Source organism: Phyllostomus hastatus, unplaced genomic scaffold (assembly GCF_019186645.2).
Source record: "Phyllostomus hastatus isolate PE091 unplaced genomic scaffold, TTU_PhHast_1.1 phas_contig_40, whole genome shotgun sequence".
Classification (NCBI taxonomy): domain Eukaryota; kingdom Metazoa; phylum Chordata; class Mammalia; order Chiroptera; family Phyllostomidae; genus Phyllostomus; species Phyllostomus hastatus.
The window spans coordinates 92110924-92255102 of NW_025333872.1; the positions used below are offsets into that span (position 1 = coordinate 92110924).

A 144179-nucleotide genomic window follows, 5' to 3' on the forward strand; every position below is an offset into this window, starting at 1 on the left:
CCACGATATTTGTCTCAACTATGTGTGGGCATGATTCTCACGCTACCTGTTCTAACAAATGAGAAATTGGTTGAAAGTCCCTTATCTGGCAATATTCATCCTTGGTGCACTTTCCAAATGTTAACTAATTAATCTGCTTGACAGTGTTCCATTTACCAGTTGTACGTGTTTTATGTTCATAAACTCTTCTAAACTTTTTATTGCTTTGATATTTTATTTCTAGGTTTTTTTTTTCCCTGTGTTCTGCCAAGGCCAGATTAGCATAGTGCTTTGCTGACGTGGCAGGCAGCATATTCCTCACAATCTGGATGCCTTCGAAGTGGTAGGTGGTCAGGCAGGAAGACAGGATTAGGGTGTGGGAAGGGGTGGAGGCGGCAGCAGCCGTCCATTTGTGAGTATCAGAAACAGCACCAGAAGCAGACCCAGCACTCATGCAGCCACTGTCTGATTGTGCCGCCAAAATCAATCCAGCTCTTGAGTGATCAACACGTATTTACTGAGTGCCTACTATGTGCCGGGCCCTGTTCTGACCACAGCGGGTAGAGCAGTGAGCAAAACAGACATCAGCCTTCGTCCCGCAAGTCCCCAGTATCATAAGCTTAGAGATTTTTCTCAAATAGGACGTGAAAATGTCTTCTTATTCTATAGCATTTCCCGGGAAAGTGAGTTCCATGCATTTGTTTCCCATGGGGTAAATGCAGCTTACTTTGTTCTAAGGCTTTCTCTTCCAAGTTTCAAGGTCTACTCCTAGGAATGAGTGGTCAAATCCACACAATTAACATCTAGACCTGTAGTTCTTGAGATTCTGGGCTATGAACCCTGTTAAGAATATAATGACAACTATACATTCACTCAACAGCAGAAATATATATATATATATATTATACTACAAATATACATGAGTTATATGCAGATATGGAAAAACATGCGTGCCATTTCAAGGTGTTTATAGACTTTCTGAAGTCCATGCACCCCAAGTTAAGTAACATCATTTAATCTAGAAACACCCACTCTATTATAGATTTTATCTCATTTAGATGCCAACTATAACAATCAGATTTTACATACTGGAGAATGCGATTATTCATACTGATTCTAATAGGCACATGTGTTCATGTCTTTGACCTCTTTAATCATTCCTTTGAATTATTTTGGCTTGTATTAAGGCAGAATTGGAAATATACAGAGCATACTTGCTGTGGATATAAGACTGTTTTAGAGAATAAAATATTGCCTTCTGCATCGTTTTTAATCTTTTTGTTGAATCAGGACATTGTCTTGAAGACATGGTCTATAATGATGGCATGCTCCATGTTCTAGATGGTGATGGAAACCTTAGATATCATCATTTTTTCCCAGAATAATTGGTCTTACAATCCCCCAAATGTATTCTCTCACACTTGTCTAGAAGGAATTTCATCTGCCAGTTTTCTGCTCCCATATGTGGACTTGTGAAATTTTCACAGTTTCCTCTGTGTAAATGGCGTGATATTTCATTATTAAAAAGAACTTAGCGTCATGTGCAAAACTGAGGATTTTATTGCAAACAGTCTCTTGTTACATCTTAGTATCCATTTGTGAGTCAGAACCATATTTAAAAATATTTATCCTCGTCCTTCTCTACTTTATTTTTTTTTTGAGCCAGTGTCAGTTCTTTTCCAAGATAAAACAGTTAATGAAATTCTGTGTTTGATCCCAAATAATATATAGCAACATATTAACAGTGGACATTTCTGTTAGCCAGATTGTGGATGATTTCAATTTTATTCAATTTGCTTCTCTGTGCTTTCCACATTTTCTACAAAGACTAGATAATGTTTCTGTAGTTAGAAATATTATTAAATACACACAGTTTTTTAAAAATGGAATCTCACCCAAGTCTCACTGAGTATTTAAATTGATCTATCTGCACAAATTTCCATGGATCCAACATTTCACCGTTGAATTTCTTCTAACCTCTTGGGGAAAGCCCATTTATTTCTAGAGATTACTCAAGTTTGGGAAAGAAAATTGTGACAAAAATGCATTATTGATCCGGCTAAGAACATCTTGTTTATTTATTGCTCTTTGATTTTGTACCTGTGACTGATCTGCTTCAAAAGTTAATTGAGGAGTGAGAATGTCACTAATGCCTGCCTCCGTGCACTGATTCATTCTGCCACCTCCTTTTCAGACCCGCGTGGACTTTTTATATTGCAATCATCAATCAGTGGGTCTCATTGATTCTCTTGCTGTCTTTCTGCCGCCTGTGATTCTAACGAAGGTTTTAATATCAGCATTAGTCCCTGAGAAATGTCCCCCGATTTGTTTTAGCTTGCTTAAAGAAAAGTTTAGATTGGCATGTGTTCTATGGATGCCATTTCTTCTATTTTACTACTTGGGGGCATTTATTTTTAATATGGTGTCTTTTCAAACAATTCCTTTTTTTTAAACTTCACTTAGACTGCAGGTTATACAGAAATAGGCTGTGGGCTGGATTTGGCCTGCAAACCATAAGTTGCCAACCTCTTATTTTGACAATTAAGTACAGCAGCCCGCCTTGCCCACGGTTTCACCTTCCACAGTCTCAGTTATCCACATTCCACTGTGGTGCAAAAATATTAAATGAAAAGTTTCAGAGGGACACACTTCATCCGTACTAGGGTTATGAAGTCTCGCACGTCCCTCTCCACTGGGCCCAGGATGTGAACCATCCCTTTGCCCAGTGATTTCACACCTATACTCAAGTACAGCCGAGTCGTTTTCAGATGTGTTGACAGAGAGAGAGAGAGGCCTCACGTAAGTATCTTTTATTACGGTATATTGTTATAATTGTTCCATTTCATTATTAGTTATTGTTGTTCATGTCTTGCTGTGTCTAATTTACAAAGTAAACTGTATCATAGTATATATATGATGTGTATGTGTCTACACACACACACACACACACACACACACACAGTATATGTGTATATAGGAAAAAGCCTAGTGTGCATAGGGTTCAGCACAATCCCTGGCTTCAAGCTGCCACAGGAGGTTCTGAAACATATCCCCCACTGATAAGGGGGGACTGCCATATGGCATTTCTACCCCCAGTGATTCTATTGTAAATATTTCCTTTTTCCATAAAGTTCTGTAATTTGTTTCCATTTAAGATGTCCTCAAATACAAAGCCACAACCCCTCCCAGGGGCCTGCACCATATCCTTCTTATGCAGAATGTTTGTTTGGCAGCGACAGCCTATCTGGTCCCTCACGTGCTAATTATATCCCAGTCCGCACTTGGCGCCAAGTGTTCCCATCTGGCCATTTGGTCGGGGAAGTCTTTCATGTGTGTTTGAAGCAGTCATGCACTGTGGATTGGTCCTTCACTACGTCTCCCATCCATTAGTTCTTCGATTAGAGCATCCTTATTTCATTATCTTCATTTTTCTCAGATGCTCCACTCCCTCCCTGATTGCTTTAGTTGGATCTTGGATACCTCAAATATTATGCCTGTATCTATCTTCCTCCTCATTTCTTAATTTAACATTTTCTGAAAGTTGAAAAATATCCTTGACTGTCTGGTGCTATTTTATCCCAGTATATATTTTTCTACATAGATTCTACTTATCTGAAACATATCTTGAATCTTGGTAATCTGCAAATGTCTTCCTTATACCATTATCTTGTCTATATATTGAGACTCTGGAAATCTGCTTGTCTTTAAAATTCTTCATAGAACTTACCTTGCTTTGGAAGATTAGACTGAAGTTGCTTGCCTTGTAACTTAAATGTGACCCAGGCATGATTCAAATTGAGTTCCTATGGTTGTTAACCATTTATCCTCCTCAGCACCAGGAGCCTATCACTGTAGGTGTTTTTATAGCAGTTCAGTACGTGGATCATGGCCAACGCAGTCCCTTTATGAAAGAGTTACCGAATCTGCTAATAAGCCCCCACTTCTCTGCACTCAGGAGCACCCTTCTTTCTGGAGAAGTAGGTTTAGGGCAAGTGACTCTGGGAATCTCTTAGCAGTTGGATTCTGAATAAAGATCAATTCATTTTCTCACTATTTTGATATATTTTTTTTTTGGTGTGATGAAAATAGCATGAAGTGAGCTTTAAGAGATATGAATTTTTATTCTAGTTACATATCTTAACTGAGTTAAATCATTCTGGACCTAAGTTTCTTCAACTGAAACACAAAGAATTTGAAGTAGTTGGGCCCCAAGACTCTGTCTCCAACTTCCTGAGACTCTGTCGTGGATGGCATGTTGGGAACAGGGGTGCACCCAAGTGGCAGGGTAATCGGCATATGGAGATGTGATTTCCAGCACCATTTCATGTGAAGTACGGCCTTAAGTTTTAATTGCTTAATTCTTTAATGTGTGTTTCCCCCCAGTGATGATGAAAACGGCGATATCTCAGTCAAAGAGCTGAGAATGGCTGCCTCGACCAGGCACGTGAAGAATCTGAGACTCTTCCCAAATGGGGAAAAACTGCCCCAGAATTAATTACAAAGTTACGTGGATTGACGTTTCAGTTTGAGACATAACCATTGGTTCCCGCTGACACTATTTGCAATGATAGTTTTATGATTGATATTTAGTGGATGCTGTTTCCGGTCCTAAGTTCAAACTGGCTTTGACTTCTTATTTTCACAACTTTTCGTAAGAGTAACAACTGTCCAAGGAGAGAAATTCCCCGGTCCTCTGGGTCTTCATACCAAGACTAAGCATTTTTTTTTTATTTTAATTTTTAAAAAAAATCAAGCAAGGTGTTCATGTAGAATTCTCGTAAGATTCCACTCAGATTTTGGATTTGGTATCCCTGTTGACAGAAATGAGAGAGAGTTAAGACATTGGAACTCAATAGTTTATTTTAATATTAAGCAACACACATGGAGAATATGGAGTATTTTCCTGGTACGTCTCATATACCAGACCCAGTTTGCAGATGGAGGTCAGCATCTGCCTCATGAGGCATGTTGCTGGACACTTGAGGTTCTATGGAAAAGGCACAGCGGTGCTTTCTTCAGTCTTGACCTCCTTGTCTGGGATGCTGCCTATTGACAATGATCCTTTCTCTATGGCCCTGCCTACACACACCTGACTGCTTCCTTTGGCCCCCCGAGTCTGCCTTTGGTCTCCCTTTTTGGTGTGTGCTGCGCATGTGAAGGGCTTCCAGAGGCTGGTGCACAGGGAGCTTTTCGCACCAGGCACGTTGGAAAGCGTCGTGAATTTCACTTCAAACGAAGAAAACAGGCTGCGGCACAGAGGCTGTGTTTGGCATGCATTCCAAAGTCACATGGAAAGATGTGGTCTTCTGAACAGGAAACAGCCTAGCTTCTGTGTTGGTGCCATGGCTGGGTGGGTTATCAGAGAAACAAACACATGGTAAGGCATACACAAGTGATGGGCAGAGGATATGAAAGAAGCCACTTACAGATAATTGCCTTTAGTTGCAGAAAGACAAATGCTTCCGCCTGTATGAGGTTCCTAGCGTAGTCACGTTAATAGAGACGGAAAGGAGAATGGTGGTTGCCAGGGGCTGGGAGGAGGGGTGAAGGCGGAGTTGTTTTAATGGGGACAGAGTTTCAGTTTTGCAAGAGGAAAGGGTTCTGGAAGTGGGTGGTGTGATGGTTGCACACTAATGTGAATGAACTTAATCCTAAAGTGTACCTTGAAAATAGTTAAGGTCGTAAACCTTATGTATATTTTATCACAATTAAAAATGTATTAACATTCATTGTCAGTACTCTATTTGGCTTATGGCTACATGTTTTGTGCTCTCATCAAAATCCACTGTATCAGTTGTCTTGCCTTATGAATGTGGTGGCATATACTCTGAGGAAGTATATTTCTTGATGGTTGAAATGATTAAGCAAGGGAGAGGGCAAGATGGTTACAGGGGCGGGGGTCTGGTGTGCCATAGACATTTCAACTCCAGGGTCAACTTCAGCATTTCTCCAAACCATAGAAAAATGAATTATTAAAAAACCTACTAAGTCTATACTGGTAGCATGTGGAACTTTGTTCTTTTTCCTCTTTTTTAATTAAAAAAATTAGAATACCTAGAAGAACTGGTGGCAACTTCATATTTCACTCAGCTTTACTTAGAACGTTCTCTAACTTGACCATTTCTTCAATATAAAAATCACATGAAACTTTATTTGCCCAGTTCTTTAAGTTTGCTATCTAGCAATATTTAGTACACTGAGCTTATTTAAAGCATGTAAACACAAATCCCAAATCAACTGTATTTTCTTAAAATTCAGGCATATCTGGGCATATCTGCATGGCCCACAGGGCAGAATGTACAGCTGGTTATACAAAGAGCCAGCAGAAAAACTTACCACAGCAGAAGAATTAGAAGGGTATGTGTTTGGCCCAGGATGTCGGGGGTGGGGGAGGTAAACACATTATACTCCCTTTGTCTTCTGTCTGAGTTCGAACCCAAACAGGAAAGTGGAAGAAGGATACAGAGGGAACTCGGCAGTTTTATGATATTTCACAGCGTGGCTCAGGAGTGCCTACGTAGGCTTCCGTCTTGAATCTCAGAACTGCATGAACTTGCCCACCCAGTCCCAGGCAGCTCCCAGGCGTCCCCTGCGGGCGCAGAGCCTTCCCCGTTAAGCTGTGGCCTGCAGGCCACGTGTGTACTAGACACCGTGTTCCGCACGGGCTATCCCGCCGGCTGTCCCTGCCTAGCGCTCGCTCTCAGATGTGCCGATAAAATAGCTCAATCCTCCTCTTTACAGAAGAATGAGTGGGAGGTGGGACATTTGCAAGAGTGTCTCCTCGCTGCTGTCCCCTCCTGTGGGAAGGTGAAGCTGGGGGGTCAGGAGCCTCCCTCCTCGGACCCTCACCCCCCACAGCACGGGCCGGCTCATCAATATCTTCAGGGCCAGCCACAAAGGCTCTTCGCCAGTCCAGTTCCCATGACAGAGGCGGCATTAAGAGTGACAAAAAGCCAACATACAACAATCTGGGTCATTGAGATTTATTTATTCAGCAACACTGGCTTTAGCAGCCCAGGCTGGGGCTGCAGACCGCAGTCCACAGAGACACGGATGCCCTGGCCTTTGGACGGTGGCGGCCTTCAAGGGCGTGTTGGCAGGCACTCGCTGGAATGACAGCCTGGAGATGGTAAAAGCAGCAGTGATGATAAAAGTCAGTATTATTAAGCATTTATGTGTGTCAGGGAATCTATTCAACAACTCACATGCATCACATCACTTTTAAAAATTTCCTTATGAAATTTATATGTAAAAAATATAGCATATGAATAAGCATTGCCCATAAACCCATCATCTCAATTTAATATTCATTTTTTTCTGTATCTGTGTCATTTTTGGTGAAAGTATGTGAAGTTACAGATATCATAACATTATACTCCTGAATATTTCAGTATCCATCTCTGAAATATAAGGACATTCGCACATAACCATAACATCATTATCATCCCTGATAAAGTTAACCGTAATTCTCAGTATCTCACACTCAGTCTACATTCCAGTTTCCCTAATTCTCCCCACAAATATCTTCAATAGTTCGGTTCTTTCAACTAGAATCAGATTGTCACATTTATTATATCTCTTAAATATCTTTGGATTTAGAAAAGTTGTCCCTTCCGAGTTTTTGAAACAGTGCAACATTGCCCTCCCCCCCCTAAATCATGGCATTGGCTTGTTGAAGAGACCAGGACTGTTATTCTTTAGACTGTCGTTCCTGTACCTGTCTGGTTGTTTCCTTGTGATGTCATTTAACCTATTTTTCTGTCCCTTGCTTTTAAAGCCCAATTAGATTTAGGTTAACCATTTTGGCAAGAATATGTCCTAGGCCAGGGGTGTCAAACTCATGTTCACCAGGGGCCACAGCAGCCTTGTGGTGGCTGGATGTAATTTCAACTCCTTGACAGTTAAGGAGTAGTTACATTTATACAGTTCTAAAATTATTTCGGCCCTTTGAAGGCAATCGTGAGGCTGCTGTGGCCCCTGGTGAACATGAGTTTGACACCCCTGTCCTAGGCATTGCTGTGTATGTCATCTTGCATTGCATTGCGAGGTAGCTACTTTGGGATTGTCTCACCATTAATGGCACCGAAAGTGATTACTGGGGAAGGTGGTGACAGCCTGACTCCCCCTTTTGCATGACATCACCTAAGCCTCACAACTTGGGTTGTTTTACACATTTGACTGGCATGTGAACAGCCATATGTGACCCAGATTCTATATACTTAAGCACTTCCTCATCCCGCCCCCCATTAGCAGCATCTGTAACCCATGTCAGAGGTGTGGCTGACCTTTCTTAAGTGGTACGTGTCTGCACCATGAGCTGGTGCAAGCCAAGGAGAAAATGACAGAGAACTGGGTAGCCCAGAATCATCAGATAAATTTATGAGAACGGAATCAGAAAAAAATTTTTATAAACTGGTATCATATATTTATATTTTTTATTTGTCTCCATTCTTATTCTTAGCTTATTTAGGGATGGACAAACATGGCTAGACAAAGACCAAGTGTGTTAGTTGTCACTTTCCTTCCTCTCTGAGATGTGGATGTGGGAGTGAGCAGGTCAGGACTGCAGCCAGAGACAGGCTGCTGGGGCGTGGTGAACATAAGGAGGGCTCGGGAGAGTCATGGACCAGGGCTCCCTGTGCTCATTGCGTTTCATCACAGCCTGCCTTGGGCTGTTTCGTGTTGTCTCTGCATGCTAAGCAGTATTTCCCTATTTGATGGTAAGGCCTTTGAGGGCAGCCTTAGGCCTATTGCCTTTTGGAAGCAATATTCATGTGGGAAGAACCTGGTCTTGGAAGTCAGACCTAATTGGTTAAGAATACAGGCGACTATGAATTTGCTGCACAGATTTGCTGTACTGATTCTTTCACTCACTTACCCATTCAACACACATGTCCCGAGCAGGTCCTACCTGCCACGCCCAGCTCTAGGGAGGAGGATCCAGCGTGGGCAATAAGAACAGATCCCTGCTCTTGCTGGACTTCCATGAATGGGATGTGAGAGACTAATTAGCCCATGCCATGCAGCTTGAGCGGACAGTGCAAACATCTGGGGCCCATCCACGCTGTGGGTGGGATGTGAAGACAAGTGCTTCCACTCTCTTTCAGTTCTGTGGTCCCTAGTGTAGCCTGGACGTGGAGAAAGTCTTAGGAATAAGGAAACTGAGACTTCCCAATTCTGTTAGGAAAATAAGGTAAAAATATATATCGTGTATATAAAATATGTAAATATAAATATAAACTCTGGAGAGTGGCTACATTAGAATGTTTTCCATATTAGCTAGATCATTTCAGCAACTCATTTGAATTTCCCGCCCTGCATTTTTAATGTCCTCTGTTGTGTTTGTTTAGCTGCCCAAGTGAACTGTAAGCTCCTTGCAGATAGCACCCCTGTCTTGGGCTCCATTTCACCCAACACGGCACCTGTGGGCCCAGTCCGTGCTCTCGGAGTATGCGGGCCAGAAGCACAATTCACGCCCCAGCAGGAACCATTCCAGGGAGTGATCAGCCTCTGGGGGCTGCAGATGGGTATTTGACTTCCACACAGACCTGCGTGGCTCTTCAATACCCTTTATTTTCACCACTGCTCCTAGTCCATACCTCCAAGCATTTCCTGCCGAAGAAGCTGACTGAGCAAGCCAATGAAGATATCTTTCATTTCCTTTGATGGAGCATAATGCCTTTGTATATACACACAATAACACAGCCATCACGTGCACACTTACATTATCTTCGCGGCTGTGTGCTCAGCAGCACTCCTGGCCAGGCAAGGAGCCCAATAGTTCTGTTTTCCATTCTGATCTAAATTATGTTCATAATAAAAGAGTGTTCAATCAAGGTAAATACAATTTCATCCCGGCATACCATCTACACTCCTGCGCTCCCTCTTTCTTCCTCTCCTTTTATTCTGGGTCACTCGCCCTGATGGGCGGGAGATTCTCCTCCCCGGGGGGATAACAGCCTTGCTCCTCAATGAACCATAACAACAGCTCTAAACGCCTCTCCCGTAACATACCTCGGTGATTTGCAAAAGTGGGAATAAATCAAAGCAGGGAAGAGATGCCACGTGAAGCCAGAAGCTAAATGTTACACCGTGTAGCGCGAGGCTAGGGGAAGGGAGCACGTGCTTCTCCTGGCAGCGCAGTATCTCTGCGCTCGTTACCTGCTACCTCGGTTCCTTCCGCTGCAGCCCCATTAAAACAGCCATCCTGGATCTGCGGGAAACTGCCACCTCTTTCCTTCCTGCCTCGCCGGCTGGGATGGCAGGCTGCAGAGGCACAGTTCAGTCCCTTCAGGATTCTTAACACACGCAGAAAAGAAAAGGAAGCTTAATTTGTTAAAAAAGAAGAAAAAAAAAATCGGCAGCTTCCCCTCAGGCTCAGCACAGGCGCCAGGGGGAGAAAAGCAAAGATAAATGCTTCTCGGTGCACTGGCTCAGACTCTCATTGTCCACCCGCTCCACCGATCCCTTGTGTGTATCACATTGATCACGGCGGATGGGGCGACCTTTCAGAAACTTAAGCAATGTTCCAACAAAGGTGCACCACTGTAAACACACAATAACGCAACTTTATTTTGTGTTGTTTTCTTTGTATCGGTAATGCATCTGAAAAAATGGGCTGCAGATATGAGTTCAAATAATCAATGCCCGGATCGGGGGAGTGAGCGGCCCGGGGCAGGGGAGAGAGACGGGAGGAAATAGACGAAGTAGGCGGAAGAGGAGCGGCCAGCAGCCACTGTCCTTTTCTTTCTCTTCCTGTGGCCTTCCCGGGATTGTGGGGTTGGGCCAGGTCTTCCCATTCAGCACAAGGCTTAGCTCTGCCCTGGTTCCTGGACCAGTTCAGACTACAGGAGGGGCAGTCTTTAAATAGCTCTATCATGTCTTCCCATGGAATTTAATAGTTGAGCTTCCCAGACTCCAGAGCCCCGTGAGGCCCCCAGGCTCCTGTGTGCTCTGCTTCTGGGAACTGAGCTCTGTTCTGGTTCTGACTCCCCTGCCATCCTCACAGGAGTCCAGGGATCTCTGCCGCTGACACCCGGCCCTGCAGTGTGTACCCTGATCCTGGGTTGGACGCTTCCTGTTGATGACACAGGCCGTTCTCAATCCGATATGCTGTTTTACCCGGGATTTCTGTTACTCTGGCTTACTTTTCTTCCTGAGATGTGATTCCCCCCTCTTTTTTTTTTTTTTAAACATTTTACTTTATTTATTTATTTTTAGAGAGGGAAGGGTAGGAGAAAGAGAGAGAGAGAAACATCAATGTGTGGTTGCTGGGGGCCGTGGCCTGCAGCCCAGGTATGTGCCCTGACTGGGAATTGAACCTGCGATGCTTTGGTTCGCAGCCCGTGCTCAATCCACTGAGCTATGCCAGCCAGGGCTGAGTGCCCCCTCTTAATGTCCACTCTTGCCTCACCCGAGGGTCTTCTTCGGGCACCACACTTTGCCTGGCAGGCCCAGCTGCTCTTGGATGGCAGGCTGGGCCTGGCTCCCAGCCCCCCATCTGCTGTAGTCCGGAATGTTTGTGCCAGACCACGCCTCACCCTTCTCCTTTGTTCTGTCTATACCGCGTTCCTGCCATGCTACGGAGTTCGATCGAACAGAAGGGGAACAGAGGTTCCCAGCACTCAGTAGAGTGTGACTGTGGCCAAAGATACGGAGCTCTAGAAAAAGACGTCTCTGTGGACTGCAATACACTGGTGCATGACCTCAAGGTCTGAATCCCAAAGTGATGGAGAGACGCGATCACGTGTCGAGGGATGGCAGTGGTGGGACAGGCCAAGAGGGCCTGGGTCTCTCTGGCCACAGGCTTTTGAAAAACCTCTAGATGTCTATTGCTGGAAGACAAGCGAACCTTCCTTGTCTCAGACACAGTGATGAATTGGACATGTTCTCTTTGGTTCCAGAAAAGGAGGTGTCCGAAATCTCACCTTTGATTTTGGGGGTAGGTGTAGAGAGCCCTCAGCCAGGAGGAACTTGGACAACACCATCCACTGAGGACAATCTCTTTGTCCCCTGCTTACTTGAGGAATCAGCCCTCGCCCGGCCGAGCTAACATGTACCCAGGATGTTTTAATATTAGGAGCCACGTCAGGTACATACAAAATGGCGGCATCTCAAATCACTGAGACAATGGAAGCCTTCAATCTGCGCCCTCCCTCTTATCAGGGATGACCAGTGTTCTCAACGTGGGGCTTTGAATTGAATTTCTGTGCATTTCTATGTGCTTAGATACATGCGGTTTCATGTGGAAATAAACAAATAATAGTGTTTTGCATGTTTTATAGTCTTATTTGAGTAGTGCCTCACTACACGCATTCTTTACTGCATGTAGAGTACATCTATCACTTTTTTTTCCCCCTCAGTGTGATTGTGAGTCTCATTCATGCTGTTCTAATCCTGGGAATGGCTAACTATGGCCCATGGGTCACATTGAGCTGGTAGTCTGTTTTTATACATCCCCTGGGTGAAGAATGGTTGTTATGTTTGTCAAGAATTGAATACAAAACAAAATCAAAGTAATAGTCATGACAGAGGCCATATGTGGCTGACAAGAACCTAAAATATTTATTGCCTGGCTCTTATGGAAAAAGTATAATTCTTGTTCTTTATTTTGCTTTGGTTAATTTTCCCCCTACCTTCTTCTAAATATACTTGTTACAATATGCTATTGCCTGTCAAGTTTCATTGAAAACCTTTTCGGGATTCTGATGGAAATGACTTTGAATTTATATATTATTTTGAAGAGAATTGATATATTGATGCTATTGTACCTTTCCATCTGTATTAGTTATTTGTTGCTGCTGTGACAAATTACTGAAAATTTAGCAGCTTGAAACAACACAAACTTTGTCATATATATTTTATGTCCAACTCCGGCATGAATCTCACTGGACCAAAATTCAGGGGTTGGTGGGACTGGTTTTCCTTGAGTTTAGGGCAGAATCCAGTGCCTTGCCTTCCTGGCTTCTCCTGGAGGCTGCGCACTTCCCTTGGCTTGTGGCCTCTTCCACCTCTGAAGCTATTCATCACACCGTTCCAATCCCAGTTGTCACCATGTCTTCTCTGACTATGACCTCCTCTCCTACCTTCATCCCCTAGTCGCTTTTTTATTAATGTTCCAATACAGTTGTCTCCATTTTCCCACCACCACTTTGCCCAGCCCCACCCACCCCCACCGCCCACCCTCAATCCTCCTCCCCTTTGTCCACGGCTTTGTCCACGGGTCCTTTATACACGTTCATTTCCCACCCTTCCCCTTCTTTCCCATGTTGTTTCCCTCCCCCTCCCCTCTAGTTACTGTCAGATTGTTCTTTACGTCAATGTCTCTGGTTATACTTTGCTTGCTTGTGTGTTTTGTTAATTAGGTCCCATTTACAGTGAGATCACAGGGTATTTGTCTTTCACTGCCTGGCTTACTTCACTTAGCATAATGTTCTCCGCATCTTCTACCGTAACGTTCTTTGTGATGACATTGGGCCCACCCAGAAAACCTAGGATGATCTTTCCACCTCACAAGAATCATGTCAAAACAACCATAATTTCATCTGGAACGTTAATTTCTCTTTGCCCCATAGCCCCGCATATTCACAAGTGTCAGGGTTTAGGATGTGGACATCTTTAGGCCCTTATTGCACCTACCACCAGCCCATCTATTGAGTTTTTATTTCATTTATTATAATTTCAAGTTCTCAAACTTTATTCAGTTCTTTTTATACCTTCTCTTTCTTTGCAGAGACCATTTTTCCACTTGTTTCATGAGTGGTTGCAGTTGTCTATTGGAACATTTTTATGATGGCTGCTTTAAAATTCTTGTTAGAGAATTCCAAGATTCGTGTCATCTTGGTGTTGGCATTTGTTGATTTTCTTTTTTCATTTGAGTTGAGATTTTCCTAGTTCTTTATATAACAAAAAATTTGGACTGTATCCTATACATTCTGAGTATAATGTTATGACACTATGGTTCTTATTTAGATCTTCTATTTTAGCTGGCAGTTAACAGGTTTAGTTAGGTTCAGAACACACAGCCTGGCCCACTTTTGTGGTTTGTGGTTCCAATGCCTTTAGTTTTCAAAGCCTTCGCAATACTATTCTGATATACCCCACTTGTGTGCATCCAGAGGCCAATCTGAAAATTGGGAGGGATTCCTCACTAGAGTTTGATTCTCTGATCATTTGTTGTGTTGATTCTGGTTGGTTGCACACTGTAGCCTCTTGGAAATTTGCCCAGGACTTCATACATAGATTTTAGAATCCTTTTCTTCAGCTCTCTTCTTTCTGTAGTCACCCCCACCCCCAAACTCACTCTAATCTTTGCTACACATTTGTTTAGTGTTGGGCAAGAATGATTGGCAGGTGTCCATCCCACAGTCTCAGGGTGGGGTAGAGGGAAACCTCTGATCATGTTATTATGTGGCAGATATGGGTGATAGAGTTTTAATAATTTTCTCTGGAAAGTTTTCATGTATTTTGTTGGAATTATTTATTGGCATCTTATATTGGTTGGTGCTATTCTTATACTTCTAAACATTTTAAAAACTAAATTTGACGTTTGAGGTAAGTTGGTTGGAGATTTGGAAGGTGTGCCCTGAGACTGTCACATGAAAATGGAATGGAGAGGTTCCTTCCCTGAGCGAGAGAATCACTTCATTAAATCAGTGAGTTGAGATGGATCATTATTGAGCTGTTTCTTTAAGATCAATTAGGAATGTTGATATTAATTTGAAGGTGTTTAAAATTGATCATTATTAACATAGATCTTATTCTGTTCAGTCCAAGGGGCAGAACTGGGAAAAAGTAACTTAGAGGACTGCAGATATTCTAATGAAAATTGGGAGGAAGAACAATTTAAGAATTGAAGAAAAGAGACAAAAAGACAAAGATCCAGTGTGATAATGCTGGGAGATGTCCAAGAAGACACTTTAGATTGTCTGGTAATGAGGTGACCCACGTAGAGGAAACCACGGATGCCACCCACCTCTCTGAGAAGGAAAGGCTGGTGAACCCGATGGGCAGGGCTTTGTTTGCACCCATCACATGGGCCAGCTTTGCCTGCAAGTTTGGACCGACTGCCCAAAGTTGGAATGCACATAAGGCACGGTGTGAACTTGGAAATTCTATTGTGCATATCGAAAGTCATAAAAGCATAGATTACGCTTTCCTGAAGTGTTTACATGAAAAGGGGAAATGGATAAGATGACCAAACAGTGGTTTTGGACAGGGATTTGAGAGCATGGTGGGGGGAAAAGTGGGATTAAAGACTATTCAAAGGTATGTAGTGTTTTTAGCCTAGGCCTTTGGGTAGATGATGGTGCCCTTCACTGAAATAAGAAAGACTGGACAAAGAGCAGAATGATGAGGAGAAAAATAAAAAGTTTAGTTTTGCATATGTAAAACTGGAGATGCTGTTATATTTCTAACGGCGGAGTAGGCAGTTGAATGTACCAGACTGGAATCCCGAAACAAGCCTGTGCTCGAGTTTTAAATCTTGGAATCGTCAAACAGCAAACAGATGGTGTTTGAAGCCCTGAGAATCTATGACATGACTCAAGGGCGGGGGCCAGACAGAAAAAGAGAGGAAGGGCCATGACGAAGTCCTAGGACACTGCAACATTTCAAGTTTGGATGGAGAAGCCTGAGAAGAAAACAAAGTCACCAAGGTCAACAGAAGAATGTGTTTCAGGAATGGAGAAATGGCCAGCTGTTTCAGTGGCTGCTAGCAATAAAAAGAAGTTGACTTTCACATCCGTAGGAGGTTCTGGTGGACCTTGGAAGTAGGTACAGGTGTGGAGATAACAATCTGATAGGAGTGTTTTAGAGGGAACGTTGTGGACATGCCCCCATGGAGAGTTGACTGTGTTTGCAATGAACACACGCATCCTCCCATAGACAGGATAAAGGAAACATCTAATGTGATAGATTTTAACAACTCATGCACAGGAAAAGGACAAGGATCATGGAGCAGAATGGAGACGACACTGTGACGTGGCTTCCGCATAGCCCTACTCCTCTGAGTCTCACTTGTGAGGCTCTGAAATGCACTGTCACTTGTGGAAAAAAGCGAAGGGGTCATGTTCTTATTTTTTCCTCTTCCGCAGGAAGTTACGGTTGAATAGAGTAAGAAATCTGTAGAGCTGACTTACCCTGTTGGAAGAGTAGGATTCAAAATTTGCATCTGATTGAGGGAAAGGGTCTTAGGGCCAAGAGTGGCTTCATGGAAGAAATGCGTTGTTATCTCTCCTCCCGCCCCCAATTACTTGGAGTGAAACCAAGACGCAGGGCAGTCAGTGTAATCTCAGGAGATAAAACAGCCCAGGAATCAAACAGAGTCTGCACACCAACCAATCTAAGCTCCCCTCTTCCCTACACACCACTCTCGCCCAGCTGCTCTTCTGCTAGATGACAGAAAAGTGAATAAAACATGAAATATCTAGGCTAAAACTGAGCTTTAGAAGAGAAAACACGGTCCACTCAAAAATTTGCACATGAATGCAGAGTATACTTTAAATGGGTCAGTTTTATGGGATGTGAATTACATGTCAATAAAGCTACCTTTTTGGAGAGAGAGAGAGGGAGGGAGGGGGAGAGAGGAATATGGTCTTAGAGACAATGGGGGAAAAACCCAAGGAATTATTTATAATATGGAAGAACCAATAAAATGATAAAATGTCTGGACAGAGTCAACTAACATGAGCAAGGTGAGAAAATAGGACTGAAGCGACTGTGCAGATACTACAGGCAGAAAGGGAAAACAACCCAATCTAGTAGAAATGATAATTCAGATAATTCCTCAATATTGCTTCATGTAATGGAGAGCTTAATGAGGACATTAACATGGTAGAGAGAAAACAAAATTGTAAGACAACAGAATGAGACCGACAGGGATATGGCGGGCCTCACGCAGCACACCAGGGCTCCACGCTGCACCTTCCCAGGACTCACGACCAATAGTGAGCAGGATGGAACAGAATCAACATTGTCGAAAGCTGAATTCCTAGTCCACACTGTCTCCCCAAGATGAACTACCCAAATCCCAAAAACTAAGACAAATTAGAAAGTTCCTTGGTACTGCCTACCACCATCAACATAATTTGTCCTGAACAGATGTAAAGTTCTGTATAATCTTTGCTTATCCCATTTATTTGAGTATTCATGTTTATACTTTTCATCAAAAAAAAATTAAAAAATAGTAAAAATTTTGAATACTGGGTACCACCCCAGACACTACTGGGAGTATTATGCAATGTATGGAATACGCATTTGTTATTTTCTGAAATGTGAAATCATTTTGAATTCTAACATATACCTGCCTCTAGGATTTTAGAAAGAGATTGTGGGCTAGTAATAAAATAAGAGAAGCCACAAGTAAATTAAAGAGACAAAGAAATTAAAGTGATTAGAAAAACTTGAAAACAGGTAAAAGAAGATCCATTATAAGGATAACTGACGTCTCTGAAATAGGGGGACAAAGAAAATAACTGTATTCAAAGACCTAATACAAGAAAATTTTTCTGAAATGAAGAAAACAATGTTTAAAACAACATACTATCATAGAGGAAAAATTTATGTGAAATATTTAATACCAAAAAGGTATGAACTTCAAAGATACAGAATTATTTAGGCAACAAGGCAGAGAAAAAGTGATTTATTCACAATGGGGAAAGAATGAAACTGGCCTCATACTTCACCACAGCAATATTTAATGACCAAAAATACTAGAATAGTGTCTTGCAAAGTTCTCAAGAGAACAGAATATTGTCCAAAAATGCCATATCCAGTCAACTGTCAGTTAAATGCATGAGCAACAGGCTGACATTGTCAAATATAAATTATATCAGGGACTACAACACTTATGAGTTTCGTAAAATACATTGCTTGACAACTAATCCCACCAATTAGTAGTTTAGGCTAATAAAAATTCCAGAATAGAGAAGTTAGGTTAAAAACAGGGGAGGTTGGGAGGTGGAGGAACTGAGCAAAAAGGAACAAGGACTCGTGGACATGGACGACAGTGTGGTGATTGCTGGGGGGAGGGTGCTGAGGGGGCTGAATGGTCATGGAAAAAATACAATAAAGATTCACAAAAAAATGAATGGTGGTGATCAGGGAATCTGTTTAAGGTTATTTCTTTCAAGTTATTTATAGAACTTAACAAAGGCTACATGAAACCAATATTTCTTTTATCCTCCTGAGCAAGACATGGATCTAGGAATGCTTTAACTCCAGTGCCTTTCTCCTATCTCCTGTCTGATTGTTGTCCAGTATTTTAGTTTTCCTTTTTAAAAACATTCCTTCTGGAATAATCATTCATTTTTTTTAGAGTCAATGTTTAAAGACTTTGACAAAATGTCTTAAAGTTTCTTTGCTTATCACTGCCTCTTATAGCTCATTAACTGAATTTCCTCCTTCCTTAAATACAGCCTTTGGTAGTTGTTTCAGGGAGGGTCATGAATTTCAGTTTTCTTTTGTTTGAAACTATCTGCATTTTGCCTTCATTTTTCAATAATAATTTCACTGGGCACAAATTTCTCAACTGACGTTCCTTCAACACTTTGAAGACATTCCGTTACCGTTTGGTCTCTGTGGATCTCTTTGAGGAGGCGGCTGTCAGATTTATTGCTGCTGTAGGAGATTTAAGTTTTTTCTCTCTGGTTACTTAAGGGTCTTCTCTTTCATGATGATGCTTCTGAATGTTGAATTTTCCTTTTCTTTCTCTTCCTTTCATTTCCTTCTTTTGTTTCCTCTCTTCTTCCTTTCCTTTCCTTCATTTTTCACAATTTTTTTGCTTCTTTATTTCTCATATATGTTCTCCTAGATCAGGAATGATAAACTCATTTTCACTGGGGTCCACATGAGCCTTGCAGTTGCCTTCAAAAGGCCAAATATAATTTTAGGACTGTGTAAATGTAACTACTCCTTGGCTAGGGGCAAGGAGCTTGGCACTGTTGCTGGGTAGAAACAAGGTGCCAGGCTGGATAAAACAGGGTGGAGGGCGAATTCAGCCTGCAGGCCTTGTATTTGCCACCTGTGTCCTAAATCAATTTTAGAATATCTGTCATTTTAAAACATTTAAGAGAATTTAAATTTTAATTGGAATTTTATTTAACCTATTAATTACTTTGGAACAAATTGATGTTTTCAGTATGTTTAATATTCCTATTTAGAAACATATTATTACCCATTTTAAAATGTCTCTTTAAATGGTTTTTCATTTTTCAAATAATTGTGCACAATTCTTGTTAAATATATATATAGGTCTGCTACAATTTTGTTTCTATTTTGAATAGATTATTTTCTTTTTTAAAAAACTACACTTTCTGCTTGGTTATTCCTGCATTAAAGTAATATGCTGATTGTTTTCTATCTGGATAAGTCAGACTCTTCATAATATGCTGGGAAGTAGCCTAGTGGTCAAAACAAAAATGGGATGCAAACAAGCAGAGACATAAAAAAATGCATCAGAGTCTTTTTGTTAAAAAAAAAGACTTTATTTTTTAGAATAGTCTTAAGTTTCCAACCAAATGGATAGAAATGGACAGAGCTTGAAATCTTTGTTTAAGGACAAGTATATTCTACTGTACTAAACAAAAAAAGTTAACAAGAGAGTGTATTTTATTTTTAAGTATCCAGGGGAAGAAAAGTAATCATTGAAAACTAAGAATTAAATACAACGAAGAGAAAACCTTTCACTATATTTAATTTTTCTGCTAAAGTAAAGATTTAGTATATATATTTGACTGCAGAAAATTCTAGTTGTAAAGACTGAATCAAACATAAATGAGGAAATAAATATGCAGAAAGACTGGGTATGTTAAAAGTAGTAGAGTTTGGATGATATGCATCAAGCAATACTTAAAGATATGGAGAAACTGCAGGGCAGAGTTAGTAGCAATGATTTTTGAGACATCAGGGAATGTACCCAACTTTTCTCCTAAAGCATATTTAAAAATTATAGAGTCAAACTCAATATCTGAGGATAAAGTAAAAGATATTATTAATTTATAACTTAAAAATATCTGAAAGAGCTTAACTGGCTTGCCTGACTTTATAAAAATAAATCATGTCAGGCCAGTTTAATTCTCTTTTTTGACAGAATGATCTATTTTAATTTCAATAAATGTTTTGTTCTATTATATATGGCATGCTATTTATCAGCTAAGAAATATGGCATGGTATACTCTTCTCAAGGGCTAGTTATTACTAATTTGTTTCCAAATGGAAGCCCACAGTAACTAGCAGTTGCCAGAATCCATGGTAGAATTCTTTGGGTTCAGTAACATGATTAAAAATCTAAAGCAAAGTTTTGAGATATTACTAATTAAATTTGTATATATTACTAAGCTAAATACTTGTATTCATCCCTGATGCTAAACTTCAAATCAGTCTTGAAATATTAGAAGGAAAAATTCCCCTCAAACGAAGCAGTATTATTGGAGAAGACTGTAAGGTTTGAAGAACACTTTGGGAGCACTTCTGGGGGTAAGACAGCTGCAGGGTAAGGACAGGCCAGCTCAATGGGAGCACAGAACTTAAAATAACATCCCAGTGGAGGGTGAGCTGGAGTCTTCCTTGTCACAATGATCATAGATCAAAATGTTATAGTCATGAAAAGTACTTGTTAGAAGAAAGTGAGAAAGAAATAAGGAAGAAAAAAAGAAAAAGTGAGAGACAAACAGAATTCAGTTGTCTTGAGAAGCATATGGCACACAAGAGCTAAAGAATCACTCCACTCAACACTAGTCATGCTTCTATTAGAATATTATGTCTCATTTTAGTGAGCACAATTTAGAAGCATGTGAAGAAACAGAAACAGATTTAAAGAAGAAAAACAAAAATGATTGAAGGGCTACAAAATATATCCTAGGCTGAAAGGTTAAGAATTCAGTGTTGTTTAGACTGGGAAAGGGATAGGGACAGGATGATTTTATTGTCATTTTCAAGTACATAGAAGATTTTTGTGAAGGGTAACTCCCGTCAGTGACTTCTCAGGTCTACAGAAGAAAGCAATGAGGAGCTTAAGTGTCAGCAGAAAAGATCAGGGGCGGACACAAGGCAGATGTCCTTGCTATGAGAGTGTCAGGAATTTGGAATGATTCTACAGAAGACTATGACCCACGCTGTCCTGCTAGTCTGCATGGTGGCTGCACCGTTAAACATGAATACAAGTCTGGGAAATGCTCTGTATCAGTGGTCAGCCAACTACCCACTGGCCCACTATCTGCTCCTGGATAGCCCACAAATTAAGAATGTCTTTTACATTTCCAATCCTGGAAAACGAATCAAAAGAAGAGTATCTCATGATATAAGAAAATTATACAAAATTGGATTTCGGTGTCCATAAATGAAGTTGCATTGGCCCACGCCACACCCCTTCAATGGCATATTGTTTGTCTGTCTGTGGCTGCTTTGGTGCCTTACAATGGCAGCGTTGAGGAGTTGTGCCTGAGACCATGACCCACAGAGCCTAAAATCATTACTCTGGGGTCCTTCGCAGGAAAAGTTGCCCAACCCATGACCCATATAATTGTAACCACTTACACGATACGTGGGTTTTATGTCCAAAGTCTAGAAGCTTTCTCTGTGGTAATAAAAGTGGACCCCCCTAGGGTCAGCAGAGGAATACAAGCGGCACATCCTCTGCAGCGTCTTTGAGAGAGCTTTGGGCCCGCAGGAGAACACGCCGACGCTGCTGCTGCAGGGGGCGAGAGAGGGAGGGAAGCGTTAAGCAGGACAAGCCTCGCTGAAGCCAAGACAGAATTGTAACATCCGGAAGGTGACGATGGTTGTCCCTTGGCTTATTGATTTTTCTCCCCACACTTCCTTGGTTCTCCGATTTGCATTTCCTGTCTCAGCACCCTGGTCTCCTAAAGGTCCCCAGGGCCCTGTTAGACTGAAATCACATGGGTAGATGGGGTCACGAAGATTGAGGCTAGGGTCATGATGACTTGGGGGTGGTGGTGGGACAGCTTCAATATAAAGATATGGCCTGGATTTTTGGTCCGGTGACTTTGAGTAATGTCCTTTTGGACGGAAGAATGTAAACTCCTTGAGAGCAGAAACCCAGACCCAAACTCAACTTTTATTGTAATCCCACCCCCTGGAATAGTACCCAGCAGACAGTAGACCATCATAAATGTTTACTGGATGAATGAATGAATAAATGGTTCTGCAGGTTATTATCTGTGTGGTCCAGGGCAAGGCAGTGGGCCTCTATCTCCACATGTGTGCAACACAAATATAATGATAATGATGACACTGTATGCTCAGTTGAAAGCAGAATGCAGTAATGCATTCACAAAGATTTAAAAAGTGTTAGCTATTACTCCTATTCTGTTCACCCCTGCCTTGTAATAAATAATACAATTTATACTAAAGTCATAACAACCTAGTTTATTTCTTCGGTTGGAACTACTTTAGTTTGCAAAGAAGACCAGAGAGAAGAGCTGAAAAGGAAAGAGACGTTGCAGAAAATGTGGTCACTCAGAAGGCGTCATCAGTAATCGTGGCATTTCAGGAAACAGCGCTGAAGAGGTACTTTTGCATAGAGGGATCCTCGAATCCCCCATGAGTGCTACCGGCCACTCTGCTGACCTATCAACAACGCCATCAGGGAAAGGATGCAGGTCACCTCTGGAGACTGGGAGGGGCTATTCCCTCTGTGGCCTCACAGAGACCATGTTTTCCCTCGGCTTGCATTGCGCTGTTCCTTATACCCTTTTCACTCTGGTATAGTTGAATTAGTTACTCCAGCCAAGATAAAAAGTTCTCCTACTTTGCTGTGCATAAAATCATCTCGGCAGCTTGTTAAAACTTAGGGTCCTAGGCTTGAGTCCAAGGAATGCATTTTTAGCAGGGCCCCAGGTGATGCTGAGGCATGTGGTGTTGAGAAACACTGTCTCAGGAGAATTCTTCAGATGCCAGGCCCCGCCCACCACACCACCTCCAGGGCTTCATACCTGGTTTTTGTTGGAAAGTGCCTCTCTAGCCTCTGCCTACTTAGCTTATGCAACAACGTCGTGGTTCTCTGCCATATATCATATCCACATTTAATCGTGTTTTCCAGGACCGTGATATCCATGGTAGAAATTGATGGTCCAATTACATTTCAAACTCCAGCTTCAAAGAAACGTATCAAGTGGATTCATTTGTAAATGATAATGTGTTTAAAATGGATGAGTCCTATTTTTAAAGATATCATTCCCATAGCTAAGTTTGAGCAAGTGCTTTTTTCAGAAAACATTTCATACTGAAAAATACGTCTTTATGACTTAATATAGCAAGTGTGTTTATGGGAATATAAGGCGGTAGTTAAGACTGCTGTGGTCCCCATGGCTTTGTTGCTGATCAACTTTGGGTGCATTAAGGACCTCCTCAGAACTCCATTTGCTAAGCCCCAGTGAGGATTAGACACGCTGCAAGTACCGCTTTCTGCCACAGGCCGGGTACATGATGCGCTCTCAGAAACAGGTAGCTTCTGTCACCACCCCCACGATGTCTGCCTGCTCTGCGAAGCCGAACGGAAGGCATGAAGTGGACTGTTAACCCAGAGATGATTGCAGACTTCCCGCATCAACACGCCATCAGTAGGCTTTTTGAGTTCTGGACTGAAAACATTCCGAATGACAGATGGGTCAGGCAAAACCTTTCCCAGTGAGGGGTCACTGCCTGGCTCTGTGTCTGGTGCTCAAGAGGTACCCTTGCATCTAGGTTCAAAGACGCTGTTATGGGTGGTGATATTTTTCTATTAGTGTGGGTGTCACCAAAGAGATGGCCACCGGCCCCTTCCCAACAGGCTAAGACTGTCCTTCGTTTGCAGCGGCAACGACCGCCTGCAGAAGCCGAGGCCGCCTTTTGATGCTCCGCCTGTTAAGGCTCTATTTCAAAGGATTCTGATTGCTGGCTGCCAGGTGGATGGCTGGTGTCCCCAGCAGTTCACAGCCGCCCTGCCTCTTTTGAAGTTTCCACTACTCCACTGCACAGCTAAGTCTCACAAAGGCCGTTTATTGTCTACCTTCCACCAGGGCGGAAAGGCCAGCCCCTCGCTAGCTCTCTGTGCGCCCCGGTCCTCACATATATTTTTGCTTGCCTTATTTACCCTGCTTGGCACTTGTGATCTCAAATATAGAGATTTCTTGTCACCAGTGCAGACTGGGACTCACAGAGCTGGGAATCCATCCGCACAAAGTGGTGAAGACACAGATGTGGCTGTATTTTTTTTTTTTCCTTTATGAGGCAATGGACAAGTGCAACAGAGCCCTCATGGGATTGGCAAAGAAAAAAAAAATTCTTCTATAAAGTTTAATTACCCATGATTGCTTAGAATGTAAAAAAAAGAACAGATCCTGTGTAAAAGAAGTATAACAACACAAGGCATTGTTCTTCGGTTTACGGCCCGCCCGGCTTGCACACGCAGGCATTGGATCGGGGACGTCAGCAGCGCCGATCAGTCTGAACGGCCGACTTGGATGCGGGAAGGACACATTCTGCACAGGCTGCTGCAAAGACGGCTAACGTGACGGCATTGTATTTAACTCGGATAAACAATACAGAAAATCCTCTTTCCCCTCTCTTATTTGCTAAGTAACTATCATCTTTTCTCTGCGGGGCTGGTGTATTTTTCAAAATAGTTCAGCGATGCCATGCATGAAAGACATTGGAAATGCCAGCCACCAGGAGATTTCCGTCCAGCAGATATATGGGAGAGCGGGTGGAGGGCTGGGGGGCGCCCGGGAGTCATCCCGCCATCTTGCTGGACTCTCAGCTTCTGCTGCCTTGAGCCCTTCTCTCCCTAAATTGTGTATTTGTTTTTATGTGTTGGCTTTTATGCTTGGTAAGTTATAACCCTGTAGGGGCAGACCCTAAACCCCTTTTTTAAAAAAAAAATCAAATTACTTTATGCCCTGAGTGCTTTCTGCAAATAAAATCGATACACAGAAGCTTCCCATGGATTTATGAAGGCTTAGAAGGAAGACGACGAGAGCTACAAACTCGGTATCAGACAGTGGACACAACTTCTGGGTAATCTTTCCTGGAGGATGTTTTTCATTACAAATGCCTCCACATGATTCACCGCGTCATTATATTTTGTGCAACACCTTCTTTTTCATAACCATAGGTGATTATTGTATTGGCCAGTTTCTTGTTTTAATCCATCTCCTGGTGGATGGGAAGCAGCCGGCCCTGTTACCTCTCTCTGCATCCTAGTTACTTGGGTGTTCACTAGGACCTACAGGGGACCCCGGCAGCTTGCTCCCTGCTGTGGCTTTTCTGCCTTTTTCCCACCAACTCGATCTTCTCTGGCAAGAGTTAGGACTCCGGTCCCAGCTCCCTCCTCCCTCTTACTGCCCCTTCACTCCCTGAGGCTGGTCACTGGCTCCGTACTGAGGAGCAGACACAGTCGCTGACCCTGAGGACGTCATGGTCAGATAAGGATGAGCCACGAAGGTAGTTGTCTTGTCACATTGGATCCCTGAAAATGGTAGGCCCATTTTTCTGCCACCCCTGTCTCCTCCCCTCTGAGATAAAACACTAAAATATGTTCAACTTCACAGAGAAATATGCTGATATTTTTGCCACTGTTAATGATTTGGTAGAAACTTTGCAGAACAGTGGTAAACCGACCTTGTGCTCCCTAATCTTCCTAATTCCGCCCACCCCAAGTGGAGCCATGCCAGTAATTTTTGTTGAATCTTCACTTGATTATAAGTGAAGAGCCGGTACCCTCTGGGGAAAAGATACTATTTAAATATGCTAACAATATCCCAGTCATAAATTTATGATGGCATTAGTTTTCCCATGAAGCTAGACTTTGTCATATGTGGGATTTCCTTTTAAGTCTATTTCTTTGAGTAGTCTGAACATTTTAGCCCTATAACAAATGTTTGGTATTCCTGTTAGACAGAGGGCCTTGTATGCTATAATGAGAATGTGAATTTCTCAAAAATATCATTTAAGAACATGTTGCACATATGCACGTACAAATGAGAAGTGGGGGGTGGCACACCAGCCAGTGTGGTTCCAGATGGACACGTTGACTTGATTTAGTACAAAGGTATTTTTACACTCCTGGAAACAATGGGTAGTCTAAAATACACTCATGTGGCATGGATTAGCAGCTCCCAGTCAATCGGATTGGGCCGAACTGTTCTAACAAATGCTTGTACTCTTGTATCCTTTATTTTTCAATTCCGGATGAAAGAAACACCTCTATTGGAGTTATGAAAAAATGGCCAACTCTTCAAAGTTTTCATGGTAATTAATGATGTAAAGTTTCATGTCTACGAAGCACAGTGAAGGCAATAGTAGATAAGTCAAAAGTGGCAAACTGTAAATATTATGTGGAGTGTAAGATCAAAGATTGAAGTTCTATGGAAAGTTATTTTATTCAATTAACTAAAAGCAACCGATCTATATATCCAGAAGGTTGACTATATGTACAATATGTGTTTATCAAAACAGAAGCAAGATGTGACAAGAGCATATTTATTTTCATTCTCTCTGTCTTCTTGGAAATGATTGTCTGACCTTTTGAATATCTGTCTAAAGCTTGGGAACATATTGAAAATGCCTGTAAAAATGAAATACAAGTTCCATATTTGTATAAGATATGCACATCAATGCATGTATTTAATTAACCTATCATATTTTAACTGGGAGCACCGTTTTCATTGTTTTTGTGTTTAGAGTACTCTTCTGTGCTTGTCCAACAAGCTGTATAGGACAGTTGTCACATGCATGTGATTTGGGGTGTGTCAATCAATGACTCAGCTTTTATACACCCACTTACTATTGACTGGCCTTCTTTTAAAGCTATACTGGCGTGTTTGTAACAGCTGACATCATTAGGAACATCAGTTGCAAATAAAAACAATAGAATCTATTTTCCCATTTTCAACTTTCAGACTTTGATCTCTTTTTAATTTTTTCTTCTCCTTTCCTTATTTGTATTCATTTTGATGCTCATCAATTTGTTTTTCTATTACTGTTATTTTTGCAATTTTCTGGTTCCTTTTTAGCTTGCACTATTCTCTTTGATCTGCTTCCCTTCAAGCTTTATTTTTGGTGCCATTTTTCATGTTCTATAAAAAATATTTTTGCCTCTCTTCCCCTTATTCTTTTGATTTAGCTCCTAAAGAACAAGAGCAAACTCCAGCTTTGAGCAAACAGGTAAATGTTTTTAGAAGAGCAAGCCTGAAGAGCCCTCTGCTTCATGCTGATGAACAGAGATGGGTGAGAGCCCACTTCAAAGGCCTTCAAGAACAAAGAACCTTTTTTGAGGCCGCTAACAAACCCGCCAATTCTTTCTGACCCATCGTTGCCAAAAGATATGAGCTAAGGACAGGACAGACCTGTCCCGTCAGACTAGCCAAGTAGTCTTGGGAACAAATGTATCCTTGACATGATCGGGGGGAAAACATGCTGTTTATCTCTTTAATAACCATCTCGGGGAAAATTAATGTTACTTTGTCCTTTGTGTAGAACCGTAATTGGATTGTGTATTTCATTTATATCTGGACAAAGGCCAGGCTATTGAAATTCTTTTCCATATTAAATTTTCATGTTTAAAAATTAGATTTTATTGGCATTCTCTTTCCGAGATTTCTTCATTAAAAGCTTCATTAAGCATAAATCTTCTTTCTCACAGCAGAAAACAAAATTAGTTTAAGGAGGTCATTTTAGAACTCTTTCGGAAGGGTGGTGCTCAGCTCTTCATTGGCGACTCATCTTCCCAGGGAGCTGGCATTCCAGGGATAGAACAATCATTGTTCTTTTCCTGTATGTGTCTAATATTAATGACATTGATAGTTGAAGCTATACAACAAGTGGTGTTCTAGTGACGAAGGCTGTTATGAATATGTTATTTTTAAAATTCGAACTAGAAAGTCAGCGGTAGAGGCCTCATTCAGTGACATCCAAACTTCAGGGGCCTCTTCTCCGCGGGGAGAGATGAAGTCATCTATCAGAAGAAGAGTTCGCATCACTAATGTGCTGACAAATTCAGCTGGGCTTTCAATACACTTACGTACCACACTTCGATTATAGCTTCTGAAAAGGGATGAATCCTCTCTTCACAAGGACAACAAGAGAAGTGACAGCTACATTGCTTTCCACCTTGGAATCGTTCTCTGTTCCTCACTCCCTGCCGTATCAGGCACACTCCTCAGCACTACACAGTGTAATTTGGGGGGCAGTTTGTGTACAGACTCAGTTCCACTCTCAGTCTTTTGATGCTGCTGCTTCTGGTTCACACCTTTCTGAGGGAAGGGAGATAATTAAATATTTTGGTTTGAAAGGCCTTCCCCACTGGGCTGCAAACTTCATGTGCGACAAAAAAAATGCATTGTGAAACATCAATAAGAAACAGTCATAATAAAGAGGAGTCCTATCTATAAGAACGGAAAACCAAGATGTGTCTGCATCAGAAGCCTGCAAAGTGGGAACATTCATTTCATGGTAATTGAAAACAGAATATAAAACATTTATTAGATGAATATATATATTTTTTTTTCCAAAAGGAGAAAATAGCAACCAAAAACCTGGTGGTGGCTGCAACCTATGCACTTGTAAAATTGTGTTGGTTTCTCATAATTTTTTTCTTTTTTACCTATGTAGTCTTTTTTAAGAAACAGCAGATGACATGAGCCAGTCTCTGTCTCTGGACAGTGATCTGATGGGTGTGAGGTGACAGTGGTGACCTGCAGCGCTCAGCTGAGGCTCCCGGGGGGACTGCCCTAGAGGACAGGACTGGGTGTTGAGTAAGAAGCATAGAGAAACCAGATTTGCAGGCTCCAGAAGGCAGGCGGGGTCAGAAGCACAATGTTTGGGGAGAAGATGGGGCCCCGGAAATGGATTCTAGGCCAAGGGTCAGCAAGTGTGAAGTCAGGAGGGAGAGGAGTAAGTGGGTTTTAGGAAGGGTGACTGGAAACTCCCAAGGCCACTTGCTGTGGGCCTCAGCCATTTCTTAAAGGTCATCTGAGGTTGACCTCGAGGGGGACGAAGGGATTGTGTAGGTCGTCCACTCTTCGTCTCCTAACCGTGAAGACAAAGGTTAAGCTTTTCTTGGCCTTTGTTGTTGGAAATCTTTTACTCTCAGCACTGGTCAAGGTCAGGAGTAAGTCCGCACAAGCACTGTCTCTTGCCTGGGCTGATGCAGAGCCTCCAAAGTGAACACTCTGGCTTTGCGTCCAGGGTTTCTTGGGAAGACTGCCAGGGCACAGGGCACAGAGTGGGCTGCAGGGGCATCAGGGAGCATGGGCAGTTTGAGTCGGGGTGGATTCACGGGAAAGAGACTGCTGGAATTGCATGGGTTACAAACTTTGGACAGTTAGCTGGTCACTGCTTCCACTCCTCCCTCCTCCCTAACCTCCTTCAAACAGCGGCTGCAGGGAAGTCTAACAAACTCAATGACAACATACAAGAAAACGGACCAGTTCTGATGCAGTGACAATGTAAGAAAAAAATGCAAGAAAGAGCAGCCAAGCTGACCAAAAGATGAATAATATTCACCAGAAAAGTATTCCAGAGAGCAAAACATAAAGATAAGAGAAAATGCTAGGGAATTACAAAAGGTTTAATGAAACAATGACCTCTGTGAAGGAAGACCACAAAGCAGTAATAGCAGAACTGAGGGGAGAAATGACAACAGGGGAATCATAGGAAATGGGGAATTCGTCAGAAATGCCCTAGTAGGTCTTACTTTACTCTTCTTGCTTCAATACTGATAGAGTGGACAGAAAAAGGGTAAGGGCATAGGATAGCTGAATGAACTGATTAATAACATGGCTGCGAGTTAGAATCCATTGCCCTATCCTCCAAATACTGATGTGCTTTGAACTCTTCTCAGTCTTTATTTACTTCTTTGGTGATCTCATGCAGTTTTATGGCTCCAAACACATTTTATATGTTGATGCTTCCCAAGTGAGTATCTTCAGCCCAAAATTCCCCCTAAACCCCTGACTCCTCCTACCTACTCGACATCTCCACTTGGATGTATAATGGGCCTCTTAAGCTAAACATATTAAAAACCTGAACCTCTGATATGGCATACCGACCAACCTTCTCCTCCTGCAGTCATCCAAACATCTGTAAGTGGGAAGTCCATTCGGCTTGGGCCATGCCCACCTGCCATGCAATCCATGGGCAAGTCAGGCCAGCTCTGCCCTCAGATAATATCCAGGACCCAAGTGCTTCTCAGCACCTCCACTACTCCTAATCCAAGCCACCTCCACTGGCCTCTCCACTTCTGCTGTAGGTGCCTTCCAACCTGTCCTCTCACAGGAGCCAGAAGTGATCCCATTAAACATAAGACCGATCACGCTACTCTTCTGCTCAAACCTGAAGTGACTTCCCCTCAGAGAATAAAATCCAAAGTCTTATAATGACCTGTAATGGTCCCCTAGCCACCTCTCCCTTTCGCCCACGCTGCTCCGACCTCACTGGCCAGGAACTGTGTCCCCTGTCCCAGGGCCTTTGCATGGGCTGCACCCCCTCGCTTCCTTCAGGTCTTTTCTCAAACATGGAAAGTACTCTTTAAACAAAGACAATACTAGGACATACTGGCTTTCAAGAGCGGTAGAGGATGGGGGTTCAAAGCAAACACTGGGTGAGGAGACACATGATAACAATGGGAAATGTTTGCATTAGTGCTTTGCACTCTACCAAACTCTCCCACATACCACTTTTTCAATTATGAAAGCAACACCATGACTGCACAGTATCATCCATGTTTTATACAGAGCCTGAAAGCTTGAACAAGCTATGGTCACGTAGTCAGTACTGTCTGGAATCAGAAAGCACAGCCTTCAATCCTGTCTCCTGGTTCCAGAGCAACAGCTCTTCTACTTCTATGTAGAAGTTTATTCTAAGCCCTGGCTGGCGTAGCTCAGTGGATTGAGTGCGGGCTGGGAACCAAAGTGTCCCAGGTTTGATTCCCAGCTAGGGTACATTCCTGGGTTGCAGGCCATAACCCCCAGCAACTGCACATTGATGTTTCTCTCTCTCTCTCTCTCTCTCCCCCACCCTTCCCTCCCTAAAAATAAATAAAATCTTAAAAAAAAGTTTATTCTATATGATAATAGTTATAGTAATTATTGAAATAATAGTGATAGCATCTAGCCCTTACTGAATTTAAAGTCTATTGTAGGCACTTTATACATATCATGCATTTCATCCTCACAGAAGCCTAGGAGACAAGCACCCTTATAACCTGTAGTCTACAGAGAAGGAGACTAAGACGGTGGCAGAATACATTACAAGTTCAAGTAAAACAGTGGCAAGGGCAGAGTTAGGATTTACACCCAGGCACTTGGGCTCCATATCTCGGTCTTTAAGCACCACGCAACATCCCTGCTTGGTTCTATAACATTTTTGTCTGCTCTGCCAGATAGAGTTTAGAGCTGGACATAAGTGAGTTCTTAAGTCCCATTGGGTAATTAGAGATCAGCTATGTACACCAAAGATTTCTTGAAGGCGTAGGCAGTGTAAGAAATACCACCTTTGATTTTAAGTGCAAGAGGGCTCAACATAATCGCTGATTGTCAGGTGTTAGAAGCTAGTCAAGTGGACGTTGTGGTTCCTGAAATATCCTATGACCAGCTTTCCCCAGGATGACATGTTGTCTCTAAACAAGATGCTCACTACGGCAGCTGGACCAGCAGTGCCCAGGAGCTGTCCCTTTCAGCGACAACTTGTATCTTTCCAGGGAGGCCCCCAGTGGGCAGGGGAAAGGGTGCCTTACCTGGGGTGGTTGTAGGCCATCCGCCTGAACTCGTTGTTCCAGTTTGGTCTTCCATAGAAGGTTTTCTGCCTCAATCCGGTAATCACGTCAGTGTTTTCATCCCAGTGTAAAGCTATGTGAATAGCCTAAAATAAAAATTGTGGTATCAGATGACATTTAGGAAAAATATAGGAATCTGCTATTGAATATAAGATCATTATGCTCATTCGTAGATTTAATACTCAAAAATTCTTTATGAGGCTGGAAATGCTTATCATTGTGATATCAACAATTCTGCATTCTAGGACGAGCATAATATGCCATTTATCTCGTATTCTACTGCGGTCACAGTTCATACAAAGCACCTTCCACACAGTAGATGTGCAGTAGTAACACGAGCCTGGAAAGAAAATATTTCTTTAAAAATGAGAGAAATACCCTGGCTGGTGTAGCTCAGTGGATTGAACTTGGGATGCGAACCAAAGTGTCACAGGTTCGATTCCCAGCCAGGGTACATGCCTGGGTTGCAGGCCATGACCCCCAGCAACCGCACATTAATGTTTCTCTCTCTCTCTCTTTCTCCCTCCCTTCCCTCTCTAAAAATAAATAAACAGAATCTTTAGAAAAAAATGAGAGAAATAGAGTATATATGGTTAAAGGAAACCTTGTATTAAGGTACTTCATTTTTTCTGCCAAACTTTAAAAAAATTAATCAGTACCTTTGTCCTCATTCACTTAATACTAAACCTTGGGGATCCAAGAAAGGCACCGACAGATTAAAATGACAGGGAACATCCAGGAAGAAAGGATTGAAAGGATTTCAAGTGCACTGGCTGGGTTCAAGTGCAGGGAGGATGCTGAGTCTGGCAGGCAGGACATGGTGGCCAGACATAGCAAGGGGCCTGGTTGGAGGTCTGTGCCCAACCATTTGCCTTCAAATTACATGAATGCATCCAGACACCAGGTAACTAGCTGTCGATGAATAAGAGCCTTGGCCTAGCAATGCCTAATGGTCACTTTTTTGTTGTTGTTGAATTCTGGTAGCTGCCTTGCTTTTATGCCTGGGATCTGTGTCTCCTGTGCTCCTCCCTTAGACCCCTTGACAGCTCTTGAATTCACGTGCCACACACTTCACAGCTCTGCTCACTTCTTAACTTTTCCTGCTCCTGACAGTGTGGTTAGCAACCCTGCCAGGCCAAGTCCCAGCCCGGGCTCCTGCTGCATCTGACTTCCCCGCCTGGGCTTCTTATCAGTCTAGAAAGCAGCCAGGGATAGGGTGGTTGAGCAGAAAATATTGGTCGTGCCCTCACAGGCCCAGGGGATGATGGCAGACAGAAGTGGAATCGCAGAAATCCAGGCTGCCGGAAGCTGCCACCAGGCCAGGCCTGACCCCAGGGAGCTATTGGGGTTGGGTCTGGGGATAGGACTTGAGGAAAGAGAAAAATGGGGAGGAGAGGGCAGGTGGGTCAGGACAGAGAGTGAAACATGAAGTTCAAGACCAGAGTCCAGGAGCAAGAGCTGAGGTGGTGGGTGAGGACTGAGCTTTGGAGACGGGCGGGAGACCTGGTATCAGAACTGGTTGGAGTCAGAGTCGCATTAGCCCCCAGCTTAGAGTGGCAGTTTTGCGCCTGCCCCACCAGCCTCTGGCTGAACAGCAGGGTTGATCGGTGCCATGTTACAAGCTGCGGGCAAAGAAGACAGCGTCACTTTACTGTTGACTACGTGCTGGATCTAATGACCAACTCAGGCCTTATTCTCCTTGCCTTCTTCACCACGTGGCTGAACGCTGCTTCCTCTTGATTCTGTTCGCATTAGAAAATCCTCTCTGAACCTCGTTTGCCCGTTACACCCCAAAGAGCTCCCACTTTCGTCGTTCTGACTAGTGTGGCCCACAAAGAGGAATCCAGACTCTCTCCCTTCATCCTCCTGCCTGACCAGAGTACTGCATCTCAAAACTCCCATAGACATTTTGATGAAGAATTCTTTCTGTTCCTTCAAACGGATCATCATAGCTAAACATGAATCTTTCCCAATAATTTGTGACTTCAGTTGTTGAGTGGTTCCTCTAAGCGGCAGTGTATGCCATGTGGGAGGTACAAAGAGGAAAGACAGAAGGTCCCCGCTTTGTGAGGAACTGCTCATTGAGGGGGAGGACAGCCCAGGCGCATCACTGGGAGGCAGAGTGAGACCCTCTGTCCTGGAGACAGAGCCCAAGGGCTCTGCAGAAGCGAACAAATTGCTGTGGTGAAGCTCTGAGTAATTCTGACTACAAGAATTGGGGAAGGCTTTCCAGGGGACTGGGCTTTGAAGAATGTTTCCACGCAGTATACGCAGTGGGGAGGGACAGGTCAGGGGGAGGGGACACTATAAGGGAAGACGTAACGTTGCGTGATATGACAGGAGAACATGCATTGTTTGGTGGCTTCCGTGCCAGAGGAAAGTGATGAGAGTGGATAGGACAAGGCGGGTTGTCATTGGGTCAGAAAAGGACTTAAAGTACTTACTAGACTTGAAGTCTGGACATTATTTAATAGTAAAAAGGGGCCTTTCCTACTTATACTAGTGGTACTGTTGAGCTGCCAATCACTGATGTTTGAGCTTTTGGAACTATTTCCCATATTTCTCAGCCCAAGGCTCAATTAATCTCCAAACCCTGTTGATGTGCCCTTTGCAATACCTTTTCCATCTGTCCCTTCTGTGCCTGTCATTCTGCCACTTTGAGGTTGTTGGATTCCGTTTAACAATTGGCTACTTCTAAAACAGCCTTTTGATTTCTTACCAACAGATCACATCAATTATTTTATTCCTGGAATTGGAGCATCTAAAATATTTCCAACCTGTCATGGCAAGAATTTAAGAACATTCATTTAATTTACTTATATTCAGGAAAAAAAAAGTATATGTTATAGCACACGTTTGGAAAGGAAAGAGAGAGAAACTCACTAGCCGACAGAAATGCATTCACTTGTGAGTTGTAGTGATTAATGCAAATCTTCTTGGCCCCCACACACTTTCCTTAAGGTGAGTATTCATAGGAGTTACTACAGAAGGGTCGATGTGAACATACATTTCACAACTGAGTCATCGTGTCACTGTTAGTTTTCACGTTTGACGAGTGCAAAATGCTTTAACATTTAATTGTTATCGTTCAACATTCTCAACACTGAAATACTACTGTAGTGCAATATTTTGATATACATTATTTTTGCTAAATTCAACCTTAATATTTCTAATGCAGTAGATGCAGAACACCTGCCACAACAGAAGATTACCTTGATCTTTGGTGAATAAACACACATGCACACAATTTCTAAGAACGCCTTAAGAAAATAAAGCATCTCTAGCTAACGCATGGATTCATAATGATTATTTTCAGTAGAAGCTCACATACTTTAAAATATGAAGTGTTGAATATAAACACCAGGGAATTTTTTTTCTATTTAATTCTGAACAGCTCAAGGCCTAGCATTAGAATCAATTAGAAGGCCAGCATGACAATAGAGCCAATCAATAATATTCGCTTGGTGTTACTAAAATGACAAATGCCTCTTTCAGTGACATAACTTGTTATAATTTTTCTTGGATTTCCAAATTTAGGATTGTCTTCCACCGACCACCCCTTTTTTCCAATCTTCTTTTCTGTTCCTTAGCACGTTAACTGTAGGTTCTTTCATCGCTATGCGTTGAATCCCTCTTAATCTGGTTTTATTTTATTCTCCTTTCCTTTTTAAGAACATAAAAATAATTCCTTCCTGCTATCAGAGAACTCTACGGCTCACGATTGAAATTGCTTCTCTCCCCTTTGTTCTAAGGTTAGATCACGTGGACACTATGGCTCATTCTCAGTCTCACTGGTACCTGGTTTTCATCCCAGCCAGTGAGGAAGATGTGGTAACTCAGGAGGTGAGTTCTCCCTCGCTCACTCATGCGCGTTTCCAGCGAGAGTAAGAGATCAGCAAACCACTCAAAAGCTCTGGAATCCCGGCAGATCCAATAGAAATACACCTGTCGAGAGAAGAGGAGAGAACAGGCCTTGCCCCTCTTTTCACCACGTGCTGATAATCGCAGACTACTTTATCTCCATTGAATTATTTGAGCCCAAATGGGCACTTCTGTAAAATAACATGCTTCTCTCTGCCAGGGAACAGTCACACTGTGATTTCTTTTGAACAAATTCACATTGCGTTTGAAAAAGCCCAGAGTGAATTCAGGCTCCGGAGCCTGTTGGCTGTTGCCAGTTTCTCTGGATGAGGATCAATTCACCCCATTCCTGGCTGTGCTCCTTCTGAACGAAGTTAATAATCATTACTAGCCGCGCCTTTCACTGCTCCCAGAGGGGGGTAAACTGTTAGACCAGCCCCTTCATCTTTACTTATGACCTAAACTGGGGATTGGAACTCCTGTCTCCAGATACCCCAGAGGCTGAGTGCTAATCCACTTCACCAGCTTGGCCCTCCCTCGGAGGGTGGAAATTATGCAAATCACAGAATCAGGCCACAGAAGCCAGGAGTTTCCCCCCACTCAGACAGATCATCGTCCAGAAAAGCTGGTGGGCAGTGGCTTTGGTTGTGTGTCAACTGCTGTAATAACATTATGTCTAGAAACATTAAAAAAAAAAAACCTGTGTGTAGCAAATGGCATGTGATGAGAAGTAGTTTGGGTTTGTTAAAAATAAAAGCTTAGTTTTTGTGCTTCGAACTTTAGATAATTGTCTCCAGAAGAAACCACAGGAGATAGATCTATTAATTCTCCTTATTTTTCTCGCACTCCTACCTCCTGCTGCCTACTACTGTTTTCTGCCACCCCTCCCCAAGGAGGCACCTCTCTACTGCATAGTAAGGTCTACCAGGGGGGCTGGTCTTGAGCTCCACCAAGAAATATCTTGTCCAATAGTCAGTGTTCTCCCTCCCCGCCCCCCAGCCAGCCTGCACACTCACCATCATATAATTAAAGTTATAAATGAACATTAATTAACAGATAAAAGTCATGAAGAAAAAAATCACAGAATGTATTTCAAGATGAACCATCTTGCTCTTTCTCTCCAGCTTTGCACAGGAATTTCAAATATTAACCATCAGGAAGAGCAGAAGCTAGTGATGATAAAACATTCTCCTCTTAAGAATTAGAGCTTACATGTATCGTTGGACAGCTGCTACTTGGAAGGGTATTTTGCATATTAATTACAGGACAAAAGGTAAACTCTAAGTGTGTTAACCGCTTCCCCCCAAGGAGTGCCTGTCCCTCCTCAGCTGTGAAACTGAGCCAATGGTTCCTTTAGGTGAACACCCCACGAACTCCCACAAGAAAGCACAGTGATTGCATGCATCCACTCATGTGTAGACCTGACAAATATGTATTAAATGTCTATTCTATGGCAATGCTGTCTTGGCTCTGGAGTTATAAGAGAGAGAAAAAAGAAACAGAAATTCACTGCCCTCATGGAGTTTGCCTTTTAGAGGAGGAGGAAGACGATAAGACAATGTATGGAATATGTCAGCCGATGAGAAGTGCTATAGAGAAACATAAGTCAGGCTGGGAAGGGTTGCAATACTAAGTCAAATGGTCAAGAAAAGGGGACATTTGGGCAGAGATGTGGATGAGGCAGGGGGGTGGAACGGTTAGTGGAGGAACTCTGCAGATGGAGGGCACACGGAGGGAAGGAACCCTGAGTGGGACCTCCCAGAAAAGCCAGGGGGGATGGATGGCTGGAGCAAGACAGGGGGTCACAGCAGGGTGTCGGTGCCCAGCAGGGCAGTGACGTGATCTGAGGGAGGTGCAGGAGGGAGGGGCACTCCTGCTGTGCTGAGAACAGACTGGGCTGGGTGTGTGGTGTGGGAGTGTGGGCAGGCACGAGAGAATGGCGGCCAGCAGGCTGACTTCGTCTTCCGCGTGGGTGATGCATACTGATATCTTCTCTCTGCACTTGGTGTGCGGCGCCTACTCTAAATCATCCCTTGCAAACCTTAGCCCTCCCTTTAGCTTGCTTGGCTCCTGATGGACGTGGAAAACCCACCAAATTTAATGCCATTCTCACCTGTGCACCTGCCCCTCCTCCTGCTCTCCGTGGGTTGTTTTATTTGAGAACATTGATGGTGACAGTTGCTATAGAGCAAACATCACCAACTTCTATTATTTTTACTGTTTAAAGAACATGCTTAAAATTCATTCATGGAGAAATAATAAACCAAAACATTTGTTTTTTAAGAAACCTGTCCGTTTCGAATCCAGTCCTAATCGTTCTTGTTTGAAAAATGCCTCCATCTCAGCCTTCCTTTCAAACAGAAGTCTCCCCATCCTTACTTCCTTGTGGTCCAGCTGTGGGTCAGCGTTCTTTGGTTTGACAAGTCTTTTATGCCCTTTGCGTCCTTGTGAGGGCGGGGTGTGTCCCTCTATAATTGCCTTACGGTGACAACAGGCAGCTTTGGAGCACAAGGCCACGTAGGACAGTGAGTAGGCTCAGAGAAGTTCTCCGGGCAGGGGAAGAGGAAAAGGGGCTTTGGACAGAGGGAAAGGGTGTTGATGTCGACTCTCTTCCGTCTTTCTAATGGTGACAGACACCGGCTGTGCAGGGACAGAAGAGGTCCCCTCCTGCATTTCAGCCAGTAAGAAGGGTCTGCTTCAATGGCACAGCCAACACCCCAAACAATAGGCTACACCTCCTGGATCTGTGCTTCCCCATCGCTCACTCCTCCTCAGTTTCCAAAAATTAAAGTGATGCTAAAACCAGTTACTTAGGTAAAACATGGCTGTCAGGATTCTGTAGCTGATATCAGAAGACCCAACATACATAAGATTACTTTAAAAAGTTTTGTGAAACAGAAACTCCCACTCAGTAAAATGATGAAAGTTCTGAACTTTTAGAGTAATGAAGTTATATCTTTAACAGGACACATTCAACACATTCTTCTCATATGTATAAAAAAATGGCTCTCTCTGTGGAAAGCGGTGTGGAGTTAGCTCAGAAAATTAGAAATGGAACAGCCTTATGACCCAGCAATTCCACTTCTGGGAGTATATCTGAAGAAACCCAAAACACTGACAGTGCTATTTATACTTATTTACAAGAGCCGAGGTCTGGAAGCTGCCCCAGTGCCCATCAGTAGATGAGTGGATGAAAAAGCCGAGGTACATTTACACAATGGAATATTACTCAGACTTAAAAAAACGACAACAACCTAACCTTTTGCAGCAGCATGGATGGACCTGGAGAATGTTATGCTAAGTGAAATATGCCAGTCAGAGAAAGACTAATACCATACGATTTCACTCATATGTGGAATCTCATGAACAAAATAAAATAACAAACAAAACAGAAACAGACTCAGAGACACAAAGAGCAGACTGACAAGTGTCAGGAAGGAGGGGGGTTGAGGGGCTGGGTGAAAAAGGTGGGGATTGATCAAAGGAAGAAAGAACTCATAGACACACACACAGAATGGCGATCCCCAGAGGGAGAGGGGCGTGGGAGGAGGTGTAAGACGGGGAGGGGGGACAAACGGTGACGGAAGGAGACTTGACTTGGGGCGGTGAACACACGATACAGCGTACAGATGGTGAATTTTAGAACTGGACACCTATAGCCTACATAATTCTATTAACCAATGTCACCCCGATACATTCAGTTTAAATAATGGCTCTCCAGATGTTTTAGGGGACCATTCCGGGACTGCGTCATGGGGGTGAGGAGTTCTGTGTGCACATGGCCTGTCACAGGCCGTCGCTGTCACAGCATTCCCAGGCGTGAACCGCCAGACCAAACCCAGCCAAGTCCAGCCTCTGAGGGCCGGGTCGGAGCGGCACTGCTGTGCTGTGTTCTCGCTGAGCTCCACCCATCCCTCGCTCCCCCAGCCTGAGCTTCTGTCTAGGACTCTGCTGTACTCCACGAGAGGACCAGCTCGCGGCCATCCGGGGCTGGTAGAAAATGAACCTGTGCTATGTTTTGATAAACCATTTCAGAAAATGAAGCAAGGAAAGCTACTAATCTGTTTTACTCCCAGAGTTCACAGACAACCCCCAACAGCTCCCTCTGCTGTGTCCCGGGCAGCCATCCACGGACACAGGCCGTAGACACCTTCGAGAATACAATCCGGATTTCTTTAGACCCCAGCTCAATTTCCTGAGGATGGTATGGAGACAAAAGTTACTTATCTGTTTCTTTATTTATGGCCCAGAGTGCCTCCCCACCTCAAGGAAGGTGGTTGTGCACGAGGCACGATAATCACACAGTGTGCGTTTTTGGGCCCTATGACCTGTCCTAGACTCCTGGCTACACCGTCTACCCGTAACTGGGGGCAGATCATTCGACTTGAACTTAGATGGCCACATATGGAAAAAGGCAAAAAGCAGAGAGCAAACACGGAAGACCAACCCATGAGGCTATTGTGAGGAGGTACGGATATGGCTCATGGAAGCAGTCTGTACAATGACAGAGGCGTTTCGAGGTCAGAGCTGTTAGCTGCTATTGTCCGAGTCATTCGAAAGAGGTTACAGAATAAACGTCACAAGTTCGGAGCACAAAGGGGGTCACTCCCTTACTTGGAGGTCTGTGTTCCCATTGGTCACTTCTGAATTGGAGGGATGGTGGTCTTTGACAGGAGGTGACACCAGACTTTATCTCTAGTACCAGCCTGACGCCTCAATGTTGGTCACAAGGATGCAGTCCTGAGAAAAGAGGTCTTTCACCAGCAAAATGCAACCCAGGCTCCATGCATGCGGAACCCACATGGATTTTTAGCCAAGGTGCCAGGGTTGACCTTGACCTTGGTTAGCGCCTCCACCAACAATGGAGTTGCAATGTGCCCTTGCCTCCTCCTGGGCCACACTCTTTGTTCCCCATCGCCGTAGACTGAATGTTTGTGTCCTTCTCAAATTCGTATGTTCAGATGCAGGGTGATGGTACTGGGAAGTGAGCCTTTGAGAAGTGGCTACATTTAGACGAGGTCAGGAGAGCGGAGCCTCCAATAACAGCATCGGTACCCTTCTAAGAAGAGGGACAGATCAGGCCACTTTATCTGGCGTGTGAGGGCACACAGGAGGGTGGCCACCTGCAAGCAAGGAAGAGATTTCTCGCTGGAACCCAGCCCTGCTGGTTCCCTGATCTTGGACTTCCAACACTGTGAGAAATAAGTGTTTGTTGTTGTGAGTCAGCCGGCCTGTGGTGTTCTTGGCATGGCGGCCTGAGTTCGCTAAGACGGTCACACTGCACGAGATGACGGAGCTGACCGGAAGCTTCAAACCAACAGGGTAATAATAATGGAGAAACTTTTCATGGAGGGAATCATGACCTTTTTCCAAAAAGAAAACTTTTTTTCTCTTAAAAGACAAAGACTGTGACTGACACTTAGAAAACACATTGCCTCCTTAACAAATAGTAGCTATTGTCCTGGTTTTTATTTTGTGGTTGTTGTTGCCAAGGTCCTCTTGGATGAACACAGTAACACGTTTTGAAAGGACTATTTCTTCTTATGGAGACGCGTCCTTAATGTGGCTTCCATGTCCAGTTTGAAAGAAACATAATTATACAATTATATTTCTGGTTAGCCATTAAAAGCCTGAGACCAGACTTCGTCAAACATTTTTAGTTCTGAAGACTGCTTCTTAAAGCCATTACCCTTCACGTTAACTATTGCAAAGCTAGATGGCTGCTTTGCAATGTGGCCAAGCTCTGGCCTCGTTTGTGCCTTGTTGTGTTCTAATTATAGTTAATAGCAATTGTGGAACAACCAAAATGGCATGAATAATAGAATGGTCACATCAGTTGTGAGACACTCATACCACAGAATACTCTCTGTGGCATAGAGTAAAATGAAGTCAGTCAGTAGGTATTGACAGTGAATGTGTTTTAAGCCACGTTAGAACAAAAACCAAACAAAGGGCGTCTCCCTCTCCCTCTGTCTCACACACACACACGCACACTCCCCACTCCATCAGTGTTTGTGTAAAAATAAAATAACACCCTGCACGCCGGCATAGGAGAACATGCTCATGCAAATGAATGGAAAAGTCACAGAATAAGATGCACTCAACTGTTTAACAGTGAGCCCCCTGGGGAGTAAAGTGGTGGTGGTGAGTTTGGGGAGAAAGACGAATGAAGGGGTGATTCTTGACTGTTTGGGTATTTTATTTGATTCTTTTACAGGGAAGCTTTTGTCTTGTATGGTATATGTGATTAATAAGCCAAGATATTAAAAATGTCAATACGGGTCACCTTTCCACAAGACAGTGGTGGGGCCTGATGGAGGATGAAGTCTTTGGAGATGACCTGGTGAAAGACGAGAAGAACCTGTGTCTCTGGAGAGGCCGAGGTGGCCCCATGCTCCCCACTCAGCTAGCACAACACGGCCAGTGGTCAGGAGACGCGATCAATTCCGGGAGCAGCCACGGTGCCAGTGTGAGGGAAAAGTAGAAGTGAACAATTTCTCAAGCTAAACAGATTCAATTAAATGTATTTTTCATTCATTAGAAAAAAAGAGCAGGCCTTCCTTTGTTTCATTAGTATATTTAAGTAGAGTATGGATTTTTGCCTTCCTCGGCCTCTTTGTCTTGTTCCCACTGGCCCAGGCTGTCTTTTTATTTGAATTACCTGTTTATTATATTAGGTTAAGAACCCAAAGGCCATTTTGCATGGGACACACTATAAATACCCATTAGCGCAGTTGTATATTCGTGAGCTGATGAAGGAAGACAATTTATGGAGAAATTGGATTACCTCAGTTTTTCTCTAATCTGTTTTATTAGAGTCTGAAGATTACGTATGCAGTTAAGAATAGGAACCCACTCTTCCGGCGGGCAGTTCCTCTCAGTTCTGTCTGCATGGCTGGCTGTGACATCGGGGGTGAACTACCGTGTGGAAGCCCATGCATTTCCTGTCAACCATCTTCCCACGCCCTCCCCACGCATACACACCTATTGCATGCATCATTCTGACAGTTCACACAAGCAAACTGTCTCAGTTTTTTCAAGCTCTGTCCACAAATCGAGTGTGATGTAGAATCATTCGTGCCCCTTAGGCAGCAATTGGAGGGTGTCCATGGCGACGGGGCATTTACACCCCTCGTCACCCAGCTTCCTCCACATCGCATCACTGAGACTTCTCGACCAATCGTGCCCCCTTCCCTCCTCCCAAAGCAGCCCGTGTTCTAATCTGCCTTCTGCCAAGTGAAGTTCGGCTCTTACTCCAGCGTTCAAAATACCCCTTCCATGTATTACAACTTTCCTGCAGTTTCTTAACGGCGAGCCATCTTATTATACCTGCTGTTCTTTTGCCTTCTTGGGAAGCCTCCTCCTAGCCACTTCTCTCCCTTCCTCCCCACCTCCTCCTGACTGTCTTTAAAAATAAAAGATTGTTAGCAAGAGCTTTTTAAACAGCACCTTCACATAGAAAGTGCTACACATGATCCCAAAGAAGTGGCAGGTGTCCCGTTGGCCCGTCTGCATTTTACTTAGAAGGGTTCTAGAACAACGTGGCATGGGAAAAAGGTTAAAAAAAATGGTCTGCAGTGAAAATAACACACAAAACTTTGGTGCATTTTTTTTTCTAATTGTAGACTTGTAACATGAGGCTTTTTACAAAAAAAAATGTATGCTTTTGTGCCAACTGGTGTTTTACTCAGGAGGAGAAAAGCCGCTGTAGTTAACCATTTAGGCTTAAAATCCAGCTCTGAACCCCAATGCTGTTTTCCCCCTCTCCTGATATGGAAGAAAACAATCTGAAAACTGCAGCTCAGTGCTGTAATTGCGAAGATGCTGTTAGATAAATATATACTGCTCTGCTCTGCTGTGCTTTAAAAATTATATAGATGCTGACAGTTTAATGGAAGAAGTAGCATTTATATCTCAAAGGCATGTGGGCGGCCCTGGCAAATATTAGTTACCTCAGCCTAGGGATAACTGTACTCAAACAAACACAAAGTTGCTTTGAAACAGGAAACTTCTGAAACTTTTTCTCACGCACGGGGACTCTAAGGAAGTGGACCGTTAGCGTAATTGTCAGCCTAAACTTTCCGTAGCGTGAAATCTCACGTTCTTGGAAGAGCTTTGCTGCGGGGATCAGAAACACACGCTCCCACCCTGACTCCGTGGCCAGCCAGCGGGCGACTTGGGACGGACCACCTCCCACTCCAAGTATGGGAGCTGACTTCTGTTGCCATTGGTGGCAAAGCGAGGAGGTTAGACCCCTCGAGTTGTTCTGTGATTCCATGCTTTGAGCTCCCTTTTACCATGATTCCTACCTTTACTCTCAGCTGAATATTGACCCAATATTCCCCCAAATTTTTATATTATAAAAGCACTCTATTTTTATATTCAATTTCTGTGTTTGGAATGAAGGTCGATGTCCCCATTTTACAGTTTCGCGTTAACCCTCCCACTGAAACAGCCCTGAACATCCCCCAAATGGCACCCACGAATAACAATGGCACTGGGCGGGAGGAGGGGGTGTTAAGATTTTGTAGGTCCCTATATGGGCTGTAAGATTTTGTGGGGTCTCTTATAAGAATTTTCTGCTTTATTTGTGGTAAAGTAATTGGATACATTATTTTAATTATAAAATTACTGAACAAACAGTCTTTCTGGTTAAATTAAAAACTGAATTAACCTTAGTAACCTAGAATCTTATAGAGAATTGCACAGAATCCATTTGTTTTTTGCGGGGGGGCACATAGGCATTTATTCACTCATTGATTTATTCAAAGTTTATATATATATATATATATATATAAATATATATATATATATATATATATATATATATATATGTATATGTATGTATATATATGTATATATATATATATATATATATATATATATATGGAGAGAGAGAGAGAGAGATCTAAAGAAGCCAGGCTCAAAGGAGTGTGGAGTCTGCTAGGAGAAATAAAATATGTGAACATGCATGAGGGAAGGAGGTGGACTTTGAGAGCAGGGCGAGGGGTTGTGAGCCTGGCGTGAGGAGCGTGGTGGGCCTCGCATGTCAGTACAGGAGGGCCGGGCACATTCTAGGTGCCGAATTCATTGAGTGAATAAGTGAACGAGGCACACAGGCCATCACCATCAGGTCACGTGAAAGGTAAGGTTTAGTGCGATGAAACCATGCAGCAGGGAGACATGTCCCGAAGTGGATTTCACCTGGGAGACAGCCAGAGGGAAGAAAACACATAGGGGGACGGGAATCCTCATCAAGCATAACAAAGCATGGCCGTGGGGCCCGAACACATAACACAGTAGTGGGTTTGCGTGCTTTGTGTCACAGAGTGAATGTTTTCCCTTCAGAATCTGTATGTTGGAACCGATCCCCAAAACGATGGCGTTTGGAGGGGGTGTCTTTGGGAGATGGTGAGGTGAGACAGCTGGAGCCCTCATGAATGGGATTAGTGCCCTTTTTAAGAAAACCTTCTAGATCTCTATATCTATTTTTTCCCTCATTGAGTTGCAAACTGCAAATTGATAAACTTGGCTCCCACTGACTGAAAGACACCAAAGAGCTACCTCGTCCCCTTCTGCTATGGATGCTGGCAATTCCAGCTGGAAGACGGCCACCTGCAGACCAGGTAGCAGGCTCTTGGCAGATGCCGGCTGAGCCAGCGCTTTGACCCTGGACTCCCCAGCACCCAGAACTGGAGAGATCAGTGCCTGCTGTTTCTAAGCCACCCAGTGATGCTATTTTTTTTGGGGGGGGGGGAGGAGAGCAGCCAGATGAAGATGCTTATTAAATTTATTGTGGTACAGAGAAAAGAAGACGGTCTTTAGCACAAGAAGGACCTGGATTCAAAATCACACTCTCGTATTTACTAGCTCTCTGGGCTTCAGGTCTCTCCTGGGTATGGACTCTCGTTTTCCCGTTGTGTGGGTCAGGAAGTCCAGCTGAGGGATGTGCACTGATTCACTCAAAGCGATGCTTCTAGTGAGAGTGGAACCAGGCTGAGCTAGAGTCTGACCAGGCCTCTCACCGTCGCCCCACAGTGCCATGGGAGGAGTCACATCTGTCACGTGTTGTTATGTCGTGAAAGAGCCAGAGGGACCTGAGTCTGAATCCCGGATCTGCCTTTCATTACCCGTGTGTTTTCAGGAAAGTCGCTTTTGTCTTGCTAAGCTTCAGGTTCCTTATCTGGAAAACAGGTGTTTTATTATCTGCTTTATCAGGTTGTTGGGAAGATTATAGTGATCAACTAACAAAATGTATGTCAAGAAGCTGTCACTTGGAAGCTCGTGACATGATGGCTAATTTTACTCTTCCTAATTGGGAAGGCCCAACTTCAGAGATCTTCCGGTCTGGCACTGCCCCGGTGCTCTGTTAATTAACGCTGCTCCGGAGTGAATGTCAGGCGAAGAAAGCTTCCACGGTTAAGTGAGCTTGGGGAGGGTGGGGGAAGCGAACCGAATGAGGTTCTTTCCTACAGCACTTATTTAATAGGCTACAGGATGATGTGAGTCTTCTGCCGTGGGACTTGTACTAGCATTTCCTAAGCTCATCTGACTACAGAGTTCTCCCTGGTGGACTGCGCCCTATGACTAACGCTCCATAGAACACATACGGAGACATGCTCATCTAACCAGGCATCGGCCTCTGACAGATGAGGAAACTGCAGTCAAAGCGTCAAGCAGACAAGAAGTAGCAGAACCAGAATCAGGACCAGAACCAGGGTCGCCCGATAGCCTGGGTCCCCCTGAGTTGACACCACTCGGGCTCAGCAAGGGTCTCCTTCCTCGCTGCTCTAGGGTCTGCTGCTGGTCTTAGGAGGGTTAAGGCAGGGGACAGAGTTGCTGGAGAGCGCCAAGAAAGGAAGGCAGCCGTGGAGGACCTGGTCAGAGAACAAACACGAAAGGACAAAAGGGGGACTTGGGAGTGGAGGACACCACCACGTGAGCAAGACAGTGAATCCCAGTTATGGCATTTTTGCTGCTCGTCAAGGCCCCGAATCCATGAGAGGAAGATACTGAATCGTACACTTAGGACCAGAGTCTCAAGCCGGAGAGACCAAGGAAAGGCAGCCTGTTAATACCACCGACTGCAGCCCAGTCACATAGCCATTTGCAGCCTGTCCATATTTTACTGACATGAGCAATTGCATGTCCTGGAATGGCAATGAAGCAATCAAATTTATGTCTCGTCATCTTTAACAAGATTAGACATAACCCTTCTCATAAATGTAATACTGAATGGAGATTTTTAAGAACATAAGTACAGTTAAGGATCCTTGCGTTTATCCCTCATAGTTAATTAAAATCCTCCCCAAGAATCGGCAGATGATAGATACCGGGACGCTGAGCCTTTGGGTCCGTGAAAGGGTGCGCTACTGATTTCTCTCCATACCTTGCTCGGCTTCAGCGGGGGCTGTGGTTCACAGCACCTGTACCACAGCGACTTCAGAAGCGCGGCGAACGGAGTGACGCCGATTCCCGCCGCGATGCACACGCTCACCGGGTAGTGAAACACGTCCGCCAGCGCGGCCCCGAACGGCCCGTCCACGGCCAGCCTGCAATCACAAAGTCCAGCCTGTGCGACGTTCAGGACACTCTGCTCACGACACCCATGCCCTCCGAAACCAGTGCTTTTTGTGGGGTGGGTTTGCGGGGAGTGTGCGCGGGGAGGCTGGCTCTGCGCTGGAGAACGCCCTCTCTGGAGAGCTGGGACTCAGCATGAAGATTGGGGGCGGGGGCCCTGTCTCCTGTGGGGTCGACCAGATGCTCAGGCCCAGGTGACAGTGCCTGACCGCTCCAGCTGGAGCTCACGCCCCTTCCACGTGGCACGCTCCTCTCACAGTCCATAGAAGCTCTTGTTTTGGCTCCTAGCATCGTGAAGCCTGCTGGAAGAAGCCTTTGCTTCCCTTTTATTTCCCTAGCTGCCACCAGAGAAACAAAGCAGAAGCTACAAGGGGGGGTTATCAGGTTTATCTGTCCTTCTGTTGATCGGTTTCTCCCCTGTTTTTTTAAAAGTAGGTCTCACTCCTTACTATCACATGTTTATATAATTTTAGCCTAATAGAAGCCATTTGTTTGAAATAGAACACTTTGAGATAATTTGTCAGTTATGTGCAGTTCCTAAAACTTGTCATTTTTGATTATGCAAACTCAAAATTTGTAACAATTAGGCCAGGGTGGTACTGAGGTCTCTTGGCTTAGCCAGTTTCTCTTTATAAGGAGAAAGCATGTTCACTGAATAAATATGACTGCCTTTGCCAGGGTCCTAAATGTACCGGCTTCTGGGTTCCAGTCTAAGTCTCATGATCGCTTCTCTACCCTGGTTCTTTCTCTTTGTACAACATCCAGTACCCCATTCTGCTCCGGGGCCTTCGCACGTCACAATCCAAGTAATCACGTGGCACACGGGGCCCCAATTTCCGCCCTTGCTTGGGTAACAGTTGCCCTTTCATTAGGTCGTATCCTGTTACCCTGGGGAATATTCTCAGAGCCCTTAGACTAGTTACATCACTTCTTGTATGACTCACAGCACCACGTACCCCTCCTCTGCAGTCCGTATCACAGTTGCAATTCCACACTCGCTCTGGGGAGTGTGTGCGAGATTGTTCTGCGTCTGCCTTTGCCCGCTGCCGCGCCCCAGCACCTTGCGCCCCCCACCCCAGCACATAGTTGTTCAATGCCAGTTTGTTGACTAAATCGTAGAGGGAATGTTTAAAAGATTTCAGTCAGCAATTTGTATTTAAAAATGCCAACTATTCCAAAAGCACACATTTACATATGAACAAAGATATGCTAATTAAAAGGGTTCTAAGTTATTCATAACCATTCCCGGAGGGGTGTCTGTGGAAGGCACCCCAGGTTGGCCCACTGGGGCTTATGATGTGCCATGAAAGTTCAATTGGGTTTGTTTAAAAATATTCCATACTCCAGAGCTCCTAGTAATTCAAGTTAATCTTAATTAATAAGGCTTTATTACATATTGATATATGGAAATGGAAGAATAAAAATAAAAGGTCATTAACCAGAAAGGGTTAGTGTTTCAGCCTACTGTAGATTATTTCATAAATAATTAGATAAGGGGAACCGAGAGAGAAGAGGTGAACCTCCGTGGATTAACATGTCCTATTGGTAATTGTTTTTATAATTAGTCATATTTGGAATTTATTTGACACTGATTTGAAAAGATAACAATTAAATGCAAAGAAGAACTGTGTTATACAATCCACAGAAATACACAATGCACAAATTTCTTCGTAATTAGAATTGAGCCTGGAAGCGGCAGGAGGAAATATCCAGTCCAATGTGCCTGCTAAGGCAGCGGCCCTTGCTCCCTCCCGCAGCCCTGAGAACTGGCACTGGCAGGTCCCGGACCGAGGGCGCCTGCTCCATTCGGGGGCCACTCTAGGAACTAGGGAGTTTCTTCTCACGTCTCACTGAAATCTGTCTTCTGACAGCTCCCCGCTTTTGTCTTCTTGACAAAAAACACATTTTAGGTCTTTTCTCTTCCCTGCATTTCAGGCCTTTAAATAGTTGATTGTAGCTACCATGACACCCTAATTACTCTTTCTGGGCCAAAATATCTTCATTTCTCAACCTCGCACAATCTTGAACTGGCTTCCTTTCCCTAAATTCTTTTTTGTGTGTGTGTGTGTGGGGGGGGTCCCATTATAGTGCTAATCCCTTTTTAAATAAATTTGTTTTTTAAAAAATGTATTGGGGTGACATTGGTTAATAAAATTTTATAGATTTCAGGTGAACAATTCTACAATACATACTTGTCAAGTTCACTCACCTACTTCCTCTTTGATCTGTAAACAGAGAATTTCTAGCCGTGCCGCCTAGAAAGCCATTGGCGTTTCCAGCATCTGCGTCCTACCGTTCCTGGGTGCTGTGGTCCCCCATCCCCCATCCACCTCACCCTCTTCCTCTCTCGTCTCTTTGACCCCTGACTTTCATTCATCTATACGGTTTCCGTATCTAATCATCACTGTCACTGTCATCTCTGTGGTAAGCGACCTTTCTTATTTTGCTAATAAATAATAGCTAACTCTTCTTTCATTATGCATCATGCTGAGGGCTTTACACGGACTGTCACATGTAATCCTAAACAAAGCCTCAGGCACTGTTATGTCGTCTGCATTTTACAGATGGGGAAACTGAGGCACGGTGGTACAGACCTTCCCCATGATCACATAAGCAGTTGGGCTTTTAACTCAGGCCTTTTAACTATGTATACCCGAAGCAGAGACCTGGCTCACAAATCAGATGTAGGTGTGGGTCTTGGCAGAGGGACCAGTGGGCTGTGTGTGTGTGTGTGCCAAATTTTATTCCTGATATTAAGAATTTACACTGCATTCTGAATCTTAGAGTTCTGTTACATTGCTTCTTTTCCAGCATTAACAAAGAGTTCTTAATGGAATCGTCAGGTGTTGTCATCTGACTTGGGGCGCTAATGTGCTTTGATGTCATGCCACTTTTTAGTGCTAATATTTGGAGTGAAAGCGTGTGTTTCTTCCTACCCGAGAAACACCACCAAGTGCAGGGCCACATAGTTACAGGTCAGGGTCCCAGTGGAGGGGAGGCAGAAGGGACCATGCGCCGACTGGATTCTGTGCCTCAAATGTATTCCGGTGCCGAGTTTGCCACCTGTAAATACTTGTCAAGTGAGCTGAAGCATCCATACTGGGTCCAGGTGTGCATTCTTTGTCAGGTAGTTACTCTGTACCCACTATGTGTCAGACCCTGTGCTAGGTACCGGCCACAAAAGAGACCAGACAGCATCCTGCCCCAAGGAAGGTCCACTCCAGGTGTGTGTCTGCCGTGGTCACCACCCAGTTTCTTACGGCAGTGGCACTGCTTGGTAGTTCTTATACCCTCCAAGGATGGCAGGAGAGAGAACCTCCTGATGCTTCTTTTGAAATGATCAGTTCTTTCAAAAATGTTTTCCTTGGCGTTTCATGCGTCTGTGTGTGCGCATGTGCCTCTGTCTGTCTGGGGCCCTAAGCACAGGCTCTGTGTGCTAATCAGGCAATCCCGCAGTGAGAGTGGGAATCAGCATCAGGCCGGGGGCTGGTAACTTACACTGTCGTGTGCCCAGGCATCTTTGAACAGGACGCTGTTTTGGATTGAATCGCATCCCCCAGGCTGATACGCGGAAACTGTAACTGCTTAGCACCTTAGAATGCGACCTCATTTGGATACAGGTTTCTTGTTGATATAATTAATCAAGGGAAGATGAGGTCAGACAGCAGGGTGGGCCCTTACTCTGATACGACTTTATCAGGAGAGGTTACAGAAACACGGAGATGCTGTCCCAAGAAGAGAGAACACCACGTGACCACAGAGGCAGAGCCTGGGATGCTGCAGCTGGAGGCCCAGGAAACAAGGTTGCTGGTCAACCACCAGAGGGCCAGCAGCCAGGAGCGGCCAGGGAGGATTCTCCCCTCCAGGTTTCAGGGGGGGCGGGGCCCTGCTGACGGCTAGATTTTGGACAGTAGTCTCCAGAACTGTGAGAGACTATCGTCCAAAATGGAGCATCCATTTCCATCATTTTAAGCCACCCAGTCTGTGGCCCTTCATTCCCAAGGAGACCAATCCAGATGGCATCAATGCTTTTCCAATGTCCTTGGACCTACCTTTTGCACATCTTCCTTGCAGCAAAGTTAAATGATTTGCTTGCATCTGACCTCCTGACGTCCTAGAGGGTGGGGGCAGTGTTTTGCCGTCTCTGTATTTCCGGTGCGCAGTGGAGGTTAATCAATGCCGGCTGCGTGAGCGCGTGCAGGACTGACTGGCGAGGCTACTACCTTTCTTGACTCTCAGATCATTTTTGTCATTTTATGAGCTTTCATCTGCAATCGTTAGCACTTTCTCTAGTGTAAGGAGCCTGCCAGATAAATTCTGACCGTGAAGTGTGTGTCTTATGAAGACCAAACTTCACAAATACAATTTATAGACCTCAGCCTAACAACAAAAATTTCATGGGGCAGTCTTAGCCATTTCAGGTGGCCCGTTACCACCCAAGTGGCGTTCGGAGCTGGGAAAGGAGGAGTCTCCTATTCCTTGCATCTTGGCCTGCCTTTGTTGAACATTTTTTTTTTTTTAAGAAATGTACTTGCTTCTATTGGAAATTTTTAAAATTACGGTTGACCCTTGACCCATGCGGGGCTAGAGGCACTGGCCCCACGCAGTGGGAAACCTACCCTTTGACTCCCCCAGAACTTAATGACTGCAATTTTTCATGTATGTTCTCAAATTAAAAAAAAATAGACTCCAACTTAGCATCTAGAAAAAAGATGATGCTCAATTTGGTAGCATGCTGATGCACTAAAATACCTTACTCTTAAGAATGTTCCAAGTTATACATAAGAAAGGAACGGGCTCCGACCTTGGCAGGGTCCGAGGCCCCCCGAGGGCCTGTCCGTCAGCGTGGAAGGCCTGGCACAGGGCTCTGGTCCAGTCTCCCGCCGCCCGCACGTGCACGCTGAAGAAGTCCTCCTGCGGGGCGGAGGTGAGGGTGAACGGGTGCCACTCCAGCCGCGATATGGACGGGCACTGGAGCAAGATGTACTGCCCGGGTGCCATGTGGAAGTGCTGCTTTTTCATGTGAAGTTCCAGCACCCCCGATGGATGGCTTACCACCTAAACAAGAACAATGGGGCTGTTGGTCTTCTTACTCGGGTCAAGTACTGAGACAGTGGCTGCCATCCCATCAAAAGCTTGCCTTTTTCAAGTCAGCTCTTTTGAGGCATAATTTACGTACACCATTGTTTCTGAGCCTCCAGAGATCTTTTCTGTCACTTTCACATCTGGGCTGACAAATCCAGCAAGAATGAAGTTTATGTCCTTCATAGTGAAGGCTGACATTTGGGCAAGCTGCATCCGGCATGTGACTTCCTGTCTCAAAGGGCCAAGCTTTCCTTGAGCAAAGCCAACCGGACCCAAGAAAATACAAGCTCGACTATCATGCATTGTACTTAGTTGTGTTTAAAGTCACTAAAACAGTCACAGAATTATCTCCGTGTTTTAAAAATGTAGGTTCTGTTTTGAATGATCAGAATCGTTTCTCGATCCTTTGTGAATTAGCCCTGTGTTTGTTCCTTTTAAGCGGAAAACAATCTTCCAACTCACTCTGGAATGTTTTGTTTTAGTCGTCTCAGCCGGTCTCCTACCTGTGCTGTGAGTTTTAGATATAGAAAGCATCACACAAAATTCTTATCCCTTTTAAAAGAGCTTTATAACTTGCTGTTTATCAGAGGAAAGGAATTAATTTCCCTTTTTTAGATTCTCATCTTGTTTTCTGAACTATCGCTCCAGGTCTCCGGCTCTTTTATTGCAGCAAGGGGTATAAGGGAACAAAATCTTGTGTCTAGATTTTGTGACAGTGTTTTCCCCCACAAAAGAGAATTTCCCTGCATTTTAATCATCACGTCTGTTTCTCTTCTCCCTCCTGATATTGGTTCTGAATCTGCTGTTAAATTGTTTCCCTAGTAACAGCTTTAGTAGATTTCTAGAAGTTTTACTGTCTAGCTTTTGATACAGCCTCATAGCCTTTGGTGTTAAACTTGAAAACAGCAACACAAAAACAGCTTAAAACAGAAATATGAAGCAATTTCCAGGCCTCTGCTCTCATGAAGACAGTTAAAGAGATATAGTATTCCGTTAATATTGTACTAGCAAGGCGGTATAGGTTTGGTTAGCAGAGAATTTCTTCTTAGGCATTTAAACAACTGGGGGCAAAGTATGTGGTACTTCTTCAGTCTCCTAGACTATGTATTCTTGGTCTACTTGCTCACATCTTCCCTCAGTACTAGGTAAATATTGGTGTGCTGTGAGTAGGGTTGGCAAGACCGGAAAATGCTACCCTAGAGCCAATGCTACTCGTTCCTCAGGATTGCGTTCCTCCGGTGTTCTTCCTTTCTGAGTTGAGCCCCTCAGCACCCTCCTCTCTCTGGACCTCAGGGTGACTGTTCTCCCTTCTCCTGTTCAGTAATTCCGGGCATGAGCACATGGGTTTGAAAGTGCATGCGCATCATTTGTGTGTTTGCAGAATCTGTGCCTTTGTTGGGAAGGAAGTGATCATACGTCAAGTTGCTACGACCAGTGTAAAGCATACTCAGTCTCCTGCCTGTTTCCCCCAGAGAGACACTGAAATAAAAATTATACAGCCGCTTCGTGAGCGGTCCCACAACCTTTATCAGAATTCTGTGCACTGGCCTGGAGCCCTGATCCCCGCCTTCAGTAAAAATTAGTCACACGAAAAGGTGCACAGGATGCAAGCCATTATTAGAACAGAAGATGAGCCTTTAAATTACAGACAGTTCTGCAATAAAAATGGCAAATTAAAAACTTGGGCTAATAAAAAATTTTCATCTACACTCAGGCTTTTATTCCGACATAAAGCTACATGCATACCTTTGTAATGACAACTTCTTGTTGAAATCGCCAGTACCTAATTATTCTTTCACATGCGTACAAGACCACAGGGCCCAACACCCACTTCCAAGCCTGCAGAGAGAGAGAGGAAAAGGACATGAAAGTAGAATCCAAATATTTTCCATTTGAACCAAATCAATACATAACATGATGGAGTTTAGACATTTTCCTTTAACTTTGGGCCCGTTGTCAACAACAAAGATGTCTCCTTGTATTAAATACTAGAACGTTCAATTATTCCTTGAAGTCTACAAGCTTATTTAAGAGATTAAACTCTTCTGTATTGGCTTTTATGCTTACTTGATCAATGGTACCTTTATGTAATTAGAAATAATTGAATTTGCAGAGAAATAAGGAAGCAGATTGATGTTTATGCTGCATATGATAGGGTCATAAATGCTCCCAAACTCAGCCAAAGTCAAAGGCTTACAAAGCTACATTACTGAGCCAACACAGGACATGGGAAATTAAATAAAAAACATTTTGAAGAGTAATTCTGGGGGCGAGCAATGCATCACAATTTGGGGGCCTGCCTGAAGAAACATCCCTTCCCACACACATATATGCGCGTGCATGCACAGCCAATATTATCTGTAATAAAACACAAAGTTCGTTTCTCAGCACTTTAAATCCATGTTTACAGAATCGGAACGAACGCCTCAACAGTTGTCTGGATACCTGCGGCAGCGGACATTTCCATTTTCCCTGAAGCCCCTCCTGTGTTAACCTGCCTTGAGTTTAAACTGCGTGGTCGTTTGACTAGCAGGCTATTCCTGTATCAGGTGTCGGTTACAACATCAGGTGTCTTCTTTCCCTGAAGTCAAAGCAATAAAAGCTACAATTTCTGAAGGTTTCTCCTAGGTCTGATACCAAACAAGCCCACAGGGCATACGGCACAGTCTTTATTTTGCAGAAAAGGAAACTGAGGCTCAGCAAGATCAAATTGTCCAGGGCCACACCTGCCGTAAGACACACAGTAAAGACGTGAGCCCCAGTGTGCTGGACCACCTGAACAGTGCTCTTTCTAGGACCCGGGTGCCTCCCTTGAGCATTTCCAGGTAATCATGCTCTTCCTGTCCAACAGCAACATTGGTACTGACACTTGTTTTACAAAACATCTGAGACATTAATTCATTCAATTCCAGGATGTTAAGGGTTCTTGGAAATCTAGTCTGATTTTGTGCTTATAGAATTAAAAACCAGACGTTCTGGGAATGGGTATGAGTTGCCTAGGGAGACAGGTCCAGATCGCAGACAGCCAGGACTGTAACTCAACGCATTTCGCAATTTCCCTAAATTCCTTCCCTGGTGTTCTAAATCCAGCACAATCTTATCCGAGTACACTTACTATCTTAGGAGCAGGGAGGGTGTTGGTGAAACCCTCGCTGGTTGACTCACTGTCTCATTACTCCTTCGTCCCTCACCTGCCATCCTACTCCCTCTTTTCTGCTGACAAGTCACCAGCCCTTCAGCATTACTTGTTACTCCTGTTATCTTTCTTGTTGTTTTCAGTTCTTTTTTGTTTGTTTCTGGGTGTGTTTGCATGGCACCTCTTCTCAGCCACACCAGCCTTCTCTGCTTTTTCCCTGAGAGTCTCTTGTTTATCTGAACAAAGCTTGGTTTATGCAGGCAGCACAAAGCCATTTGACCCACTTGTTCTTTTCTGCCTCAGTGGGGCTCCGTGACATGTTCAGAAGGGCAGGGAGAATAAAACCTTTGTCCACTTGTGCTGCCAGTGCAGCCGTGATGACGAGCGGAGTGGCGGGGGGGGGTAGACAGGAAGGGGTGGGCGTGAGGGATGGGCTTGCACCAAGGGGATGACTCTGTAGGTAGCTTATGCTCAAATGAATGAAAAACGGTATTGAGAATTGGCCTGGATATTTACAGAAATGATAGCAAGAATACCATTCTTTCTATATAAACTTAGAGAAACATTTGCACAAACATTCACATAGCCTCTATGTATTTTTTTTTTACACATCATCTTCCATGCACATTTTAGAAAGTTTTAGACATCGCAGACAAGATTGGGGTGGTGTGGAATCAGTCACGGTCCCTGATTTTTCCATGTTGATAAAATGGAATGGATTAGTTTCCTTTGTAGGCTCGTCAGGAAGGAGAATGTAAGCTATTAATCCTCGGCTCGATCTCTACTCTAGTATATAAATTGCTTCAGGAGGAGAAAGCCCGATTTAATTCCACGGTGATAGCCCCAGAGCCTCCAGAACTCAGGGAGTGAGGGCGAGGTATGGCCAGAGGGGAGTCTCAGAGGATCATCCTAGCAGCCATGGCCGATGCAGACAGGGTGAGGGAAGACACGGAGGGCGTGGATCAAAGCAAGAAGGGCAGGTGAGAGGTAGGACCTGAGCCGGGTCTCAGAAGACCTGCTTTTGGTCTTGGGGTTGCCATCCATAACCCTGTGCCTTCAGGCACATCTGGAGCCTTTTATGTTCAAAGTTTCTGTTTTGGAAAATGTGTTGGAAGAAATGATTATTTTGGGTTCTCTCCAAGCTCTTCCATGTTTTAGCTTTATTCACAGAGATAAATATAATGTCAGGGACCTGTGCTCACAGAGAGCAGTGGAAAGCTGACCAAGTGAGGGTTGGGAGGAGGCCAGAGATTCAGAATGAATGCCGAGGGGCACAGAGATGAAATTTCATGGTCACGGAGTTAGAAGCTCTGGTTTCTTGATGTGACTTTGTACGGAATGTGCTTTGTGACTGTAGGTAAGAAATTAAAACTTTTTGGGCTTCTTTTTCTCTATCTGTTAAATAAAGGGAGCCGGCTATTTAGCATTTACGTTTCTTTAATGCTAAAATAGTCTGTGGATTTGTTTCTTCTCCAAAAAAAAAATGCGCAGAAAGTCACTGTACAGCGAGTATTTTATGATAGAAATAAAATCACATTGATTTAAAAGCTGCAGTAATGAAACTTGTTTCCTCCACTTTCGCTCCTGGTTTTTCATTCCTACCAGAAAATAAGAACATGCTGGCTTTGGTTTTATTTTATGTGTGTGCTTGTGAATGGCCTCTTTTTTTTTTTTTAGACAATAACATTTCCAGGGGCAGGAACACGTCTCTGAAGCCTGCCTCTAGCGCAAGTCCAAACGTATAATAGCCACTTGGAGGAAATTTGCTGAATTGACTCTACCTCAGTTAAAACTTTCCCTGTATTGTTGATGTCATTCCCTAATAATTTAAAAAGCACCAGCCTTTTATCATTATGCTCATCCTCATCACTATCATTATGTATTATTACTTTTTGATGCTATAGGTCAGTGCGATAAGGTGCTTCTTTGGCTAAGGAAGACGGGGCATCTTTTGAGAATGGATTGTGTGCACGATTCTAGATTCTGGAGCCTTGTATGTGTCGGTGAGTTTCAGGATGAAAGGGGCAGTGAGACAAGTCAGGGAGAAGGGACTGCAATGTATAATTGGTTCCTTTGATCAGTTCAGTTTCTAAGAGATGGAGTACAAAGCCTTCTCTGTCCTAACAGGGGGAATGGTGTAGCCCTGATGGGGAATTGAAACATTCCGTTGATAAAAGCACCATGAAAATGCACTGAGCTAAGGGAGGCATGAGGAAGGGGTGACGCCCCGCAAAGACTGGGTGCACGCGGTGCGGCGAAGCGCCGGAGCCCTTCCTCGTCCTTGGGATACCTCCCGGATTCAGTGTCTGCAAGACATCAGAGAGAATATTGTACATCCAGCCAAGCGGTAATTGCACAGCCCACACACACTTTGAATTAGGATCCATTAAAAATAATGGCAAAGAGTGACAACATGAGTTTGGGTGTGCAAGGAGGTGTAGCAGGCGAGAGTCAGAGAGATGGGTAAGTTCTCCCTTTTAATGATAATTAATGTCGGCATCTGCTGCTGCTGGGAGCAGGCGCTGGTCTGTATTCATGAGGTGTAGGAGGGTATTGATTTTTTTATGGAGACGCTGTAGCTGAAAATTTTAGAGAGGCATTCATGTTCCCCATTAATATGCAGGCCGGGTACTGGCGACTGATAGTTGAGTTTAAGACAGAGGCGATCTATACTGGCCATTAAAGGAACCACAGTCTTATGGGCACATCTATTCAGGTTCACCCTGTTTTAAACATTCTCCCCAGCAGTTTCACCTTAAAATCCAGTGCTTAATTGAATATATTTGAGGATTTTAGAAAAAAGGTGATTATTTTATTCTTCAAAAGTTGATGGCTTAATTTCCTAAATCTTGTGATTTATATTCTGTTACATACCATACACCCATTTTTTATGACATATTTTTTGGCACTTGTTTTTTTTTCTAGTTTTAATCTCTTGGCTCCCCCCTCCCCTCGCCCACACCATCCAGCTGTCCCAAATTTTGTGTTGTTCCAAGATAACCACGAAAACCAAAGAAGTTATTTCTATTTATTATCTATTTACTTATGCCATCAGTGGAAATCATTACGCCGCACCCTGGAAATCTTACATTTGAGATCTTGTGGGCACCATCCTCTACTCTAATTAAGTCTCTTTTCGGCTTCTATTGTCATTATTTCCATTATGGGAACTTAATTAGAACAGGAAGTAAATGCATTGAACACCCCCCCCCCCTTTTTTTTCTTTCCCAAATGCTATAGAAAGAAGAAAGGCAAGCTTAGAAAGAGGCCATGTTCTCATCTGGTTGTTGCTTAATGTTCGCTTGAGGAGCGAGGCCATTAATTCTCAGAATGGAGAAGGCGGACAGGGAGCTGAGCCTGCTGAAAACAGGGGGTGGGGAGCCACGCAGCTTCCTAATTCCTCCAGAGACATTGCTGTGCTTGCAGCGGCATGAATTCCCACAATATCAGACACTCGCATTTAGATGTGAGCAGGAGAACACATTTCAAAACAGACAGAGTGCTTTTGGCAGTAAACCTCTTTTGAAATTATCCATAACTCGATTTCTCCATTAGCACACTTCATAAAGACTTGGCGTTGGCTGGTGGTGACACGGGCTGCTCTTTCCGCAAGCGTACAACACTCTAGTGATTTTAACCACGGTGACAGCTATTTTTCAGAGCGATTGGGTTCATCCTTACCGAGGGCTCCTTGCCTGAAAATTGAGGCGCGGGGCACTGGGCGGCTGCCTGCCATTCTGCATAGCGGTCTCTGCAGAAGGTGACGTTGTGGGCCAAGAGGCTCTCGGGAGTTTGACCTCGAACGATGCGACTTGCCATTAAAAACAAAACAAAATGCCAACATTTAAAACTTTGTGCAGTCTTGTGATACCACGGATATACATCCTACCGTGGGCTCTAGAATAACGCTTCCAGTGTCTCGCAAAGGGCTGTCACCCCTTCATTTCCCTTAGCATCTTTAAAGATGGGGACTGAAGAAGCTTCAAGTAACTTTGAAGATCCCAGAAAAGAAGTGCCTCTCTGCGGTATCCTGTGTTAAATGGAAAGTGTCTGCATTAGAGAATTTATAATGAGGGGAAATTGTTTGAACACATCCTTTTGTAGACTGTTGAATTTAATTAGGTCACATCTTGTCCTGATTGCTGATTTGGGCTAATTGGCTAACTTTGTACTATTTGGGTCTTTTGCAGATTTATTTAACTTCTACCCTTTTTGGTTTGTTTCTGAGCACCTAGAAGTTTGCAAGTGAAGAAGTCAAAAGAAGCGCCTTGAATAAGGATGCTTTTTCCCCCAGGGACCACCGGCAGGCTTAGTGTTTGATGTGGTTGAAAGAGGTCAGTGTGAGGTGCCTCTTCAGGACTACATCGGTGAATTTGAGAGCGAGAAATGGGACTGGGCTCTGTGAATGGAGCACTGGATCAAGAGTCCAGTGATCCTTCTGTGTTGTATCTGTCACAAATGCAGAACTGACTACCTTGGATCAGTAGCTTTGGTACAAATTCCTCAGTTTGTGCTCCTTGGTGCCCAGGCTGCAGAGCATGACTGTGAGGCCGTGTAATGTGGGAGTTGCTTAGTTCCTAAGTGTTAATGAATAAAATACCTTGCTTTAATTGTAGGAAACATGGTGCTCACAGACTGAGCAACTTGAGCATCACATAGGCTCCTGTGCTGGGCAGCCTGTGGGGTACCAAGGGCCCCTCTGCATCACGGGGCATGGGGGAGGGGGCAGCCATGCCTCTGGAATCAGCCCGGAGAACTGGCCTCTTGGCCTCTGTCCCAGTCTGTTTAGGGAAGCCATCCAAACTTGATAACATCCCTTTGAGTTAGACGAGCACAACTATCTCTGAATCTCCCGTCCGATACCCAGATACAGGAAGGGCGAATGATAAATGGGAGCTGGAGGAGGAGAAGAATCTATAAATTTTAACACCTTCATGCCCACGCGGTAGGCAACATTCCCTGCATGGTCTAAAGAAGCCTCAGGACTTTCCACGAATGCAGTATCTTTTTAAAATTTTTAAATTTTTAATGTCTTCATCTATGCCACCCCCTAATAGGAAGATTAGTGGGCTTTAACACATTCCAATAATCCTACTTTACTTGGAATTTGCAAATTACTTTTTGCTGTAAACAGTAGCTGTAAAATACTTCAAGCTGAGAAGATTAAATGAGGCCCTTATCCTAAAATAAGCCTTTCAACTAAGTTAAAGTGACTAAAAATTCCATCTTCTGAAATGTGGTATTTGGGTATTAAAAAATATCTCCACTGAAGCACTGCCCACTGAAATCTTGTTCTTGGACAATGCGCCAGGATGTGAACGCAGGGGCAGCGGGGTGGGGGTGGCGGTGCATGCATAATTCTTGTGAAGAGGCTTCTAGACTCAGGTGGCTTAGGAAGAGCCTCTCAGAGGTCCTGCAGGGGTTGACACCTGGTACTGGGAGACATATCCAAGGAGAAAGGAGGGACTGACAGTCTCTGGTGTGAAACCCTTTGGGATGGCCTCCCCTTCAAGATATGAGTCATCAGGATAAGGAGTGATCACACACTGAGAGGAGTCAGTTGCAAATATTTTGAAGCTAAAAGGGACTAGAAAGCCTTAGCCAGGCAGCAGCAACAGCAACGCAAACTTGGCTGACTGGATTCCTAAGGGTCAGCAGAGGGTTGGGCAGTTGGTAGGGTACAGTGCACCCCCAGGGGTAAGTCTGCCTTCCTCAATGTTTGTGTGTCAGACAGGCCATGGATAGTGGATGGTGGGGAGGCCTTAGGCATAGGAGGGACAGCAGTAGAAGTGTGGCCCCCTCCTAGGACTCGGGGCTGAGATGGAAGGAACATCTAGTGTGAGGGTGGCGGGAGGAGGCAGTGACTTGCTGATGGGCAGGTCCAGGAGAGCCGGCCCCTGGGGCCCCAAAGCCCCACAGTCACCGTGCCGTGCTGTCCCCGCAGCTGTGTGCTATTTCTTCCAGATCCGGGCAGTGCGGGGCCCACCTCGGGGACCAGGCCCCTCAGCACTCAGCAGCTGCAATGATGGGAGATCAAGGTGCAGGAGGGGGTTTCTCCTGGAGCAGGATGCAGAGCTGCTTCAAGCCATGCGTGGCGTTTGCAGCATCACAGCCACATTCTGGCAGGTGTTGAGGAGGAACGTTTAGTTCTCAGAAGTGAAGACCCATTTCTCAGGGCTTGTTAGCAGTAAAGGTTTAGTTGTCTGAAGACTGGCATCCCAGGCCTGATTCTGCCATTTATTTGTCATTGGGCCTTGAGCAAATCAGCGAACTCACTGAGCATCTTATTCCTTCCTCCTGATTGATGAAAGGAGGGAAAGAGAAAGCACTGTCTCTGTTGGACAGGACTGTTCTCGGGGTCAAATTGATCACATGTATGGATGTGCTTTGCAAATTTTGAAATGGGAAAAAAGGCACCAATTTGTGAAATAATTAATATGGGACAAATTACTTGATGGACACAATTTGTTAATTGGTCCAAAATTATGTTGTTAATATCTAAACCATTGAACACATTATATTGGGGAGTGTTATACTTCAGGTACTATTCTAGCTTCTTGATGAAGAGGACTAACAGTATCACATATAGGTACTGAATGCCAGAACAACATTTATGGATGTTTGAGCAACAAGGATGTTTGAGGTCAAACGGGAAACTGGCATCCAGAGAATTTAAAGGGCCAGTCAAATGGGACATCTTATATACTATCCCCTCCTGTACTATGGTTCCTGGTGGATGGTTTTGGTCGAGCAGGGTGTCAAAAATGTATGTCCTTCCTGACTTATGCCACATAAATTGGATTATGGAAATAGGTTCTGAATGAAACATTCATATATTGTCATCTACCTTCCTTATAATTCCTACATTTTATAAACACTTCAAGACTGCCCAACAGAGTTAGCTAGAAAAAATACATGCAATACTTCAATGACTGTATCGCTTATTTTCTGTCTTACTAAAAAAGGTACATACGGCGAATTTGCCACACTGAATGTGCCTTTTCATGTGATCTATGTGCCCTTTGGACCTCTGCATGTCATGCTCCTCCATCCAAAAGACTTTCTAAGATTAATTTGAGGTTCATGGAGATAAAATCTTATACACTGAGCACAGTGTGGACTTACCCTGCCCCGTGGAAAGCCAGACTGATAAAGAAGATGATGAAAACGTGGTGTGTGTACCAGAACAACTCGTAGGAGATCTGTCTAATGAACTCAGTGGAAGAGGTCATGATCAAGATTAAAGCCAGGGAGATCATCAGGCCAGTAATTCCTGCGATTGTTGTCAGCAACTCAGTGGTTGTGCTCTGAAAGAAAACAGACACCAGGACACTAATATCTTAGTTCTAATTTTCCATTTCAGGACCAATACTTCAGAGTTCAAGCAAGGAGCAATTCAACCAGTTTTAATCAGACCCCAAAACAGGATGGGGCAAAAGTAGGTTTAGTTGCTCATGTGGAAAATAATAAGATAAATTAAAAAATGATAATATAAGAATAAACTGTTTCATGTACTTACACTGTAAACCTACTTTCCCCCCACCATGTATTAGCCTCAAAATGGTCCACCACTCAAGAATGGAGGTCCTCCACCCTTTCCTCTCTCCCATCTGATGGTGGGCAGTCACGTTGTGAACATTTCATTAAATGCATCTCATTAATTTCATTTTTTGATCTGAATAAATCATTTTTTTATCAAAGTTACTATGTTGAACTAAAACTAGGGCAATATATAAAAATCTATTTTAAGGTAAAATACTGTAAAATAAATCTGAGTTTCAAGCTTTTAAATTTTAGAATAAAAATGTGGATTACCTTGCTTAATTATTTTAACTAAGAAACTCTTTTCTTTGGACTTCCAGTCACAATGGAGGTGTAGGTAGACATGCTTTGCCTCTTTGCACAACCACAGAGAGAATTACAGCTAAACCTCAAAACAAATAACACCCAGAACTCTCAGAAAATCGAACTGTGTGGAAGTCTGGCAACAAAGGGTATAAGAAGCCACATTCATCCAGATGTGTAGGAGGGCCAGAGACGTGGAGATGGGCAGAGAGGCGAGGAGACAAGGTGTGGCACAAGGAGAAGGTGGGGGTGGAATGGGTGTTCCCACATTCACATGCGGTGGATAAAAATCAGGAGGGACACTTTGGGAGCAAGTGATTCCAGCCCCAGGCCAGACCGCACAACCCAAGGTTCCAGCTCTGGGAAGATAAATCCCCATAACTTCCGGCTGTAAAAACCAGTGGGGTTTGGGGCAGTGTAAGAAACTGCCGGGTTTTCAGGAGGCTTTGCTTAAAGGGCCCCCACAGTCTTAGAACGTATGCAAACCCACCCACTCAGGAATTCGGCACCAGAGCGACAGCTGGGAGTTGCATCCTGGGAGCGGGTGAAGTGACTGGAAATGGGCAAGTGCCAGGCGAACCTCTAGAAACCAGGCGGCAGCACAGTCCCTTTCCGAGCCCTCCCCCAGCACAGAGCCACAAAGCCAGAGAAGCAGGTTGCCCTGCCCTGGTGATTACCTGAGGCTCCGCCCCACACAATTCACTGCTGCCTTTTCTACAATAGGCCACGCTACTGCAACAGGAAGTCAAAGCAGCTCTACCTAATACACAGAAACAAACACAGGGAGGCAGCCAAATCGATGAGACAGAGAAATATGGCTCAAATGAAAGAACAGAACAAACCCCCGAAAAAGAACGAAATGAAATGGAGATAACCAACCTATCAGATACAGAGTTCAAAACACTGCTAATCGGGATGCTCAAAAAACTCTTGAGTATGATGACAGAATAAAGGAAGAAATGAAGACTACATTAAGTGAAATAAAGAAAAATCTACAAGGAACCAACAGTGAAGGGGAGGAAGTGGGATTCAAAGCAATGATTTGGAACACAAGGAAGAAATAAGCATTCAACCAGAACAGCAAGAAGAAATAAGAATTTAAAAAACAAAGGATAGTAGAAGAAGCCCCTGGGACATCTACCAAATATACCAACATCTGAATCATAGGGATGCCAGAAGGAGAAGAGGAAGAGCAAGAAATTGAAAACCTATTAAAAAATAATGAAAGAACTTCCTTAATTTGCTGAAGAAAACAGACATATAAGTACAGGAAGCACAGACACTCCCAAACAAGTTGGACCCAAAGAGGACCACGCTAAGATACATCATAATTAATATGCTAAAGGTCAAAGATAAAGAATCTTAAAAGCAGCAAGAGAAAAGGAGATAGTACCTACAAAGGAGTTCTCATAAGTCTATCAGCTGATTTCTCAAAAGAAATTTTGCAGGCAAGAAGTATTCAAAGTGATGAAAAGCAAGGACCTACAACCTCGATTATTCTATCCAGCAAAGCTGTCATTTAGAATGGATGCGCAGATAAAGCACTTCCAAGACAAGGTAATCCTAAAGGAGTTCATCATCACCAAGCCATTATTCCATGAAATATTAAAGGGACTTATTTAAGAAAAAGAAGACGATCAAAACTATGAACATTAGAATGGCAACAACTTCACAACTATCAACAACTGAATCTAAAAAACAAACAAACAAACAAAAAAAACTAAGCAAACAACCAGAACAGGAATAGAATCATCAATATGGAGATCATTCGGGGGGTTATCAGCCGGGAGCAGGGAGGGGGAGAATGAGGGAAAAGCTGCAGGGGTTAAGAAGCATCATTGGTAGGTACAAAATGGACAGGGGGATGTTATGAACAGTACAGGAAATGGAGAAGCCAGAAACTTATATGTACGGCCCACGGACATGAACTAAATGGGGGACTGCTGCAGGGAAGGTGGGCACCAGGCAGAGGAGCATAAAGGAGGAACCAGTGGGGCAACTGTAATAGCATAATCAATAAAAGATATTTTATAAAAAGAAGAAAAAGAAGGAACCCTTTTTTTTTGAGGATTCCCTGGGAGTTAAGGGGGGTGGGGGAAAATGGGGCTGGAAAATGGAGACAACCGTACTTCAACAACAATAAAAAAAAAGAAAGAAAGAAAGGAACATTCCAAACAAAGCAGCCGCAGACTCTGTTCCTCTGGTAGTTAGTTACTCCTGGCTTTTGCTTTTGCTTTTTAATTGGAAGGACCATGACTTGTGTTTCTTTCATGCCGCCTCAGGAGACTTGGCGTAAGGCTTTGTAAATCCTAGGTGATCAATAAAGATACAGCTATTCTTATCTGGTATCCACGGCCAAAAGGCTGGAATTCTGACCTGTGAGTTCAGGGGATGGTTAAACAGCCTTTTAGAATATAAATCACAAAACATTTTGTTTTTATTGTGAGTTTCCCACTCTCTTGTCGAGTCATTAGTATTCATATATTGTGTTACTATCGCTGAGAAGACCGTGAGCTTAATAAACTCACGCTGCATCTTTTGTCAGTAAAATCTCATTAATTTGGGTTGCTTTGAGATCCCCAGGTAATTTGGACAGGGACTTGTCTGATGTTTATTTTCTCTTCATAGAGAAAACAGTGGAAGGAAAATGGAAAGGGTATGTCTAAAACACTTAAAGGGATTTTTCAAGTGTACTCACACATTTTAGAAATCTATTTCCATCACGATGTGCTAATGTAAACCATCCCTCTTTGCTTATTAAAGCAAACCCCTACTTCCCTTTTCCTGTACCAAGTTTATAGACTGGTTTGAGTTACAATGTATCCTCTAAAATAATCCCACTGCATCTATTTAGAAATAGTCCATAACGTACACTTTGTGTTACTGATACTCATCATTCTCCAAATACCCCAAATTAGAGGGTGTCCTGGGCTTAATTAGTGCTTACATGGTAGATTACTTCTAAAACTTCAAAGTAACTATATTGGAAGTAACTTAATCATGTTGTTAAATGGCTTTAAAAGTATTTAGAATGAATGTTATTCACTGTAGAGACTGTTTACGTGTAGCAGTGAACTTTCCAGAGCCTTAACGGAGAAAACTGTTCACCCCAGTAGGTGCCCAGATAAATGCTGTGGCTCAGATGAGTACGCCAAGGCATCCCACAGGCTTAGGGCATCTGTAGTTTTGATTTATAACTCTGGAACTTGTGCTTTTAACTGCTGTCAGCTAAGAAAAGATAAGTCCATTTGATCAATGGCCTGATATTGGAAATCATCTTAGGATAATTAGAGGACATGACATAGAAGAATTTCCCCCAAAAGAGACTTCAAATGTTGGTTCTTCAAAAAAGGCTGCCTGGGCAAGAGGGTCCAGACGGCAATGGAGAGACGTCCATTTCTAGAGTGTATTGTCTTAAGGCTCTTCTTGGGCAATAGAGATTGTTTACACAGCCGGATTCATGTTCTGGATGCATAACATGGTAGTGCAGGGCCAAGGTTTAGATCAGCTAGGAGGACAGGTAGGGGGTAGATGAAGTGAGAGAAATGTCTTAATCCCTGCCGACGGATTTCTGTGGCTACATGTTTGCTTTCCTTTGTTTCCCACGTGTGTTGCCACTCTGTGCACATAGATAATTAGCATGAATGGTGCCACTAGCTATGCAGGTCTCACTGTGAAATGAACTGCTTTGCCCAGCATCTGATTTGGAGAACCAGCTAGTCACATGCCTGCCAAAGTATGGCACAGGAGAATAGATCGAGCAAATAATCAGCAAATTGAAAATGAAGACACCTGATTTGTAATCCCTGGATTTGTATGGCACTTTGCATTCTTTATGATTCCAACATCAGCATGCAAGTGTGAGTGTGTATATATATGTGTGTGTGTATACACACACACATGTAATCACAAACTGCTTTTAAAATTTAAAACATTAGGAATTTAACAGGTTACTGCATTTCCCATTTTGGCATATTCATTATTTTTTGCTATACACAAATTAAGTGGCATTGGTTTTCCTCTGTGCTCATAACCTCTTTGTAACATTTATGGCAGAAAAAAATAACTTATTTTTTAAAAAGTGAAATTAATGTTAACATTTGACAGAAACTTCTTCTCTGGAGCTCTTCCTATTAACAGCTTTGCAAGTGTTCTTGATTGTAAAAGGGGTCAGAAAAGGAAGCGTTTCTCAGACGCAAAAGGAAGTCCCACGCGAGAACTCACGGTGTGAAGGGCCCGGATGGGGTTGAGGTAGCTCTCATTGGGGGCGTTGCCAAGGCTGGCGAGTGCGGCCACAAGTCCCTCCGCGTCCGCAGACTGGCTCCAGCGGTAGCGCTCCAGGTTGCACACGTGCGCCACGACGTGGATGGCTGTGAATGAGCAGACAACATGGGACACGCGTGGCATGGGTTTCTTCCTTTGTGGTTCCTCAGGAACACGAGGCCTCTAAGGTGAAGCCTTTCCGTTACGGTTTTGTAGCCTCCAAGGCCGAGTGAATTCGATATACATCTTTCACAGTATCTTAAATGGAGTGAACTGAATGCTTCAAAAGATATTGTATGATTTTCCACATTCATACTAATTATATTAAGAAATAAAGTAAGCCCTGGCTGGCATAGCTCAGTGGATTGAGCGCGGGCTGGGAACCAAAGTGTCCCAGGTTCGATTCCCAGTCAGGGTACATGCCTGGGTTGCAGGACATAACCCCCAGCAACCGCACATTGATAAAAAAAAGAAAAGAAATAAAGTAAATCTCAGTTCACCATAATTTAATTATAAGCACATGATCAATCTGTAAGTGGAATAGGTATTGTTAACATAACATAGTTATGAATAAAACTTCTTTCCCAAGAAATCAAAAAACATTATTCTAGAATACTGTACCTCATAATACATTGATATACGAGGTCTGTCTGGTAAAAGTGCAGCCATTGTCAATATAATGAGAATGGTTTGCATAACATCAATGTAACCTGGCAGTCAAGGCGAGTGGACTGGAATGCGCATGTGTGAACAATGATGACTTCACTCCACTAGTCAGTGGGGGCAACAGATGCTATTGAGTGAGCACGTGTACTGTGTGGCTGTCACATTCAAAATGACTGAGCAAGTAGAGCAATGAATCTGCATCAAATTGTGCATTAAGCTTGAATATTCCTCCACAGAAACTATTTGGATGATTCAGAAGGCCACAGCTATGGACAACTGATGATTGGCAGCTTCATAACAACAACATGCCTGCTCATGCATATATGTTGTGCAGAGTTTTTCGGTTAAACATTAAACCACCCAAGTGACTCAGCCCTCCTACAGCCCAGATTTGGTGCCTTGAGACTTCTTGCTTTTCCCAGAACTAAAATCACCTTTGAAAGGGAAGAGATTTCAGACCATCAATGAGATTCAGGAAAATACAATGGGGCAGCTGATGACAATTGGGAGAACCGTGTGAGGTGCCAAAGTGCCTACTTTGAAGGGGACTGAGACATCATTGCCTTGTGTACAGTGTTTCTTGTCTCTTGTATCTTCCTCAATAAATTTCTATTTTTCATAGTACATAGCTGGATACTTTCCGGACAGACCTCATATGTGCACATGATTGATATGGGGGGGGGGTATTTTTATTTTCTTTCAGATGAAATATTGTGTCTTTTTACTTTATATATTTTTGTATATGTATATCCCTACACATACACAAAACACACAGATAATTCCATGTGTTATTCCTAGTGGATTCAAACGAGCCAGCATTTATGGAACGAAACATCCCCGAATATTCTTTTTGTTTGTTGTTTGTGTTGTGACCTTGAACGTCTAGCTTCCAGAATTTACTGTGAGACATCACATTTGTATTATTTAAGCCAATCAGTTTGTGGTTTTGTTGGGGCAGCCCCAGGAAATTAATATACATGTACCTCCCCTCCAAACAACAACAACAAAACAAAATACACACCCCCCCCAGCCATAATTTGGAGAAGTGGTCAGAAACTAATGGACTTGTGCACAGAGCATGTTAACACTGTGTAGGTGGCACAGGTGGGACAAAGGGCTGTGCTGTGGGAGATGCTGACCAAAAGGTTGGAGTGGATGCGAAGGAACACTTTTTAAAGGGAAAACATTTTAAAAAATAGATGTCATAATTGTATTACCAAACCAGTTTAAATCACCTTTGATATGTTTCTCTAAATGCAGAAAGCTTATAACACATTGTAGTTATTGCCATTTTATATATTTTATTTATTTTTTTCTTCTTAAAGAAGACCCTTTAACATTTCTTGTAATACTGGTCTGGCGGTGATGAACTCCTTTAGCTTTTTCTTGTTTGGGTAGGTCTTTATCTGCACTTCAATTTTAAATGACAGCTTTGCTGGGTAATCTCGGCTGCATGTCCTTGCTTTTCATCACTTTGAATATTTTGTGGCAATCCCTTCTGGCCTGCAAAATTTCTGTTATTAAATCATCTGGAAGTTTATGGACGTTCCCTAGTAGATAACTAACTGCTTTTCTCTTGTGGCTTTTAAGATTCTACCTTTGGCATTTTAATTATGATGTGTCTTAGAGTGGGGTTCCTCTTTCCTGGGGACTCTCTGTGCTTCCTGGATTTGCATGTGTGTTTTCTTCAGCAGGTTAGGGAAGTTTTCCATCATTATTTTCCAAATAGGTTGTCCATTTCTTGTCCTCTCTCTTCTCCTTCTGACACCTCCATGGTGGGATGCTGGTGTGCTTGAAGTTGTCTGAGAGGCTCCTTACACTATCCTCAATTTTTTGGAGACTTTTTTCTTTTTGCTGCTTTGTCTGGGGATTTTCTGCCTCCTTATCTTCTAAATTGCTTATGTGATTTTCTGTTCCATCTACTCTACTGTTGATTCCCTGTAATATATTCTTCGTTTCAGTTAGTGACTGACTGGTTCTTCCCCATTACTGACTGGTTCTTCCTTTTTTTTTTTTATGATTTCCATGCCCATTTTTATGCTGTTTAAGTTTTCACTAAGTTCCTTGAGCATCTTGAACTCTGTGTCTGGTAGTTTGCTTGCCTCCATTTCATTTAGTTTTTTTGTGTTTTGTTTTCTGGAGATTTCACCTATTCTTTCATTTGGGATCCATTTCTTTGTAGCCTCATTTTGGCTGCTTGCCTGTGTTTGTTTCTGTGTATTAGTCAGAGCTGCACTGTCTCCAAGTCTTGGAGGAGTTGCCTTATCTAGTAAGTGTCCTGTAGGGCCCAGTGGCACAGCCTCCACAGTCAGCTGAGCTGGGAGCTCCAGGTGCACCCCATGTGTGGGCTGTGTGCACCCCCCTGTTGTAGTTGAGCCTTGATTGCTGTTGGCAAGTCGCTGGGAGGGATTGGCCCCCAGGCTGATCGACTGGAGGGACTAGCTGTAGCTGTAGCAGAAGAGCTGCTGTGCAGGGGCTGACCCCATGGAGCAGGACTCACTGAACCAGGGCTTTGGTGCTCACCCCTTGAGTGTGTCGCCAGTAGAGGTGGTTGGGTTGACATACCTATGCTTATAGTGACAGCAGTTTCAAGTGTGTGATCAAGGAATGAGATGGCCTTACTTTTCTCTCTCTTAAGTCATCAGAATCGTGTCCTGTTATTTTTCTTTTCAAATGTATTTATTTATTTATTTGTTTGTTTATTTATTTATTTATCTTAGAAAGGGAAGGGAGGGGGAAAGAGAGAGAGAGCGAAACATCAATGTGCGGTTGCTGGGGGCTGTGGCCTGCAACCCAGGCATGTGCCCTGACTGGGAATCGAACCTGCGACACTTTGGTTCACAGCCCACACTCAATCCACTGAGCTACACCAGCCAGGGCAGAATCGTGTCCTGTTATTAGATTTGATATTAAGCAGGAGAAAGCATAGTGAAGAGGACAACTCTCGGTTACTTGCCACTTTTCGGCCTCTGTGGAATGGGTGAATTGGACTGAAGTTCACCATATCGAAGCTCCCTTCCGGCTGCCTGTCTCCTGTGTCTTGATCTGAAGTTAACCAGCGACAGTCATCATCAAAAGGGATCTATAGTCTGATATGGAAGTAACCCAAACACGAAACTCATGCTTTGTTATGTGATCAAGATCAACCCTGGCTGCAAGGGGCGTTTTAGGTCTCGTGGCGAACCCAGCGCCATCAACCACGCAGGTGCACTGGTCCCGGCGCCTCTGAGGACTCCTCGCCCAGCCCTTGGAAGGGCCCACGATGAACATTTCCAGAACTCACCCAAATGCTGCGCTAAAAGATGCTATAATTGGGCCTCTCCACAATTTTCTTTTCTCGCCAAAGTACTTTTACAGTTAAAAGAGAGCAGCAATCTTGGACATCCTACAAACGCACATTTAATTGGTGTGTGAGCTTCTGAGTTCAAATAAGGAATTGCATTGAAGAGTGAACAAAAAAAAATCATAAAGGCTACAATTAGAGCCAGTTGCCCTGAGAAAGTTCCTTTCCCTTCTTTCTTTCCTTCTTTTCACTCTTCAGGAGATCAAAGGACACATAATGGAGAGAGACACTTGGAAGGGTGGTCAGTGTCTGCTCTCTTTCCGCCTGCCTGTCAGTGATAACAGTCACTGTGGAGCTAGTCACCTCTTAATTAAAGCAGCCGTTAGAAATAAGGACCCAGGGACAAATCCTGGCTGCACTCCGACAGCCAGAACCTGGGCCCCCAGCTTTCGCATTTGTGGCCTGACTTCTGCGGGACCATGTAGTGATGATGGCGCTCTGTACAGGCGCTCACTTATAAGTCACATTTAATCACGTTTGGCAGGACTGGGGAGGGAGTCTCCTTGGACTGCCCGGTGCCTGAAACAGGACATGATGAGTAGCAGTCCTTTCGGAATCCAGTCCTGAGACGGAGGGCCTGTCTACCTTGGGGCCTCACATCTTGTTTTCTCTCAGTGCCCTCATTCTGAGCTCTCTCCTCGTCACCTGCCCCTGATATGTTTATTGAGGTTTGCAAACTAATTTTAGCAACTCATCAGGAGCTGCACATGGGTAATTGCAGGTCCCTGTTAACTAGCAGGTGCAAGCTGCGGAATTTGACGGAGAGGGCTCTCTGGGTCACTGTTTGCAGCCCCCTTTGTGGGAAGTTCAGGCTCCAAGTACTGCTATTCAAGTGGATGGGTCTCCAAGGTCTACCGTGGACCAGAGAGTCCAGGAAGATCTGCATTCATCAGAACGAAGAGGCTGTCAAACTAAGATTTTATACCGGGGGGCGGGGTGATAGGTCCCTGCAAATGATTTATTGGTGGCTGAAGAACACTCAGGCAGCTCTTATCAGAGGCAGGCAAGCAGGAAGGCAGGAAGCCAAAAGGAGAAGTGTGCCTGTCGCTGCGTTTTCGGTGATGCCCTTGATTATAGATACTATTGTTTGCCTCTTCCCCCCCCGCCCCAGCCCGCTTCCACGGGGCTCTAATTACATCCTTTAATGATTTGACCAATTAAAGCCTGCAGTTCAACTTAGAGGGGAATGATGAGAAATTAGAGGCTGGCACGCCAACTTCGGTGTGGACGCGCCTTTTCCAAGGTTACACACCTCTATTAAGTCAGCCGGCTATTTGAAAAGCAGCATAATGGGCGATGCTAATAAAATAAGCACGGGGACATTTTCGGCGGCTCCCAGGCGGATACCGCAGAAGGACAAAATGTGAAACGCAAAGGTACATCTGTGAAATCAGGGCTCGGCATTTCCCGCCCCCCTCTAAAAGTGCAGTTGCCAGCCGCATCTCTGAGTTCATGTGAAATGTAATAATTGCTTTGTCAGGGCTTGGGAGAAGCCGAGCGATTTCTCCCCGTGCTCCTGCCTTTGCCAGGAGGGGAAACCCCTGCAGCCCCTGGTTGCCATGGCGGTGGGAGAAGAGGAGTAGGCAGAGCAGAGGAGAGGGGGTTCCGGTGGAGGGGGGCTCTTGAGGGGTTTGCGAGGGAAAGCGGGAGGAGTGGCACCCTGCTTTCTCTTGTTGCACCAGAATGTGACTTTATTATCTTGGACAATTGGCGTCATTTTGAATCTCTTCCCTGCCCACACCCTATTTTCTGCACCTTGAACAGCTCCAGGTGCCCTGAAGGGTTCCTGCATTGTCCTGTCTTGAACCTTTCTCAGTAATTCCTTCAACCTCTTTTGCCTGCTGATCGATGCCTACTTATAAGCAGACTTGAAAAAATGTGTTGAGGACTATTATGATGCAAGACTCATAGGCATAGTCTCAGCCCTTGGGGTAACCAGAGTCTGAGAAATTTCTCTCTGTGGTAGGAGGTGTGACTGCGGCCCCCAAGGTGAGGGAGCCGATAGCTGAGACCTGTTGGGTTGGGGGAGAGAGGGGGAGGCAGAGCAGGCCAGGAGTCCTGGATAAGGGACACCCTACCCAGTGAAGGAGAGGAAAAGCCGTTCAGACACAGGGAAGAGCGAGCGCGACGGCACAGGCTACTCCAGGACTGCCAGTAGCTGGGTACACCCAGGGGAAAAAGCAAAAGGGTGTGGGGAGAGATGGGGCTGGAGCAGAGGGCAGGACTTGGCGCGTGGAGCCCTGCCGCCTTGCTAAACTTGGATTTGATTGCTTTTGCCACTAGCAGTTAAGTGAGTGACCTTGTCGTCTGTAGGTTTCCAAGAAGCCCACTCCTGAGGATTAGTCTGCACATCTCACAGAGATGGATACATTGCATTAGTGTTCTTTTAATTCCACGGAGGGAAGGGCTTAAGGAATTTATCTGGGATCACGCAACCAATCTCCTGCTACAGGGGCATCAAAGAACTTGATTCTAGTCAACTGCTGCCCCTGCTCAACTATAACCCATTCTGAACACAGTACCTACTACTCAAGTGTGAGAAGTGGTTGGCCCCAACCAGAATATCTTGCACTTGGAAGTCATCTGATACACCTTGCTTAGGTGTTTATACTATTGATATATAATTACATATAGAGAGATTTACATGCCCAAAGGTTTAAGGGGAAAATGATTTCATAATGTATTTTCCCTTGTTCTTTGCTTTTTTTCCCCTGATGTATCTGATGCTGTGGGTTTTTGTTGTTGTCATTCTGTTTATAGTATCTTTATAACTTTCCCTTAGAGTCCAATTCTGTCTTTAGGTGACACACGGTGGCTTGATCCTTCCTGCCATTTTACTGTGTTCTATGCCCTATTTTTAAAGTGGGGGTTAAGGATTCTTAAGCTTTTAAGAAAGCCTAGAGATCTCTTGAATTCTTTCTCTGAACAGTCTTCCAGGGAATAATCTTGGCTCCATTTGGACATCACCCAGGACAGGGAACTCGGTCCTCTCAGGGGACCCTCGTTCTCATTTTAGATAATGTTCAAGGCCTGGAAAAGACTTACACTTCTGAGCTGAAATCTGCCCTGAGCCTTTATTCTTTCACGCATTCACTCATTCATCAAAGGTTATTGGCACCTCTGCATAGCACTTAGCGTGATTGTAAGCCTTGGAACACAACCATGAATTAGCCTTCTTCTTTGCCCGTCATCCTTTCGCTGGTTTTCTCTAGAGCCTGTTGTCTTTTTACCTTATTTCTTAACAAAGCACAAAGACCTTTTGCAAACATTCATTGGGTTGGTTTAATCCGGTGTCGAAGACAGTCGATGGGGAAATCTGCCCACGTGTCACCACACACCCGAAGTTCTGTTAATTGGCACTCGGACACCGTCTGTCGTGGGTTTGCTGCCTAATTAGATCCACATTTGTTTTGAGTGTTCTTTTTACTCAGCTAATTTTTATGCATGAGAGGGTAAAAAACAAATGAGGAGAACATTTTGTAGTTAAATTAGTTGGAGGGAAACAGTCCTGACTCATGTCTTTATCCTTTCTGATCGCCTTTTATTTTAATGTAATTTTTTGTTCAACAAAACCACAAACTTGTTGGTTAATGCCTGTCTACTTGTCTTTCCCACTAGCGTTTAACCTTGGCCTTGGATGTTAATTTCTAGTGTCCTGCTCTTGGATTCGCTTGTGTTCTAATTCAAGAAATAACAAGAACACTTTATGTACCTATAAAGCTTCATATCTTTTCGAGATCTTTTTATACCCACTAGCGCAGCACTGTGCAGAGCCTGTTCACGTGCCCCTGCTTTCCTTTTTTTCTTTCACTGCCCGAGAAACCAGTGGAGAGTCTCTTTCTACGAAGGTGAATAACATTTTGAATATAGGTCAGCTTGTTATTGTTATACTTTGTTATTCAGTTTTCAAGTTATCATTTATCATTATATTGTCAACAAGCTCAATTAGTCACATATGAAAGTGAAGTTTCATAAACTTTTTCTTGAGAGACAGAAGGCTTGGTAGGGAAAACTGCATGAGTATAAATTAGAAATTTAAAAATTTATTTGTATACGGTTTACGTGGTCAGGTGGAAGGCAAAGATTTATTATTATTATTTATTATCATCATCATCATCATCATCATCATCATTATTTTTACCTAAGGGTGAGCCTTTGGTGACAGGAAATAAACAAAGTTATAGAGTTAAACATGGGACATTGTAAAATCCATCAGTCAATTAATAATAAGCACTTACTTGCATTAACGGCTATTCCGTAGGCGACCAGTTTGTGGAATTTGAGGTTTTTGTCTAATTGCCTTCTCCATGGACCTCTGCAGCACTAGAGTGACAAAAAGAAAAATCTTGCTTTGGGAAACCTCAGAGCAATGACGCAGTGTCCTCAGAGGGGGACAACGTGACACAACAATTAGTGACATTAATTTGGCTTCATCAAACAGGCAAAACCAAATCGTTATTTACTGGCTGTCCTAAAATTTCAACTCAATAAAAATGGCAGAGTTAGTAATACCCAGACTATATGTTGAAACTCTAGAATAAACCTGCTAATATTCATGCTCAGCTTATTTGGGAAATGAAGATGATAGCCCTCTTGGTCACTGATGTGGTTGAGTGGTCTGCAATTGTTCCTTATGACACACAGAAAGGCACTACAGCCGTTTACACCTAAATATTCATACAGTTATGATGAGGAGCAGATAATAAATTATTTTGTCTACTGAAGGTTATTGAAGGTCTCGTTCTTCTGTGCAGCGTGTTACTGTTTCACGTGAGCCGTCGTTGAGTACCCAGCACTGTACTGAAATCAACACAGTTAGGGCAGGTTCCATTATGTCTGGTAGGAGTTAGAGTATTCAGAGTAAAATCTGTGTATTGTGGTGGTGCTTTCGGTGTTGAGAACTCAGATGTTTCCACTGTGGTCTTTGGCTCCCCTGCGTATTCATCTCCTTTCAATCGGAAAAGGTAATATAGTTCAAGCTGTTGTAACACTGCAGTGTTTGTGAGTCAGGTCCATTTTATTAGCCCTACTGTTTCAGACGGAGCAAATACATCGGGGAGAGTGTGAGCAATGGTGCAATGTCATGCAGGGAGTCAGTGGCAAAAGCAAAAGTCAAGTCAGATGTACCGACTCCTGATTTTCAGTTTTAGCCACTGTGCTCTCTTACAAAGAAACAAGATCTAAACAAGCTGATTGGGAACTTCAGAGTAAAGTACATCTCTGTGGTCAATGGCACTTATATTAGTTAGAACAACTAAAATTATGTCAAATCATTTAATACTTACCACACTGGCTCCTCTTAGGAATGAAAGAAAGTTTCGGCTGATGGGTAATAGAATTAGCATGCAGTTAAAATTCAGGCAGACTGCAGAGGCTCTTGCCCAGGCCAGTGTTGGCTGTCCACATGCAAAGATATGAGAACAAGATCCAGTGAAAACAAGGAAGCCGGGAAAACACAACGCATTTGGTTTTCAGAAACGGTAACATGTAGTCACAATTCTACTTACACCCAGAATAACTCGTGTGTAAAAGAAAGACTCTTCCTCTTCATACCAACGGTATGTGTCAAAAAACAGATATAAATTAACTCCCAACCATAAGAGCTAGAGCAGAAGGAAAAGAGAACCAATCAATACCACCTTCAAGCTTTTCTTTTCTTTTCTTTCCAAAATCATTTGAGATTCTTTTAGGGGTTCAGTTCAAGTAAAGTGAGCTTCTCAATGTTAATCAGAATTAATCCATACAATTATTTTATAGAGTAATTTTTAACAGTAGTTGTATTGTTGTGAAATTGTTACCTTTATTAAAAAGATTTTAAACCCATGTGGGTATTCTTTAAGGAATTTAATGGAAAGTATGATTTAATGGAAACCTTCCTAATCAACATTACTGTAATGTTTTACATCAACGATGCCAAGAAGAAGGAGGAACTCTTTAAATAAAAACAACTCAAAGAGTGCTCTAGAAAAACTCCAATTTCATAGTCTAATTCAAAGACTTCATTTGATTTAGAGAAACATTCATACATTATGCAAAAACAAACTCCTTGACTTTAAAAATAATTAAAAATAAACTCAGTCGGAAAACAACTTTACATGATTATGCAAGGGTAAATTAAACATATATCTACTGAATGATTTCCAACAAGTTTTAGTCTTCCAACCAGAGTAATACATGAAGCTATTTTGCATCCCTATACAAGCTATCTGAAAAATCAAAGACTATTCAATGTACATATTGAAAGTGGAATAGCAGAAATAAAACTTACGACTAATATGCCAGAGAGACTCTCATTCAAAATCCAGCACCTCATCACGACAGCTTTGCTCTTTTGCTTTTGGCAAATTATCTCTTTCAATCACCTGAGTTACATGCTTAGGAAGGGCTCCTCCGCTCAATTGTTTTGTCTTTTTGTCTTAGGAAGCACCTACTGGGAGCAGCGCTCGAGGAATGTCTAATTAAGGACCTCTTGCCAAGTGCGCATCACTGCGCTGACGTGCCTCACGGCCTGGCTGAATACAAGGCGAGTCTCTGTCCAATGATTCCTTTCTTCCAAGATCGCACAAGAAAAGAAAGCTCACTTTTATTAAATTATCCTCGTGTACTTTATACCCCATTCATTTTCTACATGATTGCAGGCAGGAGGATAATGAGTCTTTATGTAAATTGGAGCAATAACCCAACTGCCGAAGGTTGGATACAGCAAACCACTTCCCGAGAGCTTTCTCCACTTTGTTTAGCTTCTCTCCTTTCCTTCTCCCCACCTTAAAAAAAGCCTCTTCTGCCCTGGCTGACGTAGCTCAGTGGATTGAGCGCGGGCTGCGAAACAGGCATCGCAGGTTCGATTCCCAGTCAGGGCACATGCCTGGGTTGCAGGCCACGGCCCCTAGCAATTGCACATTGATCTCTCTCTCTCTCTTTCTCTCCCCTTCCCTTCCCTTCCCTTCCCTCTCTAAAAATAAATAAATAAAATCTTAAAAAAAATCCTCTTCTAAAAGATATAGAATGGTGTGTAAATAAATATGAATAGGATGACCTTTTGGAACATGGTAAAGAACAAGGACAAAGATCTTTTAAATAATCGCATGTAGGAACACTCTGATAAATCTAAAAGTGTGACTATAAAAAAATGAAGTAGATTATATTTCTGGGCTTCATGAGATAAGTCCAATTTTTTCTAATCCCCCTTGGTGCACCCGTGAGGTGAATGAGAATGTGGTTTCACCCTAGCGATCCCAGGGGAGGCTGTGCGTGAACCTGGCCGTTCTCTGATTTGGTGTGCCCTTGTTGCTAACCGCAGTGACGACAACGGTGCTGGCGGTTGAAGCACTTTTTCGGGCTGGGCCTGGCCCAAGTATTCCACTGAACATTTCTAGACAGTTAAGAGCTGAAAATGGGAGGAGAGTTGAATGATTACTTAAGCTTTCTTTGTCGTCCAATGGTGAATCTATTTAGTTGTCCTAAAAGAACTGAAACATTTAAAAACCCTGGTAAAAATAATAATTATTTATTGACCTAAATCATCAGCATCATTGTCCTAAACCTTAAGTAAATAATCCAGGTACTAGGTTTAGCACTTTTGAGTATTGTCCAATTAAATAACACATTAACTCTGGGGGGGGGGGCAGGGTTCTGTTACACTCGTGTGGAAACGGGCCCAATGGAGTAACTGGTAGTAGGGGCAGTCGGCACTTGAGCTCAGTTCTCTCTGACCTGCGCATCTTTATTTTTAAACATGACCTTATATTGCACATTTTGTGAAGTATTAACATATGGATTTGTGCATCAAGCATAGATAATACACAGATATTAATTTCATTCCTATACATTGGACATATTTAAGCCATAGAAATGTAGCTAGTTTAATTTATTAATGTTGTTATATGTGATGGAATATGCTATTCATTTCTATATGGTGCCAATGAATTATAGAAACATAAATGTATTCCATTAAACAAATCATGCTTTCTATTTCTTATATAAGAAGATGTCTTTGATGCAGTGGGCGCCTTGCCGACACGGGGTGGGGGCCGCCCCTCCCGGGACGGGCTAATCCCTGGGAGCGGCGAACAGCTTGCACAAGCACGTGGTGCTGATGGGCCAGCATGCCCATCTCAGTCGCGTCCGTGATGGAGTTCTCACCAGTCCACCTCCTCTCTGGCCCACCTCGTCCCAGGGCCGGGTCCTGGGCAACTAGGGGCCCCCTCCAGCCCAGAGTCTGTTGAAATTCTTCACACTACTCAATCCTAAGTTTGATCGGCTTTCCCACCCCGTCTCGCTCATTCTTTTCTGCAAAAAGCACCGTGAAGGCTCTGGCCCATGCCCTCCCCTTGCTCCTTCGGCCTCCTGACTGACCCCGCGGCTTCCCCTGCAACCCTGCGTGGTGCGGTGTGCCCTTGCTCTCGGGAGCTATAGCTGACACACTCTTCATTCAAGGCGGATGTCTCCATGTCCACCGTCCTACCATACTCAGTTAGAACACATTCCATTTTAACACACTTATATGTCCTGAACTTCGGTGTCGCAGGATGAACACTTTGATGAATAGGTAAGCTATCTACTCATCCACCGGGCCTGTCTCACTTCTTCTGCGCCTTAATGTTCACATGTGTGTAATGGGGTGATTTCTACCTGCCTCATAAAGCCAGTCCTGTTTCTCCTTCACCTCCGGTGGCCTTAACACACTCTCGGGCACCCTGACGCTCACCAACACACCCGCATCTACACACGCATGAGACGGTGCCCCTTCAGGAGAAATCTTAGGTTTGCCGATAGACATTTAGCAGGTTTTCTTCTCTTTCCAAAAATAAATCTTTTCAGAAGAAATTTCCCCCTCTAGAAGTAGATAAAAACAGAGGCATTTGGCAGCATTAACCCGAAGTTAGAGTGCAACTAGTGAAATTTCTTCAGTTGCTTCTTTAACAGTGAGTAATATAAGCCTTCATAGTCATTTCTGTAAGCCCATAATCTTCTGAAATGATTTGTTATTTCTGAAGTGCTTAGGATTTACATATCTTAGAGACCTTATTCAGTTGGGGCATAAAAATTAATTCAGAGAGAATACACCTAGAATTTTTTACTATCTGGTCTATTTTAGATTCAACGAGTGTGAGGAAGAGCTGGAATTTTCTAGCTTTCTGTACACTTCACACGGTGTTACACATGAGAGGCGTGTACTGCTGAATAGTAATGTGTGGTCACATTTTTCTTTTTGGTTAATTGCTGAGACTACTTCTGGTGGTAAAAACAAAATTTAAAGGTTTAGGTTTAAAAACATATCTTTACCTGCTTCATTCTTCTTTCTAAAATGTGTTTATTCTTCTTTTGAATATGGAAAGGTACATTGTGTTCAATGTAGCTATTATTCATTTATAATGCATGGTGATGGTCCATTGTTGTATTATGAAAGCTTAAGCCATGACTTAATTTCAGCATCTTTCTTCGTAGGTTTTATTTTTGCAGAACTTGCCATGACAGTCAGTTCTCTCATATAAAAATATGTGAGCTTCAAATTATATCTAAATTCATCCAGAGCTCAACACTTCTGTGCAATTGATGGACATGCCTTTACTTTTCAATTTTTTAATTTTCACATATAGGAATAATTCAGTAACATCACTGGCTGGTTTACAATATTGGAATCAGACTTCCTAGGACTCAAGATATTATATCATACCACACACCCAAGTTCAACTCAGCTCAGCCCCTGAGCTCCTTCCCCAAAACTCTCAGTTTTGATAAGTAAGGCAACATGATTACTCTCATTATTTTCAGTTTACCTGGTGGAAGTTTGGGAAAGCCTGTCGTGCCTCAAATGTCTGCCTCAGTTTTTACTGCAGGGAAAGGATCTGTACTGATCAGAGTTTTTTTTTTAAGACTTTTTAAAATTAATTTATTTTTAGAGAGGGAAGGGCGGGAGAGAGAGAGAGAGAGAGAAACATCAATGTGCGGTTGCTGGGGGCCGTGGCCTGCAACCCAGTCATGTGCCCTGACTGGGGATCGAACCTGCGACACTGGTTTGCAGCCCGTGCTCAATCCATTGGGCCACGCCAGCCAGGGCTTCTGATCAGAGTTTTAAATGAAGACTGTTTGAATTGGGCCCAGTTAGTGGGATTGTACCTGAAGAGAGAGGGAATGCTACAAGATCTACTAAAGGGACGTAAATTCCCAGAATTTGATGTAGTCTCACCTAATTGTTTTCATTGCTAATAAGCAGTGCCCCTTTTATTTATCAGAATAGATGAGGTGAAATTGGTGTTGCTTGTTTCCAAGTTGGGTAGTCTACCTAATTAAATGGATATGTACGTTGGCTTTTCCAGCAAACACACAAAAGACATGTGGGCTTTTTCCCCTGTAAAGATCACCGATAACCAATTTTCCATCATGAAACAGGAGGGAAACAGAACAAAGGTGTCGATAAAGACAAGCTAATTGTTTGTACATATGAGCACAAACTCTGCATTGCCCACACTATAGGCCTGGACTGGATTCGCTCTATTATATTTTTCATTCTTTTTAGCTTCTTAGTTAAACAGTTGACCCAACAAAGAAACAGTTGGATCCTCAAGGGCAAGATTGATCATCGAGCACGGCTGGCTGCTGCATACTAAAATCAAGTTCCCTGCGGATAGAGCAGAGTTCCTAGAGTATAAAAAAAACACTGCCAAATTCTCCTCTTCCAAGCATTGAACACTGAATATTCCTTTTCCTAAAAGCATTTATATACATTTACTTATTAAATTGAAAAGAGGTGAATAAAATGGAGAAAAAAATATAAGCACATGTAATCTCAAACTCTTAATTTGGCTATTTTGAGGAGCATTTGTTGTGGCAATTGTGGATTTATGTTAGATAAATCATGTGCTTGATAAATTTCATGTTTAAAAAGAAAATCAGAATAAAACACAAAGGTTAAGAAAGTTTATACATTAAAATATATCTGGTTTTCAAATAAAATTTAATTAAGCAAGTCACCACTATTCTACCTTTTGCTGAATTAAGTATTTTTATTTCAGGAAACACTGTCCTCTCTTAGTATCCCTTTTAAATGGCTTGTATTATAAATCTAGTTTACGTGATCCAGTGCACGCTTTTCCCCCAGCTTTGGCATCCTTCTTTTATTGATCCCACTTTTATATTTTGAAATGAGTTCTCACTGAGACCGCTGCAGGCGTCCCGTGATGCTTGGGCACCATGCGGGGCAGAGGGCTGCGTTCCATCACTCAGTTGCTTACAGTGTGGTGGGGAGGTGCCAGGTGCCGCCAGTGCAACCACGGACGAATCTTTGAAAGGTGAGTGCATCCTGGGGTGGCAGAGGTTGTGCTCCTGGGGGTGCCAGAAACACAAAGGCATCTAGGTGAGGGGCTGCCTCTCGGGAGAATTCTCTCCAGAAGTGGATCCAGCTTGGTCAAAAATTATATGTAATGTGAAGAAGAGGAGGAGAAGTTCAAGGGTCTGCATCTCTCAAACGGTCCCTTGAATAAGCTCTCAGAATACCAAACAGCACACAAAACATGCTCCTGCCCCCAGCTCTCTTCCTGTGGTGACTTCTGGGCAGGTCTGCCCAGCCCAGAGGGCTTCAGGGCTTTGTTCTGTTCCCATTCTCTCACCTTCACCTTCCTCATGTTCATGTATGTTTGCAACACATTCTATGTAACAGGTCACCGAAACCCTTCTCCCAGTCATCTGGAGAGCTGCTTCCGCAGGGCACGCACAAGCACAGCTGAAGTCTCCTGCTTCTGGCCGGGTTTGATTTAGGAATCGGGTGGAAGCTGGAACTGTCACGCCTTTGAGGTTCCGTACTGTGTCTGCATGCACTGGAATTTCGTCAGTGTTAAGTAATCAGCACAGAACTGCGTTCATTTCTCTGCCTCTTTAAAACGTCAAGACCGTTCTGCACAAATCTCTACACAGATGCCGCTGTGGGATTTTCCAACAGTCCGTGTTTTTCCTTAAAGTTGAAAAGCGAGAGGGAAGTTTTCCTAGGCTAGGCAGTGAATCATTTAACTTCGCAATTCGGGAGAAGCTGAAGTTGAAGAAGGCTAGTCTAGAAATCCCTTCTTTGCATACCCAAGCTGTTCATATCTCAAAAGTCAAAGTGGATGCCAGCATTCCATAGATTTCATTTTTCAGGATGAACATTTATATTTGAACATATTTCAAGCCAGATGGTTTACAGTTCATGTATTTGTTGCCATTTTCCTGCCACAACAACTAAATATTGAAGACACATATTTGTGATGAGGAGAGCACTTCCAAACCATCGTTCCCTGCTGCTCTTTCTTGACGTGCGCTTGCTAGTCCCCCATGTGCCGCAGGGGAAGGTTCTGGAACCAAGCAATGAATAACACCCATGTGATTTAATAGAGGCAGGAGGGATGAAGTAAAATAAATCAAGCTTCCTATAAATAAATATTTCTTATTAACAGCCATGAATTTTCTGGTCAACAAGTAAGAAAGCAAATGAGCATCTAACGAAATATTCTGTTGTCACGATCCACTTAAACAAGCTGGAAGGTGTACTTTTAGGCCCACTAGCAGCTTACAGGATAGTTTGCCAAGCTGTGGGACAATTTGGTCAGCGTTCAGAGGAGCAGAAAGCTCCAACAAAGGTTTCTCATTTTGTTTTCACAGTAAAACCACCAGATATGAAAAGGTGAGCTGTATTGAGCCCTGCACATCTGTACTGTACCGAAGGGCACCAATGTCACTCGACAGGTTCAGCGGTATCGCTCTTCTAGGATGAAAGGATTCGCTCTTCACTTGTCTTCCCATACGCGGTTTGTTATTATTCTACTCCACTATTCATATTTGCATCATGACAACTTTGAAGATTTGCTTTGCTGACAAAGGGCCCTTAGGAAGCTGAACCAAAACGATACAAATTTTTTTTAAAAGGGAACTAAGAATTCTAAGCACAGAAGAAAGATGTTTGCTTGGTACCAGGACTAGATGTCTACAACTATTCAATAAACAGTCAACAAGAAGCTGGCCAAGGGGACAACCCTGTTCATGGTCATCATCATTGCCATCGTCCCGCAATACAGGACATGCACACACAAAAGTACTCGGTGATACTTTTTGAGAGATGGTTTGCAGAGCCTCATCCTTTGAATCAAAATTGCCTGGAATTGTAGTACTTGGGAACGGAATGACATCTTAGGGATGATGTAGAGCGGTGTTCTCATTTTAAGGATTAGTCTGAAGTCCTATTGCTGTCCACAAGTCCACAGCTATCCCGTTACATCACTCGCTTCTGTTTGCATATTTTTGCTCTGTGGTGGAGACAGGTGAGAGAATTAGCAAAAAGCATCTCCACAGAGCCTACTCCAGGAGCCAGGGTCCTAGACAATGGGGCCCGATGTGCTGATAGGCAGGGTGTACTCACTCTCCAGCACCCTGGAGAATGTGTTTCCTGAGGGCTACCGGATGCCAGGCGTTTCGCGCATTATGACACTTAATCCTGCAGACCTATGAGATGGTAGAAGACCTGTTTTATAGGTGAGGAGGGTGTGGAGAGACAAAGAGCCTCAGTAAGTCTCCTAAGATCTCCTTAGTTAGCAAACGTCATGGCTGAGCCGCAAGCACACGGTGCCTGGCCCCCTGGCCTGTGCTCTGCCTGTCTGACCATGTTACATTGAAGAGAGACGCAAAAATGCATTTCCCAGACCTCAGATGACAACTTCCCTATGTGCACGGCTGCTTCTGTTTTGATTGGCGTCCAGAGCTAAATGCATTTTATGATGGCTTGGCTAATTAACTTGAGCCAATAAAGAAAAAATATGATTCCAAATGACTGGAGCCCTTGGGCTGGGATCTGTCACATGCAAAGACAGGATCAGTCAGCCCGTCCTACTCTGTCCTCCCTCCCTGACAACACGGCTCTGGAGAGAGTGTAGATTTTATGCCGAAGTTTAAAAGTTTATACTTAAAGCATACATTTTCCCAGTGGGAGAATACAATTCTGTAGGACAATTGTCCCGAAGAAATGCCTTGTTACTGGTACGTAATTTAAAACCAAAATTTATTTTTTCCATTGACATATTTTTAGCATTTCTTTTGGCCAAGAGGAGAAAACAGAATAATTGCTCCAAATCCATGTTGGAGAGCTTCTCGAAAGAAGGACCTTCAGCAAGCACAGCTAACATCTAGAACCGTGTTGAAAATGAGTGTACTGGTCTACCGTTGCTTTCGATGCCTGGTTCAATTCCCACAGCCCTCTCCACGTGACTCAACACGTTCAGCCAGTTGAAGGGTCAGTTGAGTCTGTGCTGCCCCCATAGCCATAGTCCCCGACTGTAACTGATCCGTGTTTTAGTTCAACGTCTCTCCTAGTCTGCACCCAGAGCGGTTGCCTTTCTTTCTAAAGCACAGGACAAACCATGTGTTGACTCTGCGTATATGTCTAAAATGACTCTCACGAGAGGCTGGCCCTGAGCTTCCACTTAAGCTTTGTCTCTCCCCAGGTTTCAGCACACCGTCTGAGCCAACCACACCCGTGTGCATTGTGTTTCTGCCTTCTGGAATGTTCTTTCTTGTCTTTTCTGCCTTGTATTACCTGGGGTTCTCCCAAGAATAGAACCGATACAACGCACACACACACACACTCACATGCAGACTGATTCATTTATTTTAAGGAATCGTGTCACGGGACTGTGGGGACTGGCAAGCTTGCTGTTTGTCAGGCTGGCAGGCTAGAAACTCAGGCAGGGTCTCCTTGGGTAATGCAGGAGATCCAAACTGGGGACCTGCTTAAATGTTCGTGATGTTCCGAAAAGACCACCTGGAGGATGAGCAGATAAGCACGTGCCATTTATGACTCACATTACAGGGGATGCACCAATGGGGGCAGGTTAGTGCAAGAGAGACAGTCCCTCCTCCAGTCTGAGGCTCATTATAAGGGGTCCCAGACAAAGGAGGCACGTATCCTGCACGTGACTCAACTACATTACCTCAGTGCGTCTGTGCAGGAAGAAAAGGTCACTAAGAAGTCACAGGACAAGAAGCCACTCTCAAAAGGAGATAAGGAGGGAGTTACAATCCATTCCCCAAACAGTACACATTCCTTCTGGCCAGGGGCCCCCGGGCCAGCCTTCACCACAGGTGGTAGGAGAGCCATATACCGACCCACCTGGTTTCAGTCTTGACAAGAATTCTTTCTACTTTGGGAAGCCTCAGCCTTTGCTCTTAATGCTTTCAGCAGATTGAAGGGGGCCCACCCACATCGCAGACTTTTACTCGAAGTCCAGCGACTTAAATGTTACTCACAAATACCTTCACAGCAACATCTAAACCGGTGTTTGACCAAGCCACTGGGCATCCTAGCGTAGTCCTGTTGACATATTAAGTTAACCATTACATGTCTTATATGCTGAACTCCCTTGAAGGATTAGTTCAAATATGACCGTCTTTAGATTTCCTACCCTGAAATAATTTCTGCCTGGTATGGTTAAATACTTGAAAAGAGTTGTTGTCGTTGAAGGTACAGTTTGCCACTAGGGGGCAGCAATCTGCTCAGTTTGGGAGATAAGGGATTTTCCTGGGCGTTTGCCTCCAGTCAAGAAGCCAGACCTGCAACAGTTTTCCAGGCAGAGGGCGCAGCAGGTGTGAATACAGAGTCACAAAACCACATGGAGGTGGGGGAGCTGCAAGCGTGTGCACAGTGGTGAAGGTGAAGGCAGGGCAGACAAGAGAGGGGACTGGATGGCGGGCAGGGGCCAGATCACTAGAGGCGCTCATTGATTTCCTAGGGCTGCTCTAAAACACTACCACAAAATGGGCAGCTCAAGACAACAGACATGAACTTTCTCACAGTCCTGGAGTCAGGAGTCCAACATCAAAACACCTGCAGGGTTGACTCATTCTGGACACTCTGAGGGAGAATCCCTGCCATACTGCTCTTGTCCCTTCCCGGTGGCTGCCTCGCCCTTGGTTTTCCGTGGCTTGGGGCTGCCTGCTTCCCGTCTCTGCCTCTGTCCCCACGTGGCTTTCTTCTCGCTGTCTCCATGTCTCCTCCTCTTCTGCTTCTCACGAGATACCCGTCATCATACTTAAGGCCCATGCTAATCCAGGATGAGCTTATCTCAACATATTTACCCTTATTATATCTACCAAGGCCCTTATACGAAATACAGTTACATTCTGATGTTCCAGGTAGACATCTCTTTTTTCGGGACACAATGCAACCTGCTACGTACAGTCTTGTAAGAAAAATAATCGAGTGGATCTTAGCCCACATTCAGGGATAGACTGAGGTTTTAAGGTGGTTGGTGTTGATGGGGAGGAGCCTGTTAATGTTGAGGTGTCTGCTGGGACCGACCTCATCTGAATGGGGCAGCCTCCACTCACGTCTAGAGGGAATGTTGACCAACATTATTGGCTTTTTAATTTTTGAAGAAAAGTCAGCTTGTAAGCATTTTATATGAAATTTCCGTGGTTTTAAATTTGGAGTCAACTTTAAATTAAAGCAAACACAAGAACAATGTCATGGCATGAGCCCAAGCAAGCACATCTGTTGGCTGGAAATGGGCCGTGTTGGGAACTGCGGTGCTGTGTGGGAAGATGAGCCTTGAAATGCAGCAGGAAGCACGGGCCCCATATTGTTGCATCCCAAGATGATGTTGGTGTCAGGGTAGAAGGTGGCCTGGTGGGAGGGAGCCCCGAAGCCAGAAGGCCAAGTGTGTGGGGGGCACTGCAATGACCAGGAAAGAACACACGAGAGTTAACTCCAGGGATGGCCACCCTCGACCCATCACCGACCCCAGTGAACACCGACGGAAGGAATACAGGAGCTACTGAGCATTTAAAGATTCTAGGACCTGTGAAATAATAAAACCTGAAGAGGCAAAATTTTTTTCTATGGAATTAAAATATCAAAGACTCCTTTTTTCTTGTTTTTAGGAACTAGATCTATCAACTGCCATTCTGCTTTCATTTTCAAGTAAAAACCATACACAACTAATTCAATTAATATCGCTTATTATGACAAAAATAATTTCTTTTAACTTTGGGACGGCACCACATTCTCTGTTAAGCTGCTAATACTCATAACCATATGATTTTAAAATCAACCAAGCTTGAAAAATTATTGTCTCCGACGTGCCCCGTGATCAAAGCAACCCCAATTACAATATTCTATTAAGCGAATTAAAAAATAGTAGTACAACTTCTAACCTTTCTTAACTGCAATTAGTCCTCGCACTGTGTATCCAAATTTATTTGATCTATTTGCATAGTTAATTAATTATGATTTATTTAAAAGTGTTCCATTTGCAAAAGTTTGTTCTCTTTAGCCTACAAATCAGATTGCCAAGGGATAAATTTAATTTTTAAATATGTTTTATACATCACGTTAAGATACATTTAAGACATTAAAGAAGAAAGTGTTGAAAATACGCAATTCATTCTCCTTTAAAAAAAATTAAACTTTTAAAAGGGATGGGGGCTGCGTTTGAGGAACCTAGTAACTAAAATGCAAATGAGGCACTTGTGGGGCCCTGGAGTTCCCCTCAACGACGACGACTGATTGGAGGACGCTGAACCAGAAGAGACAGCGCCCCGCCCCCTGCCCCGCCCCCACAGTGCTTCACACGCCCCTGGAGAACCAGCAGTGAAGCCTGTAGGATCTATAGACTTCCCTGCATTCACATACCTGTTAAAATCACATGGTCTGGGGCGCATCGAGTCACTGAGAGCCTGTGTGTCATGCTCAAGGTCAAAATACTATAGGGCATGAGATTAAATGTTTAAACATTTTTTTGAAACAAGTACCAGATATTAAATTGGATGTAGAGCTACATGAACACAAGTGTCCAGGTGAACATTTCAGTCCATTTTTCTGATGTTTACAAATACTATCAAATTCCTCCCAGATTTTTTTGGACTCTGTGAAGACACCTGTACAAGTTCAGTGTCCCAGACATCTGGTCAAGGCTGTGGCCTTAGATGCAAGAATACCGCTACTGCTTAAAATCCATAGGTGTGTCAGCTTAACTATTTTTAAATATTAAGAAATCTATAACGAGCATTGTAATACAAATAAAACTACAGTTAGCCAAGTGAAGAGAGCATGCAAAGCAGTCGTGGTGAGAGGGGCGTTCCAAGGTGCAAACTCACCTCAGGATCTACAGGTTCGAGAAGGTGCTCCAGGTGTACCCACGAGGTGATGGCAGGCTCCCTGCCCAGTGGAGGGAGCTGCAAGGTCATTGCTGTTGCCTGTCCGTGGGAGGATCTTTGCCCGTAAGCCTAGAAGACAAGGGTTCGTACTGTGGGAGGGAAGAATTGCCTTGAGAGTTGAGACCTCGAATTTGTACTGAAACGTGAGGAAACATGGAAGCATCAATTAATGTAAAATAACTGTAACTCATACCCAGTGAAGTGTTAGTGTCTTGCTAGAGGCCCTGGAAAATGCCCCATGAGAGGTAAGACTCAGCTATCGGGTTTCCCTTAAGACTGAGGATGCCCTCACCTGTAGAAATGTTACATCAGTATTATTTGTCACTGTATTTTTCCCGTTCCCATTTGTCCCCCTCTGCCCTCTCCCACCTCCAACACACCAAGGTTCAGTCCAAAGCCAGCGGTCCATCGACAATAAATTAGATAATGACCATCTACATGATTAGGACTAAAGAAAGCAATAACTACACAGAGAGAAATTATTCCAAGTTATTTCTAAAAACTTACATGATGACATTTAAAATTCTATGCTATAAGGACAAAAAGAATTACAATATACTTTTAGTTGATACTCTTCTCCCAAGACTGTTGTGTGTACTGAAGGGTAAAGAAAATGACTATTCCCACTGATGTCACTGAGAACCAAGGTTTTCTATGTGAGGGCAGTCAGGCTAAGTAGAAATTCTATTAATTGCAGATTCAAATTAGAAGCATCAGTATTCAGTCATTATATATATATATATTTATCTAAAAGATTATTTTCCAGCGATGTTCATGTCTGTGAACAGAGGCCTGGCCGCAGGGGCGGGGCAAAGACACAGTCAATGACAGTGGGCAATGAGCAGAATTCTCTTGGCTCAGCGTGTGGTGTCTGAACACCATTTACCAGTAAAACCAACTATAGTCCGTGGGACGTGGCTGAGTCCAGGTCCGGAGCAGGAAGGTTATGAGAACCTGGAATATCTGGTCAGACGGAAAGCAAGGAAGCTATCAAAGACTTTGTAATGTGTCAAGAAGACTTAGGAGCCCAACTGGCCAAATTGAGAAAGTTCCCACTGGCCAAAGATGGGACAATTCGAGAAGCAATAATGATAACACGTCGAATATGTTTAAATGCATGATTTCATAAAGATACTTAAAGAGAAGCACCTCATTAGTCACCTTTGGAAGCTCATTATCTGACAACACATTTAGGGAAAGAATAAAATATTTTTACATTTTAATCCTATTTTTCTGTTTGAACTGTACCTAAGGTAACTAAATAAATGGAAAGAATAAAATATTTTTACATTCTTATGCTGTCTGTTTGAACTGTACCCAGGGTAATCAAATAATTGAATTAAAAAAAATTTTCTTTTTAAGAGGACCGCTTTCAAGCTTATAACTGCAAAAGGAATGATAATATTTTCAAATTACTGTTTTGTACCTCCTAGCCCTGAGTCTAACACTAACTCGCCTTGAGTTCATCTCTAGTTGTTAACATCGAAAAAAGAAATTCAATCAGACATTATAAATTTCTTTATGATACAAAACATTATGAAATATTTTTGCCAAATAAAATATTGAAAACTGTATTTAGTCAGCCTTCCTCTAGATCTAACCACTAGTTAAAAAAAAAGTACTAGGTATAGCAGGAAATTTAAAATAACACCTGGATGTATTTAGCAAATTTCAGACTAAGGTGTTCTGTAAGGCAACCTGGCCAGTTTCTTCAAAAAACAACAACACAAAAGTTGGCAAAACTTTGCTGAGAAATAGTGAAGTAGGTTTCAACTAAGCAAAATGTATACCATGCTCACAGGTGCGAAGACTCACAGTGAGGAAGAGGCCACTTTTTGTCCCCTGAAAATCAGTCTTTAAATTCCATGCAATTGCTATCAAAATCCCACTACTAAGTTTTTACACTTTGAGAAGAAGCTTCAAAAGTGCATCAATAAATCAAAAATATCTAAGGCAAGTCTAAAAATGAAACAAAAGAAATAATAAACAAAGAAAAGGATCATGGCCCTACCAGATACCAAGGGTGAACGTGACATTTAATTTAAAAATATATAAAGCATATAGTATAAAACAACATGAAATGTGGTTTTCGTGTGAGAACAAATGCTGAATGGTAGAGAATATAATGTCTACAAGTATATGTGTCTTACGTGAGACTTGCTCTGTGAGAGGAGACATCGCATTCAGTGGGGAGAAGAGGGGATGTTTAATGCGTGATAAGGAGATAAACAGCTTTAGATACGGCAACAATACAACTCAGTACTTTCTTTCCCATCACCTCCAAGTCAGTTCCGTGTGGATTAAATACCTGAAGGTGTAAAAAAAAAAGTGAAACTATTAGAAGGAAATACATGAGATAGAATTATCACCTGGGAATAGAAAACGATGTCTCCCTCAAGGTGCAAAAAGCACGACTCAAAAAGAGAGTATGTATAAACCTGACACATTGAAATTAAAGTACTAATGTATGCAATAACAAATGCCATATGTAGTTAAACTAATGTGAAAGCTGAGAAAAAGTTTTAACATATAGAACATGTAACATCAGTATCTTTAATGGAAGGAAACATTTAAGAAAATTCTAGAAATCATAAGAAAGAAAGACAAAGAACTAGAAAATCAGACAAGTGAAACTGCACAATTTTGAGGAGAGGAAATCAAATTGGTTAACACACATACACAAGCAAATTTAGTTTTATTAACAATCAGAGAAATACAAACTGAAGAAACAAAGTATTCTTTCTTACTCCTTTGATTGGCAAAAATTAAAATGACAGATTCATTGAGTTGGCAAGAAGAGGGAAATGGAACTCTTCCAGCCTGTGGGTGGAAGTGTTAATTGTTGTAACAACGTTGGAGAGCTGCTAATAGTGTAGCTGTCTTGAATATCTGTATGCTCCTCCACCTAGCAATGCTTCTAGATACTTGCCTTACAGAAACTCTCACTCGTGTACCCAAGGAGACAGGCACAAAAGTTTACTGCAGCTTTAAAACAAATAATGTTTTAACCACCTCATGTCCATGAATAAGGGGATGCAGGAAAGACACTTGATTTTGAGCTGTGTTTGCTATTATAATTCTGAGGATTACCCTTACTGATTCTTCATCAAATTCATGGTTTGACCCGTGTTTGCTATTAGTTTGGTGCACGAAATTATGTGTCCTTCTTCCTCAGTGATTTTCTAAAACTCTGTTTCTGCATGTTCTTATGGATCCTTAAATAGGAAACAAAAATGACCTGAGATTAATGTTGGAGGATACCCTTAAGTAGTAACCCCAGGCGCGAGAGAAAGATGCAATTTGTGAGATGGATGGAGGAGGCTGCGGTCGAGGAAGCATTCGGGAAGGGGAGTGGTGGGGAGCCACGTGATGTCTGGGGAAAGGAGGGGCATGCGCACCGCTTAGAAACCAGAGGCAGTGCCCTTTCAATATGAAATTCTAGTCAAGGTTTGGGGTTTTTTTTCCTGTTTGAGATAAAACAATGATTGAGCCAATACTTCATAAAAATTATGTTCTTCTCCATTAAGATATTTTAAAAAGCACATAGACCCTTTCCAACAGATCCCTGTTGCTGACTTTTGGGCACAAAGACCGTGAGACTACTTCCTTCTTTTATGATTACATGTTAATTAAATATTCTGATTACATTACAGAGTGATTACATATTCCCTTGCTTCAGTCTTTCCAAAGGCAGCATTTTCGACGATCTTGAAGTAGTCTTTCATAAATTATCACTTAATAAAAGAAAAGAAGCGTAGCCAATTATAATTAAATGTTCAAGAGCTAACTTTTTTTTTTCTTTTTAAAATAAGTTCTGGGAAATTTGCGCAGCCTTGTATTTTGAGAGACAAAAAAAAAAACACAACCCCATAGCAACCGAAAAACGACATTGTTAAGTAAATGAGGTGCAAAATTTGATTTACCTTAATATTGTTACAGTCTGGTGGGAAAATCCACAATATTCTTCATCCTGTCACTTACAAATTAAAAAGTATCCATTGTTTATTTGGCCGCCACAATACTGTGGCTGTTGGGGCAACAGAAGATGCCCTGGTGGGTCTCAGCTCGAACATGTTAAGGAGCATGTGGGTACTGCACTCATGCATGTCCATGCGAACATATCTATGTCCACTCCTTGAGGACAGGCATGGTGTGTGTGTGTGTGTGTGTGTGTGCGTGCAAGGAAGTGCATTTCTATTTCAGTGACTTACAGTTTGGGCAACTGGTGGTACCCTTCTGCTTAGTGTTCTGGAGTAGTTTACAAACTTTCACTTACACATTTAGGACTCTCTCTCACCCAGATCACTTAGGAGGAAATTTTCAACTTTTGGTAATGGCTCTACTAAATCATTATTTAGGTTTATGTCATTGTATGCCTTCAGTTTGGGGTCACTCAGGAAGGTAGAACAGAAGTGCCATTCAGGTTCAAGGTAAGTTTAAGCAAAATTAATTATCTGTCTTATGCTGTATCTGGATCGTGCTGGATCTGCCAATTAGATTCTGCAGTTAGCTCAGTAAATGATGTAGGGATAAGTCTGGAAACCGACAGCAGGGTACTCCCACGTACTACAGGTTCACTGTATGTGATATAGTACGTTTTTCATTGTTAGTCTTAAATTTTCACACCTGGTTTTTCCTCTTTATCTGCGTAGCCCCAGGAGTTCATGATTTGTTTATGTTGTCTCATCCGTCATGGTGCTTTGGAGGTGGGACTGATGATGTAAACGTGGGAGGCAGCCGAGGTGGGCACCCAATCGAGTCCCTATGAATCCTGCCTCTGCTCTTAAGGAGCTAGCTAAACTTGGCTGAAGTGCTAATGAACCTTCCTGAACCTCAGTTTCCACAGCCATGTAATGGAGATGATTATAGAACTTATAGCATGATTTTAAGGATACATTAGGATGGCATGAGTCAATTCCTGAGCACAGGGCAGCTTAAATGCATAAACCATGTTGGGTATTATTCCTAAAAGCCCCTCTTGAGTGACAGGGGTCCGCACGTTTCTTCCGTGAGACCTGGAGGCTTGGGCCTGGCTTCTTCCCTGTCACCTAGGATAATGGTCTTCAAACCTGCCTGCAATTTCAAAGCACTTATGAAGCTTTAAAACAATATATATGTCAGACGTGTCTCAAAATCGATTGGACGTGAATTTTGGCAATAGGCCTGGGTGTCATTATTTCTTAAAGTATCTTGAAGGGATTCTAATAAGCAGCCAGGGTTGAAAACTGCTGGCCAGTGAAGTCTTCCCTTTAAAGAAGGTCTGCTCTTGGCTATGTGGAGATTCGGGGGGTGGGAGGGCAGGGATCCCTCCTCCCCTTCACGGAGAAGCACCTCAAGACCCAGCTTGTAGTCCTGCTTTCATGTTTGTACCTGCCATTGTCTACTCAAGCAGCTGCAGTTAGCTCTTCCCCTCGCCGGGCACACACTGCCCTTGGCTTTCTCACGCAGGATCTATTTCCCATGTGGTTGGCCACTCCCTTCTTCTTGGCTTCCTCCCCCCTTGACTTGAATGGCTGCCACAATCTGTTCCCATTCTATTTCTCCCAACTCTTCTTTCTCCAGCTCCTCCATGCTCTCTTCTTCCTTTGTCTAGCCTTTAAAAGTTGGTGTTCTCAAAGGTTTTATTCTTGATGTTTTTTTTTTTCCTTCTCACACCTCATGTTCTGCAGCGAGAATCTCAACTACACTCATGGTTTCACCCTAATGATGAAGAACCCAAATCTCTCTTTCCAGACCAGAGCTTCCTCTTGGGCTCTGGGCTTTGAATGACCAAGTTTGCTGTTATCGTTGCACACCTAGAGTCATTCCTGGCACATAAAAGGGACTCACTTATGTTTGAAACTAAAGTGACCTACCTTATGAATGCATGGCGTGTCAGGCCAAGACCAATGAATGCATGGCGTGTCAGGCAAGACCAATGAATGCATGGCGTGTCAGGCCAAGACCAGATTAAACAGTTGGGATTTCATCCTGCAGCAATGAGAAATCCTTGGAAAAATTTAAAGCGCTAAAATGATTAGATGTGCATTTTTGGATAGATTATATCTAGCCATAGGTTAGGAGATAGGTTAGGGAAGACTTTGTAAAAAGATGAAGTGAGAACATGGCAAAGCTAATGTTTATTGAGTTAGTAGTCTTTGCTAGGAAAAGCACTAAACTATGTACTTTATACCTATCGTCTTCAATGCACACACTAGCCTGTGGAATGGGTTTATTATCCTGTCCACTCCTCTGACTAAAACTACAACAGCAGCAGCAGCAACAATAACAGCAGCCACCACCGAGGAGTAGAGAGAGACTGAATATTTGCATTGCGATCCAGAGCCAGCTGGGGTTGGAGCACTAGTCCCAGGAAGACGCTGGGAGGCCCTGCACTCGGGTTCTTTGGTGGAGGTGGAAAGGAGAACACCGATTCGGAAGGAAGCAGAACTTGGTATCATGGAATGGTGATGGGCAGGGGAGGGTGGAGGTTCACAAGGTCTAAGTTACTGTTCTGGGCATATTCATTGGTCTCCATAGGCTTATGGGTCCAAAGCTTCCATCCCATTAAACCGTCAATGGATCTCATCATTTTGCATAACATCGCATTGCCGTTTTTGAACTTCCTAGTCCTGCTTTCCTCTTGATATTATCAATTTTTCTTCTATTTATTCAAGTAGTATAAATCATGTCGACACTTCAAGAGCCGCATCTCAAGTTGTAGCTCTTCCACGAAACTTAACAAAAATAATTTTAGAAAGAACAGAATTTCTATTCCTTGGAATGTATCACCTACACCCAAATATTTGGGGAAGTGATCAGAGGTTGCAGAGCATCATGTGAAGGTGCGTGAATCTGGGAGCCAGAACGACCACTGGCTCACATTATTAACTGACGACTTCAGCAAATTGTTTAACTGCTTCGAGCTGAGCTTTCTCAGCTATAAAATGGGGATTTCAATGACAGTGAGTATAAAGCACATTGAATGTTACATAATGTAATGCATGTACAGTGCTTAGCACCTCAACCGACATGTAGTAGCACTTACTAAATTTTGGCCAATACTAGCTTTATTATTAAATGCTCATATTTATCTCAGTGTTGTCATAACGTTCTATTTTACACTTATTTGCTTTGGCTTCCCAGGAACAATGTGATTATCTCAAGGACAGGGAAAGTGTTCAGCACATCTGGCAAATTACTAAATACTCCATAAATGCTGAATGAATGGATGAGCATATAACTTCTTTTGCTTTTATTTCAGCAACTAGCAATACATTGGGCCTGTACTAGACACTTAATAAGCACTATTTGAGTGTTTTAAAATTATTATGAAAAAGCAATGATCAGTATGATCTCATGCTTGATTCACCCAATTGAATGGAACTGCAAGTACATTGTAACCAGAAGAGTTTTCTCTGCATTTCATAGCAGCAGAACATAGCGCTGATGCATTTTCTTGGTATCCTCGCTGCATGAATGTCTTTATCTGGGAAGCTTCTGTGCCCTTCATTTGCACGCCATTGCTAGGACCACAAGGGTGGGGTCTCCTACTTTGTGAGGAGGATGCAACAGAATTGCTTCCTCTCTCCTTCCTTCCGTTTTCCTTCCCTTTCTTCCTTTCTTCCTCCCATTCCTTCCCTTCCTCTCTTCCTTTTCCCCTCCTCCTTTCTCTCCCTCCATTTCCCTTCCTTCCTCTTCCCCTTATCTTTTTCTTTCCTCCATTTCTTCTCCCCATACTTATTTCCCTCTCCCGTCCTCTCTGTCCTTTCTCCACCGCAGAGATGAGTGTCACAAGCCTACTGCGCGCGAGGCGCTGCTGCAGCACCAGGGATCCAAAGAGGGACATGAAGATTCAATGAGGAAGAAGACAGGATCATCATCTCAAGGAGCTGACAATTTAGGGCAGGGAGAGGCCAGTTAGTCAACAATTACAGAGCACTAAAATAGAAGAAAACACGTGGTGTTACGGGGCAAACGCAAAGATCATTAGGAGTGATCGCCATACTTTCTGTCATGCTGGAGGTGTCCGAGATGGAGCTCTCTGAACATACTAAGTGAATGTGAAATCGTATCATCGTGAGTTTCAATCTAGAAGATGTAGGATAAAATTAGGCTGGAGCATCTTTTTCTCTTCTGACATTATACATCTGATTTCACTGTATATATAGTGTACGATTATGTGAACAAGTGCCTATAAAGTCCATAAAGGTAAAAGGTTCCTGTTATCACTCTCTATGAATCACACCATTATCAATATTTTATTTTTTAAAAGATTTTATTTGTTTATTTTTAGACAGAGGGGGAGGGAGGGAAAATTGAGAGAAACATCAATGTGCGGTTGCCTCTCGTGTGCCCCTGCCACCGGGGACCTGGCCCACAACCCAGGCCTGTGCCCTGACTGGGAATCAAACTGGCGACGTTTTGGTTCACAGTCTGGCGCAAAATCCACTGAACCACACCAGCCAGGGATCATTATCAATATTTTTTACTTTGAAGCAAGATACTGAAAAGTTTCCTTAAAGCAATGACATCAGAAAATTACCAATACTTCACAAATTGAATTCCAAAGTATTTCCAGATATGCTTATGTATGTGGATTGATTTTAGGTTTATCATTCTTCCCTTTATAACTACATGATACAAGAGGCTCTCTTCACATGAGGTGTGATTGTGGTGACATTTGTCACTCTGACATTAACTAGAAACATGGCATGCATGGACATATATATATACAGAAGTACCAAGGCAAAGATGACAAAATGGAAAAGAACATTTGTTTCCCTGCATGCTGCGTTTCATTGTCTGCCATGTTTATTTCTTATCTAATGTGTTAATTTGTAACACTAAGTAAATGCCCCTGCGCATTCGTAAGTACATCCCACAATGTTACTGCTGGAGAATGCCCATCTATGTATCTGACTTTTTAACAATGACCGGCTGTATGTGTACTTGTGCTGTCACCCATGTGACAAATGACAAAGCTGGTGCCACTACAGAAGCTATTTACAGGAAATAGAATAATTACGTCACTACTGTAAAATTCTCATTGGAACCATAGACTATTCATAAGGTTGGCATTGTTCCAGATTTACCAGGTTTGCATTTCTTCTTGATTTTGCATTTACGTATCTGTAAATTCATTTGCATGAGAAATCAAAAGCCATTGATCGAGGCTATTGGAAAAAGAACTTTCAAATCTCATGAAGTTGTTACCCGCACAGTTGAAAATGGAATGGTCTTAAATCTACCCCAAGTGAAACTCTTACTGAGTTTCCCTGGGATCCGTTCAGTGAAACCATTTGTTTTATGATTATAGTATTTTCTGAGTCGTATTTGCTCACGCTACCATTTGAATCAAGTTTGGATTGCGAGTTACGGGCTACAAAATCTCGGAGAGGCAACATGCCTCAGTTGTCAGTAGTGAGAACTGAGTGGCCAGTAAATGGCTAAGGCTCTGGAATCAGATTCCAAGAATCAGAACTTGGATCTGTCTTTGGCTAGCAATATGGTCTGAACCAAGTTTCTGTGAACTCCTTTTTCTTTACCTGCACACTGGAGCAATAATGCCATCTGCTTTGTAGTTTTGTGTTGAGAAGTAAATGGGAGAAAAACCACATTTATAAGTACTTGGCAAGGGCCTGCCACATAGTACGTGCTCAATAAATTTTTAACTATTGCAAGACATACACATATCAATTTTTTGAGATATAAGTGACAGACATTATATTAGGTTTAGGTATACAGCTGAATGATTTGATACTATGAAATGACCACCACAAGTTTAGGTGGCATCCATTACTACACATACTTACATTTTTTCTTATAATGAGAACTTTTAAAATCTACTCTCTGAGCAGCTATCAAATACCTTTGACAGTTTACAGTACAGCTTTGTAAAGTCTAGTCACCATGCTGTGTATTGCATTGCCAGGACTTATTATCTTATAATCAGAAGTTTGTGCCTTTTGACCATTTCTACCAATTTCACCTACCCAAACCCTCTGTCCCTGGCAGCCACCAATCTGTTCTTTGTATGTAGAAAATTTTTGTTTTAGATTTCACATGTAGGTGAGATCACACAGTATTTGTTTTTCTTTTTTGACTCATTTTACTTAGTATAATGCCCTCAAGATCTATTCATTTCATTATAAATGGCAAATTTTCCTTTTTATGGCTGAATAATATTTCATTGTACACATACACCACATTTTTCTTTATCCATTTAATCCTAAGCGGTAGACACTTAGGTCCTTTCCATGTCTTTGCTGTTGTACATAACGCTGCGGTGAACACGGGGGTGCAGAGATCCCTGTGAGACAGTGATTTCAACCTCCACACTGTTTTCCGTGGTGGCGGAACAAATGCACATTCCCAGCAGTGCAACGTTTTAATTTTTAGTATTGCTATAAGCATGTTAGTTAGATTTGTCCTTTCGGATCCTTACTCTGATGATCTTAATCACGTTGTCAGGCTTACTGTGAAAATGTGTGCATCTAACCAAGTAACTGATGGTGGAGATGCAACAGCTCTTCACGGCTTTACCAAAATGATGGAGATAGTCCTCTTCCAATGTTAACCAAGTCTTCATAGATAGTGCGCCCTGAGCGAAAGCAACAAAGATCAGGAAATAACACTTTCTTGAAGACAGTTTCAAGATTAGAGAAACAGTAAAAATAAGTTCCATGAACCATCAATAAAATGAGACAACAAAAATAGAAAAAAGGTTAGTATTGTTACACACAAAAAAACTTCATTTTTACTTAGTTTCATTTTTTACAACAGTAACATCAGAATCTCCTCTTGTGATAATGGGGTCCTTCCCACTGTTATTCAGGAATAATGAATAATTTCCAGTACACGCTACTGCTTTGGTTTTTTTTTTTTTTGGTCAGACCGACATGATATAGTCTGATGAACAGAACATTTAGTAGAAGGTAGGGCTGCATTTTAACATAATCTCTTCCTCTAAACAGTTGTGTGGTAATCCACTTACCCACTCAGACTTGTCTGGTGTGAAATAAGGGTGGTAGGCCACATCATCTTTTAGGGTCCCTTCTATCTCTGACGTTCTGTGAACTAGGAAATTCGTTTGAATGTCAACCCAGACTTGCAGATGCAGAAAACTGGTATCCGCCAAAGCCTTCTTTTCTAGGGTGTGAGGCTGGTCCTCATGTGTGCACTATTGCTCCTTTCAGAGGGGCTGAGAACACCTGTCGTACTAGAGATACTCAAAAGCACAGTCTATTTCAAACAATTCAATAACAGTCTGGGTTTTGCCCTTTTGTTTGCCTTTAGGATAAAACAGCTCTTTAATCTGTATAACAATGGGAAACTAATGATGGTTAAATCACCTAATACTCCTTGATATACACTGGAAATTAATCCAAAGTTTAACTCCATCTGTTGGAGACATTGAGTCTCTGGCACTTATTTTAGATGTCCTCTAGGAAAGGATTCAAAAACATTCTGACATCAAATCCTTCTCGACTTTGGGGACTGCCTTTCAAAGTACAAGGATTTTGCATATTGGATCATAAATCTGTTCCGTAGGAATTCGGTCTCCTTAGATTTCAGCTTTTGGTTGATGCTTCCAACAACAATTATACTAATCAAAATGTCTAAGCAGGGGATAAACAGAAGCAGCAAGTGCATTAGAAGCCAAAACAAGACTTCTTTTTTTTTAACAGACAGAGAAGGAGAGACACCTCTTCGGCATTCACCATGATAAAACCCAAGATTAATTCAGTTCTCACAAGGAAGGCTAAGTGCATAAAATAAAGAACACAGCCATTATCCATCTCAATGGATATGCCTCCAACTTACAAATCCCAGCAATGCATAAAAAATACATGATGTTATTAGCTGGTGGAAGCTGGCAATATATTGTCCATAACTTATTTATATAGGGCTGTCTCGAGAAGCGATGCTTACCTCTGCAGGCTAGGCAAACAGGAGGTGGGACCTGAGTTGTGGTTTATGGGGAGTCGGAGGGTAACTGACAGACACTCTTTGAAAACCGGTGAAACGTGGGACATCTTAACACCTCTGTCATTATCTTCTGGACCCATCCTCATTTTTCCTCTATGCTCCTGCCCATCTCACAAATCAAGGGACATCTCAGTGTTTTGACTCAGCTTGGTACTCAGTTGTTTACGTCCCGGGTGGAGGTATGAAACTAATACATGTCATGACAATTAGGAACTGGTGGGAACAGTCCATCTCAGAGTCTTTGCAAGGGTTGCCCCTGTCTCTCATGCTGGAGCCAGGGCTGGGGCTTCTGTGGAAGCAGGGCTGCCTGGGATGCCAGGGGAATGTGGAGAGGGAGGTTCCTCAGCGATAGGTCATATGTCATTCAGGGAGCTCCCTGGGTATCAGTAAGAAATGCAACGGAAATAGGCTTCGGTGGCAGGAAAGAAACTCTTGAATCTGGATGTTCGGGGATCCTGGGGCTCTGACGGAGGGCACATGGCCCAGCTGGGGCTACTCATGGGAGTGCACTGATGGGGTAGTTAGGACAATTCATGGTGGTAGCTACTACTTTCCATATCTACATTCTGAAAATTTTGTTTCCATGACTCCCTCTAAAGTTGGTCTATAGACAAACTACTTTCACCATTTTTTTTCTAAAAACAAATGCTTTGATTGCTTTTAAAATAAAGATTTTAATCCACAAGTGACCTTAACTTGTTATGTAGTCAAAACAATGAGGGAGGAAGGCCAGTATTTGTAAAAATTGCTAAATGTGTCTGCAGGGTACCAGGTTCAGGGCCGGCCCTCGGGGTCTATGCCGCCACCCCGTGTTGTGAAGACAAAGTTTCGCGTTAGGGCGGAACAGGTTGTTGTCAAACTTCACTGCCGAAAGTGCTCTCCCAGGCCGCTCGGTGGGGATGGCGCACGTCCTTTAAGGTCATCAGCTGATAGGGAAGTTAGATTGTCCATTTTTCCTGGGATACCACACAATTGATTTCTCAAAGGTCACCGATGAACTACTTCCAGTGAATTGAATTTAAAATTTAGTTTAGCCTTAAAGGGCATTGCAGTTCAATGGTCTAAATCAGAGATTAACCATTAAAATTCCGAGCCCTTTTTTTTTCAGGCGTATGGGTGACGGGAGCAATTTCATGGCTGCTTGATATTAGCCAAGACAGCTCTTCCTCCTCCTCACGTGAACTTCTGAACACATGATGTGGGATATATTTGATCCTCTATAAGACATAAATGTAACTTAAGAATTTTAAGGTTATTGGATTTCGTAACTTGGTATAACTTATTCTAATCTGTCAACTAGAACACTGCTTCCTTGCTGAGTTCATTTCTGCCGGGGGAGGCTCATCTGAGCCACCTATTTATGAATCCGTGGTACAGACCCAAACCCTCCAGAGATGGGTTTGGGTTTGATTGTTTAGGGTTAGAAGCCTGGACAGTTTATTGTGACAAATTTCCCTGGTGATGAAAACGAATAGTAACAATACACACATATGTAGATGTGTGTCTGGGTGTATAAAATGGTCTGTCCAGAGGGTATCCAGCCATGTCCTATGGAAAACAGAAACATTTATTGAAGAACATACAAGATACAAGAAACATTGTACATAGGACAATGACACCTCAGTTCCCTTCCAAGTAGGCACCTTGGGACCTCATACTGTTCTCCCAGTCTTCATCGGCTGCCCATTGTGTTTTCCTGAATCTCACTGATGGCTGAAACCTCTTCCCTTTCAAAGGTGATTTTAGTTTCGGGAAAAGTCAGAAGTCACAGGGCACCAAATCTGGGCTGTAGCAGGAGCTGAGTCACCTGGGTGATTTGATGTTTTGCCAGAAAGGACGAGACGTAACGCATGAGCAGGCGAGGTTGTCGTGATAAAGCTGCCAAACACCAGTTTCCCAGAGCTGCGGCCTTCTGAATTCTCTGAATAGTTTCTGCAGAGGAATGTCCATGCTTAACGCAAAATGTGGTGCAGATTCGTTGCTCTACTCGTTCAGTCATTTTGAATGCAATGGCCACACAGTACACATACTCATTCAACAACGCTTACTGCCTGCACTGAATACTACTACTACTAAGTGAAATTGTTGTTGTTCACGCATATGCATTCCAGTCCATTCTCCTTGGCTGCCAGGTTACACAGATGTCATGCAAATGGCTTTCATTATGTTAATAATGGCTGGGCTTTTTATAGACAGATTTGATATTATATATATTCCAAATCTGTCCAGAAAACTATATATACACACACATACACAAATATAAATGTGTATATTTCACTTTACAACATACTATGGAAATCTTATAGCATCAATGCACATTGTAACACTGTAAGCTCATTTTTTTTTACCTGGATTCACTGACTCATTAACTTGATGAGCATTTTTATTCAAGAGCAAGTTTCTTTATTTCTCTGTGCCTCAATGTTTTCATTTGTAAGGTGGGGATATTAACAGTACCTGACTCACATATACTCGTAGTGCTGTTGTGTGGACTAAATGTGTTAGTATAGGTAAAGGGCTTGGAAATATGTCTGGCATATTTCTAAATGGAAGGTTCATGAAAAAAAATTCAATTTTCACTTAATGTGTACAAAGTGACCATCATTTGGAGAGTCTTGCTCCTTTTAGGGAAAGTATTTAAATACAGTAGTGCGGTTGGGAGGACCTAGTGGGCTATTAATTAAAGTGATACTTTCCACGCTGATGAATGAGAATGAATTTTTATAGAGCAGCAATACTGGATGCAGTTACATTATGCCTTGATAACAGTAACATTTGTTATGTGATTGGAGAAGAGCCCAGAAAAGTTGGAAGGTGAAAGGATTTGTATAGTCTCACTTTCTCTGATGATTTAAAGCCACAAATTTGAGAGGTTCTGAGGCACGGGTGGATCCTGAGCTTGGAGGTGCTTAAAATAGAATTAATTTTTCATGCTGAGTATGGATTTTTTAAATGCCAAGTTTCATTTAATTAAACAGTGAAACCAAACCACATTTCTTCTTCACCAGGAATATTCTGGGGGAAGAAGTTTGGACAGCCAATGAGTTACAACATATCATCATGAGTTCTCACTGAGAGATGCAACAGGTCAACCAATCTATGAACCTCTGGAGGGTAACAAGACAGTAAACTTGACATTGCACAGTATTTGACATACTGTGGTATTTGACATACAGTGAATCATTATTTACATTTTATCCAAAAACATTTACCTGAGAAAAGGTCATGACGTTAAATTTGGAGACATTTACAGCAATTGCCAAATGTTTACTATCTGCATGAATGTCATGCTTCTCAGTCAAAAGCAGGTTGATGTGCTAAATGTCAATTATTTCAACTTGTTTGATGGTAGCACAGATTGCCAAGCAACATAAAAAGAGGTTTAATAAATATTGTATACACCGCTAACCATTAATCTCCCCCAGCCAAGGCTCGAGTTTTACACGCGGAGGATTTATGACAGGCAGCAGCTCAGGACGTTAGAGCTCCATGATCTCAGTGCTGGATGGCGGCACGATCATTAGCTTCTGGAAGCTGCACCTTCTGTCCCCAGCCTCTGCTGTCACTTCTGAGAAGGCGTCAGGGAGACTGGAATTATCTCAGGAAATAGTACTTTGATGCTGTCTTTGTGTTTTCTGGTCCTTTTCAGAATTAGCCACAAAGGAGGGCTTCCTGCCTGTTGGCAGGAAGTGGAATTGTTCCGCTGCCCTCCGTAATTATAAGACATAAGGATATTCCTCAACAGCTCCGGAGGCGGTAGGACAACAGCACGGACATGTTCAAAGGCGTGCAGGAGCACCCAGGGCATCAAAAGTGGTGAGGGAAGCCCTGGCTGGTGTAGCTCAGTGGATTGAGCGCGGGCTGGGAACCAAAGTGTCCCAGGTTCGATTCCCAGCCAGGGTACCTGCCTGGGTTGCAGGCCATAACCCCCAGCAATCGCACATTGATGTTTCTCTCTCTCTCTCTCTCTCTCTCTCTCTCTCTCTCTCTCTCCCTCCCTTCCCTCTCTAAAAATAAATAAATAAAATCTTAAAAAAAAAAAAGTGGTGAGGGAGCCGGCAATGAGTGAAATGCAAGACGGTTTCCAGGATGGTTTTATCAGCATGGACACTTGGTGAAAGCAAGTTATGAAAAGCGAGGGCTAGTTCATTTTCTTCTGCTAGCAAAATACGCCTCTAACAAAGGGCTCAATGATAGGACCACGAAAATACCCTGGATCGCGCGCCCAAGGTCGGTATTCTGACAAGCTGGCCTTGGGCCTAGAGTGAACATGTGTATACGCCATTTATATATCCGTCCTTTCTTGATTTTCTTTTCCTTGGCATTTGAGCTTATAAATAAAATGATGGTACTGGCCGAGTTTTCTTATCATTTGATAAGCACTCACGGAGCACTGCGGGTTCGAAGCACTGCGCTACGCCCGGTTGCCGTTGATTATTGTAGTCAGGCAGAGAGATGATAAAATAGTTAGATCATTCCGAATGAGAGCAGCTCCCTCTGCAAGCATTGCAGGGGAAACGAGGAGAGGTGGGAAATAACTCCCCACGGAAGCTTTCGTGTTAGAAGGGCAGCTAGAACACACTCGCTTGGGCACAAGCAGCCAAGGGCATTCCCGCGGCGTGGCAGTGTCTGTGGGGCTGGGTAGAGTGGTTGGCTTTTCCTCGGTCAGAGGCCGCAGGAAGGGGTCGTGGGAAGTCAGCCCCGAAAGGTGGGAATGGGCTGCCTCACGAAGAATCTGGACGGCCACCTTAGGGTCTGGCTTTCATTCTGGAAGCAAATGGAATTGCTGGGGTTCTCTGAGCCCCTCAGAGCAAGGATTAACCTCAGGGCCAAGAGAGTGAAAATGCCATTTATGGGAAGAAAAGGAAAGGGCAGGGAGGCTCAGAGGTTCAGGAATTAGTGAGAAGGGCAGGGTGACACGCAGTCATTATTTAAATGCCACTTTGGAAGAAGTAACCCTAGGACACGGTGACATTTTCCTTCCTGAGAGACCTTTATCGTCCCATCAGTCAGGGGAGGTTCAGGAGTTCTCCCTTGACAGACAGATGAGCTAAAGGGTTTCTCCATCCAGAGAATGAAGGAATTTCTAGAAATGAGGGTAAAGATTTAGTCAAGAGCCTTCTCCCTTGACCGTCTGAGTAATCACAGGAGAATGCTTATGGTAAGCTCCTTGCTTCCTGGATGCAAATGCATTCAGCTGAGCTGATTTGCAGCTTCTGCCACGAGTGTTCAGCCATCTCCCAAAACAAATAACACAAGCAATTATGTCAACACTGAAATGCAGTTCATTCTAGAACCTGAGACTTTATCACCGTTGTTCTCCAGCACTGGGCCCGACACTAGACAAATCAAGTTTACTTTGAAAAGGGTCAAAAGCACTTTTCAGATCTGCAGGCCTCACTCCTTTCAAAGTGCTGGGTCATCTGGTATTTGCAACATCATGTAATTATTCATGTTAAATGAGGACGGTCTTGGATAAAACGAACTGATGTTATCAGGAAAGGCTAAGTCATTCTGTCATATTTACTTATTAGTCCAAATTCACATGTTAGATTTTTACTAAACACTTAGTAGGGACCCAAGGGAAAAAATTTTAAGTACATGATGGGGGAAATGCCAAGTGGGGGCTCTCCTAGGGGAACACGCCAGACAGTGACTAAAAGAAGGTAAGGGGACAATGGGACTCAGGGAATTTTGATGCTTTTTTTGTGGTTTCTGGTCAAGGCCACGAGCAGGTAGGGAAACAAACTGCTTCCTTCATCGTTGAACCTGATGTAGGATCTTAACTCAAGTTTTGGTGTTACTGAGCAAACCGGGGCTATGCCACCTGGCGCCTTGACATACGACCCAATAATTAGTGTTAAAAGAAACAGGTTTTTATTAACAGGGTTCCAACCTCCAGCCTGGGGGGCCGAGAGGACTCCTGCTTGGAGCCTTCCTTTCCCACGAGACCCAGAGCCTCCCTCGCTTTCCAAAAGGCCACGAGCCGAAACCACACCCAGAAGTCCCCCACATCCTAACAGATCTCCATCCTCTCTGGAACGTGCACTTGTGGGTCTCAGAGTCCCCATCCTCTCCCAGCTGCTCTCTCCTTCAGGGTCTGGGGTGCGCTGTTCTCGGCCTCCATGTAGTGGTTCAGGAATACATGTGCCCTGTTACACTGGATCATGGTGGCGTCCGGGAGGCACAGGCCCAAGAGAGTGGCTTCTCTGTGCGTCCTTCACAGAAGCATAGCTTCTCCCCTCTCTTACTCCAGACCACTGCAGCTTCTCCCTTTTCTCTTTCAGCCCGCCCTCCTTTAAAGGCTCAGCCTGGAACTTCCTGTGTAACTTCCTATCTGGCCCCTACTGTGATGTGTTAGCGTCTGACATTTCTGCCAGCTCCCTGGAATCTTTCACCTTCTTTTGGCTGCCATCTTCAGAGCCAAAATTCCCAGTGAAGCATGGACATCCGGGGTGGGCATCCGCCCCCTGTCTCTTGTGCGGATACTCTGTCCTGGCTGGGTCAGGAGTCCCTGAAGGTTCTCAGTCAGTACACCGTTCACACTGGGCTGCAGCCTTCACCCCTTCAGGAAGGCATGGCTACTACCTTGCCATTGCTATGCAATGTATCTTCAATGCCAGATCATCCGCAGCCCTCTTCCCCCAATCAAGGATCAGGGGGGATATACTCTGCACTGCATTACTTTCAGGATTTCAATGGGTTGAAAGCTTTTTCAATATTTGATTGGCCACGTGGATGAAAGGTTGATTTCTGCTTGGCTTTGAGAGCATGTAGCCACAGACTTTTCCCCCACCAGAACAAAACACACACACACACAACGTGTCTCCACTGTCCAAATAAAGGCTTGATTCACAGGATAGTGAGTTGCCTGAGGAGCCATTTAGATTTCTGATCATTGGTCTGCTTGGTAATGGGATTTAGATATTCATTGGGTGGCTAGACAAAGGTGATCTTTCAAAGTCCTCCCAACTTTGAGATCCATTGCCAGAAGAGTACAGGGGATGATAAAGAGATCATATTTAGGACTTAAGTCTAAAAAAAGGTGGCTAAAATAACTCAATATGCTTTATACGTCTTGGTTAAGTGATGAATTGAAGAGATGCAGTAACTCTTGACTTCGATCTGAAAGATAAAAAGAAGGGTAGGATTGTATATAATGCCATGAGCAAGTACAATAAGAAATTGTAGCATGAAATTTACCAAAGGAAACTGTAGGATCTGAATTAGACACATTTTTTCAAATTAGAGTTCAAAGTCTAATGTTTTTTGGCACTGTCTCCCAAGGGCAGCTGTGAATCCCCTTTGAAAAGCTCTGCACAGCCTCGTTTGGAGCAATTTAAGCATCATAGCCTTTACAAAATAAATAAAAAATCACACCTTCTTTTGGAGAACAGGGAGGGAAGAAGTGCACACTTTCTTTTCAACACAAAGCATTCTGATGGGAGGATTCCTCCCCAGGTTTATTTCCCAAAGAGGACTCCTGCTGTAAAAAGGATGCAGGCAGACCCAGGCTTACCTGAGCCCACCGCACACACTGGCGGCACATTAAGAAACACATGCAGGGAGCATCTGAAATCGCTCTCCAAGCCTGTTCTTCCAGAGTCATGGGAGCAGCTGCCTCCTGGAACAGGCTGCTGCCATCTTTCCTCTTGGAGAATGAGTTGGGGAGGCCAGGCAGCCCTGCGTCTCCTCTCCTTCCCCTCCCCCCATGATCCAGCTGGTGCTTCAGACTTGGGTGACCCTCAGCCTCACAGAGGTGGGTGGGGAGAGTAGCCTTTCTCTATTTCCCTTACCTGCTCCTCCTCCTCCTTCTTCTGGGACTGAACCTGCTCATCACCCCTCCTGCAAGCCCACCCTCCCCCTCACCTCCTTTTTCTCTATCAGAAATGCCACCCTTTCACTTTCATTTAAAATCAGGAGGTAGCGGTTTAGAACATGTGAGCAGCACCGGGAACCAGTAACCCCAAGTCTGGGTCAGAGTCCCCTGGACCATCCTGGGTATGTAACCCAGCATCACCTAAGGCAAATCCCCAAACCCCTCTGAAGCTTAGATTCTTCATCTATAAATGGGGTTGTCCTATTTTCCTCACAGGCTACCATGACACTCAAGAGCAATCATATGTATATATATATATGGTAAAGTTCTATGTGAATGTGAGTTACTATTATTAACAATAAAATATACGAACCATCTTTGGTTCATGTGATACACAATGACTTCTCCTTGTGTGACTATGTCTCTCCTAACAAGGTCTAAGTTCTGGAAGAAGGAGAGGGTGTTTATTGCACACTGCTTGAAGCCTATAAAAATCTTGAGATGCTATGGCATGCTTTCTGGGGAAGAGAAACCAGGCAGACGCTGGGAGCTTGTATATGTTCTGGTAGACGAGGGCAGGAAGAAGTTCAGACTCTCCATAGCATGGAAAGGAAGTGGGCAGTATTGGTCCAAAGGAGGTGAAACAAAAGCAAAAAGGAAATTTGGAGGCTGGTTTCAGGCTGAAGCATGTCTGGGTTTTCTCTGAGAGAAGGAGTTATGGGCTGACTTATGTCTTCTCCACATTCATATGTTGAAGTCCTGACCCCTCGTACCTCAGGACAGTGACTATATTTGGAATCTTTAAAAAGGTGATTAAATCAAAATCAGGTTATTAGGCTATGCTCTAATTTAATATGACTGCTGTTCTTGCAAGAAGAAGAAATTTAGACTCAGACACAAACAGAGGAAAAACCATGTGAAGTCACGGGGAGAAGACGACCATTTGGAAGCCAAGGGGAGAGTCTCCGAAGAAACCTACGCTGCTAATACCTTGATCTTGGACTTTTAGCCTCCAGAATCGTGAAAAAATAAATTCTGGTTGCTTAAGCCCCTGGTGTGTGGCACTTCGTCCCGACAGTCCTAGCAGAATAATCCTGAAGGCTTGGGCCATTGTAGCTCTTTATTGCAGGGCTGCATGAGCCACCCTCTCCCACCCCCATCCTCAGGAGTCAGTCATCACCGGAGGCACAGACTTAGCAGAATCTGTCTTCCTCTTGCTCAGCTGAATGCCTGGTAGAGATGTGCTTCCGATACTCTGGGTTGCAATAATGAAGACAATTTCTTTCTGAAACATCACCGCTCTGCCCATAGTATTTCGTTCTCTAGGTCTGTAAGGGCAACATTGTGTTCTAGGTACATGTGGCAGAGCAGGAGTTGGCTGACTACTGGGGCCCCAATCTGATCTGATGAATGTCTTTATAAGCGCAGTTTTACTTGAACACAGGCTTAGTCTTTTGTTTACGTATTGTGTGTGACTGCTTTTGTGCTACAATGGCATAACTCGGTAGTTGAAACCAAGAACAGATAGCCCACAAGATCTAAAATATTTGGCTACCTAATTCTTTGCAGAAAAAAATGCCAACTGCTGTTGACTGAAGTGTCGTCTTGTGCCTCCTAAGGCCCTGAGCCTATGGACATATAGGTTTCTGGAAGGGAAAAACATTTATAAATGGCAGCATTTGCTCTACAGCCAAAGGTCACTTGTAAATCAGAGACCTGCATATTTTAAGTCTTTAGGCAAGACTCCTGGACTGACTTTCCCCAACATCTCTTGGCATATTGTCTTAACTTTTATGTTCATGGTCATTTCATTCCCATAATCTATAACAAAATAACCTTCTGTAAAACAGTTCATTCTGCATTACAAACTGACTTCCTAGAAAGAGCCTGACGTTTTCACTGGGTGCTGTGGGGGATTCAATTCACAGAAAAGAGAGTTCACTGTGCCCGGTCAGTAAGCACAATAGCAATTAAATCATGAGGCTGATGGTTTAAAGGTTATTCCGTGAATTAGTATATATCTTTAAAATGATACAAGAAATTAAGTTAAAACAAATTTATAAAAGAAGTACAAAACTTGTGCACTGAAAAAACATAAAACATTGTTGAAGGAACTAATAGAAGACCTAAAGGAATGAAAGAAGACATCCTGTGTTTTTGAATCAGAAGACAATATAGTTAAAATGCCAGTGCCCTCCAAACTGATCTACTGAGTCAGCACAATCTCTATCAAGATCCTAGCTTTTATTTTTTTGCAGAAATTTTCAAAGTGATCTCAAATCCATATGGAATCTCAGTGGACTCAGAGGAACAAAAACTATCTTGAAAACAAAGACAAAAACAAAAGTATTGAAGGAATCACACTTCCCAATTTTGAAACTTACAAAACTACAATAATCATGACAGTGTAGTATTGGCAATAAATAAATAAAATAATTAATTAAGAGTTGAAAAATAAACCCATACATTTATGATGAATTGATTTTGACAAGGGTGTTAACACAATTCAATAGTAAAAAATATATTTTTTTTAATTTTTTAATTTTATTTTAATCATTGTTCAAATACAGTTTTCTCCCTTTTACTCCCAATCCAGTAAAAAAAAATAGGTTTTGTAAAAAATAATCCCATCATGAAAGTGAAAAGATGGCCCACACAACGTGAGGAAGTAACGTTGTGAACGACCACGTCCTACTGATTGGGATGGCTGTGATAAAGAGACAGGGAAGGGCAAGTGTGGTGAGACGTGCAAGGCATTGCTGGTTGGGAACGTGACACTGTGCAGTCACTTTGGAAAACAGTTTGGCCATCCCTCAAAATGGTCCTCAAAATCATCCCAAATGATACGTCATTCCATTCCTACTAAAAATCTAAAGAAATGAAAACATATATCCATTGTACATTCATGATTATTAGCAGTGTTAGTTAGAAGGAACACAAACTGAAAATAACTCCAATGTCCGTCAGTTTATGCACCGATAAATAATCTGCGGTATACTCACCCTTAAGAAGGTCTGAAGCACCGATACATCCCACAACACGGATGACCCTTGAAGCTTTCTACTGGGTGGAAAGGAAGTCATAGAAGACCATCTCTAGTATGATGCCACTGATTTCTCAAATATCCGAAAGAAGCAAATCCACAGACACAAGAAGCAGATGAGTCCTTGTCAGGGGCTGGGGCAGGGAGGGTTTGGGGCGACTGCTCACGGATTTCTTGCAAGGCGATGAAAATGTTCTAAACAGACTGTGGGTGGTCATTGTGCACCTCGGAATGCTCGAAAGCCACCTAAAAACACTTTAAATGGGTGAATTTTAAAGTGTGAACTACAGCTCAAAACCTTGTGCAGATGAGAGACAAAAATAAGACCATGGTAGGGGTTTAATAAATACTAACTGAATACTTTTCCAAAAGGAAGCTGACTTCATAGATGAATTCTCCATGAAAATAAATATTCTGAAGATGCTGTATGGGTGTGCGCTGCCTTGGGACTCCGTGGAACTTCCCCTGCTGGAGCACTTTTTCAAACAGGAAAGACTTGTGTCCCCCTCGACATGGTTTTGGGTGTCATCCTTAAGCTCCCTTTGGACCCCCCTTTACTATGCTAAGGTGCACTTTAATACATGAATGTGGACTCAATAAAAAAATTGCCCCTACATTTCTCTGCTACGCCTTTACTGGAGATTATATGTAATAAGTGAGGTGAGCGAGATACTGTTATCATCCGAGCGGAAGTTCCACCTGCAGGGACGCACTCTCTCTACCCAGCTGTGCTACGCGAGGGCATCTTCTAGGCAGGTGCCGGCACATTGTTCTAACTCCAGTTTTGTCGCTGTTGATTTCAAAAGCCTGCAGACAGGCAAAATCTCCTGCTTCTGAAGTAGTTACATTTGGAAGGAGGCAATGGGTAATTTGTTGTCATTAGTCACTGTACCTTCAAGTTAAGTGAAAGAGAAGGGAGAAGCCATGGGAAGAGTGAAGACCTTGTTAATGACCCTGAAACGCATTTCCTCCTCTGCAGCACGGACTCTGAGTCACCGAGGCAGTAAACATGCTCTTCCCGAGTCACCCGCTGTACCCTGGAGACCCCGCCTCTCTTTGCAGTCCTTCAGTTCTGCTCTTGTGGTTTGTTAATACAGATAATTCTGCTGTGAGTCACCTAATGGCCAGTTATATTAACATCTCCCCAAAGCACAGATTACAATGCTTCTAAATTGGTTGTTTAGATGGTCAAAGAATTTTGTTCTCAAAGAAGTTAGCTTCCTTTGTTCAAAGTGACAGGAAAGATCCTCTTAGAAGTTTTTGGCCACATGCTGGGCAGGATGTAAATACTAACCTATGTGCTTCACTAACCTGCCGTGACCTCACATTCAATTCCTAAAAGAATTAATTCAAAGGAAGTTTCCGGTCTTCAGAGTCAGCGTGGTAGCTTTGACATTGTGGTCCCAGTGTAAGAGTTAACTACATTCAGGAGAGAAATATTTATTTAAACTCTCTGGCAGTGCTACTGTTATTCTCTTTTGTTATTGAATAATTGAAAAGGTATCAAACAGCAAAGTTTCAATTATTCATCAAGTTATTTCATTTACTAGACAAATGTCTGTAGGCAAATAAATGACATTTGAATTAAAAACTGGCAACATCTCCATAGCTTTGCTTATTTGGTTATTACTGCTTCAATCCTCAGATAGGCAAGCTTCATAAAAAATTGCCCATCAGCAGTTATAGAGGGGTTTCGTATTTGCATTGGCTTTTATTTTTGCCATAGCAAATTACCACACCTTGGGAGCACTTAAAAGAGCATTTGTGTATTATCTCCCAGTTCCATAGGTCAGACAGAAGCTCCAGTACATGTTAGCTTAGCCGGGTCCTCTGCTTGGTGTTGTAAGCCAGGAATCAATATGATGGCAGAGTTGCACTCCTTTCTGAACCACCCCCCCCCCCCGCCCCCGCCCGGGGATGAGTCCATTCCTAAGCTGGTTTAGGCTGGTGGTTGAGTTCAGTAAGTGGTTGTAGGACTGAGACCCCCATATCCTGGCTGCTCTTAGCAAGAGGTTTTGCTCCTGGAGCCTGGCCACATTGCTTCTCCTGCTTTCCCTTTGGTGCCCCTTCAGCTGCGAGCTGAGTCCCTCTTATGCTTCAGATCTTCCTGGCTTCCTTTCTGCTGCGTCTGTCCTGCCTCCCGCTGGCAAAAAAAGTTCTGGAGATTGAGGCATGCATATTTCATGGGGCCATTTTTCTGCCTACCGCACCATTGTCCTAAAAAGTATAATAAACAAAATGATATAGAAATATCCTATTAGGCAGGCACCATGAGTTTTTGACAGCACAGTCTTATTTCTCTAATTTCAGAGCATTTATTTTTTCTGGAATGTTGTGCTTCGAATTTGTTCCTACAAGTAACCTTCCTAATTCCCTCCTCTATTCTAGAATTGCAAATAAGCAATATATATCCTGATTATTCCAAGATGATCAAAATAAAAGTGTACTGTATTTTATACATAAAACTATTGTAGCTTTCTAGATATATATGTGTATATATATAAATATAACATATATATTTAAAAATAGGTATTATAGATTCATAGAGTGTACTTCTCGTGATTCCAGCTTCCTGCCGCCCTCTCTATTGGTACATGTGGGCCATGAAAACGATACCGCTGTGTTCTGAAATTCTGCTGCGATCACACTCTTTGTCATTGCGTTTCTCATTGGCAGTCTCTGGGAACCAATTTAGTTCTTCCAACAAGACGAGCCCTCCTTACTCCTTCCCTATCTTGTGTCATTTAATCCTCCGCTGACATCTTCTTCAAACCTTTCCTGCTCTTACATGGGATGATAGTCCTCTGAAAATGTCACCTTAATGCAAATGTTACAGCTGCCAGAAACTATAAAAAGCCCAAGATTTTATTCCATTCGCAAGCTAATAAGTAGCTTGTCACAGTCTCATGGATGCTTGTAGAAGATAGGAGACTCCCAGGTCAGAGGCAAGGGGTGTCACTGCCTGTGGCGCAGCAGGAAGCAGGAGCTTCATGTTCACAGTGCTCTCCTCGCACCCCCTAAGGCCCATGGGTGTGATGTGGAGCAGCCCAGGTGCACACGCGACATGCAATGAGTTTGCCTCATGGCTGAGAAGTTCTTGAACTTTTAAAGGATGCTCAGGAACCAATCATTTTAAAGAACCACTCCTTCAAAGGGGTTCCGAGCAAACCTGCCCATCGTTGGTCCGGAACCCTTCTCCCCACGGGGAGACTGTTTTCCAAGGTCATGTGCCATACAGATGTCCTTCACAAGACAGCGCTGGGAAAAGCTGCCAGTGCCTCTGGTCACAAGATGTGCAGAGACGCAACGACCCCATGGGAATGATTTTCTAATAACTGTTTCTGGTCTCGAAAGTGTTCCTTTGCAGAGAAATGGGTATGCTTATCCGATAGAAACCAGACTAGCTTTACCAAGGTTGAGAAAATAAGGTAGAAACATTTATAATTAGTTAAATGATGCATGTATATGCACGTTAGAATTACTTATTGAAAACAAATCGCGTCAATATATACATGCATACAAATAAAGACTTTCCAAGATATATTAAAATCAAGCAGGAAAATAATGATTTATTTCTGACATTTAGAAAGCAGAACAAATGAAACCATATACCTATTAAAAGATTAAGTGAGATGTGGTTTAGAGAACTGTGCTCATATACTGTGCTCAAGAAAGGGTTTTTTGGGGGGCAAATAAACACCCCTTGAAGAGAACTTTCCCAAAGTTTGTTTTCCAGATATGAATTCCAGTAGCTGTTCCTTGAATTCATGGTCCAATAATGTGGGGGACATGCATCTTTTCCAATAAGAATTACAATGCAGTTTAGCATATTGAAGGTTCTGATAAGTGCTTATATGAGGAAATTGGTTTTATGTTGTTCAACCCAATATAATTCTAATTGATTTGTTAATGAACTCAGTGTGTGTGTGTGTGTGTCCAACACTCACACCTATCACAGAGCACACTCAAAGTGTTCCCAATTTAAGGTGATGATGATTTACCAGGTTATTCTGTTCTTATTCAGCAAGGCTGTTGAAAGACTTGAAATTTATCTCTGCATTTGATGTATTCTGCACACTGCACATTCAAACACTACATTTCTATTGGGCTTGATTATCTGGTAATGTTATTAACTTATTCTGAGTGTCCTTCTGCTTCCCCTGATCTATTTATAAGGTCAGTTAATTTTCATATTGATGAGGAAATGTGCTTAATGTTACAGAATTGATTACAATGAATTTGAAAGCCAACCAGGGAAAAATCTATTCCCATCAATGAATTAGTTTTCCAAATTTTGACAACCTGCTCTAGAAGTGAGTCTGCAAAAGGGTAAACATGACATTATCCCAATGCTATTTTTATTAGAATTATATATAAAAAGGAATGACTTGCTGATTATAAAGATTAGAGGCTCTGAATGAAACTAGAATTCAAATGAGGCACTGAAAGTGGTAAATATTGACATTTGTGTAGATACAGCAGACTACATCACAAATCACAATGAGTGCTCCCGCATGTACTGTTTGCATTTCTACAATATATCTTACAACTATCCGTTTACTACAAGATGCTCTAATTTTAATATTAATTGATTCACATTATATGAAGATTTTTCTGCACAGTTAACTTCAGGTTTAAATAGCCTGATTTTCCTCCTGCTCTATAAAAGATAAAACATGCATCATGACACATGATAATAGGGATAACAGGAAAAAATGAGCATTGTTTTTTAAATAAATAATAATTTTTAAATGAATGATGATGGTTTCTTTGGATTGTATGTTCTTCCAACCTTCTTTAAAACTAAGCTTTATTGTTGCATAATTATACAATAAGATCAATCATTTTTATTGTATAGCTTCAATCAATGTATACAGCTAAGTAAGCATCACCACAATCAAAATATAAAGCATTTATGTCAGCCCTAAATATCTCCCTGGGAGATATTTGCATTCAATCATTCCTTTACCCTGGGCCTCAGCAACAACTGGTCTTTCTGTCACTATGGCTTCGTCTTTGTCATAGCATGTGTAGTTCTCTGGTTTCTTTCATTTGCAGGATTCCTTTTGAAAGTCCTCTCTGTTTTGAGTCCATCAGCAGTGCATTTCTTTGGATGACTGAATGGCATTCCTTTGTATGGCTACATGGTTTGTTCAGGTGTTCCCCACTTGAGGCCCACTTGGTTTATTTCCAGTTTTGGCCACATTTTTTCCATATTTTGAGTAAAACTGCTCCAAATATTTCAGGTATATCTTTGCATGACATATATTTCCATTTTTCTTAAGTAAATATATAGGACTGGGATTTCTGGGTAGTAGGGTAAATATGCTGGTAGCATCATAAGAAACTGCCCAACTGTTTTGCAAAGTGGCTATAGCAATTTTAATTTTGTTTATGCATTGAAAGAATGCATAAGATTTTAGTTAATACATAGTCTCACCAACACTGGGTAGAGTGTGTCTTTTTAACTTTAGCCAAGTTAGTGGGCCTGTAGGAGTATCCACAGTTCCTTAATGACTAATGATATGGAGCACCTTTTAGGTGCTTGTGTGCTGTCTGTACATCTTCTACTAGGAAAAGTTCACATGATACGCCCAGCGTTTATTGGGCCATTTGACTTCATATTATCAAATTATGAGTTCTTTGCATATGTTAGGTACAAGTCCTTTATCTGATATATGTTTCGAAAATATTTCCTCCAAGTCTGTGGCCTACCTTTTCATTTTCTTATCGAGGTCTTCTGGAGAGTAATGCATGGTCAGAGTGCAGTCTTTTTGTTTATGGCTGGGTTTGACTTGCTGGTATTTTTTAAGGATTTTTGCCTTTATTAATGAAAAATCTTCAGCTATAGTTTCTTGTGTATTTTTTGCCTTGTTTTGGAATCAGGATAAAGCTGACCTTAGGGAAACATTCCTTTCTCTTTTATTTCCTGGGAACACTGGTGTTATTTCTTTCTTATGTTTTTAGTTAAATAGACAAATAAGGCTACTTAAACCTGGAATTTTCTTTAGAACATGGTTTTTAAACTATGAATTCAATTTATTTGATGTTCATGTTATCTATTATGTTTAATATTATCTTTAATATTGCCTTTAATGTTATCTATTTTTTCTTTAGTAAATATTTTTTATCTTTCAAGGAACTTTCCTATTTTTATCTAAATTATCAATGTTATTGACATAAATGTTTATATTATTTTCTTAATATTTTAATGTTTGTAGAATTAGTAGTGATGTCACATCTTTCATTTCTAATAATGGTAATTTATGTCTTCCCTTTTCAGATAATCAGCTTTTGGTTACACTGATTTTTCTCTATTGTTTATCCAGTTTCTATTTTATTGTCCCCTTTGTCCTCCTCCTCCTTTTTCCTCATTTATTTATTTTTGTTATTTGGGGGTTTAATTTCTTAAATAAGTATTTTATAATTGTTATTTTAAAATTATTTTAGATATAAGTATTTAAAGCTATACCTTTTCCTACAAGTAATGCTTTTCCTGCATCCCACAACTATTGAGATGTATTCTCATTACCATTTAGTTGAAAATATTTTCTCTTCTTTTGCAATACTTTTTGACCCATGGATCATTCAGAAGTGTGTTATTTAATTTCCAAATAGTAATTTTCTAGATATCTTTCTTCGTTGACTTTAGTTTAATCTTGCTGTGGTCAAAGAGCATACTTTGCATTATTTCAGCCTATTTGAACCCGTTGAGACTTGGTTTATGTCCCAGAACATAATCTATTCACTCACAGTCCCATGTCCAGTTGAAATACTCCAAGTAGTTGAAAATCGTATTTATTCTGTTTTAGCGGGGTGTTCTATAAACATCAGTTTGGTCATATTGATTGATCATGCTGTTCCTCAGGTCTACAATATTTTAATGATTTTTTTCTCTACTTTTTTTTTAAATTACTGAGAAAATATTGACATAGCTAACAATAATTTTAAATTTATTTATACCTCTCTCCAGCTTCATCAGGTTTTGCTTCATATATTTTGAAGGTCCGTCATCAGGTATGTACGGCTTTAGTGTTGTGATGGATTGACCTCTTTATCTTGATGAGGTGTCCCTTAATCCCAGGCCCTGGTAATATTCCTTGTTCTGAAGTCGAGGTTGTCTGGTGTTACTTACTATAGCCACTCCAGCTTTCTTCTGATTATTTCTTATGGTGTTTCCTTTACATTTAATTTATCTAGGTACTTGTATTTAAAATTGGTTTTCTGGAGACAGCATAGAACTGGGTTTTGCTTCTTTATTATTTCTGACTTTTAATCAGACATCAGACAATTTATAGAGATGTAGTTATTGATACTTTTGGCTTAATTCTGCCTTCTTGCTGGTTGTTATCTATTCATCATATCCATTTATTTTTCTCTGGCTCTTTCTGCCTCCTCTTAGTTTTCCATCCTACTGTTTTCTGGTTCTCTCCCCAGCATGCTGGAGTTTCACCATGCGCTTGTGCAGATCAGTATTCAGGCAGTGACTTGAGCGGGCAGTTCCGCAGATCGCTGGAGCTGTTTGGGTAGCTCCCTCTTCTCCGCTGTTCTGGCCTGAAAAGTCTGGACACTCTGGCTTCTCCAAGCTCCAAACTGATCTCTTGTACGCAAGGAGAACTTCAGCCTCTTTGTTTTCTGCCTCACTGCTTTTGGTCCTAGCAACTGCCTCCAGGCAGTAATCTAGGGTAATTACAGGATTTACCTATTTTCCCCCCATTTCTCACGAAGCACTGACCTACATCACCTGTTGTCCACAGCCTGAAAACATTTGTTTCATCTGTTTTGTCTGGTTTTCTAGTTGTACGTAGCAGGTGGCAATTTCCACAACAGTTAATCCTTTGTAGGTGGAATCTCTGAGGATGGTTTCTTCATTCTTCTGATACAGAAGTTATCCACATACGTTTTCAGGACTTACAAATGATGTTCACCTTGGAAATTAATCCCCACAGTGGAACAATGGCCTCCTTCCCCCTTTCCGAAACTTCATTCTCCAAGCCTTAATTATTTCTCATGAAAAGATTTTCAGACTACAGAGTTGAATTTATGTTTTTCCCAGCTGGAGGTGTTAAAGGAAATAAAAAAAAGTTTTCTAAAATCTTATTAATTTATTCTTCATTATATTGATTTTAGCATCTAAAGGAATTTGAATTTTATGTTCCTGTCAATTTTAGAGAAGACGTTAAAAACATTTTTCCCCATTTACAAAATAGGGTTAAAAAATGCGCTTGGGTCCTTTCTTGCGATGGGAAAACATGTAAAATAGAATGGAAATGTGCAATGGGAGAAATTGTCTTATTATCAAAATTACCCTTGGATATATACAGCTTACTACTCTCCTTGGCCTTGAATATGAATCGTTGACCTGTTTGGAGAAGAAAGGGACGGGGCAATTTCAAGAGGAGCAGAAACAGGAAAATCACTGCTAGAGAAACCGAGAACACACACAGAGGGTCTGTCATCACGTGCGCACGGGGACAGAAACCACAGAGAAAACAAGCCCGAGCCACGGGAGTCAATGCCAACACCACCGTGACCTTCCGGCGGGGCAGAGAGGGGCCCAGTCTCCCCTCGCCTGCGCAGTGCATCGGCAGTGGAGGGCTGGCTTTGCGCAGTCTTCCAGCTGTTTCCTCTCCGGCGTGAGCCGAAGGAAGGCTCAGGAGAACCGAGTTCTCTTTTCCTTTCACTGAGTGGGAAGCACCTTGTGAGAGAAAATTGGTTTCCTGTGTTGTGTGACTGTGCGAGCTCAATGTGTTGGAGAAGCATTTTCTCTGCGAAAATAACTGGCTGGTATTATCAGATTCCTGCCTTGAGTAGCATAAATAACCTTTTCAAAGGTGTTTCCACAACTACTTGCACTTTATAAATCAAAATTTGCAGTTTTGCTGGAGGAAACAAGCCACTTAAACAGGCGCATTTTAGAAAACCTTTTCTGAGACTCTGTCTTTTCACTCAATCATTTCAAGTATGAAACCTGGTGATTTTGGCATCGAGTGTATTTATTCAATTTCTTTTTATACTGTACTATAAGAAATGAGAGTAATCATGCTCATTTTCTGTTTATTTTGGGTGATAAGCTGTTCCCATTGCAACACCTCACAGAGATGCACTTAGGTTGCATTTAGGCATGGCTGCATAGAGCTATCCTAGCTTCACTGCTAGAATCTTCCGTTTGGCTTCTCTCCTGTCACTGGAGAACCAAACTATCTCATGAGCTGTGGCCGAGGGGTTGCTTATGCTGCCCTTGGCCCTCGGATGAGAAAATACGTGGCAGAAGATTGGTGATTAGAAACAGGAAGCTAACATAGTCAAATGCCTGGTTCCTCTTCAGTTTAACTGGTGAACACATGTCAGGCGATCTTCTACGTGACAAGCGCTAGCTCGAGGTTGAGGACAAGATGAGTAACAGAAAGCTCCTCCTCTGGTGGAGCTTATTGCTTAGTCACATGATGTTCGGACACTATCAACACAATGGGTGGTTTCCAGGATAGCGGCAGAGGGACCTATACGAGCACCGAGGAGAAGCATCACGTCACCCAGCAAGAAGGTGCCCCAGATTAGGCACAAAATAATTCTCACATTCCCGATAACGCTGCAAGCGCGTGACAGCTGTACATCTGAGGCGCAGACTGCGTCGGCTACTTCTGCAATCCTCCAGTGCAGGGATCGCGGTGGCCGGAGTCCTCGGGGATGGCCTGGCTGCTGCGCCGGGACTGCAGAGCAGCGGTGGATAAACAATGTTCCCTGGAGAGTCTCTGGAGGATACTGGACCAGCTCTTCGTCAACCAAGTTTTTAAAAAGAATAATACTGTTATTTTTCTTTTAAAGGTATCTAATGATGGTTATTCATTTGACTGTGCTGCAAATATATGTCAACACTTTTCCTTGATTTCTGTATCCAATGGAACCACTGGTTCTACCTCTGAATCAACATTATAGCTATTGCTACTAACTCATTTGTGAGAACAGGCAACTTTCTTGTGGTGCAAATGCCTGTAAGGTTTTGCCCAGTAATAAGACAATTTTGAGCAGTCACATTTACAGGCAACCCTCCCCAAGATCTGGGATCTATAGCAACTTGTCATTTTTTTCTTAAAACTGCCATTGGGATCCTGTGCATCAGAAGACCGTTCTGCAGGGTGAGCAACAAAGCCAGGCAGCAAGTCTAGCTTCTGACACCCGAGGTCTGAATATTGCTTTGCTTTTCTCTGCTGGTGACATTATTCAAAATAACTCTCTTTGAAGGGTTCGAAGAAGTCATTTGAGTTTATTTTTCAGATATGACTTACTTCATGATGTAGAAGAGTTTATAAGCTAGAGTGCTGGGGATTAATCTCTCGATACACAAAACTCTTGGGGTTTAGCTCTTCCTGAATGTCAAGATTTTCTGCATGACTTAGGATGACTTGGTTCTTAGCATCGAGTCGCTGGTTGTTTGAATTTTTAATGGCCTCCTCTTCAAGGAAGTTTCCCCCACATTTTAAGTCCCCCGAGGAGTGTCTGCAAGAACCCTGTGCAAGTGGGACATGCTTGGAGTGGGAAGAAAGAACTAAATTTGCAAGCACCATGGTTACACAGAATTTCAAATGTTCACGAACAGAGAGCGCTGGCAGGGAGCTACTCAAGCAAGGCCTCACAATTGATTAGTGAAGCCCAGAGAAATGTCACCTGGAAAACTTGGGTGATCTGGATAATCTTGTGGAATATTCTAGAAATTCCTAAGGTTGGTAAACATTTCCCTAAGTTTTTCTCAAGCATGGCATGTTATTAAAATGCTGCTGATCACGCAAGGAGAATGCAAAGTTCTCTACCAGGGCAGTCCTATTGCTAATGCATCTATTTCCTACTCTTAATTTTTTTTTATGTTCTTGTGGCCTCAGTTGGGCATCTAGTAGGTCTCAGCAGGTGAGTCAAGGCTTCTTTGTATTATTTCTATTTGTGAAATAATCATTACAGCAATAATAAGAATTGATGATAGGGAAGGAGAGGTTGTTCTTTGGTGTACACGATGATGTCTATATCCCCAAATAGAGCATTAATCCGGAATTAATTCCTTGATGTAAGGTGTTTTTCCTCTTTAAAATGTCTGCAAGGTTGATTGATAGTAACAGGCTCCTACATGTGAGTCTTGACATTCTCGCAGACGCTCAGCTACCCAGGAGTGTGGCGTTATGGAAATCTAATGTGCCAGCCAGCAGTCCCTTGCATCTCCCTGAATGTCTTCGGTAAGAGCTGTTTTGCTGTTAGAGATGGCTTTAAGTTATGGGGCCAGACTCCGCATGCCAGTGTCTAATCTATCTTGCAGTTGTGTGTATAGCAACAAGATGGTTCTGCCTATATCTCTATGCTAAATTCCTTGCATAGGTGGCATTACAGTTCTACTCTAAATAAAGCAATCAATCAATATTTCTTCTCTGCTTACACTCCAATCTTCAGAACTGCTTGTTACGCTAGCTAGATGGATTTACTTAGAGCAGTGAAAGACATTCAGCAAGTCCATCCAATTTCTTGATTTATTTGCTATTGATGCATAAAATAAGCTTGTCTGTGAAATAGCCAGGTTGAAATTGCTGTTCTCATGCATTTTCATTGTTATTATTTGGCTAGACTGACTCTTGAGGGTCAAATTAAAACTCATTCATCCAGAGCTATGTGAGTGACAATAGATAGCTTCTTTAGTGGAAACTCGTTCTTGTATTGTGTTTGAATAAAACTGCTGAAGAATCATAGGTAATATTTGGGTTTACCAATATTCTAAACACTAAGGGGAAAGAACATTCATATCAATCGTTTATCTTAGAAACCTGCTTAGAATCGAACATGTAGATTTTATTGTCACTAAAAATGAAAAAGAATAAGCCATAAAACCAAGAACTTGATGATGGCACATTTGGAATTTTCTAGTACTAACAATAATAATGGTGCTATTTGTATTTTGTATTGCCTTACAGTTGACAAAAAATTTTTACAAGCATTAAGTCTTATGACACTACATCTCAAGACATTTTAAAAATAGACTGTTATCAGCTTGTTTGAAGACTTAAATAATTTTTAAAAGTTCTGAGAGATAGTTGTTATTCAGAAACACCTAAAGTCCTGCCTGCCTTTCTAAACATTAATAATGTAAAATCCTTTTAAAATCATAAATATGTAATTTTCATAAGAATTATTTTTGCAAAATACTAAGTGTAAAAAATATTTTCAATGGAAACAATACTTAGTCAGTATATTACTTCTTCCAAAAGACACATTTAAAAATTTTGACTCCTACACTTAAATTGTATTTTCTCTTGTGTAGTGATTCAAAGTAATGGCAGGCTAAGACCTTCAGGTACATATGAGGAAATAAGGCATCCGAAGTTAAATGTGTTGCCCCAGGTCACATGTTTAGTGTCAGCCGATACTAGAAACTTCATCTTCTTACCCTTAGCCCACTGTTTGTTTTCAGAACACTAAATCTCCTTAATATAGAGTCATAGTTTCTAGACAGGCTTATAAAATGCGCAGCCAGTCTTAGAAGCTACAATATTCCCATGCTAAATAACCTATGGATGTCATGGCCTCCTTTCTCCAATGGTGATTCTCATTTCCTGCTCTTCCTCTCTTCTTCTCTTTGCAATCTTTTGCATCACTGAACATTTTGTTATGCTGGTTCCATTATTCAGCTACAAATTCCTTGAGGACAAGGAAAATATTGAAAGGAGTCAGCTGAATTAGGCTTTGTGTATGTAAAAAGGGCTAGTGTAGTTCTTCAGACTTTTTTTAATAACTTTGTAGAATCCTAGGTGTTTTCATTATAAGCTGGTCTCCTGAAATCTTTCAGACTTCAGTTCCCTAACTTTGCCTATGTTCCTCCTGTGTGTCACCTAATAGTGCTTTAGGGAGGCAAAAAAGGAAAAAAAAGAAAAGAAAAGAAAGGAAGAAAAGAAGAAATAATATGCTGATTTCAAATAACAGAAATGGGATCTTCAGAATACTCACATATGTTTAGGGTACTTGGTTCTTGATTTAAACAACACAATCCATAAGAGTTGAAATATGACTGCCCATCTGTTTTGGTACAGATATGTAAATTTCTGGATACAAAGAAGACTGACACTCAAAATAAATGGCTGCATCAGGCAATGAGTTTGGACTTCTCTGGCTGGGAGGCAAAGGGAGGGTTGTGTTCCTGGCTTCAAGAAAACTGAGTGGGTCCTAAGGCTTCTGGTGAACGGTAATGTAAGGTCTGGTTTGCTTTTTCTTATTGTTAGACTTGTACAAGCAATAAGGACCTTGTCCAGGATGAAATAATGATCTGGCAATTAAGTCGGTCATTTGATTCTGCAGAAAACCCCTTTCCATCTCAATGTGCTGACCCATGCACCTTCTTTGTGCATAGGAATCAAATGAACTTCACTTAGCGGTGAGGTAAGCAGAATTCTAATATGGCAGCCACTACAGTAATTTCTTCACTATTATACCACTTTTAAGGCCGCTAGATGGAAGAGACCAAGTGACAAGGCTGGCCAGTGGGGGTCATAAGGCTGACTCCTCTTTGGGGGTTTTTCTTGCCATTCCTCCCATTGAATCTGTTCTTCCTGCATCTCTAAGTACTGCTCTTTCGCTAGAGTCTGCATCACCCTGAAGTGTGGGTTTCCCTGTACTGTTGTATTGTTTCCTAGTGAAAAAAAATACCCTGTCTTTTATTTAAGAATTTTGGACCTATTATTTTTTTACTTAGAAAAAAAAATTCTCTTTTTATTCAAGAGTCCTGATCAGGAACTCGAAACATTCCACATTATCTCTTTCCATTGGCAATAAAATTAAGTCTGGAGTGAAAGGATTGAGTAACCTACGGCAGATCCATTTGTCAATGTAACATCCTGACTAGCACACTTTAAACTTTTAAGCATATACATTTTTAAAAGATTTCCCTATAAATAGCTAATGGGGGAATCTTAATGTATGAAAGCTCCCAGTCATCCGTCTCACCCACTGCTGCTGTCACGAGGGAGGGAACAGAATTTGTCATGGAGGGTTCACAAGGCATTCCCGTTCTGAGTTTGAAAACGGCAGCAGACATGGCGCAAACAAGGTATACATGCTAAATTAAGTAACTTGCGTCTAAAGAACTTGCATCTTTTATTATCATTGGGAATACTACTTAAATAATTAAGATGATAAATCTCATCAATGGGCATTATTATTGAAAATGTGTGATGTTTTGGTTCAACGTTTTAACTTTGTTTTCTACAAGTGGACACCAGGGGCGTATACCAAGGAAAAAAAAAGGTCACACCGCTGCGCCGCCTGGCGGCCAGCTAGGGAGTTCCCTCCTGGAGACGCAAAGGGGCGAGGCTGAAGGAGCTCACCAGACTCCAGGGTCCCCATGGAGGTTTCTGTGACTCCCTGCTGGGTGAAGGTGGGAGAGGGAGAGGGCCTGGGATTTTTGTGGTCAGCTTTGGCTCTCTTTCTGCCTCTGCTGAACTTTTTTTTTTCATTCTTTACCTTGTGGCTATTCATACATCTCACTGCTGGTGTGAATACCAAGGGGGGAGGTGGATTCTCCTTCCACTCAGAGCAGCATTAACGCAGACGGGTCACACACAGTGGGACTTTGCCTAGCCACCTGTGGGCGGCCTCGGTGGGAGGGCCCACCACTGTCCTTCCACAGGAAATAGTGAGAGCAAATATCAGATAGTTCTGACCTTCTATTGACCGAGGATTTTTTTTTCTTCGGTTTATTTTTATATAAACTAAAAGAAGTTATCGGTGCATGGTTAAAACTCTAAAATACCACAGGAGGATATACAGCGAAAATATTCTCAGATCCTGTCTCCAATTACCCTCGTCCCAAGTAACTACTGTTCACATTTTCTTGTCATTGTCTATAGCAATTGTCTACAAACACAAGCTTATGTATGTATCTCAATCCCTTTTATAAACACATTTCATCCTTTTTCTTCCAACCTACCTATGCCTTTGCATTTGAAGTCCATGTCTTGTAAATGTTATGGAGTTAGGTCTTTTTATAAAAATTCAGCCTGCCAGTTTCTCTTTTTCAGTAGGCATATTGAAGCATTCACCCTGAAGGTAGTTATTGCTGTGCTAGAGCTTAAGTCTGACAATTTCCACTATTTGTTTTTTGTTTATTTCCTTCTGCTTCTCCTTCTCGTTTTTCTTTTCTAACCTTCCTGCAGGTCACTCAAACATTTTCTGAGAGTCCCGCCTTGGTGTATGTACAGTAGTTCTGAGTGTACCACTCTGTGTAGCTCTCTCTGGCTCCCACAACAGGCATACATACATTATCACGGACAGTGCTCCACATGTCAGACTACGTGGGGAAACCTCACTTCCACTTACCCTTGGCTTCCCTCCCTTTTAAATATCATGGTCTTAAGTACTAGATGGTGGTAGAATTTTAATTTTAATCCTAGCATGTATTTGTATTTTAGGAAACTCATGAGGATGAGAGTATTACCATCTTTCCGTCTTCATGTTTCCTTCCTTCTTTGTGGATTATCTTCTTTTCTATTTCCTTTTTGTTGGAAAAACTTACGTCAGCATTCATTAAGGGAGGACATGGGGCTGTGACAGGTCTCTGCTGGGGCTGCTTACAAGGGTGGAAGGAACATCACAAAGCCTGTCCCTCTGCCTGAGCCTTTAGGTGAGCGAATGGAGACTCCGGTCCATGGCTGTGTAGGGTGCTCGTTGGGACGGGTCCTCCTCCCAGGTGCCCAGTGTCCCACCAGGTGGCTCTCTGGGCTTTGATCCATTCTACGCCTTGGTTCTGTGGACAGAATTCCCATCAGACCCCAGTGTCGTCAGGACCACCTTGGCCACCTTCTGTTGGTAGTTTTGGAGGCAGAAATGCCGGGGCAGGAGGCTGTAAGCTGTCCTGACATTATGTTGTTTTCCAGTCCCAGCTCCCTCATCAGTGTGTGCCTTCCCCTTGCCATGTCTCAGAGTTCTCTCTTGACCTCCTGCCTTATTTCCCAGGTGTATCATTGTACGGCACAGGGATAAGCAGGGAAAGATGAGTTATACCAGCTATTTCGTGTGGAAAGAGCCTTTCTTGTTAGATTTTTCAGTAGTTAAATGGCTGGATTCTCAGATATCCTTTATCCAGCACAGAACAAGGGGTTTCTCACTAGCCGTGTTACCCCCTGTAAGGCCTGGACTCTTGTCTTCCCTACTCCGGCTCTAGTCTGCCCTCCCTCTCACCTTGAGTTTTCTAGAGAGTCACCCATTCTCGCTTAATTATGCAGAGAACTCTGCTCTTTCTACACCCTCACCTATAACTCTTTTTCTAAGTTCCTTTGTCTATCTCAAACCCATCAGTGGGCTGAGTGGAACAATGAAGCCACTGCTCTCTTGGCCAGCTCAAAAGATAGATAGGGCAAGAGATCTTTCCTCTCCCAGTCGCCTTTGTCCTTTGAAGAAATTCACTGCTTTAAATAGCATCTTCTGTCACCCCTGCGTGTTAACGCTTATGTAGATGGAGCATTTCTGCCGCACCTTTTGACCAAAGCCTGTGATCTCCTCAGAGGCTGGGATTGCACCCCTAGCGCCAAGTAGAGTGCCAAGCACAGAAAGGGCCTGTAATGAATGTGTGTTAAGTGTAGGAATAAAAGGCAGGCTGTTAGAGTCTTTCTTCCGCTGTGTGAATAGGTTCAGCGTGACAATAATAGGTCTGGAGGGATTCTGAAAGGTCAATTAGTTCATCTTTCTGCTTCTGTCCAAGAACACCTACCAGATAACTAGGGAGCTAGTCTGAATTTAAGTACTTTAGAAGAAAAGAAAATTACAGTTTCTTTTAGTAGCCATTCCAGTGTTTAACGACTCCCATTGTCAGCAAGACTTTCTTTATATCTCGCCTATCTCCCCAACGCTGCATTCTTAAACCTTAGCAGGTAGAAATGTGCAGCCTGGCTTTGAAGGGTCTTTATTTCTTTAATTACTTCAGAGCGAGTATTTGCAAGCTAAATATTTTCTTTCCATGCTATGCACTTAATTGTCCTTGTCACTTAGCCCCCAACTACCGATGCCTTGGTACTGTGGTATGTTGATGGCATTGTTAGTTCCAGGTGGTGCTGTCTGCTTTGGTTGTGCCCTGCCACACTGGCTCTGCGCTTAACCACATGACTTGCTTTGGCCAATGGGAAGATAGCAACGTTGATATGCGCAAAGGCTCAGCAAAGTACCTGCATAGACTCTCTTCTTGTACGTCACCGTGAGATCATGCCTAGGCTGACCTGGTGGAGGGATAAGAGAGCCACCTGGAGATGAGCTGAGTCCTGGGAGGTCAGGCCATTCAAATGAACCGGCCTGCTGCCAGGACTCCCGCTGACCCCAGACGTGTGGAGGAGCTCGGCCAAGATCAAGGGAGCCGGCCCAGCTGATCAGAAGCAAGAGTCCAATGGACCCATATACTCATGATGAGTAGTGACTGGATATTGCTTTAGAATGTTAATTTCTAAGGTTGTTTGTTTGACACTGTCCTCAGGAGGAACTTCCTGGCTGCGGTGGAACTTGACCTCCAGTGGGTTCCCCTTGCTGTTTGTGAAGCACGGAAGCTTCTCTAACTCTTGTTGTCCGTCCTTCTTGCCTGTGCGCTTTTCTTGTTGCTTTTCTCAGAGTAACCAACCAGCACAGATCACTTTGAATTACTGCCTTCTGACCCTCGTCTCTTTGTTGACTGGGATTCTGATTGTTTGTCTCTGTACATGTTTGTCATCTGCCAGCGTTTCTCCACGTTCTGTTATCTCTGGCCCGCTGCTTGCCTTACCTCTAAAATCTTGCTAGAGCGTTGCCCACTCCAACAGCACTGATACATTGTCATGAGATTGCATTCTGATTTATAACTAAAAATATTTCAGGGCAGCGATGCCTCCTGGGAGTTAACTAAGACATTTTGAACATAATGCTAATGAGTCCAAGTTTATAGACTTAGTCCCCATATAGGCCACTAGTTTTACCCAAAAGAAATAATAAGTGTTTCCTGTACATTGTACTCTTGAATAGGTTACAAGTTACATAAAGGCACACTCCATCACAAAGGGTTCTAAACAAGAATGTGGATAGCTCAAGGCCAATGACAGCCAGTGTGGACACTCACATATAAACACACATTTTGGTGACTGTGGGGCAGGGACAAATCTTTATATGGAGATAATATAAGTACAGGAAAATTATGTGTGAATAAAAAATGAAAATGGGTCTATCTAGAATTGGTAACCAGAGAGAGTCCATTTGGCCATAATTACCGTATGTCTCATAAAATAATCAACAGGATACTTTTTTGAGTTATTCTGTATGGCACCATTTTTGAATCTACAAATATTTCAAAAATAATAACACATTTCTTCACTGAATTTTCCTAGATCTTACTATTCAGTGGACTGATTACCAAATAGATCAAATGTTGAGTGAATTCAGGTCTGTTAAGAATTCTAGCTACATATGGAGATAGGCTTGAAGTGCAGACGGCCATCGGGGTCTGAAAACAGGAAATCGGGGCATTTTTTATGTCTCTCCAGTCGGCTGTGTAATGCCAGGAAGATGAAAGGATCTTTATGTGTTTTTCTTCCCCTGGAGAACGAAGAGCAGAGAAGCTGTGGGTCAGGCCCGTGACTAGTAGTTACGGCATCGCAGGCCCAGTGGGGCCGGGGGCGGGCTCCAGGGCTGGACCAGAGCACACCCAAAGCCTCTCTCCTGCCACGTTCTTCTCCATGTTGACCATTCAGGCTCTGGCTGAGCACAGAGAAGCACAGACATGCACAGAAAAACAAGAATGATAAGTTTGTTTAGAAAGATTTTGCTATAAAATTATTTTCTCAAAATATACTCCAAGAAATAAAATAGACAATATTAAGGAATCAAAGAGCAGTGTTTTATCTATTTTTTTAATAAAGATGAGTTTTAATATCATTTTAAATGAAATTACGCCAACTTTAAAGGAGCCAATGTTTTTGCTCAACAGTCTTTCTAGGCCTCTCATGTTAATTTCCCATTTGTTTCAGAACAATCCCACAATCCCATGGTTTCAGTCCCACTTACTCCTCTCAGACATGACCCTACCACCACCTCCTATGACTAGGAGACACTCACCATGGATCTGCCTGATTTTGTTATTCCTCTTTAAGCTTCTTCCAAACACAGTCAGTCTTCTTCATTTCCTGGCCAAAACTTCTTCCTTTAAGGTTAACCCTTTCTAATTTCATTCTCGTGGACTCTAATTGAGCTGCACAGTCACGGTAAAATAATGACTAGCTGCTTGTGAAACCCAAGGACCGTTCGTCAGTGCCCATGCTTCCTGGGCTTTGTTGACAATTTGATGCCATTGGTCACCTCTCCCCCTTCCAGTAGCCGTTCTCTCGTCTTTGGTTCCACGTCAACACAGTAGATAGACTCTCTTCACCGCTTTCATGGATCTTTCTTGGCTCTTCTCCATCCACTGGTCCCCAAGTGTGAAATTCCCCTCAACTTAAGTCCTCAGCTCTCAGCCTTCCTTCAGACATTCTTCCCTCACTTGCATTCCTTAGCCCCTCATCTCTCCCGCCCACTTCACTGCAGTGCCCGCAGGGCTCACCCTGTCACCATGTCCTACCCTGACCGCAGAACATGCGCTTTAATGTTCAGGCAAGTCATACTGACCTTGACAGCTATTGAATAAAGAACAAGTCATTGTTTTCTCCTTTAGTACTCTCTTTGATATATCCTAGCAGAGTCATTTTGTCCGGAACTGTGGTATTATGAGGCCCATAAATTATGTTTTGTTATTTAAACAAGGAAGTCAAACCTTGAAACTGCCGAATTCAAAAGTTTATGAGGTTTGTGGGGGTTTTTTTCCTATCGATGGATGAATTTTGCTGCTTCTGGGTATATTCACATTTACTCCAATTCACACTCATGTTCCGTTAGGAAAATGATTCCCTGACTTCTCTTTGTTTCTTGATGCAGCACAACAGGCCATGCCAGAGAACTCTGTGGGGAAGGCTCAAAAGCAAATGAATTTTATTCAAGCACTGAATTTTCAGCAAGTTGAAGAACTTTTTGAGTGGTTTTATTTGGTATTTTCAGCTCTTTCACAGAATGCCTCCTTTCTTTTGTTCTGTGTGGTTATGTGCACAGTCTCTGATGCTGAACGGTGCCCCAGGAGACTCGGATGCTCACAATGGCCCAGCGGGGCTCTTGGCACCGGTGCTTGGAGGAGGCAGGGAGACCGCAGAGTGGAGGAGCCAAGCCAACAGCGAGCTGCAGGCGTCCAGGTGGTGCAGAGCGTGTCCACGCCTTTCTCCTGCCTCATCAGCCTTCGGGACTTTTCCTGAAGTTCGGGGCTGAGTGGATGAATCCTATTCACAGAAAAACTTACATTCTTCCAGTGGATCTCAGCTTCTGATGATTTGTGTCAGCCATTCTGACCACTGAGTTTTTTTTACCAAGTTTCTGCAAATGATACTGTTTCCTTTTGCTGCAAATGGGGAAAGAGCTTAAGATAAGACCCAGCCTGTGGTGCTTGGATTCAAGCAATAAAGACTCATGGGAAGAACCCTTTCCTAAGCATCAATGGCTTCACAGATGTGATATGAAGGGAGCTGGAGTGATAGCATACTCATAAAATGATGATTCCTTCCCATAATGCATTCGTGGTCCCATCAATGAACTTACAATGATTCCAGAGCTTCTAAAATCACTTTTGGCATTCTCCTACACTGTGTGGATAGCTTCTTTCTCAATTGGCGGAACTAAGACTTCATTAGCATGTCCTATAACATTGTTACATGAAGTGTGGTCTGTGGACCAGCAATAGCACCATCCCCTGGGACACAAAGATTCTCAGGTCTAATACAGGCCTACTGAATGAGAGCTTGCATTTGTGACAAGACCCTTAAGCAATATGTATACATATTCATTTTTGAAAATAAGATTCTAAGGCATGAAGGCCATATTCTACATTTTACTGATTGATAGTGCAATCTGGTAACCTTTCTCTTTTCTTTATGTTTTTCTCCATTCAGAGTCTTTTAGAGAATACATTTTAAAAAATACTATATTACTCCACTACATACATTGAACAGAGTTTAAGACTTCCTGGTCATGATGATTAGAGTTAGTATCAGTCAGATCACATTTAAATTATGTGAATCCAAACCTATGAGAATCTAATTCTAATTCCTGACTTGCCTATTTGATAAGCCAGTTCTGAGCTTTCTGTCTCCCATTCTCTCTGTCTCTCTCTTTGTGTCTCTCTCCCTGTTTCCCTATTTCTCTCTCTCTCTCTCTCTCACACACACACACACACACACATACACACACAGATACACATTGCCAGGGGCCATGTAGAAATCCACTTTTCTAGTTCCAAGGACAGAGCCAGTTAAACGTTATACATTAAAGATACCCTTTAATTGATACAGTGATTTTAGGTACCCTAAATGTTAAGAATAGAGATGGTTCTAATAAAACTCTATTTTTAGATGATCTAGTTTAAGAAAATTGTTTTCCAATAGGCCATTCTTTTTGCAATTATATTGTATGCAAAGAGAGAAGTATTTGATTAAAGTCACAATTACAATTCAATACAGTTAAGTGAAACCTCCCTCTTAGAAGGAGCAAAGCATTCTTGATAATTGAGTATTTCACTTATCTTTGTTTTTCTGTGAGAGGAGCATCTTAGATGAGATTGAAAGTACTAATTATGTCCTAGACTTGCCCATCCCCCAACACTAATGCCCTGAATTTTTATATTGACTTGGAGGCTGAACTAGAGTGTGGTCTCTCCTCCCAAGCAGGAGTTGGAAAGAATTTACAGTGTTCAGTCTAGCAGTCTTTTGGGAGAGCAGTCTATATTGATTGTACATTCGACACCAGAGAGGAAGTGACAACTTCCATCACCAGGGGTTGGCTGGTCCCCTGACTCCACTTCAGAGACCTTGGTTAGAAGTCAAGGTAGGCCTGGAGAAATAAGTAAGACGTTTAAGCAGAACTCAGGAACACAATATGAAAATTCTTTTGACTTGACTATTTTACTTATTCCTTCACTTATATCATGTATTTATTCAATAAATAGTTATGAGGGGCCTGTTATCTGTTAGGCATTATTCTATGTATTCAATTTATAGCACATTGATCATAGTAGACTTAGATACCCACCATCTATGGGTTAACAACTTTCCAGTAGGAAGCCACTGGAGGGTTTTGAGTGGAGGTGTGATATGATTTAGCTTGTGCTTCAGGAACAATCCCCTGGCTGCTCTATTAAAAATGGATTGCATGCTCTGACCAGTGTGGCTCAGTTGGTTGGGCATCATCCTACAAAGGGAAAGGTCGCTGGTTCCATCCCCAGTCAAGGTACATGCCTAACTGTGGGTTTGGTCCCCTGTTGGGGCACCTATGAGAGGCAACTGATAGGTTGCATTTATTAAATAGAATGAAATAGCAGACAAACAAAGACATCAGTGTGAGACCTTCTCTGTCTATCTCGGCTCATAGACTCTCCAACTCAGTTGCTTAAGACTCCAGAACAATTCACTCATGTTAGCACTTCTGATTTAACACCTTATGTTAAAGTGAAAGACAAGAAAGGCTTTTCCAGGAAGTATGACTTAAATCTTACTTTGAATAATAGACTTTTCTTCATGAAGAGTAGCTTTAGGTTGAATATCTGGTGAAGACTTCTATAAAAAAATCTTTCTAAAAATTACAATAGCTGCTGAATGTCTTCTAAAACTTCCTATCAAAATTTTATTAAAAATTCAGGTCTTGATCTCTCAATATATCAACTTGTATGAGAAATGGATTTGGGGATTAAGGGAAAAGAAGTTAACATTTGTTGATAGCATATTATGTGCCAGACACTGTACGTACATTTTTTTAAATTTAATCTTTAGGCCAGGAATGAGCAGTGCAATTGATAATCATTATTTCTAATACACAAATGTGGAAAATGAGCTCAGTGTGCTTAAGTATTTTCCAGTGGCAGGACTTTATAGTGGCAGAAGCAGGACTGGGAAACCTAAGCTGTCTTCTTCTGACAGCTTCATGCTACATCAGGAAGGACTCTCAGTCAATGGAGACCCCCATTGGGCATTGCCTTTTGACTACTCACCATTATTACACCATGGCAAATTAATCCAGTGTGTACATTTTAGACTGTTGCAACCCTTATAGTTTTAATAAGTCAGGTCATCTAAGCAACTGCCATCTTGAATTGCTTGCTATACAATGTTCCTGTAAAAAGTCTGGCTTGCACAGTTGACATTTCATAGAGTAATATAGAAGTCGTTGCCCACTAGGATGGCCATTATCCAAAGCAAATGCCAAGCGTTGATGAGGATGTAGATAAATTAAAAGCCTTGTACACCATTGGTGGGAATGTAATATGGTACAGCCATCATTAAAAAATAGTACGGAGGTCCCTCAAAAAATTAACAGGAAAAGTACCATGTGATCCAGCAATCCAATTTCCGTGTATATATTCAAAAGAATTCAAAGTAGATTTTAAAGAGATATTTGCATATTCATTTTCATTGCAGTATTATTCATAATAGCCAAGAAGTATAAGTAAGTCAAATGTTCATTGACAGATAAATGAATAAAGAAAATATGGCATATACATGCAATGGAATATTATTGAGTCTTAACATAGAGGAAATCCCATCACATGCTGCAACATGGATGGAACTTGAGAGCATTATGCTAAGTGAAACAAACCAGTCATAAAAGGGCAAATACTGTATGATTCCACTCATATTATTTAAAGTAGTCAAAATCATAGAAACTGAAAGTTAAGATGTGGCTGCCAAGGGTTAAGGAGAGAGAGGGGAAGGAATTAGTGTTTAATGGGTAAGGAATCTTAGTTTTACAAGAAAAAGTTCTAGAGATTGTTGCACAATAATGTGACTGTGCTTAACACTACTGAACTGTAGACTTAAAATGGTTAAGACAGTAAATTAATATTACACTTTTTAACCACACCTTTAAAAAAAAGTCAAAGAAGGAAGTTATCTATTAATCAGTATATAATCACTATTACCATTGGAAAATCTTAGATAGGAATTAAGCATACATTCCCAGTCTCAGTTCACAACAGGTTCTTAGATAACAAATATTTGTTGGCTGTTGCTTTTCAGGGAAACAAAAACATCTCTGCAAACGTTTCCCTTGCGTGGTCTCCGTTTTGTACAACTGACATTTAAAGATACGCCTGAACTTGCCCCTTTTAGTGGAATATGGCTTTGTTACGGAATTGTTGGTATTTTCATGTGCACCATTAAGAACAAAGCACTTACCCTTAATAAAAAGAAGTGATCATTGAAGTCATTCATTTCTCCATATCCTCTAAGATCTACCTTTGTATCAAGTTAGGTCTCTCAAATGCTAAGTACCTGGAACATATGTTGGTATTTAACTTTCTGTAGAAGTGATTTCACAAATTTATAATACAACAACACATTTTCACCTTTATTCAAGATGGACCTAATAAATGACTGTATTAATAATACTTCATCTTTTTCAAAACTGCTATTAAACACAATGTTTATTATACGATCCTAATGTTCTTTATAAAAACACTTCTGCATCCTATCCTTCTGATTTTTCTGAATTTGAATGTTTGTCTACTTTCCTTATACAGTATTCTTCTTTGTTTATTATAAAATGATAATGATACCACTCATACTATTGACTTTTTACTTGGTATCCAAGAAGCTGAGAATATATGTTTTCATAAAATTTAGGGATGACTTATCCCAGGTTTCTGTTATAATTACCACCATCATTTCTATTAAGCATTACCTTTTAAATTTATATTGTATTGTGAATGAACATTAACCCTATTATGGACTTGACAAAATGAAATATCTGGACTTGTTGATATTCTCAAACCACACTCAGGCCTCCCAACTTGTCATTGGAAGACTTTCACATATGTACACTTGCCTATTGAAGCATTTCTCAAATGTGTAAAAACTATCCTTAAAGGCAAAAAGAATAAATGAAAACTCTTGAAAGGATTTGGGAGTATATCTCAAATAACCCGCTACAGTCATCATATTCCTTTGTAGCTTCCTGTTTCATCTTCCCCATAAAACATCTGCATTTTTAAAGATAAAAAGATAATTTTAAAATCATACACCGAAGTTCTTAGCTTTTCTTCCTCAAATTTTCAATAAAATTAATACTCATTGTAGTTATACTGTCTTTTATGTTGTGACTTTGAAACCCCTTTAATTCCCAACACTAAATGTAACATGAGAGACAAATTTAGAACTGAAAGTAAACTTGCATATAACCTTTGCTATTTCCTCCCTTCCCCATGTAATGAAAGACAAGGTACAGAACAGTTCAACAGGGGTAACCCAGTAAAGAATTTGTTTCTGATCTCCTGAATTAGAGGTTGCACGACTTACCTTATTCCACGGTCCTTTCTCCTCAAGAATCACACAAGGACACTGGATCTGATGAACTCCAGGTTTCTTTCTGCTCTGCTATGTTGTTTTGTGTTTCTGAAAGCCATGACCATGCTGAGCTTCGGTAATATCAGTGGGGTTAAAAAAATAATGAATGTCAGTGGCTGTTTTGAAGATGCTCAAACTTATGAACTCTTAACACAATGCCCACATGTGAATATTTTGAAGGAGGCAATGATGTTTCTAGATCACTCTGTATACAAAGGTGTACAGAGGTTTGGGTTTTGATTTCAGCTCTCTCTTCACCTCCATTTTTATTTTAGAACATGTCACAGGGAAAGACATCAACAGTGGGATCTAACTTGGGTATATCAGCTCCTGGAAATCCATTCAGGTCTTTGACCCATTACCCCTCAGTCCGTGCTGTGCGACAGAACTCCCCATGGTGCAGGGAATGCTCTGTATCTCCTTTCTGCAATATGGCAGCCACCAGGCTCATGTGGCTACTGAGCACACAGAATTGCCTAGGGCAATTGAAATGTTGAACTTTACATTTTATTTAGCTTTAATTAATTTAAATTTAAGTTGCACATGTGGCTTCCTGTGTGCCACACAGGTGACTGGACTGGACTGCCTAGTCTCAGAGTCTTATAACAGAAAACAGATATAGACTTGGAAGAAGGAGATAAGCAAGTTTCAAGACACTGATACAAGGAAAGAAGTACAGGCAAGTGTTTTTTTTTTTTACTTGCAGTTTTTCAGAAATGTCAAATTAGTCCTTGTTAATCCTGTTAAGAAATAGGTCAGAAGAGGAAAAATTTTTTATCTTTGTCTTAAAAAAAGACAAATGACAGTTGTAAAATTAACTTTCTTAAACAGAAAATAAAAGTGAGCACTAATGCCATCTTGTGGATTCTGGACGCCGGGACACGCTCTGATTCAGAGACTGTGCTCTTGACAAGCTCTGAAGCTGAGGCCCTGTTCACATTGGCTTTTCCGTTGCATCTTTTGAATGTGGAGGCGTGAATTAGAGTCACGGCACCTCACAGAATGCCCACAGGACAAAAATCAACTTTAGAAAAAACATTAGATGATCTTTTAGCCTTGAATGGCAGGTGAAGTGTGGGCAGATATCTGAGTTCAGCAGCAATGAGCTTTTGAACAAACTAATAGTTGGCTCCTGTTTTGCTTCCCTTTCACAATAAACCATCTAAAAAATTTACACCCAAAATGTCTTCCTTTACCTTTTTGTAAGTATTGTGAAAAGGAAAGAAGTGATACAATGAAGTATTTAGAAGTTTCCAGGATTCTGAAATCAAAATAGAAGCATCTTTTTATGTACATTTTTATTTTAAGTTCCTAAAAATGTTTCTGATTGTCATTCATGGCTGTATTTGCTTGCACACACACACACACACACACACACACACACACACACACACATGTCCCTTTGGTAATTTATTTTTCTGGTGCAACTAAGAGTATGAAAATAGCTTTATTCTAGACAATGCTCATCTGCTAAGATAAAATGATAATAAAATCACTTTGCACATATAATGGGGATGAGGAAGAATAATCCTCCATATATAATTATGATAGGGAATGGCAAAGAAGATGATTATATATGTTTTATTCCTTTCCATTTGGCTCTGGAATGGAGCTGATGATTGATATTGGAGCCATCTTTTTTATATAACTAGCTTTTTAATGATAACTAGCTTTTAACAAATTTTTTGGCAATATCAAATTAACCATTATGTTAGGGTATTCTGTAAGCCTGAATTTGAGGGAAAGGGGAAAAGAAGAGAGGAAGAAGTTGTAATTGATGGAAAACCTTGCATTCAGAATTTCAGAAATTTAATCTCAGAATTGATAATGCACATTGGTACCCAAACAATGCAGAGATTGCAGAGAAAAGAGTAAGGAGAGGAACTCTACCATCACAAGATTCTTTGTCTCCAAAAAAAGAACACATTGGTACCATAACCTGGAACGGGGAGATGCACATACTGTTCTGTAGCAAGAAAGAGCAGGATTTTGAACATATGGTAATGAACAAAAAAGGCAATGTGTGCTGCAGATAGATACTGAGACTGAGGTAGCAAGTCCAGTAGAACTAAATTAGGAAGAGTAGCTAGAGCTGTAATAAGAGACCTAGTCATTTATGTATACAGTAGAATCATGAGAGGAAAAGAGTTTCCTGGATCATGCGCTTAATAGGAGGCTAGATGGATTAACTTTCAATGGGCTAGGTAAGAATAGAGCATATAGTTACAGGAGAAGCTGTCTGAGAAATTAGAGACAAATCAAGTACAATTCCCAAGGAACAGAAAAGATAATAATATCAAAAATATTAAAGCTGTCCAGTTCAATCCACGCTGTCACGAAGGGTGAGAGTTCCTTCTTTCTTTCTGCTGCATAGAATTCCATTGTGTAAATGTACCACAGTTTTTTGATCCACTCATTTACTGATGGGCACTTAGCTTGCCTCTAGCACTTGGCTATTGTAAATTGTGCTGCTATGAACATTGAGGTACATGTGTTCTTTTGAACTGATGTTTCAGGATTTTTAGCATATAATCCCAGCAGTGGAATTGCCAGGTCAAAAGGCAGTTCCATTTTTAGTTTTTTGAGGAAATCCCAAACTGTTCTTCACCGTGACTGCACCAGTCTGCCGTCCCACCAACAGTGCACTAGGGTTTGCTTTACTCTACAGCCACACCAGCACTTGTTTGTTGATTTGGCTATGATGGCCATTCGGACCAGTGTGAATTGGTAACTCGTTGTGTTTTTTAATATATTTTATTTATTATGTTATTACAGTTGCCCCATTCCCCCCCCTTTATTCACCTCTGCCCTGCACAGCCCCACCTCCATTCTCCCCCTTAGTTTATGTCCATGGGTCATACGTTTAAGTTCTTTGGCTTCTCCATTTCCCATGCTATTGTTAACCTCCCCTATCTATTTCTTACTGACTATTTATGCTACTTATTCCCTGTACCTTTTCCCCTGTTCTCCTCTCTTTGATAATAACCCTCCATGTGATCTTCGTTTCTGTGATTCTCTTCTTGTTCCAGTTGTTTGCTTAGTTTGTTTTTGTTTTTGTTTTGTTTTTTAGGTTCAGTTGTTGATAGTTGTGAGTTTGTTGTAATTTACTGTTCATACTTTTAATCTTCTTCTTTTTCTTAAATACGTCCCTTTAACATTTCATATAATAAGGGCTTGGTGATGATGAACTCCTTTAACTTGACCTTATCTGGGAAGTACTTTATCTGCCCTTCCATTCTAAATGAAAACTTTGCTGGAGAGAATAATCTTAAATGTAGGTCCTTGCCTTTCATGACTTGGAATACTTCTTTTCAACCCCTTTTTGCCTGCAAGATTTCTTTTGAGAAATCAGATGATAGTCTAATGGGAACCCCTTTGTAGGTACTATCTCCTTTTCTCTTGCTGGTTTTAAGATTCTTTCCTTATCTTTATTTTGTCTTGGGTAATGTAATTATGATGTGCCTTTTCGGGTGCTTCTTTGGGTTCAACTTCTTTGGGATTCTATGAGCTTCCTGGACTTCCTAGAAGTCTATTTCCTTTGCCAGATTGTGGAATTTCTCCTTCATCATTTTTTCAAATAACTTTTCAATTTATTGCTCTTCCTCTTCTCCTTCTGGCACCCAATGATTGGGATGTTGGAATGTTTCAAGTTGTCCTGTAGTCACTATGGTTTTAATTTGCAGCTCTCTGATGGCTAGTGTTGCTGAACATCCTTTCATATGTCTCTGGGCCCTCTGTATGTCCTCCTTGGAGAAGTGCCTGTTCAGGTCCTTTGCCCATTTTTTAATTAGGTTATTTGTCTCCCTGGAATGGAGTCATGTGAGCTCTTTATATATTTTGGAGATTAAACCCTTGTTTCAAGTGCTGGAAGCAACCTAAGTGCCCATCAGTAAATGAATGGATCAAAAAACTGTGGTACATTTACACAATGGAATACTATGCAGCAGAGAAAGAAGGAGCTCCTACTCTTTGTAACTGCATGGATGGAGCTGGAGAGTATTATGTTAAGTGAAATTAGTCAGGCAGTGAAAGAAAAACACCACATGATCTCACCTATAAGTGGAACCTAATCAACAAAACAAACAAGCAAGCAAAGTATAACCAGAGACATTGAAATAAAGAACAAACTAACAGTAACCAGGTGGGAGGGGGTAGAGTGATAATGGAAGATAGGGGAAGGGTCATCAAGGAACATGTATAAAGGACACATGGGCAAAGCCAAAGTGGGTAAGATCGAGGGTGGGAGGTGGGGATGGGGGGGCGGGGCAGAGTGGTAAAATGGAGACAACTACTTGAACAACAGTAAAAAAATAAACAAAAAAAGTGATTTATGTACAACTTACTGAATGCAAACAAATAAAAGGAATACATTTATTGGCCAGTGTAGGTCAATGAAATAACAGTAGCAGATTTTGAAGATTTATACACCAGGAACTTCAGAGAAATATAAGTTATCCTTGGAGATATTCATGAAAGAAGACTAAACTGTTAGTTTGCATAAATTCAGTTTTTCTTCTGCTGGAATTTGACTAAAGATATCAAAAGGCAATGAGGAAAATTTATGTCACAGAAGTTTAAAAGAGAAAAATGAAATTAGCATTTCTATTTCTGTTAACATGACAGACTACATGATCTGAAAACTCACCTGCAACTAACATCTAGAAATGCAGGATGAAATATAATAAACAATCTTTGAATTGTAAAGCTGAACTACAAAAGGAGCCTGATATAGGAGCCTAATAAGTAGAGGGAAATAAAAATTACTGTTGTTAACTGTATGAGCTGAAGTGCTTGTCACAGAAACACTCATAGAGAAATAAGACAAGCTGAGGTTAGCAAGAAAGACAGGTGGAACTGATACAGCTTCTAGCTTCAAAAAGCCAAGACTCTCAAAGGGCTATGTGCTCAGTGAAAGGAAATCTTAGAAAATTCTGCATACCAGCTGGAGGCGACAGCAAAAATACTTATGTGTCTCAGCCTGTGTTCTGTAAATTGATAAGCATAGGTATAACTTCACTTACATTTGGGGACTGAATTTATGTTATCTGAATTTTTTGGAAATCCTTACACTGAGAGATTAACATACATAGTTTCAAGCTAGTGATAGATAGGAGCTGGGGCTCCTAGCAGAGGTAAAATCACTAGGAATATTTTTATGGCCCAGATCATAGAAGGTTTCATTGATAAAGGCCCTCATCTGGCAAGTAATGAAATCATACTATAATATTTTAAAACTCAGGTTCAAACAGTCCATCACAGGCAAACTTTATTAAATAAACCAAAATATTGAACTTGGAAAATTTGAGATAATACAATTGCATTGTAAAATAATATAAAATAAATGTTTTATGTATATAAAGAATAGTCTGGTTAGAAAAGAAAACTGGTAGATTTTCATAAAATTAAATATATAGTCTTCAAAATGAAAAAATGTGGTAGACAGATTAGGTACATAAACATAAAATTAATGAACTACAAAATACATTAGAAAGAATTATGCAATATGTAGCACAAAAAGATGATGAGATGGAAGACATCAAAGAGAAGATAGGAGACATGGGGAACAGAAGAACAAGTTTTGACATAGTAAATAGCAGATACAGAAGGAGAAACTAGTGAGAATGGGGAGAGGTAATATTCAAAGCCAACAGGCTGAGGAGGTTCTGGAATTGATGAAAGGCATGAATTTTCAGATTAAAAAAACACAATTTATAGGAGGATAAAGAAGTTTCAGTTTGAGAAATACTAAGTGACAAAAGTAGAACACCAAAAAATATTACTTACAAATTACTAATAATTAGGTTGTCTTCATATTTCCCAGCTTCAACAAAAGTAATCAGAAAACAAAAAAAGCCACAAAAATTTCAAAGAGCTTTGAGAAATAATCTTGAGCTAGATTTCTATACCCAGCTCAACTACAATTTAAGGATGGAGGTTAAAAATATTTTCAGACAAAAAACATTGGGAGAATTTACCACTCAGAATAATACTGAGAACTATCAAAGAATGAAATCTAGGAAAAAGAATTGTGAACTCACAGTTGTATGGAATACAAGAAGCATTGATACACCAAGAAAATGTAAATATGTGGGAAATCTAGATATGATGATGATGACAATGATACGATGACACCTGCTTTAGTGGGTATTAATACAAAGTTTATCTAAAACGCAGAGTAACAAGAACATGTAAAGTCAAAGGAGTA

The 144179-nt window shown here is 42.3% G+C and overlaps 1 protein-coding gene across 1 annotated transcript; it reads right to left on the reverse strand.

The window, feature by feature from the left end:
- Positions 1 to 21540: 21540 nt before the first annotated feature.
- Positions 21541 to 77887, reverse strand: NOX3 (NADPH oxidase 3; the record flags this gene model as incomplete). Its single annotated transcript, XM_045843580.1, has 13 exons — positions 21541 to 21667; positions 31712 to 31836; positions 35549 to 35695; positions 47001 to 47163; positions 51996 to 52249; positions 54023 to 54115; positions 59094 to 59223; positions 62538 to 62719; positions 67482 to 67627; positions 75768 to 75852; positions 76815 to 76925; positions 77037 to 77132; positions 77798 to 77887. Coding segments are annotated over 13 exons (1749 nt in total), but the record flags the coding sequence as incomplete, so codon positions are not given.
- Between the last annotated feature and the right edge of the window lie 66292 nt (positions 77888 to 144179).